The sequence below is a fragment of the Carcharhinus amblyrhynchos genome, unplaced genomic scaffold, assembly GCF_965287045.1.
Source record: "Carcharhinus amblyrhynchos unplaced genomic scaffold, sCarAmb.v2.hapA scaffold_86, whole genome shotgun sequence".
In the NCBI taxonomy this organism is placed as follows: domain Eukaryota; kingdom Metazoa; phylum Chordata; class Chondrichthyes; order Carcharhiniformes; family Carcharhinidae; genus Carcharhinus; species Carcharhinus amblyrhynchos.
In genome coordinates, this window is record NW_027649826.1 from 431,267 (window position 1) to 556,870 (window position 125,604).

Here is a 125,604-nt window from a genome sequence, read left to right on the forward strand (position 1 = left end):
CTCAGACCCAGAGACCCTGAGACAATGAGACTCTGAGACTCTGAGACACTGAGACTCTGAGACACAGAGACACTGAGATACTGAGACACTGAGACATTGAGACATTGAGGCCCTGAGACTCTGAGACACTGAGACACTGAGACTTTGAGACCCTGAGACTCTGAGACACTGAGACTCTGAGACTCTGAGACTCTGAGACACTGAGACTCTGAGACACTGAGACACTGAGATACTGAGACACTGAAACCCAGAGACCCTGAGACCAAGAGACCCAGAGACCCTGAGACCCTGAGACACTGAGACCAGAGACCTGGGCACCAGGAGACCCAGAGGCCCTGAGAAACTGAGTCCCTCAGGCACCGAGACCTTGAGACTCTGAGACAACAAGACACTGAGCCCCTGAGACACTGAGACACTGAGACCCTGAGAACCTAAAACACAGAGACCCTGAGGCCCTGAGAAACTGAGAGCCTCAGACAGTGCGACACTGAGACACTGAGACTCTGAGACACCAAGGCACTGAGCCCCTGAGACACTGAGACAATGAGACCCTGAGAGACTGAGACACTGAGACCCAGAGACCCTGAGAAACTGAGCCCCTCAGACACTGAGACCCTGAGACTCTGAGACACCAAGGCACTGAGCCCCTGAGACACTGAGACCCGGAGAGACTGAGACACTGAGACCCTGAGACACTGAGACCCTGAGAGACTGAGACCCTGAGAGACTGAGACACTGAGACCCTGAGACACTGAGACCCTGAGACACTGAGACACTGAGAAACAGAGACACTGAGACACTGAGACTCTGTGACACTGAGACACAGAGACAGTGAGACTCTGAGACACTGAGACCCTGAGAGACTGAGAGACTGACACACTGAGACCCTGAGACACTGAGACACTGAGACCCTGAGACACAGAGAAACAGAGACACTGAGACACTGAGACTCTGTGACACTGAGACACAGAGACAGTGAGACTCTGAGACACTGAGACACAGAGACATAGAGACACTGAGACACTGAGACACAGCGACACTGAGACACTGAGACACAGCGACACTGAGACACTGAGACACAGAGACACAGAGACTCTGAGACACTGGGACACTAGGACCCTGAGGCACTGAGACCCTGAGGCACTGTGACACAGAGACACTGAGACCCTGAGTCACTCAGACCCAGAGGCCCAGAATCCTTGAGACCCTGTGACACTGAGACACGGAGACCCTGACACACTGATACCGTGAGAAACTGAGACCCAGAGACCGGAGACCTGGAGACACTGAGACAATGAGACCCAGAGAACCAGAAACCCAGAGACCCTGAGACACTGAGACAATGAGACCCTGGGACCTTGAGACCCTGAGACATTGAGACCCTGAGACACTGTGGCCCTGAGCCCCAGAGACACTGAGACTCTGAGACCCTGAGACACCGAGACAGTAAGACACTGAGACCCTGAGACACTGATGTCCTGAGACACTTAGTCACTGCGACAATGAGACCCTGAGAAACTGAGACACTGGGACCCAGAGATCCTGAGACAGAGACCCAGAGACGCAGATACCCAGAGACCTGTGCCAATAAGACACTGACACCCAGAGACCCTGAGCCACTGTGATACTGAGACACAGATACACAGGGACACAGAGACCCTGAGACCCTGAGAAACTGAGCCCCATGGACCCAGAGACCCTGACACCCTGAGACACTGCGTCACTGAGAGACTGACACACTGAGACACTGAGACACAGAGTCACTGAGACACAATTGACCCAGAGGCACTGAGACCCAGAGACCCTGACACCCTGTGGCACTGAGACATTGAGACCCTGAGACATTGAGACACTGAGGCCGTGGCACCCTGAGTCCATGAGAAACTGAGACCCAGAGACCTGGTGTCTCTGAGACCCAGAGAACCAGAAACCCAGTGACCCTGACACCCTGACACACTGAAATCTAGAGACCCAGAGATCCAGAGACCCTGAGATACTGAGACACTGAAACCCTGAGACACGGAGGCACTGGGACATTGAGACACTGAGATCCTGAGACACTGAGACCCTGAGACACTGAGACCCTGAGACCCTGAGAAACTGAAACCCAGAGACCCTGAGACACTGAGACACTGAAACCCTGAGACACGGAGGCACTGGGACATTGAGACACTGAGACCCTGAGACACTGAGATCCTGAGACACTGAGACACTGAGACCCTGAGACACTGAGACACTGAGACACGGAGGCACTGGGACACTGAGACCCAGAGACCCTGAGACCCGCTGACACTGAGACACTGAGACCCTGACACCCTGAAACCGTGATAAACTGAGACCCATAGAACCAGAACCCCAGAGACCCTGAGATGCTGAGAAACTGAGTCCCTGAGAAACTGAGTCACTGAGACAATGAGACCCTGGGTCCTTAAGACCCTGAGACCCTTAGACACTGAGACCCAGAGACCCTGAGACACTGAGACACTGAGACCCTGTGACACTGTTACCCTGTGACCCTGAGACACTGAGAGCCTGAGACACTGAGTCCCTGAGACGTTCAGCACTGAGAGATTGAGACACTGAGACCATGACACACTGAGACCCTGAGACGCTGAGACACTACGACGCTGAGACACTGAGATCCTGAGACACTGAGTCCTTGAGACCATGAGACACTAAGCACTGAGACCCAGAGTCCCTGAGAACCTGATTCACTGAGACACGGAGACACTGAGACCCAGACACCCAGAAACCCAGAGACACTGAGACCCTGGAACCCAGAGACACTGAGAACCAATGACCCAGACACCCTGAGACCCAGAGACCAGAGACCCTGAGACACTGAGACCATGAGACCCTGAGACACTGAGAGACTGAGACACTGAGATCCTGGAGATTGAGGCACTGAGACCCAGAGAAACAGAAACCGTGAGACCTGGAAACCCAGATACCCTGAGACACTGAGACCCTGAGACCCAGAGACACTGAGAACCAATGACCCAGACACCCTGAGACACAGAGACCAGAGACCCTGAGACACTGAGACCGTGAGACCCTGAGATCCAGAGGCCCTGAGACCCTGAGTCACTGAGACACTGAGACACAGAGACCCAGGGACACTGAGACCCTGAGAAACTGAGACCCAGATATCCAGAGACACTGAGACACAGAGACAAAGAGACCCTGAGAAACTGAGACACTGAGACCCAGAGACACAAAGACCCAGAGACACAGAGAAACAGAGACCCTGGGACACAGAGACCCAGAGGCTCTGAGACACTGAGAACCATAGACCCGGAGACCCTGAGATCCTGAGACCCAGAGACCCTGAGACCCAGAGACACATTGACCCTGAGACCCAGAGGCACTGAGACCCAATGACCCCGACAGCCTGAGACCCAGAGACCAGAGACCCAGAAACCATGAGGCACTGAGACACAGAGACTCAGAGATCCAGAGACCCAGAGACTCTGAGGCCCAGGCACCCAGAGACCCTGAGACACTGAGACACTGCAACCCTGAGAGACTGAGGCCATGAGACTCTGAGACCCAGAAGCCCTGAGACCCTGAGACCCTGAGTCACTGAGACACAGAGACCCATGGACACTGAGACCCTGAGAAACTGAGACCCAGATACCCAGAGACACTGAGACGCAGAGACAAAGAGACCCTGAGAAACTGAGACACTGAGTCCCAGAGACACAGGGAAACAGAAACCCAGAGACCCTGGGACCCAGAGACCCAGAGACTCTGAGACACAGAGAACCATAGACCCGGAGACCCTTAAAGCCTGAGACCCAGAGACCCTGAGACCCAGAGGCACTGTGAACCTGAGACCCAGAAACACTGAGACCGAATGACCCCGACACACTGAGACCCAGAGAACCAAGACCCAGAAACCGTGAGGCACTGAGACCCAGAGACACTGAGAGACTGAGACACAGAGACTCAGAGATCCAGAGACCCAGAGACTCTGAGGCCCAGGCACCCAGAGACCCTGAGACACTGAGACACTGCAACCCTGAGACACTGAGGCCATGAGACTCTGAGGCACTGAGACCAAGAGACCCTGAGGCCCTGAGTCACTGAGACACAGAGACTCAGGGACACAGAGACCCTGAGAAACTGAGACCCAGATACCGAGAGACACTGAGACACTGAGACCCAGAGACAAAGAGACCCTGAGACCCAGAGACCCTGAGACCCAGAGATCCTGAGGCCCAGAAACCCAGAGACCCAGAGACACTGAGACCCTGGAACCCAGAGACACTGAGAACCAATGACCCAGACACCCTGAGACCCAGAGACCAGAGACCCTGAGACACTGAGAGACTGAGACACTGAGATCCTGGAGACTGAGGCACTGAGACCCAGAGAAACAGAAACTGTGAGACCCGGAAACCCAGAGACCCTGAGACCCAGGGACACTGAGAACCAATGACCCAGACACCCTGAGACCCAGAGACCAGAGACCCTGAGACACTGAGACCATGAGACCCTGAGACACTGAGGCCATGAGTCCCTGAGACACTGAGACCCTGAGACACTGAGACCAAGAGGCCCTAAGACCCTGAGACCCTGAGAAAAAGAGACCCAGAAACTCTGAGACACTGAGGCACTGAGAACCAGAGACCCAGAGGCCCTGAGACCCAGAGACCCTGAGACCCAGAGACACTGAGACCCAATGACCCTGACACCCTGTGACCTAGAGACCAGAGGCACAGAAACCCTGAGGCACTGAGACCATGACACACTGAGAGACTGAGACACTGAGATACTGAGACCCAGAGACCCAGAGATCCAGAGACCCAGAGACTCTGAGACCCAGGCACCCGGAGACCCTGTGACACTGAGACACTGCAACCCTGAGACACTGAGGCCATGAGACTCTAAGACACTGAGACCAAGAGACCCAGAGACCCCGAGACCCTGAGACCCAGGGACCCAGAGACCCTGAGGCCCTGAGTCACTGAGAGACTGAGACACAGAGACCCAGGGACACTGAGACCCTGAGAAACTGTGACCCAGATACCCAGAGACACTGAGACCCAGAGACAAAGAGACCCTGAGAAACTGAGACCCAGAGACACAGAGACCCAGAGACCCTGAGAAAAAGAGACCCAGAGACCCTGGGACCCAGAGACCCAGAGACACTGAGAACCAGAGACCCAGGGACCCTGAGACCCAGAGACCCTGAGACCATGAAACCCTGAGAGCCAGAGACACTGAGACCCTGAGACCCAGAGACCAGAGATCCAGAAGCCCTGAGGCACTGAGACCATGAGAGACTGAGACACTGAGATGCAGAGATCCAGAGACCCAGAGACTCTGAGACCCAGGCACCCAGAGACCCTGTGACACTGAGACACTGAGACCCTGAGACACTGAGACACTGCGACCCTGAGACACTGAGACCAAGAGACCCAGAGACCCTCGACCCTGAGACCCTGAGACCCAGAGACCCTGGGGCCCTGAGTCACTGAGACACTGAGACACAGAGACTCAGGGACACTGAGACCCTGAGAAACTGAGACCCTGGTACCGAGACACACTGAGACACTGAGACCCAGAGACACAGAGACCCAGAGACCCTGACACCCAGAGAACCAGAGACCCTGAGACCCAGAGATCCAGAGACTCTGAGACACTGAGTCACTGATAACCAGAGCCCAGAGACCCAGAGACCCAGAGACCCTGAGACCCAGAAACCCAGAGACCCAGAGACACAGAGACCCTGAGACCCAGAGACACTGAGACACTGAGACACTGAAACGCAGAGACACTGCGACACTGAAACCCTGAGACCCTGAGACAATGAGACCCAGCGTCCCAGAGACCCTGAGACACTAAGATACTGAGACCCTGGGCCCTGAGAGACTGAGACACTGAGACACTGAGACACTCAGGCACTGAGACCCAGAGACACTGAGACTCTGAGTCCCTGAGACACTGAGACACAGTGACCCTGAGACCCTGAGAAACGGAGACCCAGAGACCCAGAGACAGTGAGACCCACAGACCAAGAGACCCAGAGAACCAGCGATCCAGAGCCCCTGAGACCCTAAGACCCTGAGAAAATGAGGCCCAGACATGCAGTGACCCAGAGACCCTAAGAAATTGAGACCCAGAGACCCTGAGAAACTGAGACCCACAGACCAAGAGACCCTGAGACCGTGAGACAGTGAGATACTGACACACTGAGACACTGAGAACCTGAGACACTGATAAACTGAGGCACTGAGTCCCTGAGACCCTGAGAAACTGAGACCCAGAGACCCTGAGACCCTGAGAAACTGAGACCCAGGGACCCAAAGACCCTGAGACCCTCAGAAACTGAGACCCTGAGATACTGAGACATGAGACACTGAGACCCTGAGACATTGAGACACTGAGACCCTGAGACACTGAGACCCAGAGACCCTGAGACACTGAGACCCAGAGACCCTGAGACACTGAGACCCTGAGACCCAGAGACCCTGAGACTCTGCGACACTGAGATCCTGAGACCCTGAGACACTGAGAGACTGAGACACTGCAACCCTGAAACGCTGAGACCCTGAGACACTGAGACCCTGAGATACTGAGACCCTGAGACACTGAAACCCAGAGACACTGAGACCCTGAGAAACTGAGAAAGTGAGACCCTGAGACACTGAGACGCGGAGAGACTGAGTCACTGAGACACAGAGAAACTGAGACCCTGAGACCCTGAGACAATGAGACCCAGAGACCCTGAGACACTGAGACACAGAGACCCAGAGACCCTGAGAGACTGAGACACTGACTCACAGAGACCCAGAGACCGAGAGACCCAGAGCCTAGAAACCCAGAGATCCGGAGACCCTGAGATCGTGAGACCCAGATACACAGAGATGAAATGACCCAGACACCCTGAGACTCAGAGACCCAGAAACCCTGAGACACTGAGACCCTGAGACACTGAGAGACTGAGACACTGTGACCCAATGTGCCAGAGACCCAGAGACACTGAGAACCAGGGACCCAGACACCCTGAGACATTGAGACACTGAGATCCTGAGACCATGAGACACTGAGACCCTGAGACACTGAGACCCAGAGACCAAGAGACCCTGAGTCACTGAGACACTGAGATACTGAGATACTGAGACCCAGAGATCCTGAGAGCCAGAGACACTGAGACACAGAGACCCAGACACCCTGAGACTCAGAGACCCAGAAACCCTGAGATACTGAGGCACTGAGACCGGAAGACCCTGAGACACTGAGAGCCTGAGACACTGAGAGACTGAGACCCAAAGACCCTGAGACACAGAGACACTGAGACCCTGAGATCCACAGACACTGAGAAACTGAGACACTGAGACCCCGAGACCGAGAGACCCAGAGACCGACAGACCCAGAGACAAGAGATCCAGAGCCCAGAAACCCAGAGATCCAGAGACCCTGAGATCCTGAGACCCAGAGACACTGAGACCCAATGACACAGACACCCTGAGACCCAGAGACCCAGAAACCCTGAGGCATTGCGACACTGAGACAGTGAGAGACTGAGACACTGAGATCCAGTGTCCCAGGGGCCCAGAGACTCTGAGACATTGAGACACTGAGATCCTGAGACCCTGAGACACTGAGACCCTGAGACCCAGAGACCTTGTGACCCTGAGAACCTGAGACACTGAGGCCCAGAGACCCAGAGCCCCTGAGACCCTGAGACAGTGAGACACTGAGACACTGAGAGCCACAGGCCCATAGGCCCAAAGACACTGAGACCCAAAGACACAGAGACCCTGAGACTTTGAGACACTGAGATCCAGAGAGCCAGAGACACTGAGACCCTGAGACCCCGAGACTCTTAGACCTTGAGACCCAGAGATCCAGAAACCATGAGACACTGAGACCCTGAGGCACAGAAACCCTGAGACCCTGAAACACCTGGACAGTGAGAAGCTGAGACCCCGAGACACTGAACATAGAACATAGAACATAGAACATAGAACATTACAGCGCAGAACAGGCCCTTCGGCCCACGATGTTGCGCCGACCAGTTACAAAAACAATGACCCACTAGCCTATACCAATCCCTTTTCGTCCATAAACCTATCCAGAGATCTCTTAAACGCCCCCAAACTAGACGCATCTACAACTGCAGCAGGCAGGGCATTCCAATCCCTCACCACCCGCTGGGTAAAGAACCTACCCCTGACATCCGTCCTGTAGCTACCCCCCCTTAATTTAAAGTCATGCCCCCTCGTGCTAGCTTTCTCCATCCGAGGAAAAAGGCTATCACTATCCACCCTATCTAAACCCCTAATCATCTTATATGTTTCAATAAGATCCCCTCTTAGCCGCCTTCTTCCCAACGAAAACAACCCTAGATCCCTCAGTCTCTCCTCATAGGACCTCCCCACCATACCAGGCAACATCCTAGTAAACCTCCTCTGCACCCTCTCCAACGCCTCCACATCCTTCTTGTAATGCGGGGACCAGAACTGCACACAGTACTCCAAGTGCGGCCGCACTAGAGTAGTGTACAGTTGCAACATTACACTGCGACTCCTAAATTCAATCCCCAAGAGACACAGAGTCCCAAAGACCCTGAAACCCTGAGACACTGAGACCCAGAGACACTGAGACACTGAGACCCAGAGGCTCTGAGACCCGAAGACACTGAGACACTGAGAAACTGAGACCCTGAAACACTGAGACCCAGAGTCCCAGAGACCCTGAGACGCTGAGACACTGAGATACTGAGACCCTGAGACACTGAGGTACTGAGACACTGAGACAGTGTGAATCTGAGGCCCTGAGAGACTGAGGCACTAAGACACAGTGACCCTGAGACCCTGAGAAACGGAGACCCAGAGACACAGAGACCCTGAGACACAGAGACAGTGAGACCCAGAGACCAAGAGACCCAGAGAACCAGAGATCCAGAGCCCCTGAGACCCTGATACAATGAGGCCCAGACACGCAGTGACCCAGAGACCCTGAGACACTGAGACACTGAGACCCTGGGAAACTGAGACCCTGAGCCACTGAGACCGTGAGCCAGTGAGACCCTGAGACCCTGAGACACTGAGAAACTGAGACCCTGAGACTCTGAGAAACTGAGACCCTGAGACCCTGAGATACTGAGACATGAGATACTGAGACCCTGAGACATTGAGACACTGAGGCCCTGAGACCCTGACATACTGGGACCCTAAGGCACTGAGACCCTGAGGCTCAGAGACCCTGAGACACTGAGACCCAGAGACCCTGAGACACTGAGACCCTGAGACCCAGAGACCCGGAGACACTGAGACTCTGTGACCCTGAGACCCAGAGCCCCTGAGACACTGAGACACTGAGACCCAGAGACCCTGACACCCTGAGACACTGAGACACTGAGACAGTGAGATGCTAAGACACTGAGAACCAGAGGCCCATAGGCCCACAGACACTGAAACCCAAAGACACAGAGACACTGAGACACAGAGACCCTGAGGCTTTGAGACACTGAGATCCTGAGACCATGAGACCCAGAGACACTGAGATCCAGAGAGCCAGAGACACTGAGACACAGAGACCCTGAGACCCTGAGACTCATAGACCCTGAGACCCTGAGACCCTGGGACCCAGAGATATAGAGACCCTGAGACACTGAGACCCTGAGACACTAAGACACTGAGGCACAGAGACTCTGAGACCCTTAGTACGAGAGATGCAGAGACCCTGAGACCCTGAAACATCTGGACAGTGAAAAGCTGAGTCCCTGAGACCCAGAGACACTGCGACACTGAAACCCTAAGACCCTGAGACCCTGAGACACAGAGATATAGAGACCCTGAGACACTGAGACCCTGAGACACTAAGACACTGAGGCACAGAGACTCTGAGACCCTTAGTACGAGAGATGCTGAGACCCTGAAACATCTGGACAGTGAAAAGCTGAGTCCCTGAGACCCAGAGACACTGCGACACTGAAACCCTAAGACCCTGAGACCCTGAGACACAGAGACAGTGAGACCCACAGACCAAGAGACCCAGAGAACCAGAGATCCAGAGCCCCTGAGACCCTGAGACAAATGAGGCCCAGACACGCAGTGACCCAGAGACCCTGAGACACTGAGACACCGAGGCACTGAGACACAGAGACCCTGAGACCGTGAGACAGTGAGATACATAGAACATAGAACATAGAACATAGAACACTACAGCACAAACAGGCCCTTCGGCCCACAAGTTGCCCCGACCACATCACCTACCAACCTACAGACCTATCTATAACCCTCAATCTCATTAAACCCCATATACTCATCCAGAAGTCTTTTAAAAGACCCCAGCGAGTTCGCCTCCACCACCACTGACGGCAGCCGATTCCATTCACTCACCACCCTCTGAGTGAAAAACTTACCCCTAACATCACTTCTAAACCTCCCTCCCCGCACCTTAAATCTGTGTCCTCTCGTAGCGACCATTTCAAACCGGGGAAATAGCCTCTGAGAGTCCACCCTATCTATTCCTCTCAACATTTTGTAAACTTCTATCAGGTCGCCTCTCAACCTTCGTCTCTCCAGGGAAAAGAGTCCCAGCTCCCTCAACCTAACTTCATAAGGCATGCCTCCCAGTCCAGGCAACATCCTTGTAAATCTCCTCTGCACCCTTTCAATAGCTTCTACATCTTTCCTATACTGAGACACTGAGACCCTGAAACAGTGAGACACTGAGACGCTGAGACTCTTAGGCACTGAGACACTGAGGCTCAGTGACCCTGAGACACAGATACACTGAGGCACTGATAAACTGAGACACTGAGTCCCTGAGACCCTGAGAAACAGCGACCCTGAGCCACTGAGACCGTGAGCCAGTGAGACCCTGAGGCCCTGAGACACTGAGAAACTGAGACCCTGAGACTCTGAGAAACTGAGACCCTGAGACCCTGAGATACTGAGGCATGAGATACTGAGACCCTGAGACATTGAGACACTGAGGCCCTGAGACCCTGAGATACTGGGACCCTGCGGCACTGAGACCCTGAGGCCCAGAGACCCTGAGACACTGAGACCCAGAGACCCTGAGACACTGAGACCCTGAGACCCAGTGACCCTGAGACCCAGAGACCCGGAGACACTGAGACTCTGTGACACTGAGACCCAGAGACCCTGAGACACTGAGAGACTGAGGCACTGAGAGACTGACACCCTGCAACCCTGAAACCCTGAGACCCTGAGACACTGAGATCCAGAGACCCAGAGACCCTGAGACACTGAGACCCTGAGATCCAGAGACCCAGAGACCCTGAGACACTGAGACCCTGAGACACTGAGACCATGAGAACCTGAGACACTGAGACCCTGAGACACTGAGACACTGAGTCACTGCACACTGTGAAACTAAGACCCTGAGACCCTAAGGCACTGAGACCCAGAGACCCTGAGACACTGAGACACAGAGACACAGAGACCCAGAGACCCTGAGAGACTGAGAGACTGAGACACTAACTCACAGAGACCCTGAGAAACTGAGACACTGAGACCCAGAGACCGAGAGACCCAGAGACCCAGAAACCCTGAGGCACTGAGACCCTGAGACCCTGAGACACTGAGAGACTGAGACACTGAGACCCAGTGTCCCAGAGACCCAGAGATGCTGAGACCCAGGGACCCAGAGACCTGAGACATTGAGACACTGAGATCCTGAGACCCTGAGACACTGAGACACCGAGACCCTGACACCCTGAGACCATGACACCCTGAGACACTGAGACCCAGAGACCAAGAGACCTTGAGACACTGAGACACTGAGACCCTGAGTCACTGAGACACTGAGATACTGAGACCCTGAGACACTTAGACACAGAACCCAGAGACCCTGAGACACTGAGGCCCAGAGACACTGAGACACTGAGACCCAGACACAGAGAGACCCTGAGACACTGGGACACTGACTCACAGAGAGCCAGAGAGGCTGAGAAACTGAGACAGTGAGACCCAGAGACTCTGAGACCCTGAGACCCAGAGACCCGGAAAACCTGAGACACTGAGACCCTGAGACATTGAGACGCTGAGACACTGAGACCCAGTGTCCCAGAGACCCAGAAATGCTGAGACCCAGTGAACCAGAGACCCTGAGACATTGAGACACTGAGATCCTGAGAACCTGAGATCCTGAGACCCAGTGACACTGAGACCCAATGACCCAGACACCCTGAGACCCAGAGACCCAGAGAGTTGAAACCCTGAGACCCTGAGACACTGAGGGACGGAGACACTGAGACCCAGTGTCCCAGAGACCCAGAGACGCTGAGACCCAGGGACCCAGAGACCCTGAGACATTGAGACACTGAGATCCTGAGACCCTGAGACACTGAGACCCTGAGACCTTGAGACCATTAGACCCTGAGACACTGAGACATTGAGACACTGAGACCCTGAGTCATTAAGGCACTGAGATACTGAGACCCAGAGACACTTAGACACTGAACCCAGAGACACTGAGACACGGAGACCCAGAGTCACAGGGACCCTGAGACACTGACTCAAAGAGACCCAGAGACCCTGAGAAACTGAGACAGTGAGACCCAGAGGCTCTGATACCCTGAGACCCAGAGGCCCAGAGACACTGAGAGTCTTCGACAGTGAGACCCAGAGATCCTGAGACCCAGAGACACTGAGACCCAGAGACACTGAGACCCAGAGACCCAGACACCCTGAGCCTCAGAGACCCAGAGACCCTGAGACACTGAGGCACTGAGACCATAATACCCTGAGACACTGAGACACTGAGACACTGAGGCCCAAAGACCCTGAGACACTGACTCAAAGAGACCCAGAGACCCTGAGAAACTGAGACAGTGAGACCCAGAGGCTCTGAGACCCTGAGACCCAGAGGCCCAGAAACACTGAGACTCTTCGACAGTGAGACCCAGAGATCCTGAGACCCAGAGACACTGAGACACAGAGACCCAGACACCCTGAGACTCAGAGACCCAGAGACCCTGAGACACTGAGACACTGAGGCACTGAGACACTGAGACCGTAATTCCCTGAGACACTGAGACACTGAGGCACTGAGACCGTAATTCCCTGAGACACTGAGACCCAAAGACCTGAGACACAGAGACACTGAGACCCTGAGATCCACAGACCATGAGAAACTGAGACCCAGAGACCGAGAGACCAGAGACCGAGAGACCCAGGGACCGATTGACACTGAGATACTGAGACACTGACTCACAGAGACCCAGAGACCCTGAGAAACTGAGACCCAGAGACCGAGAGACCCAGTGACCCAGAAACCCAGAGATCCAGAGATCCTGAGACCCAGAGACACTGAGACCAATGACCCAGACACCCTGAGACCCAGAGACCCAGATACCCAGAGACCCTGAGAAACTGAGACCCAGAGACCGAGAGACCCAGTGACCCAGAAACCCAAAGACCCAGAGACCCTGAGATCCTGAGACGCTGAGACACTGAACTCAGAGACCCTGAGACACTGAGGTGCAGGGACCCAGAGACCCTGAGACACTGAGACCCTGAGACACTGAGACCATGAGACACTGAGACACTGAAACCCAGAGACACTGAGACAATGAGACCCTGAGACCCAGAGACACTGAGGCACTTTGACACGGAGACCCAGAGATCCTGAGACCCAGAGACACTGAGACCCAGAGACCCAGAAACCCTGAGACCCAGAGACCCTGAGACCCTGAGACACTGAGATACTGAGACCCTGAGACACTGAGGCACTGAGATACTGAGACCCTGAGACACTGAGACACTGAACCCAGAGACACTGAAACACTGAGACCCAGAGACCCTGAGACACTGAGACACTGAGGCACTGACTCACAGAGACCCAGAGACCCTGACAAACTGAGACACTGAGACCCAGAGATCCAGAGACCGAGGGAACCAGTGATCCAGAAACCAAAAGACCCAGAGACCCTGAGACCCAGAGATCCAGAGACACTGAGGCGCAGGGACCCAGAGACCCTGAGACACTGAGACCCTGAGACACTGAGACACTCAAACCCAGAGACACTGAGATCCTGAGACACTGAGACACTTGGACACTGAGACCCAGAGATCCTGAGACACAGAGACACTTCGACCCAGAGTCCCAGAAACCCTGAGACCCAGAGACACAGAGACCCAGAGACACTTAGAAACTGAGACCATGAGACCCAGATACTCTGAGACCCAGAGACACTGAGACAGTGACACACTGAGACACTGAGACACTGAGGCTCAGAGGCCCAGAGGCCCACAGATCCAGAGACCCAAAGGCACAGAGGCCCTGTGACCATGGGACCCAAGAAACTGAGACACTGATTCCCAGGGACCCAGAGACCCAGAGACCCAGAGCCCCTGAGACACTGAGACCCTGAGACACTGAGACAGTGAGGCACAGAGACCCTGAGACCCTGAGTACCAGAGATGCAGAGACCCTGAGACCCTGAAACACCGGGACAGTGAGAATCTGAGACCCTGAGACCCTGAGACACTGAGACACTGAGACCCTGAAATGCAGAGATACTGCGACACTGAAACTCTGAGACCCTGAGACACTGAGACCCAGCGTCCCAGTGACCCTGAGACACTGAGACACGGAGACCCTGAGACCCAGAGACACTGAGATACTCAGACCCTGAGACACTGAGACCTTGAGACACTGAGACCCTGTGGCCCTGAGAGACTGAGAGACTGAGACACTCAGGCACTGAGTCCCTGAGACACTGAGACACAGTGACCCTGAGAACCTGAGAAACGGAGACCTAGAGACCCACAGACCAAGAGACCCAGAGAACCAGAGATCCAGAGCCCCTGAGACCCTAAGACCCTGAGAAAATGAAGCCCAGACACGCAGTGACCCACAGACCCTTGGACACTGAGACCCTCAGAGCCTGAGAAACTGAGACCCAGAGACCCTGAGAAACTGAGACCCACAGACCAAGAGACCCTGAGACCATGAGACAGTGAGATACTGAAACACTGAGAACCTGAGACACTGAGATCCTGAGACACTGATACACTGATAAACTGAGGCACTGAGTCCCAGAGACCCTGAGAAACTGAGACCCTGAGATACTGAGACATGAGACACTGAGACCCTGAGACGTTGAGACACTGAGACCCTGAGACACTGAGACCCTGAGACACCGGGACCCTGAGACACTGAGACCCTGAGACCCAGGGACACTGAGACCCTGAGACCCAGAGACCCTGAGACACTGAGAACTCTGCAACACTGAGACCCTGAGACCCAGTGACCCTGAGACACTGAGACTCTGCGACATTGAGACTCTGAGACCCTGAGACACTGAGACACTGCAACCCTGAAACCCTGAGACCAGAGACACTGAGACAGTGAGACACTGAGACACTGAGACTCAGAGGCCCAGAGGCCCACAGACCCAAAGGCACAGAGGCCCTGTGACCATGGGACCCAAGAAACTGAGACACTGAGACACTGATTCCCAGGGACCCAGAGACCCAGAGAAGCTGAGACACTGAGAAACTGAGACCCTGAAACGCAGAGACACTGCGACACTGAAACCCTGAGATCCTGGGGCACTGAGACCCAGCGTCCCAGAGACCCTGAGACACCGAGACACGGAGACCGTGAGACCCAGGGGCACTGAGATACTCAGACCCTGAGACACTGAGACCTTGAGACACTGAGACCCTGTGGCCCTGAGAGACTGAGACACTCAGGCACTGAGACCCAGAGACACTGAGACACTGAGTCCCTGAGACACTGAGACACAGTGACCCCGAGACCCTGAGAAACGGAGACCCAGAGACCCAGAGACAGTGAGACCCACAGACCAAGAGACCCAGAGAACCAGAGATCCAGAGCCCCTCAGACCCTAAGACCCTGAGAAAATGAGGCCCAGACACGCAGTGACCCAGAGACCCTGAGAAATTGAGACCCAGAGACCCTGAGAAACTGAGACCCACAGACCAAGAGACCCTGAGACCGTGAGACAGTGAGATGCTGACACACTGAGACACTGAGAACCTGAGACACTGAGACCCCGAGACACTGATAAACTGAAGCACTGAGTCCCTGAGACCCTGAGAAACTGAGACCCTGAGACACAGAGACCCTGAGACCCTGAGAAACTGAGACCCAGAGACACAGAGACCCTGAGAAACTGAGACCCTGAGATACTGAGACATGAGACACTGAGACCCTGAGACATTGAGACACTGAGACCCTGAGATACTGAGACATGAGACACTGAGACCCTGAGAAACTGAGACACTGAGATCCTGAGATACTGAGACATGAGACATTGAGACCCTGAGACATTGAGACACTGAGACCCTGAGACCCTGAGACACTGGAACCCTGAGACACTGAGACCCTGAGACCCTGAGACCCAGAGACCCTGAGACACTGAGACCCAGAGACCCTGAGACACTGAGACTCTGCGACACTGAGACCCTGAGACCCAGTGACCCATGAGACCCAGAGACCCTGAGACACTGAGACTCTGCGACACTGAGACCTTGAGACCCTGAGACACTGAGAGGCTGAGACACTGCAACCCTAAAACCCCGAGACCCTGAGACACTGAGACCCAGGGACCCAGCGACCCTGAGACACTGAGACCCGGAAACACTGAGACACTGAGTCACTGAGACCCCGAGACCCAGAGACACTGAGACCCTGAGTCACTAAGACACTGAGATACTGAAACCCTGAGACACTGAGAACCAGAGACCCCGAGACACTGGGACACTGAGACACAGAGACCCAGAGACCCAGACACTCCGAGACCCAGAGACACAGAAACCCTGAGACCATGAAACCCTGAGACACTGAAACCCTGAGACACTGAGACCCTGAGACACTGAGACCATGAGTCACTGAGACACTGAGACACTGAACCCAGAGACCCTGAGAAGCTGATTCCCACAGACCCAGAGACCCAAAGATACACAGACACTAAGACCTAGAGTCCCTGAGACACTGAGATCCAGAGACACCGAGATCCAGAGAGCCAGAGACACTGAGACGCAGAGACCCAGACACCCTGAGACTCTGAGACACTGAGACACAGAGACACTGAGACACAGAGACACAGAGACACTGAGACCCTGAGACACTGAGACACAGAGACACTGAGACCCAGAGACCCAGAGACCCTGAGACCCTGAGAAACTGTGACCCTGAGACACTGAGACTCTGAGACGCAGGGACACTGAGAAACTGATTCCCAGAGACCCAGAGACCCTGAGACACTAAGACACTCAAACCCCGAGACCCAGAGTCACTGAGAAACTGAGACCCAGAGACCCAAAGGCCCAGAGGCACAAAGACATAGAGACACATAGACCCAGAGATCCTGAGACACTGAGACACAGAGATCTAGAGACCCTGAGACTCTTAGACCCTGAGACCCTGAGACGCAGGGACCCAGAGATCCAGAGACCCTGAGACACTGAGACCTTGAGACCTTGAGACCCTGAGACACTGAGACACAGAAACCCTGAGACCCTGAGTACCAGAGATGCAGAGATCCTGAGATCCTGAAACACCTGGACAGTGAGAAGCTGAGATCCTGAGACCCTGAGATACTGTGACACAGAGACACTGAGACGCAGAGACCCTAAGATACTGAGACCCTGACACTCTGAGACCCCGAGGCCCGGAGACCCAGAGACCATGAGACACTGAGACAATGAGACCCTGAGACCATGAGACCCAGAGACACTGAGACACAGAGATGCAGAGACACTGAGACCCAGAGATCCTGAGACACTGAGTCACGGAGACACTAAGAAACTGAGACCCTGAGACACTGAGACCCAGAGACCCTGAGACACTGAGACACAGAGACCCAGAGAACCAGAGGCCCTGAGAGACTGAGACATTGACTCACGGAGACCCAGAGACCCTGAGAAACTGAGACACTGAGAGCCAGAGACTCAGAGACTGAGAGACCGAGAGACCCAGAGCCCAGAAACCCAGAGATCCTGAGACGCAGTGACACTGAGACCCAATGACCCAGACACACTGAGACCCAGTGACCCAGAGACACAGAAACCCTGAGACACTGAGACCCTGAGACACTGAGGGACTGAGACACTGAGACCCAGACACGCAGTGACCCGGAGACCCTGGGACCCTGACAAACTGAGACCCAGAGACCAAGAGACTGAATGACCCTGAGACCCAGAGACCATGAGACCGTGAGACAGTGAGATACTGAGACAATGAGACAGTGAGACACTGAGACCCTGAGACACTGAGGCACTGAGACCCTGAAACAGTGAGACACTGAGAGACAGAGTCCCTGAGACACTGAGACACTGAGAAACTGAGACCCGGAGATACTGAGACACTGAGAACCTGAGGCCCAGAGACCAAAGACCCAGAGACCCTGAGACCCAGAGACCGAGAGGCCCTGAGACCTTGACACCGTTAGACATTGAGATACTGAGACTATGAGACACTGAGACACTGAGACCCTGAGACACAGATAGCCAGAGTCACTGAGACACTGAGTGCCTGAGACTCAGAAACCCAGAGACCCTGAGACCCTGAGACACTGAGACCCTGAGACACTGAGAGACTGAGACCCTGAGGCCCAGAAACCCTGAGAAACTGATTCCCAGAGACCCTGAGACACTGAGAAACTGAGACCCAGAGACCCAAAGACACAAAGACACTGAGATACAGAGACCCAGAAACCCTGAGACACTGAGACGCAGAGACCCAGGGACCCTGAGACCCAGAGACCAATAGACCCAGAGACCCTGAGACCCTGAGTCACTGAGACCCTGAGACCCAGAAACCCAGAGACCCAGAGACCCAGAGTCACTGAGACCCTGAGACCCTGAGACAATGAGACACTGAGCCACTGAGACACTGAGACCCTGAGACGACTGAGACAGAGACTGAGATCCTGAGACACTGAGAGTTGAGACACTGAGACCCTGAATCCCTGAGACACTGAGACCCTGAGACACTGAGACACAGAGACGCTGAGACACTGAGTCCCTGAGACCCAGAGAAACTGAGACCCAGAGACCCTGAGACCCAGAGACCTTGAGACCCAGAGACCTTGAGACCATGAGACACTGAGACCCAGAGATCCAGAGACCCTGAGACACTGAGACCCAGAGTCACAGCGACCCTGAGACACTCAGACCCAGAGACCCTGAGAGACTGAGACCCAGAGAAACAGAGACACTGAGACACTGAGACCCTGAGAATCTGAGGCACTGAGACACTGAGACCCTGAGACCCAGACACCCTGAGACGCAGAGACCCTGAGACCCAGAGACCCTGAGACTTTGAGACCCTGAGACACTGAGACCCTGAGACCCAGAAAGCGTGAGAAACTGATTCCCAGAGACCCAGAGACCCTGAGACACTGAGACACTCAAACCCAGAGACCCAGAGACACTGAGAAACTGAGACCCAGAGACACTGAGAAACTGAGACCCAGAGGCCCAGAGGCCCTGAGACCCATGGACCCAAAGACACAGAGACACAGAGACACTGAGACACAGAGACCCAGAGACCCTGAGACGCAGAGCCCCTGAGACACTGAGACCCTGAGACCAAGAAAGCGTGAGAAACTGATTCCCAGAGACCCAGAGACCCTGAGACACTGAGACCCAGAGACCCTGAGACCCTGAGACCCTGAGACACTGAGACTCTGAGACCCAGAGGCCCAGAGACCCTGAGACACTGAGACACTGAGGCACTGAGTCACTGAGATATGGAGATACTGAGACCCTGAGAGACTGAGACACTGAGACCCAGAGCCCCAGAGGCACTGAGACACTGAGACCCAGAGGCCCTGAGACACTGAGACAGTGAGACACTGAGTCACTGAGACACTGACATACTGAGACCCTGAGACACTGAGACACTGAGACACTGAGGCGCAGAGACCCAGAGACCCTGAGACACTGAGACACTGAGACGCAGAGACACAGAGACCCTGAGACAATGAGCCAATGAGACCCTAATACACTGAGACACAGAAACCCAGAGACCCTGAGACACTGAGACACTGAGATACTGAGACCCAAAGACACAGAGACCCTGAGACACTGAGACCCTGAGACACTGAAACCCGGAGAACCTGAGACCCAGAGACCCAGACACCCAGAGACAGAGATACCCTGTGACGCTGAGACATTGAGACCCTGAGACACTGAGACTCTGAGACACTGACATACTGAGACGCTGAGACCCTGAGACGCTGAGACCCTGAGACGCTGAGCCCCTGAGACACTGAGAGATTGAGACATTGACTCCCTGAGACCCATGACCCTGAGACACTGAGACCCTGAGACCCAGAGATCCAGAGGCCCAGAGAGACTGAGACACAGACACTGAGACACTGAGAGATTGAGACATTTAGTCCCCAAGACCATGAGAGCCTGAGACACTGAGACTCTGAGACGCTGAGACACTGAGACCCTGCGACCCTGAGACCCTGAGACACTGAGACATTATGACCCAGAGACACTGAGACACTGAGATTCAGAGATCCAGAGACACTGAGACACTGTGACCCTGAGACACTGAGATACTGAGACTCTGAGTCTCTGAGACCCAGAGATTCAGAGACCCTGAGACTCTGAGACACTGAGAGACTGACACACTGAGACTCTGAGACCCTGAGACGCTGAGACCTGAGACCCTGAGACCCTGAGACCCTGAGACACTGAGACATTATGACACAGAGACACTGAGACACTGAGACCCTGACAGACTGAGACCCTGAGACCGGAGACCCTGAGACAATGAGATACTGAGACCCTGAGACCCTTAGATCCAGAGACACAGAGACCCTGAGACACAGAGACACTGAGAAGCTGAGAACCTGAGACACTGAGATCCTGAGACACTGAGACCCTGAGACACTGAGAGGCTGACACTCTGACACACTGAGACACAGATACCCTGGGACGCTGAGACACTGAGACACTGAGAGACTGAGGCCCTGAGACCCTGAAGCACTGAGACACTGAGAAACTGAGACCCTGAAACATTGAGAACCTGACACCCTGAGACGCTGAAACCCAGAGACCCAGGGACACAGAGACCCTAAGGCCCAGAGACCCTGAGACAATGAGACCCTGAGAAACTGAGACCCTGATGCACTGAGACACTGAGACCCAGAGACCCTGAGACCCAGACATCCAGAGGCCAAGAGACCCTGATACACTGAGACCCTGAGACACTGAGAAGCTGAGAACCTGAGACACTGAGACACTGAGAGACTGACACACTGAGACTCTGAGACCCTGAGACGCTGAGACCCTGAGATACTGAGACCCTGAGGCACTGAGAGATTGAGACATTGAGTCCCCGAGACCCAGTGACCCTGAGACACTGAGACACTGAGACCCTGAGACCCAGAGATCCAGAGACCCAGAGACACTGAGACACAAACCCTGAGACACTGAGAGATTGAGACACTGAGTCCCCAAGACCCTGAGAGCCTGAGACACTGAGACTCTGAGAGACTGACAAACTGAGACACTGAGGCACTGAGACAATGAGATCCAGAGATCCAGAGACACTGAGACACAGACACCCTGAGGCCCAGAGATCCAGAGACCTGAGACACTGAGAGACTGAGACCCTGAAACCCTGAGACACTGAGACCCAGAGATCCAGAGGCCCGAGACACTGAGACCTTGAAACACTGAGACCCTAAGGCACTGAGACACTGAGACCCATAGACCCTGAGACCCAGAGATCCAGAGACACAGAGACCCTGAGACACTAAAACACTGAGAATTTGAGACCCTGAGACACTGAGACCCTGAGACACTGAGAGACTGACACTCTGACACACTGAGACCCTGAGACACTGAGAGACTGACACTCTGACACACTGAGACCCTGAGACACTGAGAGACTGACACTCTGACACACTGAGACACAGACACCCTGGGACGTTGAGACACTGAGACACTGAGGCCCTGAGACCCTGAGGCACTGAGACACTGAGACCCAGAGACCTTGAGACCCTGACACCCTGAGACGCTGAGACACCGTGACTCTGAGACACTGAGACCCTGAGGCCCTGAGACACTGAGACCCAGAGGCACTGAGACGCTGAAACCCAGAGACACTGAGACCCAGACATCCAGAGACCAAGAGACCCTGAGACACTGAGACCCTGAGACCCTGAGAAGCTGAGAACCTGAGACACTGAGACACTGAGAGACTGACACACTGAGACTCTGAGACACTGAGAGATTGAGACATTAAGTCCCCAAGACCCAGTGACCCAGAGACACGGAGACACAGACCCTGAGACACTGAGAGATTGAGACATTGATTCCCCAAGACCCTGAGACACTGAGACACTGAAATACTGAGACACTGGGATACTGAGACATTGAGACACTGAGACACTGAGACCCTGAGACACTGAGACTCAGAGACCCAGAGACACTGAGACACTGTGACCCTGAGACACTGAGACACTGAGATTCTGAGTCTCTGAGACAGTGAGACACTGAGAAGCTGAGAACCTGAGACACTGAGACACTGAGAGACTGACACACTGAGACCCTGAGACGCTGAGACCTGAAACATTGAGATCCTGAGACATTGAGACACAGAGACACTGAGACCCTGAGACACTGAGACTGACAGAATGAGACCCTGAGACCAGAAACCCTGAGACAATGAGATACTGAGACCCTGAGACCCTTAGATCCAGAGATCCAGAGACCCAGAGACACTGAGACCCAGAGACACTGAGACACTGAGACCCAGACACCCTGAGACACAGAGATCCAGAGACCTCAGACACTGAGAGACTGAGACACTGAGACCCTGAGACACTGAGACCCTGAGACCCAGAGATCCAGAGGCCCGAGACACTGAGACCTTGAGACACTGAGACCCTAAGGCACTGAGACACTGAGACCCATAGATCCAGAGACACAGAAACCCTAAGACACTGAGAAGCTGAGAACCTGAGACACTGAGACCCTGAGACACTGAGACACTGAGAGACTGACACTCTGACACACTGAGACACAGACACCCTGGGACGCTGAGATACTGAGACACTGAGAAACTGAGGACCTGAGACCCAGAGGCGCTGAAACGCTGAAACCCAGAGACCCAGGGACACTGAGACCCTGAGACCCAGAGACCCTGAGACCCTGAGAAGCTGAGAACCTGAAACACTGAGACACTGAGACCCAGAGACACTGAGACACAGAGACAGTGAGACGCAGAGGCAATGAGACACTGAAACCCAGAGACCCAGAGAACCTGAGAGCCTGAGACCCTGAGTCCCTGAGACCCTGAGAACCTGAGACTCTGAGACCCTGATACACTGAGGCACTCTGGCCCTGTGCCCCTGAGACACTAAGACCCTAAGACACTGAGACATTCAGACACAGAGATACTGAGACCCTGAGACACTGAGACTCTGACAAACTGAGACCCTGAGACCAGAGACCCTGAGACAATGAGATACTGAGACCCTGAGACATTTAGATCCAGAGACCCAGAGACCCAGAGACACTGAGACACTGAGACGCAGACAATCTGAGATCCAGAGATCCAGAGACCCTGAGACGCTGTGAGACTGAGACCCTGAAACCCTGAGACACTGAGACCCTGAGACACTGAGACCCTGAGACACTGAGACCCTGAAACCTAGAGATCCAGGGACCCTAGACACTGAGACCCTGAGACACTGAGAACCGAAGGCACTGAGACACTGAGACCCATAGACCCTGAGACACAGAGATCCAGAGGCACAGACACCCTGAGACACTGAGAAGCTGAGAACCTGAGACACTAAGACCCTGTGACACTGAGACATTGAGACACAGAGACACTGAGACCCTGAGACGCTGAGACTCTGAGACTCTGACAGACTGAGACCCTGAGACCTTTACATCCAGAGACCCAGAGACACTGAGACACTGAGACGCAGACAACCTGAGACACAGAGATCCAGAGATCCTGAGACGCTGAGAGACTGAGACCCTGAAACCCTGAGACACTGAGACCCTGAAACCCAGAGATCCAGAGACCCTGACACACTGAGACCCTAAGGCACTGAGACACTGAGACCCATAGACCCTGAGAACCAGAGATCCAGAGGCACAGAGACCCTGGGACACTGAGAAGCTGAGACACTGAGACCCTGAGACACTGAGAGACTGACAATCTGACACACTGAGACACAGACACCCTGAGATGCTGAGACACTGAGACCCTGAGACACTGAGGCCCTGAGACCCTGAGACGCAGACAGTGAGGCACTGAGCCCCTCAGACACTGAAAGATGAGACACTGAGACACTGAGACCCTGAGAACCTGAGACCTCGAGACACTGAATCTCTGAGACACTGAGGCACTGTGACCCTGAGATACGGAGACACTGGTAACCTGAGACACTGAGACACTGAGGCCCAAAGATCCTGAGACCCAGAGAACCAGAGACCCTGAGACACTGAGACCCTGAGACACTGAGGCACTGAGACACAGAGACGCTGAGACACTGAGACACAGGGACACAGAGAATCTGATACACTGAGACACTGAGACACAGAGACACTGAGAAACAGAGACACAGAGACATTGAGACTCTGAGACTCTGAGACACAGAGACACTGAGACACAGAAACACTGAGTCTCTGAGACACGGTGACACAGAAACATTGAGACCCAGAGAACCAGAGACTCTGAGACACTGAGATTCTGAGACAAAGTGACACAGAGAGACTGAGTAACAGAGACACTGAGACACTGAAACACTGAGACACAGAGACACTGAGACACTGAGACACTGAGACACAAGACACTGAGACACAGAGACAAAGTGACATTGAGACTCTGAGACACTGAGACACAGAGACTCTGAGACACTGAGGCACAGAGACACTCAGAAACAGAGAGACAGAGACACAGAGAATCTGAGACACAGAGAAACAGGGACACTGAGACACAGAGACACTGTGACACAGAGACACTGTGACACAGAGACACTGAGTCACAGAGACATTGAGACCCTGGCACACTGAGGCACCGGAACACAGAGCCGCTGAGACTCTGAGACACTGAGTCACAGAGACACTGGGACACAGAGACACAGAGACTCTTAGATACTGAGACACAGAGACACAGAGAATCAGAGACACAGAGACACAGACACTGAGACCCTGCAACACTGAGACACAGAGGCACTGAGACCCTGCGACACTGAGACACAGAGACACAGAGCCGCTGAGACTCTGAGACACTGAGACACAGAGACACTGGGACACAGAGACACTGCAAACCTGAAACCCTGAGACACTGAGACAATGCAACACTGTGACACTGAGACCCTGAGACACAGAGACACTGAGACAGTGAGACACTAAGACCCTGAGACGCTGAGAGCTGAGACTCTGAGATCCTAATTCCCTGAGACACTGAGACACAGAGACACAGAGACACTGAGAACATGAGACACTGAGACCCTGAGAAAATGTGACCCAGAGACCCTGAGACACTGAGACACTGAGACCCTGAGACTCTCAGACACTGAGACACTGAGACCCTGAGACCCTGAGACACTGAGACACAGAGGCACTGAGGCCCTGAGACACTGAGTCTCTGAGTCCCTGAGACTCTGAGACACTGAGAAACTGAGACCCTGAGACACTGAGACCCTGAGACACTGAGACAATGTGACCACGAAACCCTGAGACACTGAGACCCTGAGACCTAGAGACCCTGAGAAAATGAGACACTGAGAACCTGAGACAATGACACACTGAGACACTGAGACCCTGGGACCCAGGGAACCAGAGACCCGGAGACACTGAGACCCTGAGACACGGTGACGCTGAGACACTGACAGACTGTGACCATGAGACTCTGAGACCCAGAGACACTGAGACGCTGAGAGCCTGAGACCCTGAGGCACAGAGACACTGATACACTGAGACCCAGAAACCATGAGAAGGAGCGATCCAGAGACCCTGAGACCCTGAGGCACTGAGACCCTGTGACCCTGAGACACTGCAACCCTGTGACCCTGAGACACTGAGGCACAGAGACCCTGAGACCCAGAGTACCAGAGACGCAGAGACCCTGAGACCCTGAGACCCTGAAACACTGAGGCACTGAGGCACTGAGAAGCTGAGACCCTGAGACACTGAGACACTGAGGCAGAGATACCCTGAGGCCCAGAGACCCTGAGACATTGAGACACTGAGGCCCTGAGACAATGAGACACAGAGACACTGAGACTCTGAGACACAGAGACACTGAGACACTGGGACCCAGAAACCCTGAGACACTGAGACACTGAGACCCTGAGACACTGAGACACTGAGACACTGAGACCCAGAGACCCAGAGCGCCTGAGACCCTGAGACATTGTGACACTGAGACCCAGAGATCCTGAGACACAGAGACACTGCGACCCTGAAACCCTGGGACCCTACGACCCTGAGACACAGAGACCCAGAGACCTAGAGACCCACAGAAAGTGAGACACTGAGGCCCTGAGACACTGAAACAGTGAGACACACGAGACACTGAGACACTGAGACCCTGAGACCCTGAGACAATGAGATGCTGAGACACTGAGACCCTGAGACACTGAGACCCTGAGTCCCTGAGACACTGAGACCATGAAACACTGAAACACTGAGACACTGAGAAGCTGAGACCCTGAGACACTGAGACACTGGGGCTTTGAGACCTAGAGACCAAGAGAACCAGAGACACAGAGACCCAGAGGCCCTGAGACACTGAGACCTAAAGTCCAGAGACCCAGAGATCCAGTGACCCAGAGACACAGAGACCCTGAGACACTGAGACCCAGAGACCCAGAGACCTAGAGACCCTGACACACTGAGACACAGAGACATGTTGACCCTGAGTCCCTGACACACTGAGACCCAGAGACTCAGATACACTGAGACACTGAGACCCACAGACACTGAGTCTCAGAGACCCAGGCAGCCTGAGACACTGAGGTCTTGAGACCCTGAGACACTGAGACACAGAGACCCAGAGTCCCTGAGACAGTGAGACACTGAGACCCTCAGACCCTGATACACTGAGACACTGAGACCCAGAGTCCATGAGACCCTGAGATACTGAGACATTGAGACCCAGAGACCCAGTGACCCAGGGACCTTGAGACACTGAGACCCAGAGACCCTGAGACACTGAGACACCTAGACCCTGAGTCCCTAAGACACTGAGACACTGAGACCCAGAGACCCTGAGAGACAGAGACACTGAGACCGTGAGACCCTGAGACACTGTGACACTGAGACACAGAAATCCTGAGACACTGAGACCCAGAAACCCAGAGACCCTGAGACCCAGAGACCATGAGGCCCAGGCACCCAGTGACCCTGAGACACTGAGACATTGAGACATTGAACATAGAACATAGAACATTACAGCGCAGAACAGGCCCTTCGGCCCACGATGTTGCGCCGACCAGCTTTTTAAAAAAAAACAACACTAACCCACTAATCTAAACCAATCCCATTTCGTCCATAAACCTATCCACGGATCTCTTAAACGCCCCCAAACTAGGCGCATTTACAACTGCAGCAGGCAGGGCATTCCAATCCCTCACCACCCTCTGGGTAAAGAACCTGCCCCTGACATCAGTCCTATAACTACCCCCCCTTAATTTAAAGCCGTGCCCCCTCGTGCTAGCTTTCTCCATCCGAGGAAAAAGGCTATCACTATCCACCCTATCTAAACCTCTAATCATCTTATATGTTTCAATAAGGTCCCCTCTTAGCCGCCTTCTTTCCAGCGAAAACAACACCAAATCTCTCAGTCTCTCCTCATAGGACCTCCCCTCCATACCAGGAAACATCCTGGTAAACCTCCTCTGCACCCTCTCCAAAGCCTCCACATCCTTCCTGTAATGTGGGGACCAGAACTGCACACAGTACTCCAAGTGCGGCCGCACCAGAGTTGTGTACAGTTGCAACATGACGCTGCAACTCCTAAATTCAATCCCCCTACCAATAAACGCCAAGACACCGTACGCCTTCTTAGGGATTTACCCTAGGATTCTATGGGAGGCAAGAGAGGTGATTGCAGAGCCACTGGCTCTGATCTTCAGGTCGTCGTTGGTCTCTGGTATAGTACCGGATGATTGGAGGACAGCGAATGTTGTCCCATTGTTTAAGAAGGGGAGCAGAGACTTCCCTGGGAATTATAGACCAGTGAGTCTTACTTCTGTAGTGGGCAAGGTTTTAGAAAGAATTATTAGGGATAGGATTTATAGTTATTTGGAGAGTAATGAATTGATTAGAGATAGTCAGCATGGTTTTGTAGCGGGAAGGTCGTGCCTTACTAACCTTATTGAGTTCTTTGAGAAGGTGACCAAAGAGGTGGATAGGGGTAAGGCAGTAGATGTGGTATATATGGATTTTAGTAAGGCGTTTGATAAGGTTCACCATGGTATGCTTCTGCAGAAAATGCAGATGTATGGGATTGGTGGTAATTTAGGTACTTGGATCAGGAATTGGTTAGCAGATAGGAGACAGAGGGTGGTGGTTGATGGTAATTATTCATCATGGAGTTCGGTTACGAGTGGTGTGCCTCAGGGATCTGTTTTGGGGCCACTGCTGTTCGTAATCTTTATTAATGATCTGGATGAGGGTATAGTTGGGTGGATTAGTAAGTTTGCTGATGACACCAAAGTCGGAGGTGTGGTAGATTGTGAGGAAGGGTGTCGAAGTTTGCAGGGTGACTTGGACAGGTTGCAGAGCTGGGCCGCGAGGTGGCGGATGGAGTTTAATGCGGAGAAGTGTGAGGTAATCCATTTCGGTAGGAATAACAGATGTGTTGAGTATAGGGCTAACGGGAGGACTTTGAATAGAGTGGAGGAGCAGAGGGATCTAGGTGTATGTGTACATAGATCCCTGAAAGTTGGGAATCAAGTAGATAAGGTTGTTAAGAAGGCGTACGATGTCTTGGCGTTTATTGGTAGGGGGATTGAATTTAGGAGTCGCAGCGTCATGTTGCAACTGTACACAACTCTGGTGCGGCCGCACTTGGAGTACTGTGTGCAGTTCTGGTCCCCACATTACAGGAAGGATGTGGAGGCTTTGGAGAGGGTGCAGAGGAGGTTTACCAGGATGTTGCCTGGTATGCAGGGGAGGTCCTATGAGGAGAGACTGAGGGATTTGGGGTTGTTTTCACTGGAAAGAAGGCGGCTAAGAGGGGATCTTATAGAAACATATAAGATGATTAGAGGTTTAGATAGGGTGGATGGTGATAGCCTGTTTCCTCGGATGGAGAAATCTAGCACGAGGGGGCATGGCTTTAAATTAAGGGGGGGTAGTTATAGGACGGATGTCAGGGGTAGGTTCTTTACCCAGAGGGTGGTGAGGGACTGGAATGCCCTGCCTGCTGCAGTTGTAAATGCACCTAGTTTGGGGGTGTTTAAGAGATTGGTGGATAGGTTTATGGACGAAAAAGGAGTGGTTTAGATTAGTGGGTCAATGTTTTTTTTTAAAAATAAGACTGGTCGGCGCAACATTGTGGGCCGAAGGGCCTGTTCCGCGCTGTAATGTTCTAATGTTCTAATGTTCTAATAGAACATTACAGCGCAGAACAGGCCCTTCGGCCCACGATGTTGCGCCGACCAGCTTTTTAAAAAAAAACAACACTAACCCACTAATCTAAACCAATCCCATTTCGTCCATAAACCTATCCACGGATCTCTTAAACGCCCCCAAACTAGGCGCATTTACAACTGCAGCTGGCAGGGCATTCCAATCCCTCACCACCCTCTGGGTAAAGAACCTACCCCTGACATCAGTCCTATAACTACCCCCCCTTAATTTAAAGCCGTGCCCCCTCGTGCTAGCTTTCTCCATCCGAGGAAAAAGGCTATCACCATCCACCCTATCTAAACCTCTAATCATCTTATATGTTTCAATAAGGTCCCCTCTTAGCCGCCTTCTTTCCAACGAAAACAACCCTAAATCCCTCAGTCTCTCCTCATAGGACCTCCCCACCATACCAGGAAACATCCTGGTAAACCTCCTCTGCACCCTCTCCAAAGCCTCCACATCCTTCCTGTAATGTGGGGACCAGAACTGCACACAGTACTCCAAGTGCGGCCGCACCAGAGTTGTGTACAGTTGCAACATGACGCTGCGACTCCTAAATTCAATCCCCCTACCAATAAACGCCAAGACACCGTACGCCTTCTTAACAATCTTATCTACTTGATTCCCAACTTTCAGGGATCTATGTACACATACACCTAGATCCCTCTGTTCATCCACACTATTCAAAGTCCTCCCGTTAGCCCTATACTCAACACATCTGTTATTCCTACCGAAATGAATTACCTCACACTTCTCCGCATTAAACTCCATCCGCCACCTCGCGGCCCAGCTCTGCAACCTGTCTAAGTCACCCTGCAAACTATGACACCCTTCCTCACAATCTACCACACCTCCGACTTTGGTGTCATCAGCAAACTTACTAATCCACCCAACTATACCCTCATCCAGATCATTAATAAAAATTACAAACAGCAGTGGCCCCAAAACAGATCCCTGAGGCACACCACTCGTAACTGAACTCCATGACGAATATTTACCATCAACCACCACCCTCTGTCTCCTATCTGCTAGCCAATTCCTGATCCAATTACCTAGATCACCCCCAATCCCATACATCTGCATTTTCTGCAGAAGCCTACCATGGTGAACCTTATCAAACGCCTTACTAAAATCCATATACACCACGTCTACTGCCTTACCCCTATCCACCTCTTTGGTCACTTTCTCAAAGAACTCGATAAGGTTAGTAAGGCACAACCTACCCGCTACAAAACCATGCTGACTGTCTCTAATCAATTCATTACTCTCCAAATAACTATAAATCCTGCCTCTAAAAATCCTTTCCAAAACCTTACCCACCACAGAAGTAAGACTCACCGGTCTATAATTCCCAGGGAAGTCTCTTCTCCCCTTCTTAAACAATGGGACAACATTTGCTGTCCTCCAATCTTCCGGTACTATACCAGAGACCAACGACGACCTGAAGATCAGAGCCAGAGGCTCTGCAATCACCTCTCTTGCCTCCCAGAGAATCCTAGGGTAAATCCCATCCGGACCAGGGGATTTATCTATTTTCAAACCCTCTAAAATATCCAGCACATCCCCCGTATCAACTGCAATACTTTCAATTTTACACCCCTGCACCCCAGTGTCCTCCTCAGCTACATTCATGTCCCCTTGCATGAACACCGAAGAGAAATATTGGTTCAACGCCTCTCCAATCTCCTCTGGTTCCACACACAACTTCCCTCTACCGTCTGTAACTGGCCCTAATCTTGCCCTAACCAACCTTCTGTTCTTGACATACCTATAGAACGCCTTAGGATTCTCCTTAATCCTATCAGCCAAAGTCTTCTCATGTCCTCTTTTAGCCCTTCTTAGCTCGCTCTTCAACTCCCTCCTAGCCAATCTAAAGCTTTCTAATGCACTACCTGAGCCCTCAAGCCTCATCCGAACATAAGCCTCCTTTTTCTTTTTAACCAACAAATCAACTTTTTTAGTGCACCACGGTTCCCTGGGCCTACCAAATCCTCCTTGCCTGACAGGGATATACCTATCACAGACCCGCAGTAGCTGCTCCTTGAAAAATCTCCACATCTCGGACGTTCCCAGTCCCTGTAATCTCCTAGTCCAACCAATGCTTCCTAATTCTCTCCTAATAGCCTCATAATTACCCTTCCCCCAGCTGAAACTACTGACCCGAGGTTCATGCCTATCCCTTCCCATCACTAAGGTGAACGTAACCGAATTGTGGTCACTATCACCAAAATGCACACCAACTTCCAAGTCTAGCACCTGGTCTGGCTCATTTCCCAGCACCAAATCCAATATAGCCTCACCTCTAGTTGGCCTATCTACATACTGAGTCAAAAAACCCTCCTGCACACTTTGAAGAAAAACTGACCCCTCTAACGAGCTAGAGCTATAGCAATTCCAATCAACATGAGTAAAGTTAAAGTCCCCCATAACAATTACCCTATTACTTTCACTCCTAACCAGGATCGTCTCTGCAATCCTTTCCTCAACCTCTCTAGAACTTTGTGGAGGTCTATAAAAGACTTATCTCTTTCAGGTAATTTGTATGCTACCCACAATACTTCCTGTCCGTATTCTACGGTCAACACAATCTTATGAACTTCCACCTGTTTCTCATCTGCAGTAACCTTCCAAGTTGTCCGTTTCCACCTTTGTATTTTATCCTTAAGGTAACAGCATTCTGGAATGCACTCTAATTCCTTTTCCCTATAGGCTTCATGATATAAATCATTTACTGCCTCATCTTTCTGCTGTAACTCCATTAATCATAAAGAATTAAACACCTTTGTCTGATCCTCTACCTGCTTAGGTTTTTCCTTTATCATCTCATCAGACTGTCAGCTACCTGGGCCTCAACTCCTTCATATTTCTCTTTTGTTCTCCCTTCCCATTTTAACTAATGGCTTTGGGATCTTGTCACGACAGAGTCTGAACAAATTCCAGGGTACATTTCTTTTAACTCATTTCCCTGGTTTTACTCTGGTTTTTCCACTCCCACCTGTGATCCATCGATATCGTTTCCAGGAATAAACTGTATTGTGTAGCTAAGTTTTCCATCAGTCCCACTGTCCCTTCACCAGCCTTGATTGGACTTTCTAATCTGATCTTACACAGGGGGTCACTCCTCCTCTCACCATTTATTCCACACATTACCACACTCTCGGTCAATATTTCAGAAGGAGCGCAAATATTTTCCTCTCTGACTATTAGAAACATACTAACACCCTTATCTCTCAGTATTTGAACTTCTTTGCCTACTCCATTGCTCGACTCCTGTAATATTTACCCACACAGGTAAAGTCCTTGAAAAGATCGGGCACTCCCTTATTCTGCAGCCCAAGTCTAGGTTTGCACTGCTTTGCAGCTCCTCAACTTTTCTCCAGGTTACCTTCACAATTTTAACTGATCCCACCAATTGAACATCTTTTACCACATCCTTTTTTTCCACTGTCTTTCTTAAGCCACCAGTATTGTGATATTTTGTGTTCCACCTTATCACAATGAAAACACCTGAGGTCTGAGACTTCTTTTCCAGACTCTTGGATTTTTTTGACAGGTTGTAAACTATTCCCAGTGTGATATACATTTTATTTTTCATTGAATAATCTCTCTTTTTCAATTTCTATCCCTCACAGAATGAAATTGCTGTCGGAAGTTGGATTTCAATGTTTGCACTAATGTGTATTCTTCTGTCACCTCTGCAGTTCTTTTCACTGTTCCAACTTTCTGTTCCTCAGCATGAGTTCTTATCACTTCTGGAACTGAGTACTTAAACTCCTCCACCAGAATAATAGCTCTAATAGCCTCATGTGTATTTTATATATTTAATGCTCTCATCCATCTATCGAAGTTGCTCAGCTTAATTCATTCTCTCTGGAAAAGTATCTGAAATGTTTCCTTCCTCACATTTCTGAACTGTGGCCCATTTGCTTCTGGTACCAATTCGTAAACACTCAAAACAGCCTTCTTTAATTCTTCATACTTCCCTTCCATCTCCTCTGACAGAGCTGCAAAACCTCAGTAGCCCAGCCTGTTAACTTGGTCTGAATTAACATTGCCCACTGGCCATTTCACCTCTGTAGCCAGTTTCTCAAAGGAGATGAAAAAGCCTTCTGTGTTTTTCTGATTGAATTTTGGTAATGCTTGGACATATTTTTATACATCCCTATCAGATGGTTGGTTACGCTGAGCTTGCTCACAATCACTTCCATCTTTCACTTCTGTCATTGGAAGTATTTTAACTTCATCTTTTCCAGCTCAAACTATCTTTCACTTTCTTCTCCATCTTTTTCTGGCTCCAGCCTTTTAAGTTCACTCCCTAACTCCATTCATCTCATTTCAAATGTATTTTTTTCTCTGACTTCACTCTAAATGCTTGGCTATCTCCGTTACAATTTTAACTTTCCTGTTATCCCAGGTTCAAGCCAGGCTTAGCCTGTTTGTCAATACTACAGTGTCACCTTTTTCTGTCATTATAAACTTCCTTGGCAAATATGGAAAGCATCGTCAACTAGAACCTCTTTAGCAATGTTAAGAGCATTTCCCCACTTTTTATTTAATCTGCCTGTTGTCTGTTAGCAGATCTTATACTTTTCACTTAAGGTTTATTTAAAGACCTGGGACTGTTCAAATCCTGGAGGAGCCACCAATCTGTAATAGGGGGTGGGGGTTAATCTCTTCTCAGAGTAATAACACTCAACCATTCAAAGATAATTACCTCCCTTCATGATCAATTTAAGTGTGTGTGAGAAGAGATAATACCTGCACTTCAGCAACTTTTAGTTGTTAAATCAAAATAAGGTTTGCTAAGGTGCGTCATAAAAGGTTGCGACAGAAGGTTAGGGGGCACGGAGTTGGGGGTAAGGTGTTAGCGTGGATAGAGGATTGGCTGTCTAATAGGAGGCAGAGAGTTGGTATCAATGGTGCTATTCTGATTGGCGATTGGTGACTAGTGGAGTGCGCAGGGATCGGTGCTGGGGCCTCAACTATTTACCATTTACATAGACGATCTGGAGGAGGGGACTGAGCGGAGGTGATGAAATTTGCTGATGATACGAAGATGAGTGGAAAAGCAAATTGCGTGGAGGGTGTGGAAAGTCTGCAGAGGGATCTGGATAGGCTGAGCGAGTGGGCGAGGACCTGGCAGATGGAGTATAATGTTATCCGCTATGGCAGAAATAATAGTAGGAGGTATTGTTATTTAAAAGGTGAAAAGCTGCAGCATGCTACGGTGCAGAGGGACCTGGGGGTCCTTGTGCACGGGTCATAAAAACCCAGCTTGCAGGTGCAGCAGGTGATCAAGAAGGCGAATGGGATGCTGGCCTTCATAGCGAGGGGGATAGAATATAAAAGTCTTGCTGCAACTGTACAGGGCACTGGTGAGGCCGCAGCTGGAGTACTGTGTGCAGTTTTGGTCACTGCACTTACGCAAGGATATTTTGGCCTTGGAGGAAGTGCAGAGGAGGTTCACTAGGCTGATACCGGAGATGAGGGGGTTGGACTATGAAGAGAGACTGAGTAGACTGGGTCTGTACACGTTGGAGTTAATAAGGATGAGGGGGGATCTTATCGAGATGCATATCATAATGAAGGGGATAGATAGAGTAGAGGTAGAGAGATCCTTTCCACTTAGAAAGGACAGCAGGACTGGAGGACACAGTCTCAAGACAACGGGGGTGGTGGGGGTGTGGGGGCTCGCAGTTTAGATCAGAGTTGAGGAGGAACTTCTTCACTCAAAGGGTGGTGAATCTCTGGAATTCTCTGCCCGTTGAAGTGGTGGAGGCTGCCTCGCTAAATATTTTTAAGTCACGGGTAGATCGGTTTTTGATAGACAGGGGAATTAAGGGTTATGGGGAGAAAGCGGGAAAGTGGAACTGATCCACTTCAGATCAGCCATGATCTTATTGAATGGCGGGGCAGGCTCGAAGGGCTTGATGCCCTACTCCTGCTCCTATTTCTTATGTTCTTATAACTTATGTTATAAGAACAATTTATTCATCTTATGAAATAAACTATTAACAAACTGTATAAAGCATTATTATTAAAGGATGCTGTTTAGATAAATACAATTCCTATGTATTAACAAAATAAAAAGTTGAGTTTCTAGTCACTCTCCAAATGAAATAGGGTGTTATTTTCCTGAATCTTCTGGCTCCTTTACCTTCTCTTTTCATTATCTTCTGTTGGTACCTTTACAGTTGAAATGAGACTTTCTTTTAAGACATAAATGTGGCTCTTTGGCTGTTAGAGGCAGTTCCTGGCTGTGCTTCTTTCTCTCTCTCAAACTATGAAATGTAGCAGTTGCTGGCAGAAGCAGTGAATTGTCTGGATCTCTGGAGCTGGGAACTGTTTCTCCTACCCCTGATGATATCCCAAAATCCCGACAACGCTGCTATTGAAATGCCCAGTTTAACCTGATAGGGCAAACGTCAAAAATAACCACTGCGCCAGCTGGTGATACAATGATTCAGTCTGTGCACCTACATCATTTCACAACATAAAAATACCACCTTTACAAACAGAACCATGAAGCTTTACAACTCTCAGCATTTTGGAAGTTTTTTTCTAATTTTACAATCACTAACTTCACAACAGTAGGAACATCGGAAATTAGGAACACATGGCTTTGGAGCAGAAGGAGGCAAATTCAGCATTTGAGCCTGCTGTGCCATTCAGTCTGATCATGCCCGATCTCTCCATTGTCTCAAATCCAACTCCCCACCTGTTCCCATATTCTTATTTTTTTTATGAGAAGTATATCCATCTCCCTCATGAAGCGATTCAATGATTCTGTCTCCACCACGCTACGTGGCAGAGACTTCCACAAATTCACCACCCTCTGTGAGAGTTAGTTCCGGGCGGCGGCCGCTGCTTTACTGCTCGCCGATTGGTCAGCTCCAGGTCACATGCTGTGAGGGGTGGTGATGTCAGACACCCCCTCTCCAGCCGCGCGCAGAAACTGTTTAACGGCCGCGGCACGTGACCACGAGCCGGTTTCACTGAGTGGGCAGCACCTCACCACAGCCTCACTCTCCATTGGTGCACTGTGCTGTCCATCAAGTGAACACAGCCAATAGGAACCCTCTCCAGCAGAGTGATTGACAGGCAGTGTGGGTGGAGCCGGGCAGATTGTGATGAAGCAGCGACTCGCTGTGGATTCACTGCCATTGGGGACAATCCCAGACAGCGAGAGGCAGCTCCGGTAAAGTTCAGATGTTTTTTCCTCTTGTTTAATTTATTACCGTTATTCAAAAATTCAGTTTTCCCACCACTGGGAAATTGAGGGGATTGAGCTGCTTGTTCAACATTTTCGGGTGTTTTCCATTCACAGGGCGATATAATTTCTCAGACAGATGATGGTTTTTGCCACTTTCACTCCAATTTCACTGTCTCCTTGTGTTTGACAACAGCTCAGTTCCTCAATTAAATCCTATAACCTTGTGTTCAAATTCTCTTCAGTATATTTCTTAATATCTTCACCGTCCCACACATTTTAGTGAGCAGTAGAGCCCGCTGGAGACTCCAGGCTCACAGCCGTGTGAAGGATCAGAAGGACATACAGATGGAGAATCAAACTAAATCATAATTTTACTATTTGCTCTATCAGGGAATTTCATTCTTTTTCGGGCAGTGATATTATTCCATATTGAAGCGTATACATTATTTTGAGAATCAAATTCAAAGGTTAGATACATTCGGTTAAAATTGGGATCCACGCTGCAGCTCCTGATTTGCTGTACAAACACGTGCATTTATACAGTGACACAAAGTTCAGCGAACAGTGGAAACAGCTGCCGGCAGATCCCTTCCGTAAAATTCTGAAATTCATTCAAAAATCAGGAGAGCAAGTAAATGTCAATTGCTAAAAAATCCCTAAATATTTTCAATTTTAAATTGGGACGGGATATTTTGAAATGGGGTCAGAAAACGGCCCGGAGTACTTGGCAACTGTAGCATTGCTGGGACAGGACTGCCGTGGTTTCAGATTACAATGTGGAGTGGGTTGGGTTTTCTTTGTAGTGATCAAAACAAACTAATTAGCTGTCACTGTGGCACCATACCACAGGTAGGGCCAAATGGAATTTTGTTTGTGTCAATTTGCTGCCAGATTTAGTTTTGATGGAAGGATTTCTGGAATTGTGGCAGAGTTGTGCTGTAAAAAAAAACAGGTTGGTGGCATTAGTGAACCAGATGTTTCTTTTCCGGCAATGGTTTCATGGTTAGCAGTAGATTCTTGTTTCCAGATTGTTTTTTATTGCATTCAAATTCCACCATTGGGATCTCGAGAAAATTAGTTGAGTTTCAGGCTGGACAGTGTAGCACCTTGACCATTGGGCTATCGCCTCCCTCTGTTAAGATGCTTTGGTATATCTCACTGCTGCTCTGTATATCCACTTGTACTCAAAAGTGCTTTGTTGTACAACCAGTCGAATTTTCAATTTAATTACTACATTTGTCCCCAGGAGTTTTTGTGCTTTCCACAACAAACGAGAATGTGAAGTTTCTAGAAATTATATCCAAACTAACGGAGGTATTGAGAGCAATGTCTTGAACATGCAAGGAAACAACTGTCTACAAATTTTATTTTCATGCAGCATGTCCCCAGTTTCTCAGAGCGGTGTTGCTTCCAACTGTGGGGAGTTGGATTTTCAAAAGCTGGAATGTGTGCTACAACCAATCTCTTCTTCCTGGAATGTGGATTCCAGTTGGCTGCTTTGTGCGTGGTATTTTTTCTCCCTTATCACTAGACAATGAGCTTGCTAATTCAGAAGTAAAAACTGAACTTCTTTCTTTGTATAATGATTGCTTGGATTTTGCCCCCATTGGGAAGCATTCGCATTATTGCGAATCTTGTTATGTTGAAGTGCCACAACTTGCCAGCTCACATCATGGTCTGTTGTATCAGAGAAAGATGCTCGGCCGTTAAGATTTGCACCTCACTTGTGTTTCCACCTAGCTGTCACAAAGGGAATGTTGACCTCCTCTCTGAGAGCCAACACCTCACAACACAAAGATGGGTGCCTCGCTTTATACAAAGAGCAAAGATGTAATCTGTTAAAAGTGTCTGAGGAGGAGTGCAATCTGCTTAATGGTTAAATCAAAATAACTACCTTAGACAATCTCTTTAAAAATAAGTCACAATTTATTTATCTAACCAACAAACTGAACAAAATATCATTGTAATGGATACTGTTCAGATAAAATGAAATTCCGACTCATTTACAAAAAAATGACATTTTTTTGTAACTCTCAAAATACAACCAGGTTTTATCTTCTTCAGCAATCTTCTGTCTTTTTCTTCCTTCTGCGTAGAATCTTCTGGATTCTTTTGGTACCTTTTCAATCCAGGTGAGGCTGTGAGTTAAAATTCATTAGCTCTGGCAGAGAGAACAATTACTGGATCTCTGGATCTCTGGATCTGAGAGTTGTGTCTTATACCCTTGATGACATACCAACATCCCCACAATGTGAATGGTTCTCAGGTTACCAAAACACCAAATTCAAAATTGATAGGTTGTGGTATTCAAATGTCTAGTATAAATTTAATGGTTAAAATTCAAAATAGCTGATTGACTTGGCAAAACCTGACAATGTTTCAGTCGGTGTACTACATATGCACCTGCAACTCTTAAAAAAAACTCAAAGTCCAAAAAATGCACCTTTTTAGCAAATAATTTTACAAACACCGACTTCCCAACACCTTCCCTCATAAAAAAAAGAATCATCATCATGAAAAGATTGCTTCAGTTTTTCTCTGTTGAATACTCCAGATAAGACTCCAACAAAATAACCTGGCGTCCTTTTCCTTCAAACTTTCGGAAATGTTGAAGGATTATGAGCAGTATACCCGATCATCTCTGATTAATTGTTTGCAATGTGAACATTAACATGTTGTGAGGCCTTTATTAAACTCAGTAATGTCTTTTCAATAGTGTAATATTATGTCTGGTTGATATTGAATTGTTGAGAAAATAACTTATTGGCCTTTCAATTCCACAATCATCCTACTGTAACATCATCACTCCCAACATCTACATAGCTGGTATCGATAGTAATTTTAAATGGATTCAGAATGTTTGGTGTGACTAAAACAAGTGCACTGGTTAACACAGCTTTGAAATTCTGAAATGCTTCCTCGCCTTGTTCTGTCCACTGAAATTTTGAGTTATTTTTAATAAATACATCAACGGTGCCACTACACTGCTAAAACTTGGTCCTAATTTTCTTTATAATCTACTCAATCTCCAAAATTGTAGCACTTCCTTTTTGTGATGGTCTTGGAAACTCTTCAGTGGCCTTTGTCATCACGTTTCTCCATGTCATCTATATGTATCCAATGTTGTGTCATTAGAATGTCAGTTCTGACTTCACAAATTCTGTTTTTGCCCATTTTATGACAAACTCTGCCTTCCGTAGTCTCTTGAAGATCTCTGCCAAATGTTCCATGTGATCTTTCCATGGATGACAATAGATCTCTAAGTCATCTACGAAGGCAGCACATTTAGTCAAACTTGCAACAACTCTGCTCACAAGCTTTTGAAAAGTGGCTAGTGTGTTTTTCATCCCAAAGGACATTATTTGAAATTGTTATAGCAGACTTGGGGTTACAAAAGCAGAAACTTATTTTGCTCATTCTGACAAAGGTACTTGCCATAATGGCGAAGTAATCCAGTGTTGTGATGCAGTTAGCTTCACCGTCATTTTCCACACAATCCTCCAGCCTTGGAATTGGTTGTGAATCAGATTTAGCCACATCATTGATCTTACACAGAATCACTGAGTACCATCAGTTTTGGGAAGTAACACGATCGGCGAACGATACTCACCTTGACTCGGCTCTCTGATGTCATCTTGTAGCACCTCTTCCAATTCCTTCTGAACCTGTTCAGCTCTGGGAGAATTAAGTCGATGAGGGTGTGTTTTATTGGAACAGCATTCCTAAATCGAACTCATGTACTATATCATTAGTCCTCCCCATTCTATTTCTACATTAGCCCATATAGCACTGTGACAAGTCTTTCAATTCAGTTATTTCTTTCTGAGACAGATAACTCACTACCCTATTCCATTCCTTAAGAACTTATTCATTCTTTAATTTATCCTGAGGCAGATCAAAATCCACATCATCTGGATTTGATTCCTCACTTTGAGTGACAGTATCTAATACCTGTTCCTCCGGTCCCCTTTCCCTGTCATAATTGTGTTTTAGCGTATTCACATGATATACACGACATATTTTTCCCTATCTGGCATATTTACCAGATAATTCACCTGATTTAACTTCTTCTCCATCGAATAGGGACTATTATAACTTGCTTTGAAGGGATGTCCTACCACTGGCAATAACACAAATACTTCATCCACACGGGCAAACACCCGAGTTTTATACTTGTTATCACTTGTTTTTTTCATTAGGTGCTGGGCCACCTTCAAATGTTGTGTAGCTGATTCACCCACTCTGTTTAATATTTCTCTTACTGCAGATGTATAATCCAACTGCGTCGTTGACTTCAGACTTGCCAGCTTTTCCTTCATTAATTGCAAAGTATCTCTTACTTTGTGTCTGAATATCAACTCAAATGGAATAAACTGAATCGATGCATTTTGCAGCATCTCCAATAGCAAATAGAATAAAGAGGATACCTTTATCCCAATCATTTAGGTAATCAGAGCAATAAATCCTCAACATGGTCCTCAAGATCTGATGCTACATTTCAGACTGGGATTCAGGATGGTACATACATGTGGGAGAGTGCCTGATGCCGAACCTATCCGTGACCTCCTTAAATAATTTGGTAATAAAATTGGACCCATGGTTTGACTGAACCTGGCAATCCATAACGGATAAATAAAGCAAGCAACTCCTCCACAGTCCTTTGTGCCTTAATATTCTGGAAAGAAATTGCCTCTGAAAACCTTGTGAACACAGCCCTTATTGTTAGCAAATACTGGCTCCCACTTTTGGTTTTAGGGAGGGACCGACACAATCCATTATCAACCGAGGGAATTGGCATCAAAGGCATCGCTTGTGTCACTACCTGGGGCTTTGCTACCATCTGACATGAGTCAGAACCACATCTTTATGTAATCCAGGCCAATAACAATGCTTCTGTATCTTAACCTGAGTCTTCCCAGTTGATCACCTTCAGGTAATTTGTATGCTACCCACAATACTTCCTGTCCGTATTCTACGGTCAACACAATCTTATGAACTTCCACCTGTTTCTCATCTGCAGTAACCTTCCAAGTTGTCCGTTTCCACCTTTGTATTTTATCCTTAAGGTAACAGCATTCTGGAATGCACTCTAATTCCTTTTCCCTATAGGCTTCATGATATAAATCATTTACTGCCTCATCTTTCTGCTGTAACTCCATTAATCATAAAGAATTAAACACCTTTGTCTGATCCTCTACGTGCTTAGGTTTTTCCTTTATCATCTCATCAAACAGACTGTCAGCTACCTGGGCCTCAACTCCTTCATATTTCTCTTTTGCTCTCCCTTCCCATTTTAACTAATGGCTTTGGGATCTTTTCACAACAGAGTCTGAACAAATTCCAAGGTACATTTCTTTTAACTCATTTCCCTGGTTTTACTCTGGTTTTTCCACTCCCACCTGTGATCCATCTATATCGTTTCCAGGAATAAACTGTATTGTGTAGCTAAGTTTTCCATCAGTCCCACTGTCCCTTCACCAGCCTTGATTGGACTTTCTAATCTTATCTTACACAGGGGGCCACTCCTTCTCTCACCATTTATTCCACACATTACCACACTCTCGGTCAATATTTCAGAAGGAGCGCAAATATTTTCCTCTCTGACTATTAGAAACATACTAACACCCTTATCTCTCAGTATTTGAACTTCTTTGCCTACTCCATTGCTCGACCCCTGTAATATTTACCCACACAGGTGAAGTCCTTGAAAAGATCGGGCACTCCCTTATTCTGCAGCCCAAGCCTAGGTTTGCACTGCTTTGCAGCTCCTCAACTTTTCTCCAGGTTACCTTCACAATTTTAACTGATCCCACCAACTGAACATCTTTTACCACATCCTTTTTTTCCACTGTCTTTCTTAAGCCACCAGTATTGTGATATTTTGTGTTCCACCTTATCACACTGAAAACACCTGAGGTCTTAGACTTCTTTTCCAGCCTCTTGGATTTTTTTGACAGATTGTAAACTATTCCCAGTGTGATATACATTTTATTTTTCATTGAATAATCTCTCTTTTTCAATTTCTATCCCTCACAGAATGAAATTGCTGTCGGAAGTTGGATTTCAATGTTTGCACTAATGTGTATTCTTCTGTCACCTCTGCAGTTCTTTTCACTGTTCCAACTTTCTGTTCCTCAGCATGAGTTCTTATCACTTCTGGAACTGAGTAGTTAAACTCCTCCACCAGAATAATAGCTCTAATAGCCTCATATGTATTTTATATATTTAATGCTCTCATCCATCTATCGAAGTTGCTCAGCTTAATTCATTCTCTCTGGAAAAGTATCTGAAATGTTTCCTTCCTCACATTTCTGAACTGTCGCCCATTTGCTTCTGGTACCAATTCGTAAACACTTAAAACAGCCTTCTTTAATTCTTCATACTTCCCTTCCATCTCCTCTGACAGAGCTGCAAAACCTCAGTAGCCCAGCCTGTTAACTTGGTCTGAATTAACATTACCCACTGGCCATTTCACCTCTGTAGCCAGTTTCTCAAAGGAGATGAAAAAGGCTTCTGTGTTTTTCTGATTGAATTTTGGTAATGCTTGGACATATTTTTATACATCCCTATCAGATGGTTGGTTACGCTGAGCTTGCTCACAATCACTTCCATCTTTCACTTCTGTCATTGGAAGTATTTTAACTTCATCTTTTCCAGCTCAAACTATCTTTCACTTTCTTCTCCATCTTTTTCTGACTCCAGCCTTTTAAGTTCACTCCCTAACTCCATTCATCTCATTTCAAATGTATTTTTTTCTCTGACTTCACTCTAAATGCTTGGCTATCTCCGTTACAATTTTAGCTTTCCTGTTATCCCAGGTTCAAGCCAAGCTCAGCCTGTTTGTCAATACTACAGTGTCACCTTTTTCTGTCATTATAAACTTTCTTGGCAAATATGGAAAGCATCATCAACTCCTAGACTCTTTTCAGCAATGTTAAGAGCATTTCCCCACTTTTTATTTAATCTGCCTGTTGTCTGTTAGCAGATCTTATACTTTTCACTTTAGGTTTATTTAAAGACCTGGGACTGTTCAAATCCTGGAGGAGCCACCAATCTGGAACAAGGGGTGGGGGGTGGAGGGGTCAATCTCTTCTCTGAGAAATAACACTCAACCACTCAAAGATAAGTACCTCCCTTCATAATCTATTTAAGAGTGTGTGAGAAGAGATAATACCTGCACTTCAGCAACTTTTAATCGTCAAATCAAAATAACTACCTGAGACTCTCTCTGCCAAGGAATATGAAACAATTTATTCATCTTACAAATAGTGAATATGTTAACTAAACTATTAACAGACTGAATAAAACATTATTATTAAAGCATGTTGTTTAGATAAATATAATTCCTACGTATTAACAAAATAAATAGTTGAATTTCTAGACACTGTCCAAACAAAATAAGGTGTTATTTCCCTGAGTCTTCTGGCTCCTTTACCTTCTCTTTTCATTGTCTTCTGTTGGTACCTTTACGATTGAGATGAGACTTTCTTTTAAGACATAAATGTGACTCTTCCGCTGTTAGGGGCAATTCCTGGCTGTGCTTCTTTCTCTGTCTCAAGCTATGAAATGTAGCAGTTGCTGGCACAGGCAGTGAACTGTCTGGATCTCTGGAGCTGGGAACTGTTTCTTCTACCCCTGATGATATCCCAAAATCCCGACAACGCTGCTATTGAAATGCCTAGTTTAACCTGATAGGGCAAACGTCAAAAATAACCACTGCGCCAGCTGGTGATACAATGATTCAGTCTGTGCACCTACATCATTTCACAACATAAAAATACCACCTTTACAAACAGAATCATGAAGCTTTACAACTCTCAGCATTTTGGAAGTTTTTTTCTAATTTTACAATCACTAACTTCACAACAGTAGGAACATCGGAAATTAGGAACACATGGCTTTGGAGCAGAAGGAGGCAAATTCAGCATTTGAGCCTGCTGTGCCATTCAGTCTGATCATGCCCGATCTCTCCATTGTCTCAAATCCAACTCCCCACCTGTTCCCATATTCTTATTTATTTTTATGAGAAGTATATCCATCTCCCTCATGAAGCGGTTCAGTGATTCTGTCTCCACTGCGCTACGTGGCAGCGACTTCCACAAATTCACCACCCTCTGTGAGAATTAGTTCCTCCTCATCTCAGTTTTAAAGCTTCCACCTCTCAGCCTATACCTGTGACCTCTTGTTCTAGGTTGCAATGTAAGAGGAAACATTGGGTCAAAATTACTTCATCAATCTGTTTTAAAATTGTATAGACCTCGATTAGATCCCCTTCCATCCTTCCAAACCCCAGAGAATGCAAGCCCAAACTGTTGAACCTCTCCTCACACGTCAAACCCTTCAACCCCAGAATCAATCTAGTGAAAGTTCTATGAACTGTTTCCAATGTCACCACATCCTTCCTCAAAGTTATCCATTTGGTTGAAAAATACCCCAACCACAATTGAATTATTATTAAATAAGATCGTTTCAGTATTACTCTATTGTATGGTGTATATATGTATAGTTAATTTGGTGGTCTTAAGTCAGACGTGACAGAACCTCTGTTGTATCTGGAGGAATTATTCAATCAACTTCAGAAGGTGGACTTGGTGGTAAACATGGCTAAGAGTGAGTTTGGAAAGGTCCAAGTCTCATTCCCCGGCCGTACATGAGCATTCTTACTTCCTGTGCTGCACTTGGGGCAATATCCATTGTTATAAGGAGATGTGTTGTCTTGGAACGCTGCATTCGGATGTTATGGTTTATAAAATATCAGAGGTGATTTCTTTTCTTGTATGTAAATTGTAAAAGGTATTGCTAATTTTCATTCTACCTGTTATTTTTTGATAAAAGTTCCATAGTGGGTTATTTGAATCATACCTGAAGTGAAATATTTCATGCTAACCCTGGCCAAATTCAAATAGTAAAACCTATGCTGCAGACTGACATCATAAAATACCTTGGACATTCTGACCTGGATTCTAACATTCATTGAGCAGTTAGTCTGTGGAAATACTCCCCTCTCCGAAAGCACTGAGGGCTGGCTCACTGAATTCATTCAACACTGAGCTTTTCTGTAAACAACAGAGAACAACCGTTGTGGAGGACAGATAGGGCAGTGGAGTTGGGCGATAAATTTGCTAAGTCCCTTAGGGCACAGGGGCATACCCCTGCTTCTATCCTATGTTCCTATGATTTGGTGTATGCGTATTTCCCCTTACAATTCAATACCTGGTTCACATAATTCATTCAATCCTGAAGAAGGAATTAGTTTAGAGAAGAGTCGCTTTGTTTTAATGCGTGGAATTGGGGAGGCGTTGGAGAGAGTTCAAGAGACAAAGTGATTTGCAGAGGTCGGAACATTAAAATATTGATGAGGAAAAATAATGAGGAACTAAATTTGAGTTCAGAAATCGCGTTGAAGCCCAGGAAATGAAAATTTTGCTTTTCCTGCAAAACATTTGCCAGTGCTCAGACCAGTGCAAATTCCTGACAGGATGTTCAGGCGTGAAATTATCCCCAGACTGATGAATATTACAATGATTCTGGAGTTGTATGTTCATTGAACTGAAATATATTCCTGCATAATTATTAATCAGCAAACTTAGTATTTAGAGCAAGTTTTGAGAGCAATAAAATGCAAAACAAATAACAGGCCAGGTGCCCTTGGGATTTATGTGTTTAGGTCAGTTAAATCCAGAGAGTGGTGCGATTCCACAGGCCGAGGTTAGGATTGTTTTACTGTAAGTAGCATCACATTGACAATCCTTTGTGGAGCAGTTTTCAGATATATGGGGGCAGCAGTTTTTTTGTTAAGGCTGGTCAGCAGCTGATTGCCTGTGAAGTGCTGATTAAAATACTTTAATAAAATGGGCAGAAAGTTGGGGATCGGTTATTAAGTAACAGACTCATGCTGCTTTACAATACAGAAAGAGGCCCTTCGGGCCATCTTGTCTCTGCCGGCCATCAAACACCTATTTATTCTCTTTTCACTTTCCAGTTATTGGCCTGTAGCCGCCTCTGTTATGGCTTTTCAATTGCTAATTGCCGAAATGTTCAGAGTCAATGTCTTTATCTAAAATGATCAGAGTGTAAAACTCAATTGAAAATGAACTTGTGTGCAATTTGTGAGGAACTCATTATGAGAAACTATGGTACGGAGGGATTATGATTTCATCATAACTTCTTACTTTTCAATTGCTCATCTAAATGCCGACATGTTGAGAGCTCCCCCACCCTCATCCCCCCTTTCAGGCAGTCAGTTTCCAGATTAGCATCACCCACTGGATGAAAACAGTTCTTCTCAAATCCCCCCCTAAATCTCCTTCTCCTGATGTAACATCTTTCCTCTCTTTTTATTGAACCCTCTCCAAGGGAAACATTTCATCCTATCTACCCAAACTATACACCTCCATCTGTGCTCATATTATTTTCTCAAGATCATATCAATAACTTCTTCAATCAATAATACAACTCCACCATCTCTTCCTTTCTGATGTTCCTTCCGAAACACTAAATACACCTCAATGCTTATTTCCCATTCTTGGTACCTCGGAGAATTATCCGTGCAATATAAAATATATCATGTCCCATTTACATCTATCCACACAGTTAAATCTTCCATGATGTTTGTGATGCTCCGAGCATTCACCTAAAGATTAACATTTTAACGTTTCTTGTCCCCTTCCTACAATTTTTGCTGTGCCCTTATCTGCCTCTGGCACTTGAATTATCTGCCTCTCACTGTTATTATTCACCTTGTTGTATTTTCCACTTGTTCTTGTTTACCCAGCCTCTGAATAGTCACATTGGCTCCCATTCCCCTGCCAAATTAATTTAAAGCCTGGCCAATCACTCTATCAAGTACTTTCCAAGGGCAGCAGTCACCGTCCTGCCCCGATGTAATTCATGTCATTAACTAAAATGATCAGATGGTGAAAATCAATTGAACATGAACCTGTGTGTAATTTATAAGGAGCTCATTATGAGTAACTATAGTATGGATGGATTATGATTTCCTCATAACTTCTTGTAGTTCAGAAAATAATGTCTGACATTCGGCGCACCCTAACTACGGAGTCATCTGAAGATGCCCTCACCCAGGCCCAGAGGTGCTCAAATCAGCATTAAAGGCTAATATCCCGGGATGGACAGTTCTGATGTATTCCCTCTCAACTCTCTGGTGGACTTGCAGTCTGCTGGGATAGACATTGAGTAATTTCATCCCAAAATATGTAGGCAGCAGACATGCATAATAACAATATATTGAATTTAACTTTTTGTATTATTACAGTTCAGAGCGAAGGCTTAAAAAACAGAAATATCGCATGTTAACTAAATAGGGACCATCTCCAGGACACTCCAGTCGTTACTCTACTGTTAGTTGGTAAAATAATTTATGAAGGAAACTGCACATATTCAAGCCTGGATAAATGAGGTAAAATGATAGAAACCTGATACTGAGGTAAATCGAGCCAAGATATAAATACATTTCATTTACGGAGATAAAATTGTAGCAAAATAGAATGAAAAATCTAATGGTTAAAAACAAAGGGTTTTTATTTTAACACGTATTTGAACACATTTCCTACATTCTAATGTTTGAACACAATAAAGGAACTCTTTGCACATTGCTGTCTCTGGACATTTATACTCAAATAATAAAGACATTATACAGTGGGTAACAAAATGAGGAAATCATGTTTTTGTCTGACTATTTATCTGTGGGTCTGTGGAAAATACTCTCATTATCAGGCACACAGAATGAATGTCTTTGTTTAAATTGATTACGGATTTATTGAAAGGATTCAGTAAAATTATACTGTTTAATTCAGACCCAGCTGGCATTAAGAGAAAGGTGTGGTGAGGAGCTGCACTGATCAGACTGAAGGTCGTATTTATAAATATGTGTAACTAATGTTTACCCAGTGTGCGTTTGATAAGCATCCACTGTACTAATTTGTTCAGACTTTCTGGAACCAGGAGCGGGAACGGCTGCTCAAGGTAAGAGCCCAGAATATCCTCACCACCTTTACATTGTTTTAATGTAGGGAATCTGAACAATCTCGAGTTTTGGTGCAGTAGTTCCATAGATCCATAGGTTAGAAAGTTCAAGGAGGTCAGTGTGTCTGTGTTAGTTTTCCGTGAGAACAATCCAGCCAGTCCTTCTATCCCCTACTTATCCATGTACCCCCTCATCCTTTCCTTCAATACTTCTTTGTTTCTGTTTAAACAAGGTGAAATGGGATATAAATGCTTCCCAATCCTTCTAACGACAATAACAGTTTATCTGCAATTCATATTAAACTGTTCAGTGTTTGTAACATCACGTGAAACCTTCTATCGACCTCTCTTCTACATGTGCCGACAGTAATCATGCAATTGAGTTCCTTCATCCATGTATGATTTTCCTTTCTTCTTCGTTCTCTGTGAACCTTACATCTTCACTCCAGTGTGTGTCTTTTATTTGAGGGGATATTCCCGCTTGAAGCTGGAACAAAGTTTCATAAAGTTTCATCGTAACCTCCTAGGTCTGAGCAAATCAAGTCTGACATGCAGTGTGGGGCTGGGGACATCCTAACTGTGAGGTATCCAAAGGTGTCCCTACAACAGGCCAGAGGTCCTTTAGTCAGGGTTGTACCACATTGCCGAGAAGTTCAATTCTGAGGGTTCCCACCACCTCTCCTGTGATAATACTGACACTCCCTCTGTGTCTCTCATGTGTCAGACATTGAGTGATTCCATTCCAAAAAATGAAACCAGCAAAGCCAATTACCAAATATTGAGGCTAATTAGCTGCTATACTCCTGATCACATCTCAGGCTGTGAACAAAATAAAGCGCAGATAACCAACTGAAGACAAGTCTGAGACATTCTCCTCATTAATCTACTGTTGCTGGGAGAATAATTGAACGTTAACGAGTCTGTGCCAGACACTGCAAGATCAATCCATCTAGCCCAAATATCCCGCCTTCCTTATCACCCTGTTTCCTTCAATTTGATTTGTTTGGAAGATATCGGCGAAATTGAGGCAAATATATTCAGTTCTTCCAGCAATAGTTACAGTTTCTCTATACTTCATCTAAACCACTCAGAACTTTAAACATCTATTGAAAACATTTCTCAATGCTGTTCTCCATCTTGCTAATGTATCTGAATGTTATCAATGTAACTGAATGTAATGTTATCAATGTCATTTCTGGTACCATTTTTATCAACATTTTCTTCACCTCTCTGAACAGGTTATGTTCTTTTTTAAGTATGTGTCGAATTGTCAACTTATTATTCCTGCTTAATGCTGAACTAATGTTTTAGGTTATCTTCATTCAATTCGGGCTCATACTTTTCACACGCTAAGACATCCTAATTAGCATACCCCAAAAAAGTGCTGGGGACACCCATGGCCACACCCCAGAATTGCCTGGTAAATCTTGTGTGACAATTGCCCAATCTTTAACTGAGCCGTCGTCCTGTAATGGAACCACCAGATATTGTGACACAAATTATGAACTTCTGATTGTTCAGACTGCCTTAAATAGTCATCACTTAGACCAATTTAGATGAATTAAATCCGCTTCAAATTTAGATCTCACTAGATTACTGAGGTATCTATCGATAACACGGTCATCGATAGATTGATAGATCCACAGACCGCCCACCAGTGGCTAATAATCCAATAGGAACAACAGACTGCCTTCTTAAAACACCCACCCTCCTATCTGACTACCCATTGATACCACATGGCATCCTGTCTTCCCACCATGACACTCCATGTTATTCCACATCTAACTTCCTAACATCCTGACCGTCCCCTCGATCCCCTCTGGCCAAATCCACAGAACGCCTGTTCCCCTCCCCGTGTCCCGACTTCACCACCTCCACATTCCACTGGATCGCACGGAAAACTATCTGATCTAGAGAGCACTTCTGACTGTGTCTTCCGTGTGAACCCACCAGACCATGCCTGCCTCCCAGACACTGCCATGTGAGTTATTATGAGCCCCTTGGGGAAACCCCACCTCCCTTCCTCAGGACTACAAATTTAATTACCCCCCAGTCAACTCGTCACTGACTAAATGCCACTGAGCACCATTCACTACTGACCCCTATACCCACTGATCATCCAGACCATCTGAACATTCCCCTGCAGCCCACCCTCCCCACTGAGCACCATTCACTACTGACCCCTATACCCACTGATCATCCAGACCATCTGAACATCCCCCTGCAGCTCACCCTCCCCACTGAGCACCATTCACTACTTATCCCTATACCCACTGATCATCCAGACCATCTGAACATCCCCCTGCAGCCTGCCCTCCCCACTGAGCACCATTCACTACTGACCCCTATACCCACTGATCATCCAGACCATCTGAACATCCCCCTGCAGCCTGCCCTCCCCACTGAGCACCATTCACTACTGACCCCTATACCCACTGATCATCCAGACCATCTGAATATCCCCCTGCAGCCCACCCTCCCCACTGAGCACCATTCACTACTGACCCCTATACCCACTGATCATCCAGACCATCTGAACATCCCCCTGCAGCCCACCCTCCCCACTGGGCACCATTCACTACTGACCCCTATACCCACTGATCATCCAGACCATCTGAACATCCCCCTGCAGCCCACCCTCCCCACTGAGCACCATTCAAAGACTTGACCATTCTGATGACTGACCCGGCTGACAATCTGACCGATCTCCACCAAGTAACAACGTCATTGAAAATATGACACCCCAGAGGAACTTCATTCACCGTCTGCCAACACCACACTGAACATGTCCTGTCCAAGCCTTTCACTGACCACCCCCCTGGCCATCCGTCCCTCTGGCAACTTCCTTGACCACCCAAAGGCCTAACATTGCCCATAGGTCCCACGCTACACCCTAACTCCACTCCCACTACGTAACCTGCCTACAAACCTCCCAGAGATCCATGGGACAAAGCCATTTCTCTTCACCACAAGATTAGCCCCTCCATCCTGAATAGGGCAACATAACTGTCCCCTCCCCCACCAGCTGATGGATACAACACTGCCTCACTTGCAGCTCAGTGCACCCATCGAGAACATAAGAACATAAGAACATAAGAAATAGGAGCAGGAGTAGGCCATCTAGCCCTTCGAGCCTGCCCCGCCATTCAATAAGATCATGGCTGATCTGTCGTGGCTCAGTTCCACATTCCCGCCCTCTCCCCATAACCCTTAATCCCCTCTCTTATCAAAAACCCATCAACCCGCGTCTTAAAAATATTTAGCGAGGCAGCCTCCACCACTTCAACGGGCAGAGAATTCCAGAGATTCACCACCCTTTGAGTGAAGAAGTTCCTCCTCAACTCCGTTCTGAACTGCCCCCCCTTTATCTTGAGGCTGTGCCCCCTAGTCCTACTGTCTTTTTTGAGCGGGAAGAGTCTTTCCACCTCTATCCTATCCATCCCATTCATCATCTTATACGTCTCAATGAGATCTCCCCTCATTCTTCTAAACTCCAACGAGTACAAGCCTAGTTTATTCAGCCTCCCAACATAGAACCACCCAACATAGCACAGAATTCCAGCCCATCTTCCACAGCCAAGCCAACACCCCACTGACTATTCTGATAATGATTTTCCAACCATCACTAGATATAGAGGAGCTAACTGAGGGCTGCAGAAAGGCAAACTTAGTTCAATTGTTTTAAAAAAAGATGTCAAGGGAAATGCCAAACAATTATAGGCCAGTTAGCCCTAAATTGGTGGTGGGCAAATTAATGGAAATAATCCTGAGTGAATGGATTAATTGTCAAGTAGAAAGGCAGAGATTTATCAGGAATGGTCAATGTGTATTTGTTAAAGGAAGATCTTGCTTCACAAATTTGATTGAATTCTTTGAGGATGTGATGAGAAAGGATGCTGGAGGTAGTGCTGTGTATGTTGTGTACATGGAACTTAGCCAGGTCTTTGACAAGGTCCCATATGGCAGATTGGTGAAAAGTGTAAAAACCCACGGGGTAGAGTGTAATGTGGCAAACTGGATAAAATGTTCCACAGTGCTCACTTTTGCGGCTCCTTACACTTTGTGTTACAGATTAACATTGTGGAAATGAATGGGGCAGCATGATTTGGAAATTACAGAGTCATAGCCATAGAGATTTACAGCATGGAAACAGGCCCTTCGGCCCAACTTGCCCATGCTGCCCTTATTTTTTTAAACCCCTAAGCTAATCCCAATTGCCCGCATTTGACTCTTATCCCTCTATACCCATCCTACCCATGTAACTATCTAAATGTTTTTCTAAAAGATAAAATTGTACCCACCTCTACTGCTACCTCTGGCAGCTTGTTCCAGACACTCACCACCCTCTGTATGAAAAAAGATGTCCCTCTGGACACTTTTGTATCTCTCCCCTCTCACCTTAAACCTCCAGTTTTAGACTCATCTACCTTTGGGTAGGGGAGTCTAAAATTTGCAGATGGAAAAACATTGGCCCAGTAGTGAACAGTGTAGAGGGTAGCTATAATTTTGAAATAATATAAATGGGTTGGTGGAGTAGGTGGTGAAAAGGCAGACACATTTTAACACAGAAGAGTGTGAAGTCATGTCATTAGGGAGGTAAAGCAGTTATAGAGATTACACGATAAATGGAAATATATTAAGAGGAATAGATAAGGTGAATGATCATGGTGTACAACTACACTGGTGCCTAAATGCAGCAGTTCAAGTAGATAAGGTTGTAATGAAGGCACAGGGAATGTTCTCCTTCACTGCCAGAGGTATAGAATACAAAACTAGGGATGTAATGTTGGAATTGGACAAAATACTGATAAGGCCACAGCTGAAATGTAGTGTGCAGTTCTTGTCCCCATATTACAGTAAGAATGGAATTGTTCAGGAATGAATGTAGAGGAGGTTTACAAGAATGGTGCCAGGGCTCGAATACTGTTGCTATGAGGAGAGATTAGATAGGTTGTGGTTATTTTCCTTGGAAAATAGTTAACTTAACCCAAAAATTACTTGAGCCCGGACACATTATTGGAATCTGGAGCTTTTTCCTTCACAAATGATGAACACTGCACTATGGTTTTGTGACCGAGATATTCCACACTTTGTGCCAAGAAAGTGCATTTGGTACAATTCTGATGCAATGCTGTTTCTGAAGACTCTAACACTTGATTCAGGGTTGCTGAGGTGTTCCTCCTCAGTTTTCCCTGTAATTAGATGCCATAAAAATGAACAGCTACAGGAGGAAAACTTTGTCACAGATTATCCATTGTTCCCAGCATGGTTTGAAAACAGAAACTCCAGGTAATCACGTACACACAGTGTCATCATTTTTAATAACAGGGATATTTGATGCTCGCCAACTGAATGGACTCATCGAGTGGCTGCAAAGAATCAAACTCCTCCTCCTCCACTTTACCTTTCATGGTGAAGGACACTGTCCGGTACTTGAAAAAGTGAGGAGGATAATCTGTGGATCGACAAACAACTTCACTATGGTGCCACGCAATGTGCCCAGTTCACCTGAATATTTCTGACTGGAATCCTCTGTCACCTTTGTGTGCTTTATTTCATCCCAGTTCTACAGAACTTCACTGAGCAGCCGTGTCCTGTGGATAAGGCTCCTTTCCTTTTACCACAAGGACGTGTTCTCCCTTTGTGTGCAATTCCCATTTCTAACACTGGAAACAATGGTCTGGGCTTTCTGGTGTACATCTGAAGTTTGATCCCTGTCTGAGTAAGGGCTGGTGCCTGGTTAGAGTCCCAAGTTATCTTGCTGGTCCTTTACAGAGGCAGAGGTTCCCGTGTCCACCACCACCTTGGTTTGTTTTCCACCGACCTCCACTGTTTCATAGATAGGTTTCACACACCCTGACTCACATTAAACATGTTGTAAGAGTGCTCCTAGAGCAAAGAAAAGTACAATACAAGAACACACCCTTCGGCCCTCCAAACCTGTGCTGATTATGATGTGCTAACTGAAATAAAAAGCCCTTCTGTCCTTACTCGGCCTGTATCCCTCTATTCCTTCCTTATCCATCTACCCATCCAAATGCCATCTAGGGGTAGCACAGTGGTTAGCACTGCTGCTTCACAGCTCCAGGAACCTGGGTTTGATTCCCAGCTCGGGTCACTGTCTGTGTGGAGTTTGCACATTCTCCTCATGTCTGCGTGGGTTTCCTCCGGGTGCTCCAGTTTACTCCCACAGATGTGCAGGTTAGTTGATTGGCCACGCTAAAATTGCCCCTTAGTGTTCTGAGATGTGTAGTTTAGAGGGATTAGTGGGTAAATATGAAGGGTTGTGAGGATAGGGAATGGGTGGGATTGTGGTCGGTGCAGACTCAATGGGCCAAATGGCCTCATTCTGCACAATAGGGTTTCTATGATTCTATGATGGCCTTAAATGTTGCGAATGTGCCTGTGTCAACCACCACCTCTGGCAGCATGTTCCAGGCTCCAACCATTCTCTGTGTGAAAAACTTCCCCTGCACATCTGTCTCAAACTTTCCCCCTCTCACCTTGAACCCTTTTACTGACACTTGCACCCTGGGGAAAAAGCTTCTGAATTTGCACCATGTCTGTGCATCTCATAAGTTTCTAAACCTCTATCAGGTCTCCACTCAGCCTCTGGCTGTCCAGTGAAAACAATCCTTGTTTATTCAACCTCTCACCATAGCCAACACCCTTCAGACCAGGCAACATCCTGGTGAATCTTATTTGTGCTCTGCAAAGCTTCCACATCCTTCTGGTGGTGTGGTGACCAGAACTGCATGCAATACTCTAAATGTGGCCGAACCAACGTTACATATAGGTGCAACATGATTTGCCAAAGCTTGTGCTCAATACCCTGGCCATATGTCGTCTTAATAACTATGGCCACCTATGTTGCCATGTTTAGGGAACTGTGGACCTGCACACCCAGATCCCTCTGCACCTTAATGTTCCAAAGGCTTCTGCCGTTTACTGTACAATTCACACATAAACTTGATCCTCCAAAATGCAGCACCTCACATTTATCCAGATTACATTTCATTTGTCATTTCTGTGCCCAAGTTTCCAATCTATCTATATCCTGTTGTAAACTGAACACTATTGCCCTCTCCACCAATCTTCGTGTCACCCGTAAACTTACTAATCAGCCCATCCAGTTTTCCCCAAATGAAACAGGTCCCAGCACTAATTCCTGCAGAACATTACTAACTATAGATCACCATTCTGAAACAAAAACCCTTGCCCTGCTGCTTTAAGAACATAAGAACATAAGAAATAGGAGCATGAGTAGGCCATCTAGCCCTTCGAGCCTGCCCCGCCATTCAATAAGATCATGGCTGATCTGTCGTGGCTCAGTTCCACTTTCCCGCCCTCTCCCCATAACCCTTAATCCCCTCTCTTATCAAAAACCCATCAACCCGCTTCTTAAAAATATTTAGCGAGGCAGCCTCCACCACTTCAACGGGCAGAGAATTCCAGAGATTCACCACCCTTTGAGTGAAGAAGTTCCTCCTCAACTCCGTTCTAAACCACCCCCCCTTTATCTTGAGGCTGTGCCCCCTAGTCCTACTGTCCTTTCTGAGCGGGAAGAACCTCTCCACCTCTATCCTATCCATCCCATTCATCATCTTATACGTCTCAATGAGATCTCCCCTCATTCTTCTAAACTCTAACGAGTACAAGCCTAGTTTATTCAGCCTCTCCTCATAGCTCAATCCCCTCAACTCCGGTATCAGCCTAGTAAACCTCCTCTGCACTCCCTCCAAGGCCAAAATATCTTTGCGCAGGTGCGGCGCCCAAAACTGCACACAGTACTCCAGCTGGGCGAATTTTCCTCTTCTGTCCACCATGGGAATCGGAAAGCCGAGGTAAGGTTTGTTGACCTCGGGTTGGCTTTTACGGTTTTGGGACGAGCACAGCCGTAACATCCTGCCCTCTGTCTTCTATCACCAAGCCAGTTCTGTTTCCGTCTAGCCAGCCCACCCAATTCCTTGTGATTTCAGTTGTTGTACAAGTCTGCCATGTGGCATGCTGTCAAACGCCTTAGTACAGTCCATATAAACTACACCCACAGACCTTCCCTCATCAGATATCTTTATCACCTCTTCGAAAACCTCAGTCAAGTTGGTGAGACATGATTTTCCCTTATAAAAACCACGCTGCCTGACACAAGCTAGTCAATGTCTTCCAAATGTGCACATATCCTCACCAGAAGCTTCTCCACCACAGACGTTAGGCTCAGTAACCCTTGATTTCCTGGATTATGCCGGCTTTCTTTCTGAAACAATGGATCAACAATGGCTATTCTCCAGTCATCTGGAATCTCGTCTGTGGTTAAAGAGGATGTGAAGATATCTTTTTTATTCCCCTATTTCTTTCCTCCCACAGTAAACTGGGGTCAATCCCATCTGGCCCCGGGGACTTGTCTACCTTCATTTAATTTAGACACCTGTCACTTTCTCCTTCGATGTATTGACATTCTCTCGAGTGTTCACACACCTATCCTTGGCCTCAACATCCTTCACACCCATCTCCTTGGCCTCAACATCCTTCACACCCATCTCCTTGGTGAATACAGATACAAATTACTTATTAAGGATCTCACCACCTTCCTTTGACTCCACACGTAACTTCCCTCCATTGCCCATGAGTGGGCCTATTCTTTCTTGGGCTACCCTCTTGCTCAGAATACAGGCATAAAAGACCTGGGATTCTCCTTCGCTGTTTGCTGAAAACATTTCAGCCTTCGTAATTTGACGATTAAATTCCTTCCTATTTTCTCTCTACTCCTCAGGGGCTTTGTCAGTTTTTTAGTTGCCGAGACCTATTTTATGTTTCCTTTTTGACTAAGCTTACAATTTTCCTGGTCATCCATGGTTCCCGAATTCTGGTATTTCTATCCTTCATTTTTCCGGGTCAGGCATTTCCTGCATTTCAATCAATTGGCCTTTAAAAGCTTCCCACATGCCAGGCGTGGATCTGTCCTCAAACAGCTGCTCCCAATCCGCACTCCCCTGTTTCCTGTCTAATTTGGATGTATTTGGCCCTTGTCCAATTGAACCGAGGGTCACTCTTGTCCTTATCCATTACTATCCGAAGTCTTTTGGAATTATATGGATTCCTTTTGGAAGGAATTTTATTTGGAAGGAATCATATTTACCTGCTAATCCCTCTAACCTACACATCTCAGAACACTAAGGGGAATTTTACCATGGCCAATCAACTAAACCGCACATCTGTGGACAGTGGGAGGAAACTGGAGCACCCGGAGGAAACCCACGCAGACATGAGGAGAATGTGCAAACTCCACACAGACAGTGACCCGAGCTGGGAATCAAACCCAGGTTCCTGGAGCTGTGAAGCAGCAGTGCTAACCACTGTGCTACCCCTAGATGGCATCTGGATGGGTAGATGGATAAGGAAGGAATAGAGGGATACAGACTGCTCTGAGCTTTCCAGATGATGTGTAGCTGACTGATACTTTTTCAGATTTGAATTCCCTTGCTCCACCATCGAATCGTGGAACTATAGAACGCTACAGCACAGAAACAGGCCTTTTGGAACTTCTTGGCTTTGCTGATCCATTGTTCTGCCTAGTCCCACTCACCTGCACTTGGACCATATCACTCCACTCCCATCTCATCTATGTACCTGAAGAAGGTTTTCTTAAATGTTGAAAGTGAGCCCCCTTTCACCACTTCATCTGGCAGCTCATTCCACACTCGCACCACTCAATATTTTCCTGAACTTGTTAACTCAAAGGGTGGTGAATCTCTGGAATTCTCTGCCCGTTGAAGTGGTGGAGGCTGCCTCGCTAAATATTTTTAAGACGCGGGTTGATGGGTTTTTGATAAGAGAGGGGATTAAGGGTTATGGGGAGAGGGTGGGAATGTGGAACTGAGCCACGACAGATCAGCCATGATCTTATTGAATGGCGGGGCAGGCTCGAAGGGCTAGATGGCCTACTCCTGCTCCTATTTCTTATGTTCTTATGGTAACCTCCTCGAAAAACTTTAACAGGTTGCTTAAACATGATCTACCACGCACATAGCCATGTTGACTCTCTCTAATAAGCCCCTGTCCATCCAAGTATTTGTAGATCCTATCGCTTAGTACTCCTTCCAGTAACTTACCTACTACTCTATTCCCTTTAAACTTTTCCCCCTTCAGAGTTGGATAGGATAGTATTTGTGATTTTTAACACCAGTGACAGGGTACAAACTTGACTGTATGGAGCTCCTGCAAAAATGGTCCCGGATTTGGGAGGTAACAACATGTTCAGTGACTTTGGAGAGGGAAATGGAAACTGGGAATGGGACAGAGGATCGCAAGGGCGAAGGGTGGATTTTTCAGGGGACCTGATGAGGGTGACTGGTGTTTTGTGAAACAGCTGCCACTAATATCGTGGTAACATGTGTAATTGTAATATTCTGAAATATATCTTACATCACAGTGAAGATCTCAACGCTCTGCTTCTGATTTTCATATTTATATCTGAGCCTGACCTTGATATTATCCTTATTACAGAGTCTCAGAATCAGGGAACGTCTGTCAATATCATGGCTGAAGATTCAAACAGGGGAGAATGTTCAACATCTCCAACAAGAATGAGATTGGACACAGGTAGGATCACAAAAAATACAGATCTAATTTCTGTCTTGTCTGCTGCTCACACAGGAAGAGGGAACAGGACAGGGACTGAGTAGAAATTGGGAGTGAGGCACCATCTAGAGCGGGTTTATCCAAAGTTCAGCCCAGGGGCCGGGTGTGATTTGTGAATCTCCTCTGTGTGTCCCCGGAGGCAGTTTTCAAATTGTTGTCAAACAGCTGAGTTCAAATTCAAATTTGGACATTGTAAGGTTGACAAAGGGTGACTCAAACAGAGTGTTCCTGAGTAACAGTGAGAGACGTGGGCCACAGAAATAGGAGTGATAGTGGTTGGAGATTCTGTTGTCAGGGGAATAGACAGATTCTTCTACCGCCCTGGCACATCACACATGGTAAGTTACCCCCTCGTACCAGAGGAAAGAATATCCTGGAACTGGTGGGATCGTCTTTGAGAAGGAGGAAAGACCAAAAAGATCCATGTTTTGAAGTAGTGACACAGATGGAAAGACGTTCATAGAGCAGCTGTTAAAACTGAAGCACTGGAATGAAAAACAAAGCATGAGTTAGTGATATCGGGATTATTCTGTGCTGGGTCAGGTCAGGAGGGAAATAAGAGGCTGGGTCAATGTGAAACTGCAAGGCTGGAACAGGAGTGGGGTTTCTCATTCTCGGCTTCAGAAGGAAGGGCCCCAGCATCTGGACCATGAACCCATCAAGGACAATGGAAAGATAAGTGGAAAAGGGAGAACAAACAATTCATACGAACATCTGAAATAGGAGCAGAAGGAGGCCGTTCGGCCCCTTCATCACTTCTGCTGTTCAATGGGATCATCACTGATCTATTTGTGTTTCAAAATCAACAGCCTCTGAAAGAAAAAAAGCTCATCATCTCTGACCTAAGACAACTTTGTTTTAAATAGTGTCCCGATCGCTGGCTTACCCACAAGGGGAAACATCCTTTCCATGTACTCAGTGTCAATACCGGATTTTAGAGGCTTCAATCAAGTCACTGCTCACTTTTCTAGACTCTGAAGGAAACAAGCCCAGTCTGTCTCGTGTTTCCTCATAAGATAACCCACTTCTTCTGGGTATCAATCCAGTAAACTTCCTTTCAATAGCATCTAATACACGAATTGTTAAATAATGAGCTCGTTAACTAGGCACAATATTCATCAAGTCATTTAGTCAGAGGTTTACAGCAGGGAAACAGGCCCTTCGGCCCAGCTTCTCCATGCCAGCCTTTTTTTTAAACCAGTAAGCTGGTCCCAGTTGTCTGTGTTTAGCCCATATTCCAATACCCATCTTACCCATGTAACTTCTAAATGCTTTTTAAAAGACAACATTGTATCTGACTCTATTAACACCTCTGGCAGCTTGTTCCAGACACTCACCACCCCCTGTGGAAAGAAATTGTCCCTCTGGTCTGTTTTGTATCTCTCCCCTCTCACCCTAAGCCTATGGCCCCTAGTTTTAGACTCCCCCACCCCCTACATTTGGGAAATGTTGACTGTCTACCTTACCTATGCCTCTCATTAATTTACACTCTGTATAATATGTCCCCTCAGCCCCCTACGCTCCAGGGGAAAAAGTCCCAGCTTATCCAGCCTCTCCTTATAACTCAAACCATCAAGTCCCAGGAGCATCCTAGTAAATCTTTTCTGCACCCTTTCTCGTTTAACACTATCATTTCTAGAATAGAGTGACCAGAACTGTACACAGTATTCCAAGTGTGGCCTTCCCAATGTCTTGTACAACTTCGACAAGACGTCCCAACTCCTGACCAATGAAACCAAACATGTGGAATGTCTTCTTCACCACTCTGTGACTTCACTTCTGAGGAGCTGTGAGCCTGTTCCCCAAGATCTCTTTGTTCTGTAACTCACTAACACCCTACCATTAACTGAGTAAGTCCTGCCCTAGTTCAGTCTATCAAAATGCATCACCTCATATTTATCTAAATTAAACTCCATCTGCTTTTCATCAGCCGTTTGAGATGTGGTCTTCCCAATTCCCTGTAAAACTGAAGCATAATATCCTTTTATCTTCAAATCCCCTCAAAATAAAGGACGATATTCCATTAACCTTAATTACTTGCTGTACCTGCAAATTATTTTTTTCTGACTCATGCACTAGAGCACCCAAATCCAAATGCATCAGAATTCTGCAGCCATTCTCCTGTTTTGTGATTCTGCTTATTTCATTACCCTGCTAAAGCAAACAGATTCACATTCTCTCACATAGTCCATCTGTCAGTTTTACTCACCCATGCACAACCTCCTTGTATCCCCTTCACAATAACTTTTTCTACCGATGTTTGTATCATCTGTAAATTTAACCTTGATGCCATTGCTTCTCTCAACTATTTCATTCATTAAAAAAAAACAAGTTGATGTCGCATCATAGACGCTTGCAGCATTCCACTTGTCCCAGCCTGCCAATCAGATAAAGCATCCATTCATAATTACTGTTTTCTACCAGCCAGCCAAGCTTCAATCAATACTATTATGTTAATCCCTGCACTGTCATCTTTCATTTTCCACAAAACTTGTCCCTGGAATCCACGTGCAGCATGTCTACAGACTCCTCTTTATCCTTCAAAGAACAGTAAGAAGTCTCGCAACACCAGGTTAAAGTCCGACAGATTTATTTGGTAGCAAAATCCACTAACTTTCAGAGCACCGCTCCTTCATCAGGCAACTGGGATTTCAGTTCACAAACAGGGCATCTAAAGACACAAAATCAATTTACAAAATAATGGCTGGAATGTGAGTCCCCACAGGCAGTCAAGTCTCAAAGGTACAGACAGTGTGAGTGGAGAGAGGGTTAAGCACAGATTAAAGGGATGTGTATTGTCTCCAGACAGGACAGTTAGTGAGATTTTGCAAGTCCAGGCAAGTCATGGGGGTTACAGAGAGTGCGACATGGACCCAGTATCCTGGTTGAGGCCATTCTCATGTGTGGAACTTGGCTATCAGTCTCTGCCCAGTGACTCTGCGTTGTTGTGTGTCATGAAGGCCGCCTTGGAGAACACTTACCCAAAGATCAGAGACTGAATGCCCGTGACCACTGAAGTGCTCACCAACAGGAAGAGAACAGTCTCGCCTGGTGATCGTTGAGAGATGTTTATTCATCCTTTATTGTAGCATCTGCATGGTCTCCCCAGTGTACCATGCCTCGGGACATCCTTTCCTGCAGCATATCAGGTAGACAATGTTGGCCGAGTTACAGGAGTATGTACCGTGTACCTGGTGGATGGTGTTCTCCCGTGAGATGATGGTATCCGTGTCAGTGATCCGACATGTCTTGCAGAGGTTGCTGTGACAGGGTTGTGTGGTATTGTGGTCACTGTTCCCCTGAAGGCTGGGTAGTTTGCTGAGGACAGTGGTTTGTTTGAAGGCAGGAAGTGGGGGTGTGGCTACTTTCAAAGAAGACCAATGAATTAATTAAGCACAATTTCCCTTTCCATGCTGACTCTCCCAGATTTCCTTGAGTTTCTCTGTGTCCAGGTACAATCTTCTTAATGATCGATTTGAGTGCTTTATCTGTGACAGAACTCAAAGTAACTGGCCTAGAGTATCTTTTTTTAACCTCCATCCCTATTGAATACACAGGTTAAATTTATCAGGTTTTCAGCCTGATGGAACCGTTTCACAAACTAGGGAATTTTCGAAAATTAACACCAATGTATCCAGTACCTCATTACCCATCTCTTTGTGATCCAAGGATGAATGCCATCTCAATCTGGAGATCTGTCAGCCTCAGCTCTAGCAGTTTGCTCAGTACCATCCTTCTCGTGATTGCAATTTCATCAAATTTCTTTCCTAATCACTGTCCTACAGATATTACTGAATGTTTCTGTATCCTCTAGAGTGTAGATAGCAACAAATTGTGTTCACTTCATCCACCAGTTCACTATTATCTGCTAGTCTCTCCCCATTGTCACTCTCCACAGGGCCAGCACCAACTTTACTGACTCTGTTCCTGTTTGAATATTTGTAAAAACTCCTACTATCAACTTTCACCATTTTTACCGGCTACCTGTTTATTTCAGTGGAGAACACAAGTCTTAGACCCATTCTTCAGCCTCAACCTGGTTCTTGTCAGGCAACAATTTTTACACTCTTGCTGTTTACTGCAGTGAACAGTGTCATTCCCCCTCACTAAATTCTTTTGGGACAAAGTGTCCGGCTATTTCTCTGTCTGCCTGATATTACACAGTGTCTTCAGTTCAGCTTCCAGATCAGTAATCCTGATACGAATTTCCTCCAGCTGCTTATACTTTTCCTGACAAATACATCAGCAAATCGCCTTGTAATCCAAAAGCTCCCACATTTCCACAGCTGCAACGTAGCACCAGTGGTGCCTTTGCTATTTATGTTATTTACTTAAATTGATTGCTCATTTAATTAACTTAGAATAATTCCTATGTATACCACACCTCTCTCCCATGCACTGAAATCCCACTTGAAGCTAATTTGCTGCTCTCGGTCACCGTCTTACTCTGGTGTAGTTATGTATCCCTTACACCCCTTTTACACAATACAAAATTAATATAGATGCTGGTTAGGGGCATTGTCTGTGCTTAAATTTTCCCTTTAGTATACCCGAACAGGTGCTGGAGTGTGGTAACTAGAGAATTTCCACTGTAACTTCATTGCAGTGCTAATGCAAGCCTACTTAAATGAATAAACTTCTTTGAACTGTTTAAAGCATTTACTTATTGTATTTACTGCTTTAAGAATTGTGAGGGAGTGATTATCAGGCAGTTGTGGCCCATCAGCTTTAAATCAGCGCCAAGTTTAAAAGGAGGCCTGGTGTAGATAGCGGGCAGCGTCGGAGCGGGCAGCGGAGGGAGAGGGAAGCAGAGTGAGCTATTAGGGCTTAATATCAAAAAGGGCTTGAAGGTAAAAAGGCCAGGTTGAAAGAACAAGGAAAAAAAAAAAATTTTTTTTTCAAAACTACTACAGCAAGAAACAAGGAAAAAATTTTTTCCCACAACAAATTATATTGAATAATGGAGGGGCATGTGATGTGCGGTTCCTGTATGATGTGGGAACTGGTGGACCCCAGGGTCCTTCCCAGTGACCATGTCTGCAGTAAGTGCAGGTTGCTGGAGGAGCTCCAGCTCAAGGTGGATGAGCTGGCCTCTGAGCTACAGACACTGAGGCTCATCAGGGGGAGAGAGGGTGCCATTGTCAATGGGGTGCAAGTGACATCCACCCCCTCTAGACTGTCTAAATCTAAGGGTCAGGAACAAAAGGGGGCTGCTGGGAGGAGGAAGGGGGGTGAGGAGCGGAGGCCTCAGCCTCTTAATCTGCATAACAGGTTTGAGGTTCTTGCTTCCAGTCTGGAAGAGGACGAGGCAGGTGAGGTTGGTGAGCAAACTGCACACGGTACAGTGATGCAGCAGGACATAGGCAAAGAGAAGGGGAAAAGGAACGTAGTAGTGATTGGAGATAGTGGGGTGAAGGGTATTGACACTGTCCTTTGTCACAATGACAAAGTGCACAGAAGGGTGTGTTGTCTGCCTGGTGCTCGGGTACAGGATGTCGCAGCTGGGCTGCAGAGGAATCTGGAGTGGGAGGGTGAGAACCCAGTTGTGGTGGTACATGTGGGTGCCAGCGACGTAGGCAAAGTGCGGACTGAGGATCTGGGGAGGGAGTATGAGAAGCTGGGAATGGAATTAAAAAGTAGAACCGACAAGGTGGTCTTCTCTGGGCTACTGCCTGAACCGAGTGCAGACGGGCGTAGGGTTGACAGGATAAAGGAAGTGAATGGGTGGCTCAGGGATTGGTGTGGGAGGAATGGGATCGAATTTATGGGGCATTGGCACCAGTATTGGGGTAGGTGGGACTTGTTCGGGCGGGATGGGGTTGGTCTGAATCGTGCTGGGACCAGAGTGCTGGCGAATCGAGTAAAGAGGACTGTAGACAGGGCTTTAAACTAATTAGGGGGGGGGGAGGGTGCGAGGGTAGGTGATGTTAGGAGGTCTACAGTTAAGGATAGGGTACAGGTAAGGGAAGAGGCTGAGGATGTCCCAAGTGGTGGCGTTATGGCAAATAGGGTCCAGAAGAAGGCTGGGATGAAAGCGCTTTATCTGAATGCACGAAGCATTCGGAATAAAGTGGATGAGCTGATGGCGCAGATCGACACAAATGGATACGATCTGGTGGCCATTACAGAGACGTGGCTGCAAGGTGACAGGGACTGGGAGATGAATGTACAGGGCTATCAAGTGTTTAGGAAGGATAGGCAGGAGGAAAGAGGGGGTGGCGTAGCTCTGCTGATTAAGGATAGTATCAAGGTGGTAGCAAGGGATGATATCGGAGCCAAAGAGCAGAAAGTGGAATCGTTGTGGGTGGAGATTAGGAACAGCAAAGGGAGGAAGACGCTGGTGGGTGTCGTCTATAGGCCCCCGAATAATGATCTGGAGGTGGGGCGGGCTGTTAACGCGCAAATAAGTGCGGCGTGCAGGAATGGGACGGCAGTAGTTATGGGGGATTTCAATCTGCATATTGATTGGTCGACCCATGTTGGACGAGGTGGGCTCGAGGAGGAGTTCTTGGAATGCTGCCGGGATAATTTCCTTGAACAGTGTGTGTTGGAGCCGACGAGGGAGCGAGCTATCTTGGATCTGGTGCTATGTAATGAGGCGGGTAGAATTAGGGACCTTGAGGTGAAGGATCCTCTTGGAGAGAGTGATCATTGTATGGTGGAGTTTCTGTTGCAGATGGAGGAGGAGAAAGTGGGTTCCCGGACACGTGTCCTTTGTTTGAATAGAGGGGAGTATGGTAGGATGAGAGAAGAATTGGCGAATGTGGACTGGGGGAGCGCGTTGGAAGGTAGGTCTGCTGAGGAGCAGTGGAGGATCTTTAAGGAGATCTTTCTTGGTGCTCAGCAGAAATTTATTCCGATGGTTAAAAAGGACAGTAGGAAGAGAGGTAATAAGCCGTGGATAACGAAGGAGGTGAAGGAAAGTGTTAAATTAAAAGCGGAGGAATTTAGAGTAGCTAAGAGCAGTGGGCGAGAAGAGGATTGGGAAAGGTTTAAATGTCAACAAAGATTGACAAAAAAGTTGATAAAGGAGGGTAGAAGAAGCTATGAAGCTGGGCTAGCGCTTAATATAAAAAAGGATAGCAAGAGTTTTTATAAATATATAAAAAGGAAGAGGCTGGCTAGGGTGAACGTTGGTCCTTTAGAGGATGAGAAAGGGGACCTAGTGGTAGGGGATGGGGATATGGCTAAGGTCTTGAATAACTTTTTTGTTTCTGTCTTCACGGAGGAGGACGTGAATAATTTGCCGGGTGTTAGCGATGGAAAGGTGGTAGGACTGGAGGGTCTTAATGACATTACTGTTACTAGAGAGGTGGTGCTCGACAGACTGGAGGGGCTGATTGTGGACAAGTCGCCAGGACCGGATGGAATGCATCCGAGGGTTCTGAAAGAAATGGCGGAGGTGATAGTGGATGCCTTGGTGGTTATTTTCCAGACGTCGCTGGATTCCGGGGAAGTGCCGGAGGATTGGAAAACGGCTAATGTTACGCCGTTGTTTAAGAAGGGTGCCAGGCAAAAGGCAGGGAATTATAGGCCGGTTAGTTTAACGTCTGTGGTAGGTAAAATGTTAGAATCCGTCATTAAGGAGGAAATTGCGAGGCATCTTGAAGGGAATTGCTTGATAGGGCAGACGCAACACGGTTTCATTAAAGGGAAGTCGTGTCTGACAAATTTACTGGAGTTCTATGAGGATGTGTCTAGGGCGGTGGATAGAGGAGAGCCGGTGGATGTGGTCTTTCTGGATTTTCAGAAGGCGTTTGATAAGGTACCTCACAAGAGGTTACTGCAGAAGGTCAGAGGACATGGAGTTGGGGGTAGGGTGTTAGCGTGGATAGAGGATTGGTTGTCAAATAGGAGGCAGAGAGTGGGGGTCAATGGGTGCTATTCGGATTGGCGGTTGGTGACTAGTGGGGTGCCCCAGGGGTCGGTGCTGGGGCCTCAGCTATTTACCATTTATATAGATGATCTGGAGGAGGGAACCGAGTGTAGGGTGTCAAAATTTGCTGATGACACTAAGATTGGGGGAAAGGCAAATTGTGCGGAGGGTGTGGAGAGTCTGCAGAAGGATCTAGATAGGCTGGGCGAATGGGCCAGGAAATGGCAAATGGAATTTAATGTTGGCAAGTGTGAGGTGGTCCACTTTGGTAGGAAGAATGGTAGGAAGGACTATTACTTACGTGGCGAAAAACTGCAGCAGGCGACGGTGCAGAGGGACCTCGGGGTCCTTGTGCATGAGTCGCAAAAACCCAGCCTGCAAGTGCAGCAGGTGGTCAGGAAGGCGAATGGGATGCTGGCCTTCATAGCGAGGGGGATTGAATATAAAAGTAGGGAGGTCTTGCTGCAGCTGTATAGGGCATTGGTGAGGCCGCAGCTGGAGTACTGTGTGCAGTTTTGGGCGCCGCACCTGCGCAAGGATATTTTGGCCCTGGAGGGAGTGCAGAGGAGGTTTACTAGGCTGATACCGGAGTTGAGGGGGTTGAGCTATGAGGAGAGGCTGAATAAACTAGGCTTGTACTCGTTAGAGTTTAGAAGAATGAGGGGAGATCTCATTGAGACGTATAAGATGATGAATGGGATGGATAGGATAGAGGTGGAAAGACTCTTCCCGCTCAGAAAGGACAGTAGGACTAGGGGGCACAGCCTCAAGATAAAGGGGGGGCGGTTCAGAACGGAGTTGAGGCGGAACTTCTTCACTCAAAGGGTGGTGAATCTCTGGAATTCTCTGCCCGTTGAAGTGGTGGAGGCTGCCTCGCTAAATATTTTTAAGACGCGGGTTGATGGGTTTTTGATAAGAGAGGGGATTAAGGGTTATGGGGAGAGGGCGGGAATGTGGAACTGAGCCACGACAGATCAGCCATGATCTTATTGAATGGTGGGGCAGGCTCGAAGGGCCAGATGGCCCTACTCCTGCTCCTATTTCTTATGTTCTTATGTTCTTATGTTCTTATACTGTTACCTGGAAAGAACAGCAATGAGTGAAAAAAACATATTTCGAGAGCATGAAATGAAACTTGCAGTGGTATTAAATCAACAGTTTTTTTTTGGTTACATTTGGGAACAGACGGTGGTCAGTAATAATGTAGACCCTGTGAAAACTGATAATAGTGATATTGTCGGTGAAAATATGGAAATGGGGATATGTCAAATGTCAAATTTGCATCAGAATTTACAGTGAATTAGGGAATAACATGCCAGACATCTCCAGGAATCTAATGATGAATCAGAGATAAGGTTCATTCCAGTGTTTTAAACAAAGTCGGTGAGGCATTTTTCTCAGATTCATTATAGAGGTTTGAGCCTTGTTGGTGAAGCCTGTATTTATTACCCATCTTATCTTCCCTTGAAAGGTGGTGATGAGCTGCTGCTGACTTGAACCTTTGCAGTCCATGTGGTGCAGGTAGACCCACAGTATATTAGGAAGGGTGTCCTGGGATTTTGAAAGAAGTGGGATATCAGTCCAAGTCAGGAACTTTCATGTGGTCATGTTCCCATACATATGCCACCCTGCTGGGGGTAAAGGTCATGGGCTTGGAAGTTGCAATAGTTTGCCAATCGAGCATGTTGTTTTGTCGTTAATAGTATTGAGCTTATTGCATGTGAATGGAGCTGGTTTCTTCTGGGCAAGAGATGAATATTCCATCACTTTACTGATTGTGCATTTTAAACAGTGAACAGGCTTTGGGGAATCGGGAAATGAGAAATATCTGCTGCAGAATTCCCAGCCTCTTACCTGCCCTTATAGCCACAGAATTTATATTGTTTGTCAAGTTCAGTTTTGTCTCAATGGTAACCCAGGGAATATGGTCAGTGGAAGATTCAGTGATGGTAATTCTGTTGAATGCCATGGGGAGATGATTAGATTCTCTGTTGGCAATGCTCGTTGTGTGGCAGTTGTCTGGTGTTGGTGTTACCTGCTATTTATCTGTCCATGCCTGGATACAGTCTTGTTCCTGTTGTATAGGGACAGATAGCTCAATTGTACAGCACCTCACTCCCTTAGCCACCAATGCATAAAAACATAAGAAATAGGAGCAGGAGTCGGCCATCTAGCCCCTCGAGCCTGCCCCGCCATTCAATAAGATCATGGCTGATCTGAAGTGGATCAGTTCCACATTCCCGCTTTCTCCCCATAACCCTTAAGACCCTTGTCTATCAGAAACCTATCTACCCGTGACTTAAACATATTCAATGAGGTAGCCTCCACCACTTCAATGGGCAGAGAATTCCAGAGATTCACCATCCTCTGAGAGAAAAAGTTCCTCCTCAACTCCGTTCTAAACTGAACACCCCCCCCCCCTCCTTATTTTGAGGCTGTGCCCTCTTGTTCCGGTTTCCTTTTTAAGTGGAAAGTATCTCTCTACCTCTATCCTATCTAGCCCCTTCATATTCTTATATGTCTCTATAGATCACCCCTCAGCCTTCTAAACTCCAACGAGTACAGGCCCAATCTACTCAATCTCTCCTCAGAAGCGAACCCCTCATTTCCGGTATCAACCTGGTGAACATTCTCTGTACTCCCTCCAAGGCCAAAATATCCTTTTGCAAATAAAGGGACCAAAACTGCACACAGTACTCCAGCTGCGGCTTCACCAGTGCCCTGTACAGTTGCAGCAAGACCTCCCTGCTTTTATATTCTACCCCCCTCGCTATAAAGGCCAGCATCCCATTCGCCTTCTTGATCACCTGCTGCACCCACAGACTGGATTTTTGCGATTCATGCACAAACCCCCAGGTCCCTCTGCACCGTAGCATGTTGTAATTTTTCACCATTTAAATAATAATCCATTTTAATACTATTCCTTCCAAAGTGGATAACCTCACACTTGGCAACATTATACTCCATCTGCCAGGCCCTCGCCCACTCACTTAGCCTATCCAAATCTCTCTGCAGACTCTGTGTCCTCCACACAATTTGCTTTTCCACTCATCTTTGTGTCTTCAGCAAACTTTATTACCCGACACTCAGTCCCCTCCTCCAGATCGTCTATGTACATGGTAAATAGTTGAGGCCCCAGCACCGATCCCTGCGGCACTCCACTAGTCACCAACTGCCAATCAGAAAAAGCACCCATTTATTCCAACTCTCTGCTTCCTATTAGACAACCAATCCTCAATCCACGCTAACACCTTACCCCCAACTCCGTGCACCTTAATCTTCTGCAGCAACCTTTTGTGAGGCACCTTATCGAACGTCTTCTGGAAATCTAAAAACACCACATCCACCTGTTCCCCTCTGTCTACCGCACTAGTCACATCTTCATAAAAATCCAGTAAATTCGTCAAACACGACTTCCCCTTCATGAATCCGTGCTGTGTCTGCTTGATCGAACTATTCCCTTCCAGTGCAATATATCCAATATATGCACAGTGACAGTAATATGTATCATTCACAGGAGGAACTGCAGCAACCCACCAAAGCTCCTTCAACATTTCCCAATCCATGATCTCTGTCACCCTTGAGGGACAAGGGCAGCAGATATATGGGAAGGCCACTAAATGCAAGTTTCCCTCCAATGGCAGTTCAGGAAAAAAAACAAATTCAAACCTTACCAGCAACTCCCACATCCAGTGAACAATTAAACAAAAATGTTGGTTTTATATTTGGAATTGATAGCCGCTTTTAACAATGGATCTTTATGGATTTGGGGCTAAGTTTGTTACAGGGGTACGGTCAGATATACTTTCACTGAATGTTTCTGTGTTCCCAGAAGGTGTTTGATAATACGGTTCACAGGGGGCTTCAGTTGCTTCTTGTAAAGTGAAGAGTAACAACATGGATAGAAACTCATTGACATGTTTAATTTTCTCCATTTGTGTTCACAGATCCAAACTCCACAATCCCTGAGTTCCTGACAAACTGTGATGAATATCAACTGTTCAAATTGACAAAATTCTACCGGGACAGACTAGAGCAGGCGATGGAAGGAGGAGTGGATGGAGTCAGCTTATCATTAACATACGAGAGGATTTTCACTGGACAAGAACATGGGGTAAGTGGGAGGGACACAGAATGAATTATTTCAATCAGTGCAGGACTTTCAGGACAGATTGACAAATGATGGTAAAAGAACAGGTTCTGTCCAGATAATCTTCGAGTATACAAGGAATCACAGGCTGCACTGATAATGGAGTTATTGACTAATAATATTCCTGTCTTTAAGTCTACACCAGACCCAGGTATGAGGAGAGGGAAACCTGAGCAATTGGGAATTTTGGGATCTGGAGATTCTTTTGGATACTCCACAGCTCGGCTGCATTCGCCCCGCCCGGGGACAGCGGCTCGGCTGCCCTCCCTCCCCCTCCCCCTCACTCTCCCTCTCCCTCCCTCTCCCCCTCTCCCTCTCTCCCTCTCCCCCTCTCCCCCTCCCCCTCTCCCCTCCCCCTCTCCCTCTCCCCCTCTCCCCATCCCCCTCTCCCCTTCCCTCCCCTCCCCCTCCCCCTCTCCCCCCCCTCCCCTCCCCCTCTCCCGCACTCACCCCGCAGCTTATTGGGATATTGCTGGATACACAAAGTGGAGATCTGGTCTCAAAATCCAGAAATCCACTCAGGTGCTCGTGTAAACCAATGTTAAAGGAGCCCTTATGAGATCGGAGCTTTAAAACACCATGAAACATGCTTTGACATTAATATTCGATTTTCGTCAAAGGCCCTTTATAAAGTCATAGAGATTTTCAGCATGTAAACAGCCCCTTCAGCCCAGCTTATCCATGCTGCCCCATTTTTAACCCCAAAGCTAGTTCCAATTGCCCCTGTTTGTTCCATATCCCTCCATACCCATCTCGTGTAACTCCCAATGACTTTTAAAATACAAAGTTGTACCCACCTCTACTACTGCCTCTGGAAGCTTGTTCCAGACACACACCATCCTCTGTTTGAAAAAATTGCCTCTCTGGACCCTTTTGTAACTCTCCCCTCTCACCTTAAACTATGCGCTCTAGTTTAATCTCCTCTACCTTTTGGAAATGATGTTGACTATCTCACTGATCTGTGCCCCTCATTATTTTATAGACCTCTATAAGATCACCTCTCAGCCTTCTATGCTCCAGAGGAAAAAAACTCCCAGTCTATCCAGCAGCTCCTTGCAACTCGATCCATCAAGTCCAAGTAGCGTCCTAGTAAATATTTTCTGCACTCTTTCTAGTTTAATAATATACCTCCTATAATAGGGTGACTAGAACTGGATACGTTATTCCAAGTGTGGCCTTACCAATGTCTTGTACAACTTGAAGACATCCCAACTCCTGTATTCAATGTTCTGACTAATGAAACCAAGCATGCCGAATGCCTTCTTCACCACTCTGTCCACTTTCAAGGAGCTATGAACTTGTGCCTCTAGATCTCTTCGTTCTGTAACTCTCTCCAATGCCCTATCATTAACTGAGTAAGTCCTGCCCTGGTTCAATCTACCAAAATGCATCACCTTACATTTATCTAAATTAAACTCCATCTGCCATTTGTCAGCCCACTGGCTGTTACAGTGCTAGATAACTGTGTTCACTGTCTGCCATGCCACCAATCTTGATGTCATCTGCAAACTTACTAACCATGCTGACTAAATTCTCATCCAAATCATTAATATGAATGACACATAACAGTACACCCAGCACTGATCCCTGAGGCACACCACAAGTCACAGGCTTCCAGTTTGAAAAACAACCCAATACAACCACCCTCTGTCATCAAGCCAATTTTGGATCCATTTAGATACCTCACCCTGGATCCCGTTAGATTTAACCTTATGCAGCAACCTACCATGCAGTACCTTGTCAAAGACCTTACTAAAGTCCATGTAGACAACATCAACTGCACTTCCCTCATCTACCTTCTTGGTTACCCCTTCAAAAAACTCAATCAAATTTGAGAGACATGATTTTCCATTCACAAAACCATGCTGCCTGTCCTCTATCAGTCATTGCGTCTCTAAATGTCTGTAGAATCTGTCTTTCAAAATATCTTCAAACAACTTCCCGATGACAGATGTGAGGTTCACCGGCCTCTAGTTTCCAGACTTTTCTCTTCGGCCCTGAAACAAATGCACAACATTTGCCACCCTTCAATCTTCAGGCATCTTACCTGTGAGTTTAGCTGAGGAAACCTGTTTTCCTGACTCAAGCTGGCCTGTATGTGATCCACAAATGTGTTTGACTACTCACTGCCCTCTGAAATGGTCTAGAAAAAGAGGCAAAACAGCTTAATTTCTCCAATCAAGGATGTCTTGGCAGCACGATTACTGACTGAACTATCCAGGCTGAACTTGTGGCAGATTCACTTGTTTATGACAGTGTTGGTAAGACTCAGTGTACTGTCTGTGTTGGAGATGAAGAACCTTCTTCAAACTGAGGAGTGGGTGTGGTGTTGTGCGATGCTATGTCCTTGTGAAATGTAATAGATTTATCAGGTGCAGCATTGCTTATCACCTCAATCTATTCAATAATAACATCACACATCCATCACTCCACCATTATAATCAAACCAGAGGCCTAACCCTGGCTCAATGAGTTGTGTAGACGAGTGTTATGATGGCCATAAAGGACATGGAAGATGGTCATTAAATCTCCTGCTGGCTTTTTAAAGTACAAACTTCCTGCTTGAGCGGAGGCTTTAGCCGGACTGCTGGTTCTGGGATTCAGACTTGCTGTAAGTTGTGATTGCTGCTCTTCCTTTTGATTTTCAATAAATGGTTTCTGGTGATGGGAAAGTGGATTTGGAGGCTTACTGCATTGGCGATGAGGACTCGCCTCTGCGGACGACTGCCATTCGTCAAGTAGCTTCAGTAATGAAAAGGAAATATGTTTGTTTTTGTGAAACCTAAGCCCTATGATAAGAGTGTACAGAGAGCATGCATTACTAATTTCATGTCAGCAACATTGAAGGAGATGAAAAACAAATGTAATATTGTTGAGAGCATGCGAGGCCCTGACATTCAGTATGATTTAAAAAGTTTGACCTTGCTGCATGTTCCTGACTTAAACTATTGATGAACTAGTAGACCGAGGGAAAATCCTCCATGACCCGAATGCCTCTGTTATACTCCAGAGATACCACTTCAATGTGGCTGAGAAACCTGTCGGGAACCTATCACCCAATTCCTGTCTGGATGATGAAAATTAGCAGAACATTTGTGAAATCTTGCTGCCTCGAGATGAATTGTGGTGATATAGATTGGTCTGCAGCATCAATAATCTAACTAGACAAAAAGAAGCTGTTGGTATAACTCAGTCTGGATTCACAACAAATAATTCCAATAACCTAATGTCAGAATAAAGCAGACGAGGTGCTCAGGAACTACAAGGGGCATCAGGCAGCAAAGTCATCCAACTGGGGAGATTGTCATTGTGTAAACAGTCTTTAATAGAGAGGGCTTGTGTAAACCAGCTGTTAAAGGACCCTTTGTGAGATCGGAACTTTAAAAGACCATCAACGAAAGGCAGTGATGACCCTAGGAGTGTTGGGGAACATGTGCCAGAGAGTCGCGGATGCCAGACAATAAATGATTACAAGTACAGCCAAAGGGCACAGCCAAGGTGAAATTACAGGAATCGGTAAAACGTGTGCTGCCTAGTGAAGAAACCATGGCCAATACCTGACCGTACCATGCTGCTATTCCTTCTTCCAGAGTCAGAGATATACAAGGGAATCACATCACCACAACAAAGGCTGCCGTCATCATTATAGAATTACTGGGAAATGGCTAACCTCGAAGAACAAAAACAGGAACAGGCCTTTCGACCCTCCGAGCCTGCACCGACCATGCTGCCCGACTTAACTAAATCCGTCTATGATTCCAGGGAACCATAACCCTCCATTCCCATCCTATTCATGTATTTGTCAAGATGTCCCTTAAATCACTATCGTATCTGCTTCCGCTACCTTCCCCCCCCAACAGGGAGTTCCAGGTACCCACCACCCTCTGTTAAAAAGCTTGCCTTGTACATCTCCTTTAAACCTTGCCCCTCACACCGTAAACCTGTGCCCCCTAGTAATTGACTCTTCACCCTGGGGAAAAAGCTTCTGATGATCCACTCTGTTCATGCTCCTCATAATCTTGTAAACTTCTATCAGATCATCACTCCAGTGAGAAGAAAGTTTCTCCAACCTTTCCTCATAGCTAATGTCCTTCACACCAGGGAACATCCTGGTCAATCTTTTCTGAACCCTCTCCAAAACCTCCATATCCTTCTGGTAGTGTGGCGACCAGAATTTAACACAATATTCCAGCTAAGATTCTATAACATGACTTGCCAATTTTTAAACTCAGTGCCCCAGGCGGTAAAGGCCAGTGTGCCGTATGCTGCCTTGATTACCTTCTCCATCTGCATTGCCACTTTCAGTGACCTGTGTAACTGTACACTCAGATCCCTTTGCCTATCAATACTCCGAAGGGTCCTGCCATTTACTGTGTATTTCCTTTCTGTATTAGACATCAAAAATGCATTACCTCACACTTGTCCAATTTAAACTCCATCTGCCACCTCTCCACCCAAGTCTCCAACCGATCTATATCCTGCTATATTCTCTGATGTTCCTCATCGCTATCCACAAATCCATCAACCTTTGTCTCGTCAGCAAACTTACTAATCAAACCAGTTACATTTTCCCCCAAATCATTTATATATATTTGGCAAAGTTCCCAGCACTGATCTCTGACTACCGCCAGTTGTCACAGCCCTCCTTTCAGAAAGGTACCCTTCCACTGCTAATCCTCTGTCTTCTTTGACAGAGCCAGTTTAATATCCACCTTGCCAGCTCACCTCTGATCCCATGCATCTTCACCTTTTGCACCCGTCTGCCATGAGGGACCTTGTCAAAGGCCTTACTGAAGCCCATAGAGACAACATCCACTGCCCTATCCTCATCAATCATCTTCGTCACTTCCTCAAAAAACTCGATCTAGTTAGTGAGACACGGCCTCCCCTTCACAAGTACGTCCACTTATTTCCAAGTGGGAATAAATCCTGTCTTGAAGATTCCTGTCCAGTAATTTCCCTACCACTGCTGGACATCATAATGGATAGCCATAATGGGCATTTGATACATCCTTAGCTGGTCTCCGTTACAGGAGAACAGATGCACAAACAAGCTAACCTGCACATCTTTGGACTGTGGGAGGAAACCGGAGCATCTGGAGGAAACTCACACAGACATTAGGAGAATGTGCAAACTCCACACAGGCAGTGACCGAAGCCAGGAATCGAATACAGGTCCCTGGAGCTGTGAAACAGCAGCACTAACCACTGTGTCAATGTGCTGTCCCATCGCGTTGGACACTGAAGGACAGACAACTAATCACATGATTTCTAGTTCAGTTGATTCACATTTGTTTATTGTTAATTATTGGAAGGAGATTTCAGGAGAATTTTCAGTCCGTGTTTATTATGGATCAGGACTTGGCCCAGTGACTGATTTCTGAGCTGAAAACAACTGGGAAATCCCATCACTGAGCAGATCCTTTCCTTCTCATTCTCAGTGTTTATCTTTCACTCTGTGTCTCATTATTCTTCATTATTATTCTTCATAGAAAGTCACCGAGCTCGTGGAGAAGGGAAACCGGGTGGACAGTTCCAAACTTCTCCTCAGTCTGGTGATGGGAAAAGGATCTCGGGCTCGAAGGGTGATGTGGGAATCCTTTGTGAGAATGCGTCACGGAGTCCCAAAGCTGGATAAAATACTGAAAGAAATACAGGAGCTTGGTACGGTAAAATCACAGTGAATTCAATTTCCCATTTAAACACTGCCGATATCACTGTAATATTACACAGAGCTGTTTTCATGGAAGTTCATTTATTTAAACAGGTGCTGATTCGTTTGATTATATGGACATCGCACGTGGTTTATCTGAATTACCCAGTAACCTGAAAGGTAAGAGAGGAAATGGAGATTATAAACTATTTCACTTCTGAGAATCTGAATGATTGGAGCCTTTTTTAAGAGATTGTGAAAATCTGGGATAGTGAAAATTAAAGACTGTGGAAATTGGGTAGAGCATGATTCAGTTTTATCATTAATACTCAACCATACATAGTTTCAAATTACAATTCATATCATCTCTCGTTTTTTTTCCCAAAATTATGTGATTAATGCATCTTTTCACTTAATCCAGCTGTTAATTGCTATTAATTCTGAAGTCTTGTACACACCCGGTCGAAACCCGGTACTGTGTGAATCTCAGTACAGAGTTCCTGTGTGTCTGGGTGTTCTAACTAACAGAAAGAAAAGATTGGGGGTAAATGGGTGTTTTTTTCTGGTTGGCGATCAATGACTAGTGTGCCTCAGGGTTGAGACTGCAATTGTTTATGATTTACAGTGATGATTTTGAGTTGTATGTCAAAATTGGCAGATGACACGAGGGTGAGTAGCAAAGAAAAGTGTGCAGAGGCTGATGAAAGTCTACAATGTAATATAGATAGTGTAAGTGAGTGGGCGAGGCTCTGGCAAATGGAGTACAATATTGATAAATGTGACGTCACCCATTTTGGTCGGAATAACAGTAAAATGGATTATTATTTAAATGGTAAACAATTGCAGCATGCTGCTGTGCAGAGGGACCTGGCTGTCACTGTGCAAGAACTCAAATGTAATTTTGTCCTTCATTGATAGACGGATGGAGTTTAAAAACAGGGAGGCTATGTTGCAGCTGCACCAGGTGCTGGTAGGTTCACACCTGGAGTACTGTGTATAGATTTGGTTTCCTTCCTAGATAAAGATATACTGACACGAGAGGGGGCACCGTCAGCTCTGTGCCAGAGATCAGTGCGGAGCTGTATAAATTATTACAATGTGCATTTGAATCTGCTTAAAAGTCATTAGCGAGCCCAGCACTGAAATTTCCAGGCCCGTTAGCCTCTCGCCCTGTCACCACCTCACTTCAGGAGTTGTTCACTCCAACGGGATTTTGTAGGGAGCTGCCGAACAGACCCTGCTGGAGTGAAGGGGATGACATCGAAACCCCTAGGAGGGTGGAGGTGGCTGGGGTACCCTGGGCATTGCCAGCCTGGGCCCCTGGCACTGCCAAAGGGGCAGAGTCCTAATGTCCAGGACACCTTGGCACTGTCTACTGGGTATTGAGCAGTGACAAGAGTTCAGAGCCTAATGGGGATCTGGCCTGTGGGAGTGAGGGTGGGGAGTCCCACTTCCACTCTGCATTCTGGCTGAGTGACAGAGGGAGGGAGGACAGTGATTGGGGCTGGCCATCAGGGTGGGGAGAGGGGACCAGCCTGCTGGGGGGTGTGAAACCTATGTCGGGGTGGGGGGGATGGGTCAGGACTGTGTGGGGGTGGAGGGAAATGATGGCCTGGGTGTGTTCATGGGGCTAATGACCAGGGTGCCGGCAGTGTGGGGTCACTATGCATGCGCTGATCTTTGTGCTGACACATCGCACACACAGTGGCCACTCAGTGCGATGCTGCCGGTCTCTCCAACCGGAATAGGCTCCATTCACTGATTTTCCATCTGATTCACACTCGTCCACTCTGCTGTGCACAGATTGTGGGAGATTCATTCTGAAACTCCCACTGAAAAGTCCAGCATGATTTACTCCAGTTTTTATACACATTCAACATTTAGGTTCCTGTTTGGGAGAATCACCCCCAACATGTTATAGAAATATTGGAATTAAATGACAATCTGAAACTTTGTGGAAATTAATCATTGTCAAATGAGGTTTCCAATAACTCAATTTTATATTCTACTCAAACCTTGACTGACTGTAAAATAAATCCCTCAAATCAGCAAAGACAGTGTCTTAATGCAACTAACATTTTCTCTCTGTTCTGATTGAAGATCTCCAACAGAAACACAAGGAGACACTCCGGGGACAAACTGAAACTCTGAGAGTGAACACTATCCTCATAAAGGAGAAGGTTAAGATTTTCCAGCTGGTTGATCGATACGCTGAGCTAATGGTTATTTCCAATGTTCGAGATCGGACACTTGTCGAACATGAACTGCTGGCAAGAGGCCGAGACCATGAAGAATGGAGAGAGAAACATCTCCGGAAAGAACTGGAAAAAATCCGAACTGATCAATTGTTCCAGAGCAGCTTTTCCCAGAGAAAATCCAAATCTGGGAATTCAGCAGCAGTGAGCGGAGTCCCGGGAATTGGAAAAACAACAATGGTACAAAAGATTGTTTATGACTGGGCCACTGGGAAAATATACCCACACTTTCAATTTGTCTTCAGTTTTAAATTCCGGGATTTGAACACTATTAACTGTAGAATAAACCTGAGGAATCTGATATTGGATCAGTATCCTTACTTTGGGAATATCCTGGGAGAGCTCTGGAAGAACCCAGAGGGATTGCTGTTTATATTCGATGGTTTGGATGAATTCAAGGACAGGATTGATTTTGCTGACAATCGGAGAAATACAGAACCTCAGTCCATGTGCACAGATCCTGAATGCTGGTGTGAAGTGTCTGACATTGTGTACAGTTTAATACAGCACAAGCTGCTCCCAGGATGTTCAGTGCTAGTGACCAGCCGCCCTACTGCATTACATTTATTAGAAAAGGCTGAGATCAGTGTCTGGGCTGAAATCCTGGGATTTGTTGGTGATGAACGGAAGGAATATTTCAACAAGTTTTTTGAAGATCAGACGGTGGCAGCAGCTGTTTTCAAACACGTGGAGGAGAACGAGATCCTGTACACCATGTGTTACAACCCTTCCTACTGCTGGATCCTCGCTCTGTCACTGGGTCCCTTCTTTACTCAAAGTGACGGGAAACAGCAGCAAGTTCCCAAGACCATCACCCAACTATATTCCTACTATATTTACAACATTCTGAAAAACCATGGCCGAGAGATTGAAAACCCCCGTGATGTGTTACTGAAGCTTGGTGAGATGGCCTACACAGGAGTCTCCCAGAAGAAGATTGTGTTTGGAAATGGAGATTTGATTGAGTACAATCTACAACCTTCCCAGTTCCTGTCTGGGTTCCTGATGGAACTTTTGGAGAGAGATGATTCTGCCCAGAGTGTGGTTTATACATTCCCACACCTCACCATCCAAGAGTTTGTAGCTGCACTCACACAATTCCTGACTCCAGATCCCGGGGATATCGGGAAACTCCTCAGTGAAGCCCACAGTGAGGAAGATGGGCGATTTGAGATATTTCTCCGTTTTGTTGCTGGTCTCTCCTCCCCACAGTCAGCTCGACCCCTGGAGGAGTTTCTGGGTAAATTTCCTCATCAAACAACCTGCCGAGTGATTGACTGGGTGAAGGAGAAGGTTGAAGGGCAGATTGGAGACACACAGACTGAAACTGGGAAACGGAAGCTCCTGAACACATTCCACTACCTGTTTGAGTCTCAGAATAAAGCACTGGCTGAGAACACAGTGGGATCTGTGAAAACACTTTCATTTAGTGGATTGCGACTGACCCCGATTGACTGTGCAGTCCTGTCTCATGTCATTGGACACTGTGATTCAATAAAACACCTCGATCTACAGGGATGCTACATTCAGTGTGAAGGGATCCAGCGGCTGGGACCCGTTCTGCACAAGTGTCAGGAGTTGAGGTAACTGTTTGTTTGGTCTCATAGCGAATATTTTCATTGTTGAAAAACCATTTCCTTTGTTCTAATAAAACAGAGACATGTTCAGTTGAGGAAGTCGAGAGAGAAACAATGTCCAATGGTCACAGAGAAAGTGTGGGAGAATGGTGCAGAGTAATAATGTTCATTTCAGAGCAGCTGCAGATATGATGGGCCGATTGGCCTCATTCTGAACCTGTAATAAATCTGTGATTCTCTGATAAAACTACATCTTTTCAAGAATGCGGATTCTCGTGGATAAATAGCCATGGGCAATAAATGTTGGCAACACCAGCGATGATCACATTCCTTGAGTGATTGAAAGCGTTATTGGGATACATTTTAAATAATTAGAGGTGTAAAGGCCTCCCTACAAAATTTAAAAATAAATATTTCACTCTCCCAACAAAAACCATCTGATTCTGTATGATGCTAGAAAAATAATTGTTTCTGTGTTCAGTACAGCTTACAGTTTGTAGCTAATTATTATCAGGATTATTTTCCTATACGCTGCCTCTCATGTATTATAGTTTGTGTGTATTATATCGGACAGTGTCCCTTTATAATTCATGTGATCACCGGTGACATCAGTCAGGGTTGAAGTGGAAGTTCAGTCTTGTATTAACCTTTACAGTGGGCAGTTATGAAAATAAACCTCCCTGTTCGGTTACAGCAGCCCACCAGTTTTCTCTCTCACTGCAGCCTCATAAAACCTGAACCACTCACTGTGTTTAAAAATAGTTTTTTTCACACTGTATTTGCATCTTTTGCAAATCAATTTAAATCATGTTGTTGATCCTTGTCCAAACAGCAAATGTTGATTTGCTACCTGCTCTGTCCAGCACCATCACTATTTTGAACATTTCAAATCTCCTCTTAGCATTCTTCCTTCCAAGGAGAACAACCTCTCCAATCAATCCTCCTGATTTAAGTTTCACATCCTTGTAGCCAATCTTGTAAACATCTTCAGTACTCTCTCCAATGTGTTCTAAGCCTTCCTAAAGTATGACACGGTGCAGTGAGATCTTTTTTCAGATTTGGCACAGCCTCCTTGCTCTTGTATTCTATGCCCCTATTGACAATGTTATGATCCCAGCTGATGTCTGGACAGTCAGGTCTAAGAGCAGAACTCCGGCTTAGTAAATCGTGACTTTTATTTATTATTTAGAAATGTAGATGAACAGAATAACAAGGCAGTTGATTAACTTCTAACAAAAGACTAAAACCTTTGTAAAGAAAAAACTACAGTGCCCCACTACTTCACCCATCTAACTTCACAGATGTCTGCAGATCTGTAAGGATGACACAAGTTACAGAATAGATCTTATGCTTTAATGTTCTCAGTAAGTACACAGTCAGTGTAAACCAACAAGCCACCCGTGGTCAGCTACCCCATCTCTGAAACCAAGTGACAGATGCCGCCCAAAGTAACTGCAGTGGATTCTTCTTCAAATCCCCCCAAATGTTTGTAACAATGAGAAAACTCGTCTCACTGGGATTCTTCTTTCCGCTCCAGAAACTTCACTCTAGGAAAAACAGCCTTTGGAATCCTTTCCCAAACAACACTTTCTCTCAGATGCCTTCACCAAGGATCCCCCTCCAATATTTCAATGTTTCCTTTTAGTATTCCTCCATACTCAGCCAGGCCAACAGTACACAGCTCCTCTTGGCTGTATGAAGGTGTCACCAACTTTAGGATGATATCAGATGTCTGGATACTCGTGAGCAAACTTTACCATGTCCACATTTAGCAGCTCTGTCTGTAACTGGGAGCCTCTCTCTGCTCCTCTCTTTAACTTCAGGAGCAGTAGCTTGTTCAGGTTCAGGTTTTATTGTCACTTTGACTTCTATCTTCCTGACACTCCTCTTTTCCTTCTTGGTTTCTGACGGTGATTTATCTTTTGGGTTCTGCTTTCTGAATCCCTGCATTGTCCTGTCTCTATTGGCAGCCTCTGTGAACACCGTCTTGCTTCTTGGGTTAACTGGTTACAACTGAAACTCAGTGTTTCTATTATTCACTGTGGGTCTCTGAATATAAACAACCATTTTCTTAACCTCGATAACTCTTACAGTATCGTAACCCTTAAATTAAAATGCCGGGACAGTTTAAAGTGAAACCAGGCAGGCAGCTTTGTTTAACATGAAGTGAAATTAAAGCTTTGGCCCTTTCTGAGCTCACAAGCACAGAAACACCAATTAAACTTAAACTCAGGGATTATTATCTGATACCCACAAACATAAAACTAATTCATAACAGTGAAGCCCAAGATTCTGTATTCTTTATTAACTGCTACCTACACTTACCCTGCTAACAGCAATGGTCAATGTACATATACGTCCAGTCCCTCTGATCCTGCAATCCGTTAACAATTCTACCGATTATTTTATATTGCTTCCTCATGCGCATGTTTCCTGAAAGTCTCACCTCACACGTCTCTGCATTGAACTTAATCTGCCACCTATCTGTACACTCCACCATGGTCTGTTTTTTCAGTCCCAAGCTCCCCTCCTCACAGTTTCCGATGCCTCAAAGATTTCTGTGACTAACAAACTTTGAAATTTTCCTCAAGACTGTAAACACCGAGATCATTCATATATATCAGGGAAAAGCAAGGATCCCAATACTGACCGCTAGGATTCTCCACTACAGACATCCTCCAGCCTGGAAAATATCCATTACTCTTTATTCATCCAATTTTGTATCCACATTAATACTTTCCCATTTATTTAATGAGCTTATGTCACAAGTCTGTTGTGTCACTGCATCAGATGATTTTTGAATATCCGTGTACACCACATCAACAGCAGAACCGTCATTGACCCTTTCTGTTGCTTCCTCCAATTCACAGCAATATAAAGCCAGTAGCAAACAGCATGTTTTGTTTACCAACCAATGGATTTAGTTTTCCTCTATGTCACTATTAGATTCACCATTTCCCTTTTGAACTCAGTGTGGGCCACCTCAGAGTAGTTAAATGATTAACTGACCCTCTGACAATCAGCTAAGTTTAACAGCACTGCTCCAGGCTGGAGCCACAGACTTGACTACATTAGATAGACCCACTCTTTTAGGTTGTGGTTACTGGCTCCTGGCCCTCCCTTCATCCACTCCAACAAACTGAGATAGATGATACAATGTCAATAGTTAAGAGGCACTAAGAGGGATCCACTCTCACAGCTTTACCATTTAACTCTCCGTAAAATCTACAATTCTCATAAAACCCTGGATTTCTGTAACAGCAGAAATGATTTGAATTTCCGGAAACGTAGCAGGGTCAGTGAGATTCAGGAGGGTAATTCTGATGATCAGGAAATGAGACCAGAATGTGGGACATGTTTAAAATTACTTTCTTGTTCACAGGATATGGGCATCTCCTCCTCTAGGGGCCATTAGCAGTGGGAAATAAATGCTGGTCTCGCCATCGACACCCATATCCCATGGACAATTAAACAAGATATATATTTTGAGAGATGTAGAAGTGGTTTCCCCCAGTAGGCAAACCAGTGAGAGTGAATTGTTCATCATTTTTCAATGCTGACTATTGCATTTTCCATTCAACAGAAAGGGTTTGATACTTTTTATTATTGTCACATTTATTAGTGCCCAAGCTTACCGTACAAAGAGAAGGAAAGGAAAGAGTCCAGAATGTAGTGTTACAGTCATAGCTAGGGTGTAGAGAAAGATCAACTTGGGTGAGATATCGTAACTTAAATCAGTTCACCATTGGTGCTAAGTTTCTGACACAAAGATAGACCCAGCTATTTCTCCTGCTGAACATTAATCTGAATTTAATGTGTTTCTCACTTTCTCCATTTAGTCTGGGTGCCAATGAAGTGGGAGATTCAGGAGTGAAACTATTGTCTGCGGCTCTGAAGAATCCAGAATGTGAAATACAGAAACTGGAGTAAGTATCAGACTGTGTGAGATTGTGTTAATAATCAGTGGATGTATAACACTGTAAATTATTATCAGTGTCAGTAATAGTGTCATTAATAACCATTCCACATCATTCCTGTCAGTATTCATGTTAAACATCACGGATTCACTCTGATTCCTGAAATCTTTCTCTCTCTGATCTCCAGTTTGGAGAGTAACAGCCTCAGATATTCTCACCTCTGCTCTCAGTACAAACCAGTCAGTGATGTGTCTGAACCTGAGTTACAATAAACTGAGAGATTCAGGAGTGGAAGATTTAACTAATCATTTATAATTATTCTCAAAACCATTCATGAGAATAAAAAAGATGGAGAAAACAATTAAATGTTTATAGAATTACCAGATATGGCTGGTCACATGTTTAATTTAGTTTAATTTGTCATTCAGATTATAGATGTTTCTGTCTGTCAGCTTCTCAGTTTAATTAAACATAGAAAACTGCTGTATATTGGTAAGGCAGATTACAAACTACATGGAATTCTGATGAGTTTTATCCCGAGGGATCCACTCTCAAATTTATATTAAACGGAGCTTAAGGAGCATCTTAAAAGAGGATGCAGAGATGGGGGTGGGGAGGGTTATGAAGAGAATTCCAGAGCTTACAGCCCAGCAGTTCAAGGCACAGCTCAGCTGGCAATGGCAATAATCACAGTGCAGAATAGTCTGAATCATGTCCCTATTAATATTGGACATTGTTTTTAAGAACACAAATAATGATACTAAATATACCATTGCTATCAGTATTCCTGTTATTAAAAACACTGTCTGCTATTAGGAAACACATAATAAGCTTGGGAGCAAAGTTGGAGACCCTGAAATAAAAGAGACAAAGGCAGGCTGGGTATGAAGTTATCTGAGAGTCGCTGAACAGAGACTGATAGCCAAGTTCCGCACACATGAGGACAGTCTCAACAGGGATCTTGGGTTCATGTCGCACTATCTGTAACCCCCATGACTTGCCTGGGTTTGTAAACTCTCACTTACTGTACTGTCTGGAGACAATACACATCTCTTTAAACTGTGATCAAGGCTCCTTCCACTCACATTGTCGGCCACTTTAAGGCTTGAACAGCAGGTTAGGTGTAAAGATTTGCATTCTGATCAGTAATCTGTAAACTGTCTGTGCTTTATACGCTCTGTCTGAGGCCAGAACTCTCCATTCGCCTGACGTACAGGGAAACCTTGAAAGCTTGTGAGTTTACTATCAAATAAATCAGTTGGACTAAAACCTGGTATTGTCAGACTTCTTACTGTGTTTACCCCAGTCCAACGCTGGCATCTCCACATCCTGATAGGAAGCAGGCAGGAGGGGTGAACTGTACCTTTTCATTTATAGGAAGCTGACAGTGGGCTTTCCCCAGCAACCAGTACTGTGATACTACGATTAATTTTCTTTACATATATCACCAAATGAGAATTGGCTTTATCTAAAAATGAGATGTGAACCTGGTGAAGCTCCAGCACACGGCCACCAGACCACAGAGTGGATGTAGCATATGATAGACCGAGCTCCATCATACCAAAACCAATGGATCAGATTAGAGATTTACTGTCTTACCGTATCCAGTCAGAAATAGAGTTAGACATGCCACAAATGTTGGACATGCCGTTTACATTAGGCGACCCAGTGGCACCGTGGTTAACGCTGCTGCCTCATAACGCCAGGGACCAGGGTTCAATTCCAGCCTTGGGTGACATGTGTAGAGTTTGCACGTACTCCCAGTGTCTGTGCGGGTTTCCTCTGGGTGCTCCAATTTTCTCCCACAGTCCAGAGATCTGCAAGTTCGGTTGATTGGCTATGCTAAGTTGTCCCAGGTGTCTCAGGGTGTGTAGATTAGGGGGATTAATGGGTCATATATGTGGAGTTACAGAGATAGGGCCTGGGTATGATATTCTTTCAAAGAATTAGTGAAGACTCGATGGGCCAAAGGGCCTCCTTCTACACTGTGGGAATTGTATGATTCTATAAACATTCCACAAGAATTCCATCATTACTGATGAGGGAACCCAGAGCATCAGGGCCACCTTCAGCCAGAAGTGCTGAGTAGAATGATTAATCTCAGCCTCCTCCTGAGGTCCCCAGCATTACAGATATGAGTTTGATTCACTGCATGTGAGGTAAAGAAATGACTGAAGGCACTGTGTACTGTAAAATCTGCCAGCCTGGCAGTACCCCAGCAATGGTACTGAAGAATTGTGCTCCATAACTAACCATTCCCCGAGCCAAGCTGTTCCAGTACAGCTACAACACTGGATCTATCCCACAATGTGGAAACAAAGCAGGGCAAATCCAATCTGGTGAATTACTACTCCATCAGTCTGCTCTTGATCAACAGAAAATGTGGAATCCTTCCAGTGCCTCATCATCACTGCAGGAGTTCCTCAGGGTGATGTCCGAAGCCCAACCACCTTCAATTGCTTTATCAATGTCCTTCCTTCCATTATAAGGTCAGAGAGAGGATGCTCACTAATGATTGTACAATGTTCAGTACTGTTCACAATTCCTCAGATACTGAAGCAGTCCATATCCACAAACAGCAAGACCTGAACAAAACACAAAATGCTGGAAAATCCCAGCATCCTGACAGCTTCTGTGGAGAGACAACAGCGAACCCTTCGAATCTGGATGACTCTTCAACAGAGCTAGTGTCTTAAGGTCTGAAGAGCATTCAGACTTAATCTGATAAATGGCAAGTAATGTTTCACTCCACAAATGCCAGGGAAGGACCATCTCCAACAGAAGACAATCTAACCATATTCCCTTTACACTGAATGGCAGCACCATCACTGAATCCTCGACCATCAACATCCTGAGTGGTGGGGGCCGCACTGGGACCATTGAACAGACACTGAACTGTAAACACTGTGGGTCCAAGGGTAGATCACAGTCTGGGAATTCGGAGATGAGGAACTCACCTCCTGTCTCCCAAATTGTTGCCCAAGGCACAAGTCAGCAGTGTGATGGAATCCGCTCATCTTGCTGGATTGATGCAGCTTCAGAAACACTGAAGAAGCTCATCCAGGGAAAAGGAGCCACTGGATCAGCTGGCCATTCACCAAATTAAACATTGACTGTCTCTACCACTGACACACAGTGGCAGGATTTTACCACATACAAGGTGGAATGGAGCAGCTCACCAAGGTTCCTGAGACAGCATCATCCAAACAGGCACTATCCATTACTGAGATGGGCAAGGATATCAGAAGGATGGAACACCAACCAGCTTCAGATTTCTTTCCAAACCACACACCATTCTGACTTGGAATATATTGCTTTTCCACCACTGATGTGGGATCAGAATCCCGGATATCCCTTCCTAACGGTTTTACAAAGAACAACACAGCACAGGAAACAGGCCCTTCGGCCCAACAAGCCCGCGCCGCCATCTTAACGATGTATTTTTCCTACACCTCCCTTGACCCGTGTCTATGCTTATGGGACCCCCATTGGAAACCAGATTCAGGGGAGAATAATTTAGGGACAGTTTGTTACACCAATCAGCCTAACAGCACATCTTTGGGGTGTGGGAGGAAACCGGAGCGCCCGGAGGAAACCCACGCAACCACAGGGAGAATGCGCAAACTCCCACAGACACCGGCCCAAATCCATGTATCTGCAGAGCTAGCAGTGATAGTCACTGAGCTGTCATGGTGCCCATCTGCTGGTCCAGTTTGAAGCACACACAACGACGTGAAGTACTAGGCCACTCTTGGATGTATATCCAAGAGCAGCCCATGCACGACCCACCGTGTGCATGCCCCTTGTTAGACAACAAGGTGGACCGACACACCTGTGGAGTAAAAGAGACAAAACATCAACACGTAACATTAGATTTCCAGGAACATCCCGAGGCTCTGATCCTTATTTAAAACCGTTTCCTATAACCCTCCATCCCTGTTTCACTCATGTGCCTATCTAAGTAAACCTTAAACAAGTCCAGCGTGCCTGCCTCCACCACCTTACTTGGTAGTGCATTCCGTACCCCCACGACCCTCTGTGTGAAAAACCTCCCTCTAGCATCCAAATTATACCTCTCCCCGCTCACCCTAAGCTCATGGCCCCTCGTGATATTGTCTCCAATCTGGGAAAAAGCCTGCCAGATTTTGTACCAGATGCTGTCCAGAATTTAAGAAGATGGCTCACCACCTCCTCAAGGGCAATTGGGGATGGGCTGCAAGTGTTTGCATTGCCCGTGATACCATCATCCCCTGAAATAATTAATAAAGACCAGTGCTACCCACTGAAGGGATGGGTAATTGTGTCTGTGTGTAACCCAAACACCGTCAGAGGAGAGAGAAAACAGCTGCTACAGGACAAATTGTGTGACCATTGCACAGGCCAGAGGAATTCTAAAGATAGATCTGGTGGAACCCTTCAATATACTCAGCGAGGGTCTCAATGTCCTGGTGTTGTTCTGTGTTCGATACAACCTGGAGTTAGAGTGGAGAAGCTTTGAACAAAGTGTGATGCAATACAATGTTGACCAGATGCTTCATGATGAGGAACCCCATGGACCACAGGCCAGGGACATGGGATATGTGTCAGGGAGGATGGAGATTCAGTAATACAGACATGTTTTCCATGGACCTTAACTCACACAGCCATTCAGAGTAATAAATCTCCCACCATCTCCAGCACTGTTACTGTTTCTGTGAATGTTTTATAATTTCCCTGGAGCCGTCACTACATGAAAGAAAGACATTGGAATTGTATTGAGCTCATTCAGTGCTGTATTTCCCATCTCACATTCCCAGTGAACTGTTAAAGACCCAGTAATATGGTGAAGGATTTATTTAGTGATGTTCCATCTCTGAATTTACTGAAAATACAAACTTAACAAAGTGACCGGTAACAACAAAGTATAACCCTGTGAAACCCAAGGCAGCAACTCCACCATGACAACCACCCCCATCCCTGCACTTTCCCCTGAGTTACAGGCAGGATCTTTATCTCTCTCCTCTGGGAATTTCAATGACCGTGGCCCTTGTCCTCAGATTTCCTGAGTCCTGGAAGGATCCAGCCAACTGTGAATCCTCTGCACAGATACTGGAGTTGTCTCCGTCATCATAGCTTTGTAAGGTGCTTGTGTCACAGTCAGAGCAGAAGAGGACCCACTGCCCACACCAGGGGCATCCTGAGAGGAGCTCCCAAATGCTGCAGGCAGCCACTCCTCTATCCATTCAGGGCAAACTGGACCCTCCCTGTTCAGCTGGGAAGTCCTGACAGTGACTCCAGGCACATTTTCCCATCCCTCCCACAGCCCGTGTTCCACAGAGCTCCTGGAGGTGGTGAGAACATGCAGCTCATGTGTATTTCCTGTGGGTGATAGGCTGGATGTGACTCTCCATGAAGGTCACCAATCTCTCTGTGGAGGATGTTATTTGTGCTCATACCTGAGACATGGTAACACTGCTGGTCTGGATTGACTCCTCCATCCTTTGTGTATGGATACACACAGCCTTTGGAAACTCCACCGGATGTTAAAATACCTTACACTGCAGCTCCAGTATCTGCTGCATTGTTAAAGACTCCAGTCACATTTCACCTTCCACAAGCTGGCTCTGCTCTCTCCCCTCAAGAGTGTGAGTGAACTCAGCTATTGCTGCCTCCATCAGCTGCTCGGGTTTGTGTGTGCTGTCCTGTGCTGCCAGATTGTAACCCCTTTGCTACTCGTGTGAGACAGTATCTGCTCTGGCGGATGTTATGGGGAATAGTATGAAAGAACACTCTCTGTGAACCCTGCTGTTAATCAAAGGTAGCCGCTTGTCTCCCACTCACCACAGCTGTTGATCTGTGAGAGGGTGAAGATTGTTAGAGGGTAATGCACATCCCAACATGTCCTGGAGACTGTCCCTAACCCAGAGCTCCATCTGACCAATGGTGAACACACAAGCCCCAGGTTTTGGACTCAGCAGCAGAGTCTCTCCTGTGCCCATCACTCACTCACTCACTCTCTCTGGATCCACAACCCATCTCACCATCAGCGATTGCCCACCCAGCCTCCAGGTCTCCCAGCTCCAGAACTTCATCTTCCATTGGCATAAGGATAACACAATCCAGACACTGTCACTCTTGGCTCCTTCTCTGACGCTCTGTGTCCTCTTCTACAAGCACATAAATTTCCATTGTTACTCACCCATCAAAGACACACACAAGCCTATGGTGCTGCCAGACTGCCCATCATGGGCCCACCAGGATGATCACTCAGTGTGGGCAGTGCAGCAGTCATCTCTGACTGACCGGAACCCTTCACAGAGAGGCTGACATGTTCCTGAAGATTGATGCTGCTGTTTGGACATTGCCAGTGTCTGGGTGGAGATGTTCTTTCCACAATTTCTCTTCCATCCTTATTCACATATCAGCCTGTAAGTTTAATGCTCACCTTGTCAGAACATACCAGGTTATTGATCCTTTTGCCTCACTGCAGCCACGTGCTGCCTGCTCTGGCCCTCGGCAGTTTCTATCCAGACTTGCTTGTGTTGATGTGACAGGTCTCCTCCTCCAGTCCTGAGGGAACAGAACCTCCCTCCAAACCGATATAGCCTTGAGAATTTCCAGGGAAGTGTCAGTGAATTGGGTTTAATCTGCCTTCTGCCTTTGTTCATTAACCAGGCTCCCTCACTGCTCCCTTCAGAGCCTTTAAAAGTGCTGCTGGCTGCCTTTAAATCTGGTGCCAGCTTTGCCTGAATGGGATCTTCCCCTGCAGCCAGTGGTTAAGCTCTGGAATGACCAGGGTTTTGGGGGAAGGTGAGGGAATGACACTTAGTGAGTTGCTCATTCGGAGGGTCAGTGCAGACACAATGGGCCGAGTGGCCTCCTTCTGCTCTGTAACAATTCTGTGACTCTGCCTGTGCTGCCTGAGTGGACGGATTCCCCTAACCTGTCAGATATTAATGTGTCCGTTCTGGTTCTGTGTGGAGTTGGTTAGTTCAGTTGGTTTGGTGTCTGGAGTGTGATGTGGAATGATGATAATGTTGAGGGTTTGGTCCTCGTACCGGCTGTGGGGTTCATGGAGTCCCATCTCCTCCCATTGCCCCACGTTTACTAAGTTTTATCCCTGAAGCTCCATGGAACAAATTGTCTCTCTCTCTATTGGAGAGAAATACAGATATTTCATTGAGGACTGTGGCTACGAACACTGTCCACACAGGTTCGTTCTTACTCACATCTGAACATCACACCCCAGGCATCTTTCTCCACACCCATTTCAACATCCTGATCTTCACGTGGGGGGGGGCTACTCCTCTTACCGGTCTAAGGCTGGGTCTGTAAAGACAAATGCCTCCTTGTCCGTATATGTTCAGATCAGACCTCTTACACACTCTCACACTCTTTCATCACAGATGAACATCTACTGCACCTACTGTACTTTGACCCATTCTTTTAAGTTTGGTGATCTATTCCGGGGCTCTGGTCATTCCAGAGTTTAACCACTGACTGCAGGGGAAGATCCCATTCAGGCAAAGCTGGCACCAGATTTAAAGGCAGCCAGCAGCACTTTTAAAGGCTCTGAAGGGAGCAGTGAGGGAGCCTGGTTAATGAACAAAGGCAGAAGGCAGATTAAACCCAATTCACTGACACTTCCCTGGAAATTCTCAAGGCTATATCGGTTTGGAGGGAGGTTCTGTTCCCTCAGGAGTGGAGGAGGAGACCTGTCACCCTGAAGCTCCATGTAACAAATTGTCTGTCTCTATTGGAGAGAAATATTAATATTTCATTGGGGATTATGGTTACTAACACTGTCCACACGGAAACATCACCAACTCCCAGCTGAAATATCGATACATTTCCAACCATTATCTTCACAGAATTGTTAAGGTTCACAATGAGGCCATTTGGCCCATCGTGTCTGTACTAGCTCACCAAATTAGCTTTAGGAATGTGTGTCATTCTCCAGCCTTTTTCTCGTATCCTCGCTCAATGTTTCTATTCAAATAATCATCTAATTCCTTTCTGACTGTTTCGATACAGCCTCCCTCCACCACACTTCCCGGCTGTAATTCCAGACCCGAACCACTGGCAGTGTGAAAAAGGTTTCTCTCTCATCATCTTCAACCCCATCACACACTCCATTCCTGAGCCACTGACCTTATCTCAGGATGAGGACATGGGAAACCTGGACTTTATGGTACAGGATCTGTAGTCAGAGACTCTTTTCCTCGTGTGGATGTAGCTGTTACTCGGGGGCATAACTATAAGGTTCATGGTGGGAGATATAGGAGGAATGTCCGAGGTAGATTCTTCACTCAGAGAGTGGCTGGGGTGTGGAATGCACTGCCTGCTGTGATAGTGGAGTCGGACACTTTGGGAACTTTCAAGTGGTTATTGGATAGGCACATGGAGCACTCCAGAATGGTAGGGAGTGGGATAGACTGATCTTGGGATTGGACATAGTTCGGGACAACACTGGGGGCCAAAGGGCCTGTACTGTTCTCTGCTTTCTGTTTCACCATCATCCTTTTTGACATTTAATCACTCCGACACTTCCATTTTGTTCTTTCCTTGTCACCCGCCCATCCCCAGCTCCCTGTCACTTCAAACAATTTAATTCACTGCTACTTCCAAGTTCTAATTTAAGCTGATTGAACTGAAACTAAATCTGTTTCTCTCTTCACAGATATTGCCTGACCTGATGAGAGTTTCCAACATATTTATTCATATTTCAGATTTACAGCATTAATATAATTTTGCCTTCTGTATGAACTGAAGTTGTGTTTCTTGAATGTCCCGCGGTGTACATTATTATTGTTAATGATCTTATTCTTAAAAACACTGTGGATTTACCCTGATTCCTGTTATTTTTCTCTCTCTGATCTCCAGTCTCTGGGGTAATAATCTCACCGATTCTTGTGCCGAGGACCTGGTCTCTGCTCTCAGTACAAACCGCTCACTGATAGATCTGTATCTGGGTCACAATAAACTGGGAGATTCAGGAGTGAAACGGCTGTCTGTGGCTCTGAGGAATCCGGACTGTAAAATACAGAAACTGGAGTAAGTAGCAGACTGTGTGAGATTGTGTTTATAATAACTGAATATTCAACAATATAATTTCACCACTGGTATTTGTATAAAAACACTGCCCATTACTATTGGTGTCAGTTATGAATAAGGAAAATTGTTTTTCCTCTGACTCCTGTTGCTTCTCTCTCTGATCCCTGAGCAATGGGATGTCAGTCCCACAGATCCTTATGTTGAGGGTGTGGGGGAATAATGTTATGGTTCACCCTCTGAGGTTCTCTCCTCCTCCTCAGATGTGTACAGCTCTCCCCGGTCACAGCAACCATTGATTTGTGAAAGGCGGGACAGTGAATAGATGACAGTAAATGGAGGACAGGACGTGGTGGTGGAGTCTCACTGTTAGTAACAGATGACAGTACAGTAGCGAGAGGTGAACTTAGTTCCAATGATCAAGGTGCAGAACCAGTTTGGGTAGAGATAAGAATTAACAAAGTTAAAAGATCACTTGTGGGAATCATTTATAGACCCCGAACAATATTGAGAATCTCTGACACAGTACACAGGAAATAATAATGGGGTCTTGTAAAAACAAACTGCAGTAATCACGGGTGATTTTTATCACATACAAAGAAGAACAAAGAGCCACACAACATAGTAACAGGCCCTTCGGCCCACCAAGCCTGCGGTGACTCTTAATCCTTATGTAAACCCAGTACTTACTGCCCAATTTATATTCCTCTGTTTACCTCCTGTTTGTGTATCTATAAAGATGCATGTTGGACATTGGTAACATGCCTGCTTCCATCACCTCCATTGACAGTGCATTCAAGGCACCCACCACCCTCTGTGTGAAAAGTTTTCCATAATTGTGTAACCTCCATCAGGTCACCCCTCAGCCTCCCTTTTTGTAATGGAAACAATCCGTGTTTATCCAAACTCTCCTCAAAACTTCACCCCCCTTGACCAGGCAACATTCTGGTGAATCTTCTTTACATCCTCTCCAAAGCATCCCCATCCTTCTGGTATTGTGGCAAACAGAACTGTAAACAATATTCAAATGTGGCCAACTAAAGTTTCACACAGCTGTAACATAACTTGTTAACTTTTATACTCGATGTCCCAGTCAATGCTGTCTGCCTTCTTCACCACCTCATCCACCTGTGTTACCATTTTAGGGATCTGTAGACTTGTACACACAGATCCCTCTGTAGGTCAATGTTCCTATGGGTTCTTCCATTTACTGTATAAATCACTCAGATTGTCAAAAGTTGAATAGAAGATTAGTTCACAGAATGTATTCAAGCAGTTTCTTGGAGAAGCACGTTCCAGAGCCAATCACAAAACAAGCTGTTTTAGACATGGTGATGTGTAAATGTGTGGCGTTTCCAACAAAAATAGATTCCTTTCATTTGAAAAAACAGCAGCAGAAGTGTTCCAACTGTTACTAATTCAAGGATTGTATTAGATTAAGTGAAGATGTGGCACTGGGATTGGCACTGCTGCCTCACAGCGTCAGGGACCCGGATTCATTCCAGTCTGTGGAGTTTTCACGTTCTCCCCGTATCTGTATGGGTTCCACCGGCTGCTCCCACAGTCCAAAAAATGTGTAGGTTAGGTGGATTGGCCATGCTAAATTGCCTGTTAGTGTCCAAGATGTGTAGGTGGGGGGATTAGCAGCGTAAATATGTGGGGTTACAGGAAACCGGGCAACTGCAGGTCTATTAGTCTGACAGTGAGAGTATGGAAGATCCTATAATAATCTATAATAAAGGAAGTGTTAACAGAACACTTCGAAATTAATGGCAGGATTAGACAGAGCCAACATGGATTTATGAAAGGCTGGCACGGTGACACAGTGGTTAGCATTGTTGTATCACAGCCACGGGCCCGGGTTCAATTCCAGCCTTGGGTGACTGTGTGGAGTTTCTCCATTCTCCCAGTGTCAGTGTGTGTTTCCTCTGGGTGCTCCGGTTTCCTCCCACACTCCAAAGATATGCATGGTAGATGGATTCACCATGATAAAATTGCCCTTACTGTCCCAAGATGTGTAGGTTAGGTGGATAAGCCCCAGTAAATTGTGATGTTGTGGGGAGTGGATCTTGGTAAAATGCTCCATCCGAGTGTATCCTACACTGGGGTTTCTTCAGTTGGATGATTCACACATAAGAGGTTATTAAAGAAAATTGGAGCATATGGGATTGGGTGAAATATACCAGCTTGGATTGAGAACTGGTTAGTGGACAGAAACAAGGAGTTGGAATAAATGGGTTATTTTTGGATTGACAGCCTCTAACTAGTGGAGTACGGCAGGGATCAGTGTTTGGGTCTCAGCTATTCAGAATCTATATCTATGATATCGATGTGGGGATCAAATATAATATTTCCAAATTTGTGATGAATAGAAAACCATGTGGAAATCTGAATTGTGAGGAGGATGCAGTGATGTTTGAAGGGGATGTGGAGAGGCCCAGGGAGTGGACAGATGTTTGCCAGCTGGATGACAAGGTGGAAAAATATGAGGTTATCTAATTTTGTTAGAAAATAAAACTGACATTGAGACAACTCCAAAGATATACATGGTAGATGGATTCACCATGATAAAGATATTTTGATGTCCTTGTTCATGAGGCACTGAAAGTGAAGATGAGAGCAATTAAAATAACAAATGGTATGTTAAGTCATTATTCTAAGAGGATTTGAGTTGAGGAAAAAGATGTCTTCCTGTAATTTATCTGCAGCCTTGCTAAGACCAACCTGGAGTATTGTGGACAGTTTTAGTCTCCTGACTGAAGCAAAGATGTACTTGGCATGTAAAGAAGGCTCACTAAAATAGGTCCAGGGACAGATGGGTTGTCCTCTGAGGAACAAAAACACTTTATTCTCAGACCTTTAGAAGAATGACAGCTGAACGTATTCAAACCTACACTATTTTACGGAGTTCAGTAGGCCAGATGTAGAAAGGATGTTTCCCCTTGCTGGAGGGTCTGAAACCTGGGACACAGTCTGAGAATAAGGGGCAGTTATTTATGAGGTGAGGGGTATTTGTTTCCCATTAGAATGCTGGTGAATCAAGGAATGCAGGGATAATGTTGGAAATGGTGTTGAAGCAGAGGATCAGCCATGGTCACATTGAATGATGGAGTGGATTTGAAGGACAGAATGGATGATTCCTGCCCCTGTTTCTTAACATTCTTATTGCAATAGGAATGGAAGGTAAGAGTAAGAAGGTTTTGCTGCAGTTTTACACGTCCTTCATTAGAACACAACTGGAGTAATATGTATAGTGTTGAGCTCTTTACCTAAAGGATAGAATTGTATTAGAACCAGTTCAGAGAAAGTTCACTCGGCTGATTCCTGGGATGGAGAGGTTTATTTTATGAGGAAAATTTGAGCAGATTGGAGCAAAATGTGTGAAAGTTCAGAAGATTAAAAGGTGATCGTATTGAGGGGATGAGACAGGGTGGTTACTGAGAGGTTGTTTCCTCTTGTAAGAGAAACCGGAACAAGGGGACAGATTTTCAAATGTAATTATCAGTCCCTTAAGACTGAGATGAGGAGAATTTATTTTTTAAATGGTTGCTGGTCAGTGGAATTCTCTTCCCTGGAGACTAGTGGAGGCAGAGTCATTGAATATATTCAAGGCTGAGTTAAGAATGATTTTGGATTGAGGAGCGAATAAGGGTTACAGAGGAGCGAGCGGGAAAATAATTGTGACTACAATTCGATCAGCCATGATGGAGTCTGCTCGAGGGGCTGAATGGCCTTCTGCTGCTCCTAGTTATTTTGTTCTTATCCCAATACATCCTTCAGACTGCTCTCTGTGACCAGTGATGGATACACAAGCTCTATGTTTTATCCTCACCAGACACTCTCCTGTGTCCATTCATTAGGCCACCCACTCAACCCATCTCACCAGCAGTAATGACCCACTCTGCCCCCAGGCCTTCCTGATCCAGCACTTCATCTTCCATTGGTGTAAGGATGGCAAGACCTGGATGTCTCCACTCTTCTTCACTCATTCCCTGATGATGTTTGCTCTCTTTCCAAACACATAAATTGTTCCGCACTCATCAAACACATGCTCTAGCCCAGGGTTGTCCAACGTGTGGACCAAGGGGTGAATGTGACCCTCGAAGCCCCTCAGTGCGGCCCCCGGAGCGAGTTTCCAGAATCTCAGTCACACAGTTCAGTTTGAATGGAAGAATCTGTATGGAGCTGCTCCAATCACAGGCCGTTTCTTTCCCATGTTTGCTGCTGATGGGTTTTTGAGCCAATCTGCAGTAAATGTGGGAGAGAAACAATTTGTGATTGATGAGGATTAAACTCTAATCATCATCTTTATTTATTCCTCATTATTGTGCTCAGCAAGTTGTTTCTTTTCATATCTCAGTTTAGTTTTTAATTGAAATTTCTGCTGTGCCAAACTTGATCATTCTGAAATTTACTCATCGGCCCCTTGAGTGAGAAAAACATTGCCATGTGTTTGCCCAGTGAATATGTTGGTGAACCCTGCTCTCGCCTATGCTGGTGCCAGTCTAACGGACATGTCTCTGACAGTCAATGCTGCTGCCTTTGCATTGCCAGTGTCTGGGTGGAGATGTTCTTTCTACAATTTCCCTCTCATCCTTATTCACATATCAGGCTGTGCTGCACTCACCATGTCAGAACACATCAGGACATTGATCCTTTTCCACACTGTAACCACGTGTCTGAAACCTGCTCACCTCCCAGCAATCTCCATCCAGACTGGCTTGTAATGATGGGATAACCTCCTCCCAACCTGAGGGAACAGGACCTCCCTCCGAGCCTGAGCAGCCGGGAGGAGTCCCTCCAGGGAGGAATTAGTGATTGGGGGGGTAACCCTTGCTCTGCTTTCTGACATTTCAGCCCCTCATTCAGTAAGCAGAGCTCCCTCGCTGCTCCCTCCAGAGCTGCTGTGTTTGAAAGTCCTGCTGGCTGCCTTTGGAGATGGTGCCAGCATTGCCTGAACCGGGACTGCCCCATGCCCAGGCTGCCTCAGTGGGCAGCTCCCCCTGCCTGCCAGCCGTTAATTGTCCCCCTCTGACAATATCACCTTCATAACTCTGCCTATCCTGCCCACACAGACACACCACCCATTTCCAATCCCCATGTTGGGAATTCACAGCTTCTGGGAAAATCACAGCCATTATCTTCACCCTCACCACAAACTGCATTCCCAAACCACTGACCATCCCATGTCCCTCCCGAGCCACTCCGAGTAAGGACATGGGGATCCTGTGATTATGGTCCTGTCCCATCATCACTTTTACCATTTAATCACTCCTGTCATTCCAGTTTGTCCTTTCTTTGTTTCATCCCCAGCCACCCACCGCTCTCCCTTCAAACCTGTCAATTCACTGCCAGTTCCCAGTTCCAATGGAAGCTCAAACTTTACCCCTGTTCCTCTCTTCACAAATATTTCCCTAACCTGCTGAACATTTCCAGTTTATTTATATTTCATTTTCAACATTGAGTATTTCCTCATTCTACAGAAATGCAAGTTGTGTTTTTGGAATGTCTCCTACAATACATTATTATTGTTATTAACAGTATTATATAAAACACTGGGGATTGAGCCTGATTCCTGTTATTTCTCTCTCTGATCTCCAGTCTGGAATTTAACGCTCTCACGGATTCTTGTGCTGAGGATCTCGTCTCCGCTCTCTGTACAAACCAGTCACTGAGGGATCTGAACCTGGGATCAAATTCCTTCACAGATCAATCTGTCCCTGCTCTCCGCTGCCTCATACTGACCTGCAGGAGTCTGGAGCAGATAGAGTGAGTGTTTGTGTTAATTTTTAGTGTAATAATTAAAATATAAATGGATTTAAAATATAAATGGGCCTGAATCTTCCAAGCAGCAGCAATGGTGAGCAGATTGCCGATATGTGTGAAAATTCCCCCAGCCTGACATTGCTGCATATTTCTCCCAGAATCTTCAGCACAGTGACCCCGGGGAGCTCCATCAGAGCAGAGTCGGGGAAGAGAGAGCACACACCCTATTTTCAGCACAGTGACCCCGGGGATCTCCGTCAGAGCAGAGTCGGGGAAGAGAGAGCACACACCCTATTTACAGCACAGTGACCCCGGGGAGCTCCATCAGAGCAGAGTCGGGGAAGAGAGAGCACACACCCTATTTACAGCACAGTGACCCCGGGGAGCTCCGTCAGAGCAGAGTCGGGGAAGAGAGAGCACACACCCTATTTACAGCACAGTGACCCCGGGGAGCTCCATCAGAGCAGAGTCGGGGAAGAGAGAGCACACACCCTATTTACAGCACAGTGACCCCGGGGAGCTCCGTCAGAGCAGAGTCGGGGAAGAGAGAGCACACACCCTATTTACAGTACAGTGACCCCGGGGAGATCCGTCAGAGCAGAGTCGGGGAAGAGAGAGCACACACCCTATTTACAGCACAGTGACCCCGGGGAGCTCCGTCAGAGCAGAGTCGGGGAAGAGAGAGCACACACCCTATTTACAGCACAGTGACCCCGGGGAGCTCCGTCAGAGCAGAGCCGGGGAAGAGAGAGCACACACCCTATTTACAGCACAGTGACCCCGGGGAGCTCCATCAGAGCAGAGTCGGGGAAGAGAGAGCACACACCCTATTTACAGCACAGTGACCCCGGGGAGATCCATCAGAGCAGAGTCGGGGAAGAGAGAGCACACACCCTATTTACAGCACAGTGACCCCGGGGAGCTCCGTCAGAGCAGAGTCGGGGAAGAGAGAGCACACACCCTATTTACAGCACAGTGACCCCGGGGAGATCCATCAGAGCAGAGTCTGGGAAGAGAGAGCACACACCCTATTTACAGCACAGTGACCCCGGGGAGCTCCGTCAGAGCAGAGCCGGGGAAGAGAGAGCACACACCCTATTTACAGCACAGTGACCCCGGGGAGCTCCATCAGAGCAGAGTCGGGGAAGAGAGAGCACACACCCTATTTACAGCACAGTGACCCCGGGGAGATCCATCAGAGCAGAGTCGGGGAAGAGAGAGCACACACCCTATTTACAGCACAGTGACCCCGGGGAGCTCCGTCAGAGCAGAGTCGGGGAAGAGAGAGCACACACCCTATTTACAGCACAGTGACCCCGGGGAGATCCATCAGAGCAGAGTCGGGGAAGAGAGAGCACACACCCTATTTACAGCACAGTGACCCCGGAGAGCTCCGTCAGAGCAGAGTCGGGGAAGAGAGAGCACACACCCTATTTACAGCACAGTGACCCCGGGGAGCACCATCAGAGCAGAGTCGGGGAAGAGAGAGCACACACCCTATTTACAGCACAGTGACCCCCGGGAGCTCCATCAGAGCAGAGTCAGGGAAGAGAGAGCACACTCCCTATTTACAGCACAGTGACCCCAGGGAGCTCCATCAGAGCAGAGTCGGGGAAGAGAGAGCACACACCCTATTTACAGCACAGTGACCCCGGGGAGCTCCGTCAGAGCAGAGTCGGGGAAGAGAGAGCACACACCCTATTTACAGCACAGTGACCCCGGGGAGCTCCGTCAGAGTCGGGGAAGAGAGAGCACACACCCTATTTACAGCACAGTGACCCCGGGGAGCTCCATCAGAGCAGAGTCGGGGAAGAGAGAGCACACACCCTATTTACAGCACAGTGACCCCGGGGAGCTCCATCAGAGCAGAGTCGGGGAAGAGAGAGCACACACCCTATTTACAGCACAGTGACCCCGGGGAGATCCATCAGAGCAGAGTCGGGGAAGAGAGAGCACACACCCTATTTACAGCACAGTGACCCCGGGGAGCTCCATCAGAGCAGAGTCGGGGAAGAGAGAGCACACACCCTATTTACAGCACAGTGACCCCGGGGAGCTCCGTCAGAGCAGAGTCGGGGAAGAGAGAGCACACACCCTATTTACAGCACAGTGACCCCGGGGAGATCCGTCAGAGCAGAGTCGGGGAAGAGAGAGCACACACCCTATTTACAGCACAGTGACCCCGGGGAGATCCGTCAGAGCAGAGTCGGGGAAGAGAGAGCACACACCCTATTTACAGCACAGTGACCCCGGGGAGCTCCGTCAGAGCAGAGTCGGGGAAGAGAGAGCACACACCCTATTTACAGCACAGTGACCCCGGGGAGCCCCGTCAGAGTCGGGGAAGAGAGAGCACACACCCTATTTACAGCACAGTGACCCCGGGGAGCCCCGTCAGAGTCGGGGAAGAGAGAGCACACACCCTATTTACAGCACAGTGACCCCGGGGAGCTCCGTCAGAGCAGAGTCGGGGAAGAGAGAGCACACACCCTATTTACAGCACAGTGACCCCGGGGAGATCCGTCAGAGCAGAGTCGGGGAAGAGAGAGCACACACCCTATTTACAGCACAGTGACCCCGGGGAGATCCGTCAGAGCAGAGTCGGGGAAGAGAGAGCACACACCCTATTTACAGCACAGTGACCCCGGGGAGCTCCATCAGAGCAGAGTTGGGGAAGAGAGAGCACACACCCTATTTACAGCACAGTGACCCCGGGGAGATCCGTCAGAGCAGAGTCGGGGAAGAGAGAGCACACACCCTATTTACAGCACAGTGACCCCGGGGAGCTCCGTCAGAGCAGAGTCGGGGAAGAGAGAGCACACACCCTATTTACAGCACAGTGACCCCGGGGAGATCCGTCAGAGCAGAGTCGGGGAAGAGAGAGCACACACCCTATTTACAGCACAGTGACCCCGGGGAGATCCGTCAGAGCAGAGTCGGGGAAGAGAGAGCACACACCCTATTTACAGCACAGTGACCCCGGGGAGCTCCGTCAGAGCAGAGTCGGGGAAGAGAGAGCACACACCCTCTTTACAGCACAGTGACCCCAGGGAGCTCCATCAGAGCAGAGTCGGGGAAGAGAGAGCACACACCCTATTTACAGCACAGTGACCCCGGGGAGATCCGTCAGAGCAGAGTCGGGGAAGAGAGAGCACACACCCTATTTACAGCACAGTGACCCCGGGGAGCTCCATCAGAGCAGAGTCGGGGAAGAGAGAGCACACACCCTATTTACAGCACAGTGACCCCGGGGAGATCCGTCAGAGCAGAGTCGGGGAAGAGAGAGCACACACCCTATTTACAGCACAGTGACCCCGGGGAGCTCCGTCAGAGCAGAGTCGGGGAAGAGAGGGCACACACCCTATTTACAGCACAGTGACCCCGGGGAGCTCCATCAGAGCAGAGTCGGGGAAGAGAGAGCACACACCCTATTTACAGCACAGTGACCCCAGGGAGCTCCATCAGAGCAGAGTCGGGGAAGAGAGAGCACACACCCTATTTACAGCACAGTGACCCCGGGGAGCTCCATCAGAGCAGAGTCGGGGAAGAGAGAGCACACACCCTATTTACAGCACAGTGACCCCAGGGAGCTCCATCAGAGCAGAGTCGGGGAAGAGAGAGCACACACCCTATTTACAGCACAGTGACCCCGGGGAGCTCCGTCAGAGCAGAGTCGGGGAAGAGAGAGCACACACCCTATTTACAGCACAGTGACCCCGGGGAGCTCCGTCAGAGCAGAGTCGGGGAAGAGAGAGCACACACCCTATTTACAGCACAGTGACCCCGGGGAACTCCATCAGAGCAGAGTCGGGGAAGAGAGAGCACACACCCTATTTACAGCACAGTGACCCCGGGGAGCTCCGTCAGAGTCGGGGAAGAGAGAGCACACACCCTATTTACAGCACAGTGACCCCGGGGAGCTCCGTCAGAGCAGAGTCGGGGAAGAGAGAGCACACACCCTATTTACAGCACAGTGACCCCGGGGAGATCCGTCAGAGCAGAGTCGGGGAAGAGAGAGCACACACCCTATTTACAGCACAGTGACCCCGGGGAGCTCCGTCAGAGCAGAGTCGGGGAAGAGAGAGCACACACCCTATTTACAGCACAGTGACCCCGGGGAGCTCCATCAGAGCAGAGTCGGGGAAGAGAGAGCACACACCCTATTTACAGCACAGTGACCCCGGGGAGCTCCGTCAGAGCAGAGTCGGGGAAGAGAGAGCACACACCCTATTTACAGCACAGTGACCCCGGGGAGCTCCGTCAGAGCAGAGTCGGGGAAGAGAGAGCACACACCCTATTTACAGCACAGTGACCCCGGAGAGCTCCGTCAGAGCAGAGTCGGGGAAGAGAGAGCACACACCCTATTTACAGCACAGTGACCCCGGGGAGATCCGTCAGAGCAGAGTCGGGGAAGAGAGAGCACACACCCTATTTACAGCACAGTGACCCCGGGGAGATCCGTCAGAGCAGAGTCGGGGAAGAGAGAGCACACACCCTATTTACAGCACAGTGACCCCGGGGAGCTCCATCAGAGCAGAGTCGGGGAAGAGAGAGCACACACCCTATTTACAGCACAGTGACCCCGGGGAGATCCGTCAGAGCAGAGTCGGGGAAGAGAGAGCACACACCCTATTTACAGCACAGTGACCCCGGGGAGATCCGTCAGAGCAGAGTCGGGGAAGAGAGAGCACACACCCTATTTACAGCACAGTGACCCCGGGGAGATCCGTCAGAGCAGAGTCGGGGAAGAGAGAGCACACACCCTATTTACAGCACAGTGACCCCGGGGAGATCCATCAGAGCAGAGTCGGGGAAGAGAGAGCACACACCCTATTTACAGCACAGTGACCCCGGGGAGCTCCATCAGAGTCGGGGAAGAGAGAGCACACACCCTATTTACAGCACAGTGACCCCGGGGAGCTCCGTCAGAGCAGAGTCGGGGAAGAGAGAGCACACACCCTATTTACAGCACAGTGACCCCGGGGAGCTCCGTCAGAGCAGAGTCGGGGAAGAGAGAGCACACACCCTATTTACAGCACAGTGACCCCGGGGAGCTCCGTCAGAACAGAGTCGGGGAAGAGAGAGCACACACCCTATTTACAGCACAGTGACCCCGGGGAGCTCCGTGTTAGTTGATGGGGGGAGTGAATGGGTTGGTGTGTAGCTGGATGAATGGTTAGTCAGGGAGCTGGGGAGAGGTTGGAGGATTAGTTCTGGGTGTCGGGGGAGTGGATGAGTTGTATTGTGTTGGGTTGGAGGGTTAATCGGGAGTTTGGATGGTGACTGGGAGTTGGTCATGTTGTTGGGGTCTAAACAGATGTGGTTGTGTGGTGGGGGGTTGGGATTGGTTAATAGCTTTGAAGAGGGTAGTGGGGTGGGGTTGGTTCTGGGGGAATGAGTTTAAGTCAGAGGTTTAGTCAAGAATGTATCCAAGAGGCAGCTGGATAGAGCCCTTGGGGTGAACGGGATCAAAGGTTATGGGGAGAAAGCAGGATGAGGCTATTGAGTTGGACGATCAGACATGATGGTGATGGATGGTGGAACAGGTTCGAAGGGCCAAATGGCCTCCTCCTGCTCCGATCTTCTATGTTTCTATGTCAGGTGAGGAGAGGTTGGCTCAGGATGAGGCCAAGTTGGGAGGGTTAGTCCGATTAGTTTAAGGGCTCATGGGAGGTGGCCAGGCTGGAGGGGAGGTAGGGATGAGTGGGTCTAGTCAGATTGTGGGAGGTGTAGTATGGGGGATCAGTGGGAAGTGATTGGGGGACTCGGTTGTGCTATTCAGGTATTAGCCCAGGTGGTGAGCTGTCTAACATTACCTGAGTAACTATCCAGGTAAATTTTGTGGATCTGTCCCAAGTCTCTGACTCTAACTGCAGCAGGGGACTTCCCCAATAGTAGTTACTACCTCTGGGACAATTCCCAGGTAGATCAGTGTGTCAGGACATCCACAGGGTCCCGATGCTCATCTTCAGTTGTGTGTCTGGGTCTCTGGTGATCCAGAAACCAGAAGATTTGTCCCATTAACTCCAGTCTCCTGTTATTTACCCTGTTGTTCAATCTGTTTATTTCCTGTTTCATCTTTAATCTGTTTCAGGCTGAGGGGAAATTGGTTCAGTTCAAATGGAGCGCGACAGCTGGAGTCACTGCGGGGAGTCAGATCGGGACTGACAGTGAAACTGTGAACATTTCAATCTGTGAACATTGCTGCTCCACCGGTTACAGTGAAATCCTGAATTGTGAAGATCTTCGACAGCTCCTTCCAAACCCTTCATTCCTGCCCCTCTCCCTCCCTATTCCATCAGCCCCTCCGGCCTGGCAGTGATTTCCCTGCTTACCTGGTTTCCCAGCTGGAAAACTGTTGTAGTTTTAGTCTCCACATTGAAGGAAAGATTGCTGCAAACCATTGTTTAAGCAGCAATGTGTTGTCAGTGTTCTCAGCAACAGAGTCTTCACCCTCCTTTCAAAATGGAGCAGCAGAGATCATTCTCCAGAGAGAGGGAACAGTGTGTGTGATTCTGACAGTACCCAGCAGAGGACAGATTGGTCAATCTTGTCAGAGTTTCCTCTCTGTCTCTGTGAATGAATTAAAGGCTCCACCAGCCTCTCCTCAAAACCTCTTTCACTATCTGGGGATTAAAGTCACACAATGCCACCATCTGCTGGCGGCTCACACCTACTGCAGGCGCTGCTCTGTGTGAGCCTCAGACAAGTTCAGTCAGTCCCATGTCTGCATCTGGGAACCGGTTACTGCAGTGTGAATATTGAACAATATTGACAGGGATTGGAGTTTACAGCAGGAACCTCAGCTGGTGAATTAACCCTTTTATCACCAGACACTGTACATGAACTCTGTTCCCTCATTCCCTATGGGAGATATTGTCTGGAGATTGTCATTGGGGATGATCTCAGACTGTAATGTGTACATTTGGTGCAGTTATTAGACACTAATCCCATTCAGAATGGGAGTGGGTAAACTGTGCTGCACTCTGTAATTCCTGTGTCAGACATTCAGTGTTTAATCTTCCACAGTGGATCTTACTAATGGATCTTTTAATATTTCCCAGGTAATTGTCTCAATCTCACAGACTGATACTTTGAAAATTGGAAATACAAACATTTTGAGACACAATTACAACCGTTCATCAATTTTGTCCGTGCTCGAACAGAAAATAATTTCCAAACAAACTATTCCCCTTTTGCTTTTGCTTTACAATTCCACAGGTTGATACAGAGAGCAGTTCCATTGGAATCCAAACCTGCCAATTATCAACATCAACACAAGTTCCCACATATTTACCTGGGAAAGTTTCAGTGTTGACTCTGGTGAAGCAGGGTGTTGATTCCTTAACCCACAACACATACACACACACACACACACACGCACACACACACACACACACATACACACACACACACACATACACACACGCGCACACATACACACACGCGCACACACACATACACACACATACACACACACACACACATACACACACGCGCACACATACACACACACATACACACACACACACATACACACACGCGCACACATACACACACACACACACAGTAAATGTTAATTCAATTATTTCTGGAACTGTTAAAATCCCAAATGCACAGGTTGATTAAAGTGTTTCCAAACCAAAGGTGGAATGTGTTTCTGATTTATAATCTCAATCACACAGAGGCACTGACATTCGCCCACAAAAACATACAATCGCAAGCATAATCTCACACACACACACATTCACACAGAGACACAGTGACACAATCATGGAACCAAACATACAGATACATAATCATACACATACACACATCTGTGCATCCTACACACATCCCTCCAAACACACACACAGATACACACAGACACAAACTGACACCAACACACACACATTCACACGCTGACAAACTCACACACAAGTTCCAGGCCACAGAGATACACACTCCCTGAAACACGCACATACAAAGCTGGACAAGTCCACACTCTTACCCACATATTGACACACACAGAGAGACTTCAGAGGGAAACACAGAATCTCTCTTAAATACACACAACACACATCACAAACCCATGCATTACAGCGGTTAATAAATTCTCAGCACCCCATAAACAAATGAAATTTAATTTAGACAACAGTGATAACATTTCCTCTGAAACCGACATCCCTTGACCGAAAATAACAAATGAACACTGGGGCAGCACTGGACAGGATCGGAGCCTCGGAATTACAGTTTCCTCTTTCCTTGTTCCTTATATCTCACTGAGCAGATGCAGAGCTATAGCACAGAAAGCTAGAATTCACAATTTCACTCTGTCCCTGCACACTCACCTCAGCTTTATTTAATTTCTGAATGTATGATTTATTTTGGATTGTCCCAAATATCTCAGGACAGATGCATGATGTCAGATATGACCATTATTTATCAAACTGTTTATTTTACCGTGACAGATATTACCTGGGGTTTGTCAGATTGTTGTTTTTCATCCATCTGCAGTTGCAGATGTCAGCATTGAAAAGTGGAGAGATATTCTATATCATTAAAAGCATCACATTGAGTCAGGGAAATTCTTCAAAGACTATGAATTAATCACTTTCAAATTAGTATCATTTCTTCAGAACAAAGTATTCACATCATCTATTATTACAATTTAAACTCACTTTATTGTGTTGTCTGGTCTGTACTAGTTTTAACTGAATACTGCTCAATATGTGACATGATCTATGTTATTGAGTTTTGAAAGAGAAAGGGTTAATGTTGCTGCTCTGTAATTGTAATGGATATTCCTAATTTTATCATCTGTATTACTGTAGGTATTTGTAATTAAATATTGCATTTTTTTATGTTCAATGCTAATTGGTAATCACTGCACTCCTGAAACTAATACATACACAAGCTAATAAAGAGCGGGGGACTAGGATAAATACTGTAGCTAACAGTGAGAGTGAAACTAAAAAGACCGTAAGGTAGAGGAGCAGAATTCAGCTGTTCTGCTCATTGAGTCTCCTCCGTCATTTAATCACAGCTGATAACGTTCTCAACCCCATTCTCCCACCTTTCCAATCAACTGCCTGTCTATCCCTGTCTTAAATACAATCAATGAGAGAGAGAGTAAGCAGAACATGTGAGGGGGAGGGTCGGTGAAGAGTGAGGGTGCGGGGAGAGGGCGATGGGAGATAGTGTGAGGGAAGGAAGTGAGGAAGGAATAAATTAAGAGTGAATGAGGAGGAGAGATGGTGAGGGGAGCTGATGAGAGAGAGTGATGGGGAGAGACAGAGGAGAGAGCAAGAGGACAGGGTGTGAGAGAGGGATGGGGAGAGTGTGTCAGAGATGGAGCGAGCTGGTGTGAGGGGGGGAATGGGGTGGGAGTGATAGGACAAGAGGCTGAGGGAGAAAGGGTGATGTCAGTGAGGGGGAGACACTGAGAGTATAGGGGAGAGAGTGTGGAGGAAGATTTTAGAAGAATAGTGTGAGATGCGGTGACTGAACAGGAGATATTGTAAGGGACAGATAGAGTGGGGGGAGGGATCGTGAGGGTAGATAGAGTGAGGGGAGAGATAGGGAGGGGCGAAAGTGAGGGGAGGGAGCATTGGGAGATAGATTGAATGAAGAGGGGAGGGAAGGGGCAGGAGTAGTGAGAGAAGGTGAGTGAATGAGGGAGAGTGAGTTGGGGGGGGAAGAGGGAATGACTGGGAGAGAGCGCAATGGGAGATAGATTGAGTGAAGAGAGAGGGGGAAGGCATTCTGAGGGGGAGAGAAGGTGAATGAATGAGGGAGACAGAGGAAGGAGAGTGTAAGGGGAGAGAGTGAGAAGAGAGTGCAATGGGAGATAGATCGAGTGAAGAGAGAGGTGAGGGGGAGAAAAGTTGACTCAATGAGGGAGAGAGAGTCAGGAGGGAGAATGAAGGGGAGAGAGTAAGGGCAAGAGTAAGTGAGAGAGTGAGTGAGGGGTAGAGTGTGAAGGGAGATGGAGTGCTTTATCCAAGGAATGTTTCATCACATTTTTATTAGTTTAGGAAAAGCAGGAATTAAATTGCTCAGCATCCCAGTGTGGCCTCGTGTTTATTTCAATCAGCCCCTTCACATTCAAACATGAAGTTTTGAATACTGTCTGTGTCAGTGTTTGTGGATTCAGTCCTTCTCTCACTTTTTTCACCTGTCTGAAGAATTTGAATGATAGACATTGTTGAATCATTCCTGGAACTGGTGAATCTTCAGGGGTGACAATCTCATCAAACTAACAAAGAACTGTATCTTTATTCATCCATCATTTCCAATCTCTGAATAGCTCACACACATTTCCAGAATGCAGGAAGCTCTCAATAATCTCCAATTATTTCCCAAAACAATTGTTCCCACTTTACTGTGAGCTACATTCCACTGACACTCCCAAAGCAGCCACAGAAAAGTGACTGGTTATTTTAAACTTTTAACCTGAGCTCTTTGAACTTACCATTCACTCACATTGTACAGAAATGTTGACCCTGTTTTGATGAGAGTGACCAGATTAACATTAAATCATGAAAGCAGTTTCCGTACTGAGATTAACCACATTGGCAGCAATTCCAGAATATCAGAGACATTGCTGTGTGTACTGTGTGAATCCAGCTGTGAAATATCAGAATATTTTTCAGCTTCCACATTTTATCGTTTAATAAAAGACATTGTTCTATCCATTTTCAATCTAAATCGTGTCAATTTACATCTCCCTGCACTGAAACTCTCCATGGAATAACTCTTTGCAATTTGATATTTCCAGCTATACTGCTTCCAGTGCTGGCTAATGTTTTGTGTCCTTGGCAGACCAGGGTGTTTAGCATTCTGTCACATTAAATGGTCAACAAATATGTCAAAACTGTGGATACATTTCAGTGTGTGGGGGTGGGGGAGGTTGTCAGCATGTGGATCAATGTATTTAAATCTCAAATATGTGCAGTTGTCGGCCGTTTGACTGAACGAACCTGATCTGGTTGTGAAAATGTGGAACAAGAATTTTCAGAGAATAATACGAGACAGATGAGGCTCTTCGACCTGTTCACGGGACAACTAATATCGTAACTAATTCAATATCTGGCTCACAGCTATGCATGTTATGATGTACCAAGTAATCATCCAGATTCTTTACAAAGGATGTGACACAACCCACCTCTACCAGCCTCCAGGAAGTAGATTTCAGACCATCACCTACCACCAAGTAAAACAAAATGGTCACATTCCCCACACGTCCTGCCTCTGACCCTTCAATTAATGGGAACGGATAGAAACGGATGCTCCTTATCCACTCGATCAATGGCCCTCATAATCTTGCACGCCTAAATTAAGTCACCCCTCAGTCATTGTTGCTCCAGTAAAAACAATCCAAGCCTCTCAATTCTATTTTCACAAGACCCTTGTCAGACCCCACTTGGAGTGCTGTGCACAGTTCTGGTCGCCTCACTACAGGAGGGATGTGGAAGCTATTGAGAGGGTGCAGAGGAGATTTACAAGGATGTTGCCTGGATTGGGAGGCATGCCTTATGAAGATAGGTTAAGGGAGCTGGGACTCTTCTCCCTGGAGAGACGAAGGTTGAGAGGCGACCTGATAGAAGTTTACAAAATGTTGAGAGGAATGGATAGGATGGATTCTCAGAGGCTATTTCCCCGGTTTGAAATGGTCACTACGAGAGGACACAGATTTAAGGTGCGGGGAGGAAAGTACAGAAGTGATGTTAGGGGTAAGTTTTTCACTCAGAGGGTGGTGAGTGAGTGGAATCGGCTGCTTTCGGTGGGGGTAGAGACGAACTCGCTGGGGTCTTTTAAGAGACTTCTGGATGAGTACATGGGATCTAATGGGATTGAGAGTTATAGATAGGCCTGGTAGGTATGGATATGATCGGCACAACTTGTGGGTCGAAGGGCTTGGTTGTGCTGTAGTGTTCTATGTTCTATAACTTCAATCTTCTAACACAGGCAACCCTCTTGTGAAGCTCCTCTGTGTTTCCATACACTGTCTTGGGGCTCCCTGGCCTGTAGTTCGCTGGTTTGTATCCTCTAGAATATCTTCCGATTTTCAGTGCTTTTACCAGCCAGAGTATACCCGTGTACCCTCTTTACTTTTCTAATTACTTTCTTCAGCTCCGTTCTGTACTTTCTGTACTTGAATAATGCATCCATCGTTTTAGTGCTCCTTCACAACTAAAAGTACATTTATTTGTTGTGCTAACCTGTATATCTCTGGTCATTATGGATATTCGAGCTAGTTAGTCCTTGCTAACATACTTGAGGGAATATTTTGGGATTGCACTGTCCCCATTTCCTATTTCAGAATCCCCACCTGTACTTCAGCAGATCCTCCAACAATCGCTGCTCCTCTCTACCTCGGCAAGATCATTATTGAACCAAACGCCACTCCTGCTCAGTCCAAAGCAAGGTTTTGTTGTGAAGTGCTGAAGGTTTTATCTATGCCAACTGTGCCTGAATGGAGTTTTAAGTTCAACATGCTGAAAGATCGCCAATCAGTCCAATTTTGTTTTGGTTACAGTTGATTTATTTTGCATTACGTTGGGATTTCCATGTGGCTCGCAGCCTGGAATTTGTCAAAGAACAGAAGGTTTCAGATTCAATCCCTCTCCCTTGGCAGAGATGAGTTCTGAACAGGCTTTAGGGAGCCTGTGTTCCTTATCTGGGCATTGGAATGGAAACAATATGCACTGAATTGGCCCAGAGATGACGTTTGGAGTGACCAATTCTGTTTGTATTGAATCGAACGATCCACGTGGGGTTCTGATCAATTCACTGTCGAGTTAGCAAGGAACATTTGGAGTTTTAACTCTGCTAACAGTCCATCTTGTTCAGAAAGTCGGGATGAAGAACCTGGGAACCAAGCTCACAAGGAGAGACAACATCTGGAAGACGAGGACAAAAAACTGACTCTGTGTGACAGTGAAATCCTGAGCAGGTTTTAATTGCAAGTGGAAATCAATCGTGAGTTAAATACGGTAAGAGATAGTGAGCATTTCATTTATGTCTCACATGTACCTTCAGGAAAAAAAGGAAAAAGTATTTAAAATCAACTTTGTGTCTTTATTCTCTGCAGACTTTAAAACACAGGTTTGGAAACATAAGTGGCCCCTGAGCTGTGACCCGACAAGAAACAGAGGTGGAAGTTGCTCCGGGTTAGACTCTGAAAACTTTTGAAGTGATTTTGACAAACCTGATATTGACTCTGATCCAATAAATGCAGTAAATGGTATTATAGCTTAAGCAATGGCGGGGGGTGGGGGGGTAACTCTAGAGCCAGCTGCAAGAAGAAATGATCTTTTGATAGTATTGTGGGGGTAAGGAGTGGATAGATTCACTTGGCTGATACTCCAGGCGTTCAGGGAATAGAAGATATTTCATTAGCACAAAGTGAGTTCCTGAGCTAAATGGCCCCATTCCCTCTCTTAGTTTACACCAGATGGAATGGAGAAAATGGCAGAATGTTAGAAATGGGAAGAAACGTTGAGAAATAAACTCCATTAAAAAAAAATGGCCACATTGGGTGGAACTTGGCATCAATAGTGAAGAAGATCTGGGATCCCTCAAAAAGGGTGTGGAGCCCAAGGGGAGCGAGCAGATGAAATGATTAAAGTTACAGTGATTGTGAGTTGTTTGGGGGCAGTTAGAGGGAAAAATAAAGGGAAGTTAAGTGATGGAATGATAAACTGGAGAAAGCAGATTCAGCAATAGAGTAATAATGAAGATGAGTGAGCATATTGTAGATACAAAAGCAAAGGACGTGTAGGAGGATGCTAAAATTAAAATAGATAGAATGTAGGGAAAGGTGAAAGAACTTTGAGTTTAAGTGGCAGATCAAGAAAAAAAGAAACCAAGCTAATATGAGAAGATAAGAACTAAGAGCAGGAATAGTAGGCCATCTGGCTCCTGGAATCTGTTCTGCCATTCAATAAGATGGCTTATCTTATCGTGGACTCAGCTCCATTATCCCGCCTGGTTACACTAGCCCTTAAACCATCTACTGTTTAAAAAATGATCTATCCTTGCCTTAAAAACATTCAGTTATGTCGTCTCAACTGCTTCACTGGGCAGAGAATTCCACAAATTCCCAACACTTTGAGTGAGGAACTCTGTCCTCAACTCAGTCCTCAATATAGGGGCACGAAGTGGTCTTGGCAGACAGGATTAAGGAAAATCCAAAGGCATTTTACTCCTATGTTTGAAACAAAAGGATGGTTAGAGGAAAAATCGGTCCCCTCAGGGACAGAGGAGGGGAACTGTGCTTAGAGTCCGAGGGAATGGGGGAGATCCTGAATGAATACTTTGTGTCGGTATTCACAAAGGAGAGGGACTTGTTGTCTGGTACTGTCTTGGAGGGAGCTATAGACCAGTTGAAGGAAATATCCATTACGAGGGAGGAAGTGTTAGGATTTTTAGGTAGTATTAAAACCTCGTGTCAAACGAGGGGTGTACACGCGATGGGTCGTACTGGGGCTGCTCTTGGTTGTTCGAGATTGGCCTAGTGCTTCATGTCATTAGTGTGTGCCTAAACTGGACAAGATACTGGGCAAGACGACAGCTCAGTGACTATCACTGATTGCTGTGCAGACACATGGATTTGGGCCGGTGTCTGTGGGAGTTTGCGCATTCTCCCCGTGCCTGCGTGGGTTTTCTCCGGGTGCTCCGGTTTCCTCCCACACCCCAAAGATGTGCTGTTAGGCTGATTGGCAGCAATAAATTGTCCCTAAATCAGTTTCCCTCAATGTGGATGGTCATAAAACATTAGACAGGGGTCATGGGGGGAGAGGGGGAACTGGCGGTGTTGAGATGGCAGCGCGGGCTCGTTGGGCCGAAGGGCCTGTTTCCCGGGCTGATTTTGTTCTTTATAAATCTCTGGGGCCTGATGGTATTTATCCCAGGCTGCTTAGGGAGGCGAGAGATGAAATTGCTGGGCCTCTGATGCAAATCTTTGTCTGTTCTTTGGACACAGGTGAGGTCTCAGAGGACTGGAGGGTAGTGAACGTGGTACCGTTGTTTAAACAGGGCAGTAGGGATAACCTTGGTAATTATAGGTTGGTGAGTTTGACATCAGTGGGAGGGAAGTTGTTGGAGAGGATTCTAAGAGATAGGATGTACAAGCATTTGGAGAGTTACGATCTGATTAGGGATACGCAGCATGGCTTTGTAAAGGGGAGGTCGTGTCTTACGAATCTGGTAGAATTTTTTGAGGAGGTGACAAAAACGGTTGACGAAGGACGAGCCGTTGATGTCGTCTATATGGATTTCAGTAAGGTGTTTGACAAAGTCTCTCATGGTAGGCTGGTGGAAAAGGTTAAAGCTCATGGGATACAAGGACAGGTATCTAGACGGGTAGAGAACTGGCTTGCAAAGAGGAGACAGAGAGTAGTTGTGGAGGGGTCCTTTTCTAGCTGGAGGTCTGTCACTAGTGGTGTGCCGCAGGGCTCGGTACTGGGACCTCTTCTCTTTGTAGTGTATATAAATGATTTGGAAGAGGGAGTATGTGCTGTGATCAGCAAATTTGCAGATGACACAAAGATGGCTGGACTTGCTGATAGTGATGAACATTTTCGAACGATACAGTATGATATAGATAGGCTGGTAAACTGGGCAGAGAAATGGCAGATGGAATTTAATCCAGATAAATGTGAGATGATGCATTTTGGAAGAAATAATGTAGGGGAGAGTTATACGATAAATGGTAGGACCATCAAGAGTATAGAAACACAGAGGGACCTAGGTGTGCAAGTCCACAAGTCCTTGAAGGTGGCAGCACAGGTGGAGAAGGTGGTGAAGAAAGACTATGGTACGTTAGCCTTTATAGGAAGGGGTATAGAGTATAAGAGCTGGAGTCTAATGCTTCAGTTGTACAGAACGTTGGTTAGACCGCATTTGGAGTACTGCGTCCAGTTCTGGTCGCCTTACTACCGGAAGGACGTGGAGACCCTGGAGAGAGTGCAGAGGAGGTTTACCAGGATGTTGCCTGGTATGGAAGGGCTAATATATCCTTTCTCAAGTAAGGAGACCAAAACTGTACACAGTACTCCAGATGTGGCCTCACAGCTGCAACATAATCGCTCCGTATTTAAACTCCATCTCTCTCGGGATTAAGGACAAAATTCCATTTGCTTCTTAATTATTATCTGTGAAAACTGCAAAGCAGCTCCTTGAGATTCCTGCACAAGCAAACCCAGGTCCCTCTGCATCGCAGCATGCTGCAATTTATTCTACAACTTAAACAGTCCATTCTGCTGATATTTCTACCAATATGGAAGAGATTGATTTTACTGCCATTGTACTTCATCTGCCAGACCCTCGCTCAGTCCCTTCAGCGTTCTCTATCCTTTGCAGACTTTCAGCGCCCTCTGCACATTTTGCCCTTCCAACATCTTATGTTGTCTGTGAATTTTGAGACACTGCACTTGGTCCCCAAGTCCAAATCATCGATAGAAATTGTAAACAATTGCGGTCCCAACACTGATCCCTGAGGCACGCCACTACTCACTGATCGCCAAACAGAAAAAAACCTACTCATGGACCATCCCCCCCACTCCTTCTTTCTGTTAGTTAATTAATCCTCTATCCATTCTAATATATTACCCGTAACAGAATGCACCTTTATCTTATCAGCTGTGCTGCACACAGCTCTGTTTCAGATTCAATGAGAAAAGTCTCACCATGAAAAGTAGCGAGTTTTTCATGAAAAGGATGAGGCTGAAAAGCTGCCACTGCGTTAACAGAGAAATGCACAAATCTGCCGTGAGAGTTTAGTGTTTTTACACCAAGTCAGTAATGAAAAGCAGGTGCCTGCTGCTGCTCATTCAAAGCCCCAGTGAGAAACTGAAAAGTTGAAGTCACAGTGATCGATAGAGCAGGGAATGAAGTGTGTGTTTGAGATAGGATAGAGCCATGCAGGGTGAGGAGAATGCCTGTGCTGTCTTGCAGGTAATCAATGTTTATAATATGATGAAAATTGGGCCCCCCCCCACTTCCCTTCAGGGCCACATCCCGTTCCAATGCACCCGATAACCATTCAATGTAACTGGGACGATGGGTCGTATACAGTCACAAATTTAACTTTTTTTACGGTAGCTGAAGTAACAAATCCTATTTGACCATCCAACTGCCAAAACTGTGGAGGACAAATGTATTAATTAACGGGATATCGAAACACCGAGGCACTGGTGGGAGAGGGTGTTGTATTTTTCCAGTCCTGACCAATGAGAAATCCCAGCAATGACGTACAGTTTCAAAGTGAATTTAACAAATGTAAGTGGAGGGGTAAAATGTCTCTGAGTGAAAACAAGAACCCAACCAATCAAACCCACTTTTAATGGACAGATCCTCTCCTGTTTTTGTATTCGGTGACACGAGCCTCCATCCCTCAGGCACATAGAACATAGATTTCAACATCTATGTTACAGATCATACCATACACATCTCACCTGCAAAGCACACGGCTCTGTCCCAATAAAAAACCTGTCATACATGTTTCTGTCACAGTATCAGCAGGCTTGGATTCCATTCTGTTAACATAGGGGGCTGTTTAGTTTAGCTGTCTGGATCGCTGATCTGTGACACACTCTGATACCAACACTCCATGTTGACTGAGGTATATGAAGGCCCACCAGTCCCACAATGCCCATCACCTCAGGTTCTGTCATCCTCAGCTTAAATCAGCACTGGTCAGCTCTCCCCATCAAATGGGGGAACAGAATATTGTCATAAGAACATAAGAAATAGGAGCAGGAGTAGGCCATTTAGCCCCTCGAGCCTGCCCCGCCATTCAATAAGATCATGGCTGATCTGAAGTGGATCAGTTCCACTTTCCCGCTTTCTCCCCATAACCCTTAATCCCCTTGCCCACCAAAAACCCATCTACCCGTGACTTAAATATATTCAGCGAGGAAGCCTCCACCACTTCAACGGACATCCAGAGATTCACCATCTTTTGAGTGAAGAAGTTCCTCCTCAGCTCCGTTCTAAACTGCACCCCCCCCCCACCTTATCTTGAGGCTGTGCCCTCTAGTTCTGTTTTCCTTTCTAAGTGGGAAGAATCTCTCTACCTCTACCCTGTCTATCCCCTTCATTACCTTATATATCTCTATAAGATCCCCCCTCAGCCTTCTAAACTCTAATGAGTACAGGTCCAGTCTATTCAATCTCTCCTCATAAGATAATCCCCTCAACTTCGGTATCACCTGGTGAACCTTCTCTATACTCCCTCCAAGTCCAATATATATAAATAGGAGCAGGAGTAGGCCATCTAGCCCCTCGAGACTGCCCCGCCATTCAATAAGATCATGGCTGACCTGATAGTGGTTCAGTTCCACTTGTCCGCCTGCTCCCCCTAACCCTTAATTCCCTCATTGGTCAAAAATCCATCTATCTGTGTCTTAAACATATTTAACAAGGTAGCCTCCACTGTTTCAATGGACAGAGATGTCATTTGTGACTACGAGGGCTTTATCTTACCTTTATCATAGAGACTGCACTTCTTTTATATTCCCACATGGCCCAACCCACCACATCCTTCAAACCAATATAGGAAACTACTGTTGGAATAGTACAGCAAATGTAAAACAAAACATGTGGGAACTTAGCGGCTTAGATGTTCCAACAATTGAACCACTCACAGAATTCAAATAAAGGGAGATTTCAGGAATTTCTTCAACTGCTCTCTGAACTTCGTCTGGGTCACTACATAAATAAATGTGTTCGTGCAGCAACTCAAGAGCTGCAACATGAATCCCAATTCCAGAACGTAATATGGCACTAATGTATAAGTATATCCCATCCAAACCATTCGGTTCAAAATGGAGAATACCTTTAATGTTGACCATAGCAGGATGAAATTTGCTGAAATTACAAACAGTAAAACAATGGATTTCCTCCGGCTATCCATCTCTGGGTCTCTGGGAGCCTCCCCACTGGTGTAAGTCTGGAGTCTTCTCCGGGCTCTGCTGGTCATTAAAATGTGTTGCACTGTGATAACATTAAGCAGCAAAATCAGGACAAACGGTGTGAGAATATAGTGCAAGAATGAGATTGTTGTCCATGTCCGAGAGAACAGAACATCAATTGTTGTGAAACAAAATCTTGGTGAGTTCTGCAGCATAAACTCACCTGTTAACATAAAATACCAAAAACTGTTCTTTAAACAGCTCAGCACGGCCACTGTTCCCAACACAACAATCGCTGTTTTCTCAGTGCAATATTTATGGCTAAGCTGATGGCAACAAATGGCCACAAGTCTACCAAAGGTGAAAGAAATGGTAAACCAGACAGAACAATCAGCGGCTGTAAAAAGTAGAACGGCATGGATATTGTAAACAGGATTGATTTCAGGAAGATAAATTGCTCTTTATAAATAATTGGAATCTGTATCATTATTAGGTCCAGTATAACGAGTAGCAGATCTGCCGTTTCCATGGCCACTAAATAACAGGCGATACATTCGGAGAGACCGTGTTTTCCACGAGAGAGAACGATAATTGTCATTATGTTTACTGTAAGAAAGGGAAATGAAGATTAACATTACAAATCAGAATGGAGGAAAATTTAAGATATGATGAATTAATCATTTGGAACGCTTTCCAGAATTGGGTGACTTGTTACAATGTTTGTACATGAGCAAACAAACAGCCGTATATCTGCTAGATTCGAACCTACTCTGGTGTTGCAACTTACCCAATGACTGGGTCATTGAATCTGCTTTTATTCACACTTTGTGATGGGCACGGTTTGAATCACTGAGTCCTTGTTGTTGACGGTTTTGCTCGGTGAGTCGACTGTAGTTAATTGCTGGCGCTTGTTCATTCTCCTTCTGATCCTGGCACTTGGTGCATTGAAATTACAAAAAAATGTTTAGAAACACGATTGTAAAGGAATCCGAGATTTTCGCAGCTGAATGCAAAAGTAAAACCATGTGTCTTGCAGCTACGAGGCTGCGTGTTGGCCTGTATTGACTCTTCACTTGTACAATTCCCCTTTCTCTTCTGCGGACAGTGAATGACTTCTTCTACAGGCTGGGACTGACATTTATGTGTGTAAGAAAAACATTTATCAAGTTGGTACAGAATGTTTGGGAGCTTTCTCTGTCAAAGGTGTTCCCAACTCAAGGAAGAGCGTGACTTTGCAGACTCCATCTCATTTGTTGATGATAGAATATGAGTTTGAAGATTAATAATGAATAGAACAGAAGTAATTGCTAAAGAACAATTTGTGGAACTCGCTGCCCCAGAGTGCGGTGCAATCTGAACAAGTGAATGGTGTCAAGGAGGCGATGGATATATTTCTGATAGCAAACAGTAAATGGATATATGGGGAGAATTTAGGGAGTTAAATTTGACACAACGATAAAGTTCAGCCATGATCTGATTGAATGGCAGAGCAGGCTGGGAGAGCTGACTTCGCCTAATCTTGCTCTGAATTCCGATGTTCCTATGGAATATTTTGGTGACTCATCAGTTTTGCAGCTGGATTGCAATAGGCACACGGTCAGAATGTACTGAGAAACATAATATTATTAAAAATAACAGAACTTGTTGAACTCTGATATAAAAGGTAATCTGGTTGCCCCGGTAACTGGACCATAAAAAGTTTACAAGAATTTAGAGCGAGTAATTACGAAGAAATATGTCTCAATGTCGCCCATTGAAAGTAGAATTTAATCCAACACAGATGCGTTGTTGAGATAACATGTCGATTATTGTGTCAGTTGCTGTCCGGCAAAATCAGATTGATTGAGAATGAGCGGAGAGAAGTTTCATTGGGCTGGTTCCTCAGTTAAAAGGGTTCTCAGATCAGGCAGGATCTGCCCCACTGATTATTGGAAGCCCGTCCTGATGGAACGCATATGATCCTGAGGGGTAGTGGGAGAATTGACGCTAAAAGGAATTTCCCCTTAATGTTGGAAACAGAACATGTGGACGTAAGTTTAGGAATTGTGTTAATGAAGAAGACTTTACTTGTTCTCATCACCTTGCCAGCCGCTTGAGGCAGGTTGAAGTCTGCTCACTGAAAGTATTGAGTTTTTGATTGAAATGATGGGGTGATAAGGTGTGTGTGGTAGTTATAAAAGCGGTGTGGAAACCACAACTGACCAGCGATGATTTTATTAAGTGCCCCAGGAGGGGCGGGAGAGCAGTTATTCAGAAGATGTCTTATTGAGTTCGCACTGCCCTCGGTGAGTGTATGTGAGGGTTTAGACCGAAACCATTCCTAAATCTCACTCACCCAGCACTCCATGGGGAGCAAATCCGCCAGCCCCCCAGTCCCAACCCCACCTCAGCACCTCTCCAGGAAATTCCAGTCTTTCCAATCACTGGGAAGGAGGCATTTGTACAGAACAAATTCAGCACAGCCGCCTCCAGATCAACATACAGACTAAAGAGAATCCATTTCTGACGGCAATTTGAACTGCCCCGTTTTTCATCTCATTCCCTCCACAAGTGTTAACCGCTATGCCATGCCTTCGAACCCCACATGCTTCTGAACAGCACGGTCAAACCTTATCTGAAGCATCTCCAATTAAAACAGTCCAGCATTCTCCAATAGGTTTGTGTAAAGGACATTCCCATCCCTGTAATGATGCTTGTGAATATTTCCTACTTTGGAATCAGTTTGGGTAAATTTGAATAGATTAGCAGATGGAATATGCAGCGTGTCTTAGGTGGAAAAGGTTGGACAAACTGTGCCCACATCGGTTGGAAGTTATATGAGTAACCGGCGATTTATTTTAAACACACAATATTCTCAGGCATTTCAAAGGTGTAGATATGGATCCGATATTTCCCGAAAGGGGACTAAAGAACTCGGGTTCACTGTTACTATTAAAGGTTTACCATTCAGACCAAAGTAAATACATTGTTTTCCTCTCTCAGGGAGTTTCGGGATTCCCTTCCTCCAAAGCAGATTGGAACCACAGATATTGAATAAGGTTCATGCACAGACAGATAGATTCTTGGGAAGCAAGTGGCCATTGGCTGCTTGCATACGTGAGGTCACTTCCCTTGACTGTGTCAAATGTTGAATGGAATGGGATGTTGGCCTTTACAGCGAGGGGGATAGAATATAAAAGTAGGGAGGTCTTGCTGCAACTGTACAGGGCACTGGTGAGGCTGCAGCTGGAGTACTGCGTCCAGTTCTGGTCACCTTACTACCGGAAGGACGTGGAGACTCTGGAGAGAGTGCAGAGGAGGTTTACCAGGATGTTGCCTGGTATGGAAGGACTGGGTTATGAGGAAAGATTGACCAAACTGGGGCTGTTTTCCCTTGAAAGACGCTGACTGAGGGGGGATCTAATAGAGGTATATAAGATTATGAAGGGTATAGATAGAGTAAACAGAGGTAAGCTATTTCCTATGTTAGAGACACACAGTACGAGGGGCCACGGGCTTAAGGTGAGGGGGGAGAGGTATAACACAGATATTAGAGGGAGGTTTTTCACACAGAGGGTAGTGGGGGTATGGAATGCTCTGCCAAGTAAGGTGGTGGAGGCAGGCACGCTGGAGTTGTTTAAGAGTAACTTAGACAGGCACATGAGTGGGTTGGAGATGGGAGGATATAGGAGATTGTTTTAAATAAGGTTCATTAGCATTGGGGCATCCCTGGTAATGTGTAAGGATGTGGTATGATAATAATGTTTTTCTCTTTTCATTCACAGGTTTGAAGTCGGTCCACCTCGTGTCCAACGAGGGGCATACACGCGATGGGTCGTACTGGGGCTGCTCTTGGTTGTTCAAGATTGGCCTAGTGCTTCATGTCGTTAGTGTGTGCCTAAACTGGACCAGATACTGGGCAAGACGACAGCTCAGTGACTATCGCTGTTTGCTGTGCAGACACATGGATTTGGGCCGATGTCTGTGGGAGTTTGCGCATTCTCCCCGTGCTTGCGTGGGTTTTCTCCGGGTGCTCTGGTTTCCTCCCACACCCCAAAGATGTGCTGTTAGGCTGATTGGAGGTAATAAATTGTCCCTAAATTAGTTTCCCTCAATGTGGATGGCCATAATAGAGGCTATTTCCCCGGTTTGAAATGGTCGCTACGAGAGGACACAGATTTAAGGTGCGGGGAGGGAGGTTCAGAAGTGATGTTAGGGGTAAGTTTTTCACTCAGAGGGTGGTGAGTGAATGGAATCGGCTGCCGTCAGTGGTGGTGGAGGAGAACTCGCTGGGGTCTTTTAAAAGACTCCTGGATGAGTATATGGGGTTTAATGGGATTGGGGGTTATAGATAGGTCTGTAGGTTGATAGGTGTTGATGTGATCGGCGCAACTTGTGGGCCGAAGGGCCTGTTTGTGCTGTAGTGTTCTATGTTCTATATAAACAACAGGGGGGGAGAGGGGGACTGGTGGTGTTAAAATGGCGGCGTGGGCTCGTTGGGCCGAAGGGCCTGTTTCCCGGGATGTTTTTGTTCTTTATTCATTCAAAACTCTGACGGCAGCTGGGAAGAAGCTGTTCTTGAGTCGTTTGGAACGCAACTTCAGACTCAGAGTAGGAGCCAGACCAAACTGTGAGACAACCAGAAAGAATGCTTTCTATGGTGCACTTGTCAAAGTCACTGAGAGTAGTGGGCATGTCAAATTTCCTTAGTCTGTCTGTGATCGCCTTGGACAGATATGAAATTGGGGAGATGATAATGTTTGAATTGTAATATAAGAACATAAGAACATAAGAAATAGGAGCAGGAGTAGGCCATCTAGCCCTTCGAGCCTGCCCCGCCATTCAATAAGATCATGGCTGATCTGTCGTGGCTCAGTTCCACATTCCCGCCCTCTCCCCATAACTCTTAATCCCCTCGCTTATCAAAAACCCATCAACCCGCGTCTTAAAAATATTTAGCGAGGCAGCCTCCACCACTTCAACGGGCAGAGAATTCCAGAGATTCACCACACTTTGAGTGAAGAAGTTCCTCCTCAACTCCGTTCTAAACCGCCCCCCCTTTATCTTGAGGCTGTGCCCCCTAGTCCTACTGTCTTTTCTGAGCGGGAAGAGTCTCTCCACCTCTATCCTATCCATCCCATTCATCATCTTATACGTCGCAATGAGATCTCCCCTGACCTTCGAAACTGATGCGAGTATGTTTGTAACCATTTCAGTAATGTTATTCAGCAATGTAGCCTTTTAATAAAATATTATTAATTAGACATTTCATTAGGTTGTTGCCTCACTTTGTAAAGCTTAATGCCATAATTGTTCTAGCGTGAAATTACAACATCAGTCGGTTCAGAAAAAGAATCCGTGCAGGATCTTGTTCACGGGTGGTCAGTTTGCTGAGTAAATTCTTCCAAATGTATTTCCATTCCTTCACATTTCCCGTTTGAAGCCACACCGTGACTGTGTGCTGTGATTGTCTACAGCACTCTGACCGTGGCCCCATAACTTATAGCATGATGCATTGAATGGAGTTATCCAATTGGATTGTGATATCTAAAGCAACATTCCTGTCTGTGACTGTCTCCATGCAGCAATTTTCTTGTTCCCATCAGGATTCAGGTTGCCTCGATGTGCGAGTCAGGATTGGCATGATAACTGATGAAGAAAGCTATTCACACATGCTGAGAAGACATTGTCATTGTTGGAGCCAAACTGTTGGGTGTTAATCTACTGGCCCAGTGGTAAGCATGCTCATACCTTTGTTTGCATGTGCATATTTTCGGTTGCGCAGTTGTTATTTCATTTTCAGCCGAACACAAATGCAAAATATACCTGAAAATTGGACAAACACCAGCGGGGAAGGAGTTCTATGGCCATGCCCTGCATTTTGACCTGTTGGCAGTACTGCACCAATTGCATGATCAGGAGTAATTCTGACTTTTAATCTTGGCTGCCTCTATCTCTGAAAACCTGTGGAATGAGGCAATGGCCAGACACTGAGTGAGAAAAAGCCTGCTTACAGTGCCCATGGGATTGTACCCCGAGTGGAAGTATTTAAGTTGTCAGCAAACACACACCAGCATCCCACAGAGCCAGCGGTTTGAGAAGAGCAATAGAGGCACAGCCAGAGAGCCAGGACACTTGGAGGCTGATATCTTGAATCACTGATCGGGAATCTTGAGAGGCCGCCCTCTTCCCTATCCCTATTTGAGGATTATGATCCAGATGCTGATACTAATTCGGAGGCAGTTATCCACAGGATAATGAACATTAGATTTGAAATTCCGTGGAGAAAAAAAACGCCCATGCAACGGAAACCCGGAATAAAAGGGTTGTAATTCATCGGTGTGTATCATGTATTTCCAATGTAAACCTCTGACTGAATCCCCGTCTAAGATTCCAGCCATTAATGTGTTGATAATTATCCATGGTTCTAAATGTAACAGCCTCTCCTCACAGCGAGGAACCTGGGAGTGGATTACATCTTGCAGCTCTTCTCAGTCAGAGCAAATGCAAATTAAAGTATCAGTGGGTTAGATTTCCGAAGCTGCTACTGTTAACTCGTTTTACGTCTCCCTGAAGTTTACATGAGGGTGCTGATCTGGCTGACTGTGAGTGCAGAGACCCAAACGCACTTTTCCAGCTGCTGATCTCTGCCGTGGTCTCATTAGTGTGAGGTGGAATAAGCACTTGATGACTCTGTGGCCCTACATGAGAGATTGTGTCCGAGTTCATTTCTGTGCTGGACAACAACCAATCAGCAATTCAAGTCAATGGTGACCAGAAGTTGTGGATATTGTAATCTCCTCGCAATTAACCCAAGAAAGGGAATTTGAGAATTGACATGACGATGGTTGTGATCTATTCAGGTATGGGGTAATATTACTTTCTCTTCTGCATAAGTGAAAAATGCACATTAAAGTAGGGAACATACGGGTTTTATCTGGTTTTGTTAAGAATGGCACAATGACGGCCTCAACACACACAATACCTCGAGACTGAGGATGGACTGTGCCACACCTGATATGGGTTCAAAAAGAAAAGAATACCAGAAGCTTCACCACACAAACTTTCTTCTGCATTGTCAAATACG

General features: G+C 46.8%; 1 protein-coding gene across 1 annotated transcript; it reads left to right on the forward strand.

Annotated features, from left to right (window-relative positions):
* Window positions 1-59,285: 59,285 nt before the first annotated feature.
* Window positions 59,286-105,821, forward strand: LOC145337960 (NACHT, LRR and PYD domains-containing protein 3-like). The gene is given in 10 exon segments (XM_080182738.1): window positions 59,286-59,379; window positions 71,242-71,408; window positions 76,937-77,108; window positions 77,212-77,277; window positions 79,198-80,935; window positions 84,769-84,879; window positions 85,041-85,145; window positions 93,709-93,879; window positions 99,478-99,645; window positions 105,734-105,821. Coding segments are annotated over 10 exon segments (2,850 nt in total). The 5' UTR covers window positions 59,286-59,315.
* Window positions 105,822-125,604: the final 19,783 nt, after the last annotated feature.